Below are 144,179 nucleotides of genomic sequence, written 5' to 3' on the forward strand. Positions count from 1 at the left end.
CACCTTCCCATTTGCAGCAAAGTAATTAAAATACCCTAGCTATGGAAAGTGGTTTAAGCATTGATTCCATCTTCTACTAATGCTTTGAATTGTCCATGCACTAGTATGCTCTTTGTTCTTGCGAGTGAGACAATCAGTGTACTAGTAGGACAACGAGTATGCTCGAGTGATGTGCTTTTGAAAATGGATTTTCAATATTATATAAAATTTTTATGCGTGAGCAGAATGACGAATACACACTAGCTCAACAACTACAAAATACATATTACTAATGAGACAAAACAGTGAACGATTGAAAATTGTGACATTTCAAAATTAGCACACAGATGTGCCTCACTAGAAACAGTAGTTTATGAGTATAAACTACGGCCCTGGTCGTTTCACTCGGGTACAGAAAGGTCTTACAAACGAAAAGCAAACGAGTAAACGGACAATTCGGCATAGTGGTACGATATCTAATAAATGCTCAGACAGTTTTCATTTCAAAATTTGCAGACTAAGATAAGATAAGATGCTCACGTGGGCAATGACAGTGAGACCTGGAGGGGCGTGATTGGGAGGAACGGCCCCCCCGATCAGAACTCGAGTGGTGTTTTGTTATTGGACTTCTGTGCTCGTCACGGACTGTCCATAACGAACACCTTGTTCAAACATAAGGGTGTCCACATGTGCACTTGCCACCAGGACACCCTAGGCCGTAGTTCGATGATCGACCTTGTGGTCGTGTCATCGGATTTGCCATGATTTTTTGTCATGATTCGGTTTATGGACCAACAGGTGGCACTGTCGGGCTCCCCGGCAGCTGCACACGTGTTGGTCATAGGTAATTAGGGCCTTAAAAGGACTCTCAGCCCGAACACTCAGTGTCGGGTCATTGTTTGCTCTTGCTACTGTCATGTTTGTTTGTTTGCTGTTCCTTTGCTGTTGTCATGTTTTTTCTGGTAGTGTTTTGGTTATCAATAGTTTTTGTTTGACATTGAGTCCGAGTGGACCATGTTCCGTGCCTCTATTGTTGAGGCGGCCAATCTGAGTTGTGGCCGTAAGGTGATTGGTGCCTGTCGTGGCGGCAACCCTCGTACTCGCTGGTGGACACCAGCAGTAAGGGATGCCGTCAAGCTGAAGAAGGAGTCTTATCGAGCCTTTATGGCCTGTGGGACCCCAGAGGCAGCTGACGGGTACCGACTGGCCAAGCGGAACGCAGATTCGGTGGTCGCCGAGGCAAAAACCAGAGCATGGGAAGAGTTCGGTGAGGCCATGGAAGCCGACTTCCGGACGGCTTCGAGGAAATTCTGGTCCACCATCCGACGTCTCAGGAGGGGGAAGCAGTGCACCACTAACACTGTGTACAGTGGGGATGGGGCGCTGCTGACTTCGACTCGGGACGTTGTGAACTGGTGGGCAGAGTACTTCGAAGACCTCCTCAACTCCACCAACATGCCTTCCTTGGAGGAAGCAGAGCCTGGGGACTCTGAGGTGGGCTCTCCTATCTCTGTGGTTGAAGTCACCGATGTGGTTAAAAAGCTCCTCGGTGGCAAGGCCCCAGGGGTGGATGAGATCCGCCCAGAGTTCCTCAAGGTTCTGGATGTTGTGGGGCTGTCCTGGTTGACACGCCTCTGCAACATCGCGTGGTCAACGGGGAGAGTGCCTCTGGATTGGCAGACCGGGGTGGTAGTCCCTCTTTTTAAAAAGGGGGACCGGAGGGTGTGTTCCAACTACAGAGGGATCACACTCCTCAGCCTCCCTGGTAAGGTCTATTCAGGGGTGCTGGAGAGGAGGGTCCGTCAGGAAGTCGAGCCTCAGATTGAGGAGGAGCAGTGTGGTTTTCGTCCCGGCCGTGGAACAGTGGACCAGCTCTACACCCTTAGCAGGGTTCTCGAGGGTATGTGGGAATTCGCCCAACCAGTCTACATGTGTTTTGTGGACTTGGAGAAGGCGTTTGACCGTGTCCCTCGGGGAGTTCTGTGGGGGGTGCTTCGTGGGTATGGAGTACCGAACCCCCTGATACGGGCTGTTCGGTCACTATACCACCGATGTCAGAGTTTGGTTCGCATTGCCGGCAGTAAGTCGGAATCGTTTCCAGTGAGGGTAGGACTCCGCCAAGGCTGCCCTTTGTCACCGATTCTGTTCATAACCTTCATGGACAGAATCTCTAGGCGCAGCCGAAGCGTTGAGGGGGTCCGTTTTGGTGGCCTCAGTATTGCATCCCTGCTTTTTGCAGATGATGTGGTGCTGTTGGCTCCTTCAAACAGGGCTCTCCAACTCTCACTAGAGCGTTTCGCAGCCGAGTGTGAAGCGGTTGGGATGAAAATCAGCACCTCCAAATCTGAAACCATGGTCCTCAGTCGGAAAAGGGTGGAGTGCCCCCTCCGGGTCGGGGGGGAGATCTTGCCCCAAGTGGAGGAGTTTAAGTATCTTGGGGTCTTGTTCACGAATGAGGGCAGGAGGGAGCGAGAGATCGACAGGCGGATCGGTGCAGCGTCTGCTGAGATGCGGACGTTGTATCGGTCTGTCGTGGTGAAGAAGGAGCTGAGCCAAAGGGCGAAGCTCTCAATTTACCGGTCGATCTACGTTCCAACCCTCATCTATGGTCACGAGCTATGGGTCGTGACCGAAAGAACGAGATCCCGGATACAAGCGGCCGAAATGAGTTTTCTCCGCAGGGTGTCCGGGCTCTCCCTTAGAGATAAGGTGAGAAGCTCGGTCATCCGGGAGGGGCTCAGAGTCGAGCCGCTTCTCCTCCACATCGAGAGGAGCCAGATGAGGTGGCTTGGGCATCTGATTCGGATGCCTCCTGAGCGCCTCCCTGGTGAGGTGTTCCGGGCATGTCCCACTGGGAGGAGACCCCGAGGAAGACCCAGGACACGCTGGAGAGACTATGTCACCCAGCTGGCCTGGGAACGTCTCGGGATCCCCCGGGGAGAGCTGGAAGAAGTAGCTAGGGAGAGGGACGTCTGGGCTTCCCTGCTAAAGCTGTTGCCCCCGCGACCCGGCCCCGGATAAGCGGTAGAAGATGGATGGATGGATGGATGGATGGATGGATAAGATAAGATAAGATATCCTTTATTCGTCCCACACTGGGGAAATTACAGTGAGGAGCGTTGATCTAGTTTGTTTTTGATTGTATTCACTCCACATTTCTGACATGCAGCCATTCAGTAATGCTAATGCATGGCATTCATCTATTGGTTATCGAGACAAAGACACATGGCGACAACACCTATTTACATTAGAGAAGCAAAAGTATAGCACAGAAACTTGTAAAATCTTCACTTTGAAATTTGATTATAATTGGATTGCTAAAATGTTTACAGTACAGTTTTTTTTAATTTTTAAATGCAATTGGTGAAATATGACACAATTGGCACACGTTTCTCCACCCATGATTTGGAAGTTGGGCTGGCTGAAGTTCCATAATTGTCAAGCTGGAGCTCATGTCAAAGGCAAAAGATAAGCAAAGCTGTACTTGACATTGCTGTAGCTTTTCTGATTCTATCTTGTCTATTTGCTTTAAATAAGCATTTGGATGTGCTAAATTAAAACTGTAATGAAGTGCTTTTGTCTATGCATTGTTTCTCCTGGCTCTTTTTGACCAGCGATTTGTGTTTGTAATTTGTCGGTGCACTTTTCCTGTAAGTAATTATTTTTGTTATCACACTGTGTCCGAGCCTGCATTTCTGGAATCCAAAAACATAATTTGGTTTGGTTCAGAACCTGACAGGGACAGAATTGGCTTCCACGCACGTTGGTACAGACAAGAGATTAGACAAAAATTGACCTTTTTCTCATTCTTTGCCTTGTGTAAGTGAGTGAATGAATAAATAAATAAATAAATAAATAAATAAATAAATAAATAAATAAATAAATTCACTTACACAAGGCAAGGAATGAGAAAAAGGTCAATTTCTGTCTAACTCATAGGAAAAGAAAATCAAATGTGCGAGAATACAAACAGGAGTATAACAACAAGAACTACTTGCATGAAAAGATACTTAGAACAAATGTGGCGAGAAGTTACGAGGCAAAATGTCAAGCGCATCTATACAATTAAACACTTGGAGACAGAGTCATGAGCAAGGCTAATAATCTGACAGTTGTCTGTGAAGCAGCGCATATATAGGCAGCTGGTAATGTGGCATGGTTAGTGTCAGGTGCGGCTCATGAGGGAACACCCACTCTCCAGCTGGAAACTGAAAAAAACAAAGCTCACAGGACAGGCTCATGACAGTCATGAAAGTGCTGCTGCCACGAGTAAGAATTCAACCCTCCGATAATGCAGCAAAACGTAGCCAGATTTGTCTCTCCCACCTGTTTTAAAGTTAAGATAAAATAAGAAACGTTTTATTTTGCAAAATAGAAGTGTCAAAAAAGTCAGTAAAATGCCAACTATTAGTCAGTCCTGAGTCATCTAAAAGAATTGAAAGGAAATGTGCCGGGACAACAGCTTTCTCCATATCTTTCTCCATATCATGTAATCCTCCGTAAACAGACTCCAGGTGTTGTTTATTTCCTCACATCACATATGAGGTTAGCAATGGCGTGTCCCCATTGTAGTGTTTCATTAAAATGCAAATGGTTGGATGTCGTTTTTGTAATTGTTTTTATCACTGTGGGTTAGGAAACACAGAATGCATCAGTATTCCAGTCACCTACTCCCTGACGTGAAGCGCACAAACCAGAAAGCCTTGGACAAAGCCGTCACAAACATACAAACACAGAAACACACACTTGCTTTAGAACATACAATAGGCTACATTGAAGAAAATGGCAAGCCTTTGGAATCAGAAAGACGACGGAAGTCTGTGTAAAGGTTAGTGAGTGAGACGGCGTGCCTGCACGTCACTCAGCGGGTCACGGCGATTGCGGCATCTAGACCACATTCCAGGTAATGGAGATGATGGAGAGCAGAGGACAGGATGGAGAATGATGAGAGTGACGTTTGCACTGGGCGGTTGTCTTTCCTCACACAGAGAATGCATTTGGCTGGACAAGCCTGGTGCTTAAATCGGCTTCAAAGTGGGTTTTTAACCCTGGAGTTTCATAAAAAAAAGAAAAAGACACGAGCAATGGCAGGTGGTATTTAAGACTTCAAAGACACTCGAAATCCCTGTTTTGGTGCAAAGAACTCAACTCAACTCAAGTCAAGTTATGTACAACTTTATTGTCAAATGTGCTGTACAGCACAGATTAAATTTCCTCCCTCTTAAACAGACAGACAATAAAAGGAGCCGCTGCGGGTGCCCGCACCGCCATAAAGAAAAGCATCTACCCAGATGAAGATGATTAAAGCACCAAAAATAAAAATAATCTAGCAAATAATGCATTCTGTCCACCTTACAATGCGTTCTCAAGGCCACTGTCGCCAATCAGAAGCTTGAAGACAGTAACGTCTGGAAAAGGAATGACAGAAACTAGTGAAGCAAAACGGGAGTGCCAAAGTCAGGGAGCAACATCATGCAAGTATATGAATCATAGACAAACTTAATAGCGGTAAGCAGGTCTGCCTCACAGTCAAGACGTCCTGGGCTCAAATCTATACCAGTTGGTGACTGCCACTCAAACTCCCTTGTTGCGCCATTCCACATTCACTCGGGAGTCATTGGCCGCTGTCCTGTTGCAGTAACTGCCTTTGAAACATCACAGCCTAATTTTAGTTTTTGGTTCTGACATCTGAAACTTCACACCCCTGTCACGCCATCCCACAATTCACCATTTGTCCCTGTTTCCATCCATCCATCCATATTCTACCGCTCCAGTGAGAGTTGGAGAGCCCTGCATGAAAGAGCCAACAGTACCACATCATCTGCAAAAAGCAGAGATGCAATGCTGAGGCCACCAAAATGGACCCCCTAAATGCTTCAACTGCACCTAGAAATTCTGTCCATAAAGGTGATGAACAGAATCAGCGACAAAGGGCAGCCTTGGCAGAATCCTACCCCCACTGGAAACGATTCCGACTTACTGCGAACCAAACTCTGACATCGATGGTATAGTGACCGAACAGCACGTATCAGGGGGTTCGGGACCCCATACCCACGAAGCACTCCCACAGAACTGCCCAAGGGACACGGTCAAACGCCTTCTCCAAGTCCACAAAACACATGTAGACTGGTTGGGCGAATTCCCACATACCCTCGAGCACCCTGCTAAGGGTGTAGAGCTGGTCCACTGTTCCACGGCTGGGATGAAAACCACACTGCTCCTCCTCAATCTGAATCCCTGAATAGACCTTACCAGGGAGGCTGAGGAGTGTGATCCCTCTGTAATTGGAACACACCCTGCGGTCCCCCTTTTTAAAAAGAGGGACCACTACCTGGGTCTGCCAATCCAGAGGCACTCTCCCCGCTGATCACGCGATGTTGCAGAGGCGTGTCAACCAGGACAGCCCCACAACATCCAGAGCCTTGAGGAACTCCGGGCGGATCTCATCCACCCCTGGGGCCTTGCCACCGAGGAGCTTTTTAACTACATCGGTGACTTCAACCACAGAGATAGGAGAGCCCACCTTAGAGTCCTCAGACTCTGCTTCCTCCAAGGAAGGCGTGTTGGTGGAGTTGAGGAGGTCTTCGAAGTACTCTGCCCACCAGTTCACAACATCCCGAGTCGAAATCGGCAGCGCCCCATCCACACTGTAAACAGTGTTAGTGGTACACTGCTTCCCGCTCCTGAGATGTCGGATGGTGGACCAGAATTTCCTCAAAGCCGTCCCTGTTTGTCCCCGTTAAATGACTACCCGTGAATCTTTATACCTTTGTCCTGTGATCCCAGCATCTGCCTACACACTGGTGTTGTTCTATGTCTGTCCTGGGTTTAATTACTTTCCTCTAAAACTTCACGCAGCTGTCGCACCATCTTGGTATTCGATATTTTAAACAGGTGTCATCATAGGTCAGTCCTGGTATAGTCAGTTAACTCATTCCTGTCTCACCTCCCTGTTATTCAGCGTTTGCATTGTCATCCAAGCTCCATCGTGCTTCAGTTTCTACATCTGAAACTTCACACCAAAGTCCAGTCATTTGACTTGTAAACAGTGTCTGTCCCAGTTCATTTGCTACTCCTGAAACTTCACATCTCTGTCCTGCCATCCCAAAATCCAGCATTTACACAGGAGCCATCCACCATTCGCTCATCTGTTATCCCATCAGCTGTTAATCTAACCTGGTTCTTCCACCCTTGACTTGGCATTCCACATTTACACAGATTTCTTCCCAATTTAGTGGTTTACTCTGTCGGACCATTCTGACTTCCCCATTTACACAGGCCTCATACTGGCTCAGTCCTTGTTCACTTTCCACATTTTAAACATGACACCGCATCCCGCCTTTCAACATTTACACAGGTGTCTTTGCAGCACGTGTACATGTTCCTTTACAACCTCTCTCAGAATAGCAACTTTAAAAAAACGAAGGGTTAAATAAAAAGTGGCTTAATACTGTATTTTGCCTTGTTTGAATGAGTCCTGTTAGTTATTGTTATGTTGCTATTGTGATGCAACACTACATTTTGATGGACACTTTGCACCAGAACTATGTTTTTACAATCTCCATATTCCAATGTATTCCAACGCCACAAAGACGGGACACATTTAATATCCGAAGGCTTTGTCGATGAGGAACAAAAGCAACAAGCTCGATCTACTTAGCTGCAGCTCGGCTTTGTGCGCGTCCTTCTTGAGCCCTCCGCTGAACGAGGTACACCCCCTTAACATATTGCCCCCCACACCCTGCACACACCTCCCAGCTCACTTCCACCCCTTTGTTTGCTTTGCTGCCGTTACCATGGCGACTGAGTGCAGGGCCCCCATAACAGAGGCCCACAGAACTGACAAGAAGAGATTGTGGGGGGTTTCACGATGAGAGCGGCTACACACAAACGCACGGGCCATCAATTACCAAAAGGTAATGGCCAGGTTCCAACTCATCTGCCATAACTTGAGCATTGGTGTCAAAATGTCCTTGGACGTGGAACATCTCCCAAATTGTTCTTGGGATGTGACTGTTGTCGCACTTGTACACCCTCCACCCACTCAGGTAAAGGCATACCTCCTGTGTTTTTTCCTCTTTATTTGTTTTTTTTTAACAGTACATGTTGCAGAGGAGGGGCTGAGGGGTTTTCGTTAGTCCTGAGCTTCATTAAGCAAGGTCTTGATCTGAAGCACGCTCTCTCTCTCCCATCCAGTCCGTCTGTAGCCACAATGCTAACATCAAACAGAGCACAAAAAGGTGACAGTATGCTCAATGGCCCAAAGTTTCTCATTCATCCTCCAGGAAATCAGTCTTCACAGTAAAGCTGGGTCCTCCTTCCGCCTGCCAAGAGGCTCCAGAGGAATTTTGGGGCTGAAGAATTTCAAGTGGCCTTTGAGGAGGGCTGCAGAAGTAATAATAAAAAAGCCAGGATTACCGGTTGTGGTGTGAAAGAGACACACCTGGGTTTCCGACAATGTCCGAACCGCCCACTCCGGACGAGCTAATTCACAACAAAGCTCTTTGAAGCACATATAAATGCCTTTTTTTAAAATTTGCTTTGAAAGTAATTGTGCATTATAGATGGCATGAGGAATTATAATAATGTGCTAAATCTAATCTGCAGACTAATATTAGAACATCTTGATTGATTTTTGAAAGTTGATCAGTATGAACCATTCACAACTGAACCGACAGAACAATTTTTGTATGTCAGCATTGTTTTTAGCATTAGCATCCACTGACGGCTGACAGTTTGAAACACTCACAACTACGGACCCCCATCTGTGAGTCGCCACCTTACCGTGATGGAGGGGTTTGTGTGTCAAAATGATCCTCAGAGCTAAGTTGTCTGGGGCTTTATGCCCCTGGCAGGGTCACCCATGACTAACAGGTCCTAGGTGGGGACCAGAAAAAGCCAAAACCCCTTATTATGAATGAGAATTATGGTCCTCAATTTCCCTTGGCCGGATGTGGGTCACAGGGGACCCCCTCTGAAGCCAGGCTTGGGTTTTTTGCTCTCGTTGGCGAGCGAATGGTGGTTGGGCCTACACCCATGGGGCCCGGCTTGGCTGGCTCAGCCCAAAGAAGCAACGTGAGTCTCCCTTCTCATGGGCTCACCATCTATGGGAGTGGCCAAAGGGGTCGGTTACAGTGTGAGCTGGGCAGCAGCCAAAGGCGGGGATCTTGGCGGTCCGATCTTCAGCTACAGAAGCTAGCTCAAGGGATGTGGAATGTCATCTCTCTTGCAGGGAAGGAGCCCGAGCTGGTGTGCGAGGTTCCGATTGGATATAGTCAGACTTGCCTCCACACACAGCCTGGGCTCTGGTACCAGTTTTCTCATGAGGGGTTGGACTCTCTTCCACTCTGCAGATACCCACGGTGAGAGGCGTAGAGCAGGTGTGGGCATTCTCATTGCCCCCCGGCTCAGTGTCTGTCTTGGGGTTCACACTGGTAGACAAGAGGGTTGCCTCCCTCTACCTTCGGGTGGGGGGATGGGTCCTGACTGTTGTTTTTGCATATGCACCCAGCATTAGTGATGGGATGAGCGACACTGGTACGTTAGCACAGTGCCGCAAGAGTGAAACCCCGTATTGGTGCGTGTATTGCTTTAAGAAAGAATCACGTGACCAATCCAGGAACTGAATCGTTTGAATGTGCTGCACCAAAGTGTGTTCATAAGGACACAAACTGTATCAACATGTCGTGGGTTTGTTGGCTGGAGTTTTACGAAATTATGGATCGAAGAAGTTTTCCCCAGTGTGGAATACTTTTGATCTTGGTAAATCTTTTTCTCCTTTGAGCATTGTTTACTGTTATATGCAATTTGTTTTTACGGTGGCACATTGCACCCACTTTATCAGTTTATCAAGTGAATGACCTGTTATGCATATGATAGTCAGTTGCTTGATTCATTTTATCTTATAATTGCGAGATCCTCCATAATTGAAGTTCAACGCTGCCTGTCAGAAGCAAACACACCGAGAAACCAAGACCCTTTACAATATTGGAAATGGAACCAGAAAACATATCCACATCTGCATCAACTTTCCTTTAAAACTCTGTGCTAACTATCGTCATCTGAACCATGTGAAAGAGTATTTCCTGAGGCTGGAGAGCTGCTGTCAAAGAGGAGAAATCGCCTTGGAGCGAAAACTTGTGTTACTCAATAAAAATTCATAAACTAATCACTTCTGTCTTTTATTTCTTTTATGATTTAACCCAAATTTTCCACATAAGTTAAAAATCTGAATTGTAACTCAAATTTGCTATATTTTATATACCAACTCAGTTTACCATTTACACAAACAAGGAATTTCTTTGTCATGATTCGGTTTATGGACCAACAGGTGGCACTGTCGGGCTCCCCGGCAGCTGCACACGTGTTGGTCATAGGTAATTAGGGCCTTAAAAGGACTCTCAGCCCGAACACTCAGTGTCGGGTCATTGTTTGCTCTTGCTACTGTCATGTTTGTTTGTTTGCTGTTCCTTTGCTGTTGTCATGTTTTTTCTGGTAGTGTTTTGGTTATCGATAGTTTTTGTTTGACATTGAGTCCGAATGGACCACGTTCCGTGCCTCTATTGTTGAGGCGGCCAATCTGAGTTGTGGACGTCAGGTGGTTGGTGCCTGTCGTGGCGGCAACCCCCGTACTCGCTGGTGGACACCAGGATTCAGGGATGTCGTCAAGCTGAAGAAGGAGTTCTATCGGGACTTTATGGCCTGTGGGACCCCAAAGGCAGCTGATGGGTATCGACTGGCTAAGCAGAACGCAGCTTCAGTGGTTGCCGAGATAAAAATTCGGGCATGGGAAAAGTTTGGTGAGGCTGACTTCCGGACGACTTCGAGGAAATTCTGGTCCACCATCCGACGTCTCAGGAGGGGGAAGCAGTGCACCATTAACACTGTGTATAGTGGGGATGGGGTGCTGCTAACCTCGACTCGGGACGTTGTGAACCGGTGGTTACCTGATATCTTGATATCAGAGTTAGGTCCGCATTGCCGGCAGTAAGTCGGAATCGTTTCCAGTGAGAGTTGGACTCCGTCGAGGCTGCGCTTTGTCGTTGATTCTGTTCATAACCTTTATGGTCAGAATTTCTAGGCTCAGCCGAAGCGTTGAGTGTCTTGGGGTCTTGTTCACAAGTGAGGGCAGGAGGAAGTGAGAGACTGACAGGCGGATTGGTGTAGCGTCTGCAGTGATGCGGACTTTGTATCGGTCTGTCGTGGTGAAGGAGCTGAGCCAAAAGGCGAAGCTCTCAATTTACCAGTCAATCTACGTTCCAACCCTCATCTATGGTATGAGCTATGGGTCATGACTGAAAGAACGAGAACCCGGATACAAGCGGCCAAAATGAGTTTTCTCAGCAGGGTTTCCGGGCTCTCCCTTAGAGATAAGGTGAGAAGCTCAGTCATCCGGGAGGGTTGAATTGCTTCTCCTACACGTCAAGAGGAGCCAGATGAGGTGGCTCGGACATCTGATTAGGATGCCTCCTGAACAGTGAGATGTTCCAGGCATGTCCCACCGGCAGGAGGCCCCAGGGGCGACCCAGGACATGCTGGAGAGACTATGTCACCCAGCTGGCCTGGGAACGCCTCGGGAATCCCCGGTAAAAGCTGGAGAGAGGAAAGTCTGGGCTTCCCTGCTAAAGCTGCTTCCCCACGACTCGACTCTGGATAAGCGGTAGGAAATGGATGGATGGATGGACAACTTTGGACCATTTTGTTGTTGTTTGGATTGATATGACCATAACAGACAGCTAAAACATCAACTTCACTTTGCAACGTTTATTGACTTCTTGCGACAGCATTCTGAGTCCACAGATGTTGGTAGTATCTAATTGATTTGTTTTGACAGTGGACAAGTTTGAAACGCTCGTGAATGACACCTAGAGCAAAATTTTTAATTTTTAGCATTGTTTTTAGAATTATCATCCACGGATGGCTGAAACATCAACTTTGTTTTGATTAATTTTGAGAATCGTCTACTTCTGAAGCATTCTGAATGCATAGAAATCCGAAATGTTTTTTTGATTTGTTTCAACAAGTCATTTTTTGTAAGCATTGTTTTTAGCATTACTGTCCACAGATGTCTGAAACATCTATTTTGTCTTGATTAAATCTGACATTCATGCACAACCTCTGAAGCATTCAATCCACAAATCTCTGAAATGTGTTTTTGATGTGTTTCCACAATTGGACAAATTTGAAACACTTGTGACTGACACCTCATTTTTAGTCACATAGTCTTTATAGCATTCACATCGACAGACAGGTGAATCGTTATCTCCATCTTGATTATATTTGACATTTGTGGACTACCTCGACAGCATTCTAAGTCCACAGAGGTATGAAATGCCTTAATTTTTAATTTGTTTTGACAGTTGACCAATCAATGGAACATTAACTAGAAAAACGGAACGTACAGGGTGAACATTTCGATTGTTGAAGGTGACAAAAATCTGAAAACTGATATTTAAAACATGATTTTGTAAGCAAACAGACCCTTTTCGTGGGCTCATTCTCCTTCTCTGCAACACTTGTTTTTTTTCCCACCTTGCTTTCTTCTGTCAGCGTGTGATTGATATCTTTGCTGGCGGCAGATATGCTACTCCTAATTTTAGCATGGCCTGTTCATTCCCTCGCCAGGAGGATGGCAACAGGTAAGGTGCTCGCCCGAGCGTGAGGCCATCTGCACTGTAAGTGATGAATGTGATGAATGACTTCTCGACTGTGCAGCTCACACACTCCATCTGGTTAAGGTACATTAAGTAAGAATTTGCACTTGCCTGCAGCCTTGTGTGATTATAATATAGGCCTTGGCATTCATGAAAATATGATTACAGGAAACCTGTTGATTGATTGAAGATTTCTCCTTCTTGAGTTGTCATGAGAGTATTAGTTACGTAACAGCAATTAAGTATCACCAAGAACATATGAGTGAGCAAATAAAAAAAGCCCAATCATTAATAATAATAATAATCATCATCATCATAATCATAATAGTTTCAGACAGTAAGTATAGTGTTGAGAAGTTGAAATATGATGAGTCAAAAAATATTTGTGATATTGTTATTGTACGTAATCTAATGGAGTGTAAAAAAAAACATAAGTAAAATACCTTTCATTTATTTTTAATTTATCAGAAGAATGAGGAAAAGTACAATAATTATAAATATGTATTTTCTTATATTTATGTATTTTTTTCATAGTTTTTATTTCAGAAATATTAAAAAATGTTAAAGTGATTGTTTTTTAATTTTGCACAAATCTGTATTTCATTGAAATTTTGAAACATTTATGCATTCATTCTTTTTTTCCAATGAATAAAATCTTTTGGATGGAATACTGGTTTGGTTTGTTTATTGAACATAAAACCCATCTATATATATATATATTGCGCGTCGTCCCGCACGCGGTCTGTCCTTCCGTCTGTCCCTTTTCAAAACGTACCTACTTCACCGCGCCGCTGCGCGCCGCCACTGCGCGCCGCTCAGGCAGTGGCTCACTACGATCGCGCGGGCATCTTAGCGAAAAAATGTTGTCTACCCACAAGCATTGCAATGAAATTGTTAGTTATTTAGTAGAGCTAAACATCTCTTTATTTTCACGATAAGCAATGAAGATGAACAAAAAGTTGAACCAAGCAACAACACTTTTGTGGGCCGAAGGCCCACCTTACCAGCCTTCCGCAGGAACTAGCTGATTAGCCGCCCGGAGGGCGGCGAACCACCACCTTACCAGTCTTCCGCAGGAACTAGCTGATGAGCCGCCCGGAGGATCCTGTAATAGACAATCTGTATTTTGAAATGTTCAAATTTATTTTCAGATTTCAGATTTAATTCAGAAAACTCCTGCCTTTTTTCTGATTTTATTTTATTTTTACATGTATAATTCTTTAGAAACAGAGAATAAAAATGTTAACATTTATCTTTTCATTTTCCACTTTTTCCTGATTTAGCTGTATTTTATGTCTCATGAATAGAAAAAAATAAAACTGCTTTAAAAATAGAAAAATGATAGATGACACCTCTTATGGCTTTCCCTCATGTTCCAGCAATATTATTTTTTATCGATATATGTATCGGCTTCACACTCAGAGGAAATTGGGTCACTTTTATCTTCAAGCAAAGAACCCAACGGGGCACCTGGCCTAAGTGGGTCGGAGTTCATTTTGACTCCCGTGTGCTTTTTCTTCTTCGTCCACCGTCATTGGTGATTAATCCGCTAATGTGCACATGCAAATGATCCAAATGGGCCACCCCGGATTGTTGAGTAGACCTTGACATGCATATGTATGAGCCCCTATATTTAGTTACTTCTCATCAGGGTGCAAAGAATGAGAGTTGTTGGGGTGAATGGTGGTTCAGAGTTTGGCTTTAGCCCCATTTTCACACTGAACACAAATAACAGATGGAACGACGAACCCTCAACACTTGAACCCAAATGCAAAAGCCGTCAAATGTTTCATTATCTGAGGCTTTCAAAGCAAAAGCCCAGGGCTTCTTTTACGTTTTGGGTCAAAGGACTTCTTGGCTTACAGGGTAGACATTTTTCTGAGGATTCTCTTATTATCCAAAGGCCATTAAACATAACAACCATGGCTACCTCCACGTACCACGGGCTTTAAAATGGTATCCTATTTTCAAGAAAATAAGTCTGAATGTTGTGCTAATAATATATTTATATTTTTAGCAGAAAAAAAGTGACGAGACTAAACAATCTACATTGTCCAATAACAATGCCGGGACACATCTGGAGTATGACGTTTATTGGCTGCTATGAAGCAATTTTTTGATTAGAAGTCGGAAATTGCTTCTGTCAAGACTGTTCAAGAGTGGAGGGAAGTGATGCTAGCTAGCTCTCTGGCATGAATTGCGTCTCAGTTTGAGAAAAGAAGGTTAATCTAATGTGACGTCTTGACCATGTTGATCGTGGCCTAAGAAGGAGAGGGAGGGTTTTTTCAGAGATGATGAGCTACATTCTACAATGCACAATGGAATGCTGCTTGATGGATCCACTCATTCCGATCTCTGCTGACATGCGAATGTGCAAAACACGAACTACTTTATTTCATCATAAACAAACATCTACAATGAAAATTTGGCAGTTCTGTATTGGAAAGGGGGATTTAAGGATTGTAGTCTTTGTTTTCTCTACACAATGTTACTGTATCATACACAATGTGAGTGTAGCATCTGAGGTGTAGGTCATCGAAAGTCTGAAAAAAAACTCACAAAGTCATCTCACTGCACAGACATGTGACCAGTATATCATTAACAGTCACCTCTTGACCACGGCAACCCTGTGCCCCACTCTCAAGGTGGCCAAATAACTCACCATCATCTTCATCCACCCGAAACATTAGTGTAACAGTTGGAGTGAAAACAAATCACTTTGTATTGCTGAGGTGATGCACAAGGATGACGCAATATAAAGGCGACTGTGGTGCTACTGTCTCGGGCGATACATTAGCAGGGAAATTAAGCTAACCGAATATTGCACACCTGAAAAATAACACGATATATCACACAGCTGTAGGATGCCACATATCGCCCACCTTCCAAAGCGAGTTCATGATAACATAAAAAATACAGCCAAGTGATAAAATCTGAAATATTCATCATAAAACTTTCTTCAACTGATCAAGCCTGCTAATAATAACAATAATAATAATAATAATAATAATAATGCTCTTGCGACGCGGGGGCCCAGTCTCATTCGGCTGGGTCGTCGCAGTGCGTAGAGCCGATCAGCTTCACCAGGGTCCCCCAATGACCACGGTCATGGGCCAGGTCCGCTGCATCCTCCAGGGTAAGGCCCTGGTGTTTGAGATCCTCTCTGATGACATCAAGCCATCTGGTGTGGGGTCTGCCGCGTGGCCTTTTCCAGCCGGCTGTCGCTGGATCAAATGAGAAGATGGCACGAGTTGGGTGTTCCGGGGGTGATCGGAGGAGATGACCATATAAGCCTGCTTATATGAATGACAAAATGTCATCCAAGACAATCAGAAGAGTCCAGTTGCGATTGATTTAATGCCCTGAGAAGATTTTGGAGAAATTCAAGAACAAATAAAATTGGAAAGAACAAATAAACTTGACAGAACACTAAGAATGACTTGCACAACACTGTGGGGTGGTCACAAATTCAAATTCAATACTTTTTAATGATCTGCTGACACCCTGCCTACGGTGTTCAGGCAGGAAAATACTCCCTGCACAAACTCCAATTAGTCTCTCTGGAAGTTTAATAAGTAATGCCCAGAAGAAGGGGTTTTGCCGCATGGGGTCGAACTCTCGGTGGGTCACCTTTTACCTCAGGACAGGGAGGAGGGAAAGCCTTTTGTTGAGAACTCAGGCATTCCGTTTGTAACCGTTTTAATGGCCACCGCCTTCTAGTCGAGAGGTGCTCACTGAAGGCACTAATCTACGGGATTATTCCGCCGTGGCGACCAAACAAACCTGACCTGACTGTGAAGAATCTGTGCATGCACAAGTATACATTGACTCCATAGGAGAGCAAAGGCATAAGGGATGAGGGGAAGGGAGTATGGTGGTGCACGCGGGGGGGCGGGGGGGGGGGCGGTTGCTGTCCATCAAGAGATTAGAGGGGATCAAGCATTCAGGCGTACATTTAGACTTTGAAAGGCTCTCCAAACAAGAGTGAGCCCGCAGAAGGGGCGATTGATAGCAGCCAAGGATGAAAAGGTATGGGCAGGAAAGCTTAGCAAACGCATAATGTTGACCACGGTGTAAGGAAACTAAAATGAAGTCAAACTACGCTTGACAGATGACTGCAGAATGAACTAAAAGGTATTGGCAGATTTAATGCTGTCATTTTGTTACTCGAGCCAAATGAGGTGGCTCTGGCATCTGATTAGCATGCCTCTTCTACGCCTCCCTGGTCAAGTGTTCTGGGCACATCTCAATGGGAAGAGGGCCCGGGATTGACCCAAGGACTAGTATCGCGCCGGAAAAGTTGGATGAGGTGGCTGGGGAGAAATGAAACTTGAGAGTTACGTACGTTTCTGATGTTTCATTTGACCTTTGAGTTATTGAGGATACAATGTTTGATTGCTAACTTGTGTCGTCAGGCAAAGACAACAAACCCCAATGTATGGAATGCTTATTAACATTCGAGGCTGGTGATCCCTGGGATAATCAATTATTCACAAGAAAAGGTGGAGGTGTGTGTAGAACCATTGCAGAAAATGAAACGCCATTGATTGAGAGGTATCGTATTTTCCTTCTGGAGGATTCTCCCCCGCTGCTGTGCACGTGACTTCCCCGACTCGGATAAAGGGAGGGAGTAAATACAAACAAACCAATCAACCAATCAATAAATAATGTCAGCTCCCCAGTGGTGCTGCGTTTAAAAAACGGCGGTTGATTAAGATGGTCAGTGCTCACAATGCAATCACTCTGATTAGCAACAAGAAAGGACAACAAATACTTCTTGCAAAATGCGTGTGTTGGCAATTACAAAAGAGCAAATACACCGGAGCCTACAACATTACGGAGTGATCACGTCCATGCAAAATTCAACGATAATTGCCATTAAAGATGACTTCTTTACTGTGGAGGCATCTCATTTCAAACATACGGTTCGACTCCACATATCATTCGTCTGGATGACTGTTTCTGTGCTTCTGCGGTTGTTGCTGTTTTGGTTAGAAAAAATGTTCACCTGTGATAAACAGTTGCATGAAACTGGCTGACATCAAACAGCCATCACCCTTGAGGTCCTGAACCGCAGGGGGTGATCACATCGCCGGCTTTATGACACGACTGCTGAAGCTCAGTGGCATTCCTCTGGTTTAAACTCCTGTGTGCGTCCACTGATGCACTCACCATTTAAATGCATTTACGAATGCAATGACCAAAATGGGCTCAACATGTCTGTCATCGCTGCGCTGATGTTGTTCGCTGATCCAAAGTAAAACTTGCTGAGTGACGAAGAACAATAACAACAACAACATGGATCTTTGCATGCTGAGGAATTTTTGGGCAGGTGTAGAGGCATCAAGTTGGAGGCGTTCCTTTCTCTTCTGACCTGGAAAATGTGGCCTAACGTCAAATGTCATGTTTCAATTAGATGCCGGGTGCATTGTCCGTGTGTGACTAAAAAAAACACCTCCCCTAAGTAAAAACCTCTCTTCTCCCATCAACATAATCTGACACTGTGTTATATAAAATGGGGTAACACTATAATACAATTCATTTCATACAATTCATCAACGCTAAAATAAAATCCCACACTAACATTCAAAAATTCAATGCATTACTGTACAACATAAGAGAAAGATAGTTTCATTCAAACATTGCCCCATCCCCCAATAGGGCAAAAAACCCAGTCAATTTTTACATGGTTTTCCATCTGTTGTAAATAAATTGCTAAAGGATGTATGCCCGCAATTCATATCATAATTGTTGTAAGCGTCAAGGGACCAAAAAAGAAGTTTGAATTTTACTCTGCCAAATCTCAGAATGAGCCTAAAAACGACATAAAAATCATCAGTGGTTCTTAACCTTGCTAGAGGTACCGAACTCAACCTGTTCATATGCACATTCACCGAACCCCTCATTAGTGAAAAATAAAAATATGATTTTATTTTATTTTTTTACAAATTCAAGACATTAAAAAAACATTTATTAAAAACAGAAAAAAAGTAAACACAATTAGTGTGAGTATAAAGTATACGTTTTTTAATTGTGCACAAAATGAACCAGTCAGTGATGGCCAAGCGGGCGTGTCATAACTAATTGACATGTTGAGTCGAGTGTGTTAACCTCCATGGCAGAGGCTCCGTCGAACCCCTGAGACTGATTCACCGAACCCCTAGGGTTCGATCGAACCCAAGTTAAGAACCACTGGTTTAGAAAAACCTTTAGAAAAAGTGTGTTAGGACGGTCACAACTACTCAACTACTAAAACCTCTCCTCTCACATGAACACTTTGAGACAGTAATTCATGCCTTTGTCACATCCCGGCTGGATTACTGCAATGCCTTGTACTTTGGAGTCAGCCAGTCCTCCATTAAGCGCCTTCAGCTGGTCCAGAATGCCGCTGCTCGCCTCTTGACTGGTACTCGTAAGAGGGAGCATATAACTCCCACTCTGGCATCCCTTCACTGGCTCCCCATTCATTTTAGAGTTATTTTCAAGATCCTCCTCTTTGTTTTCAAATCTCTGAATAATCTCGCGCCACCTTACCTCTCTGAGCTCATCCGCCCCTACACACCTGCCCGACGCCTCAGGTCAGTGGACCAGTCTTTGTTAGAGGTACCAAGAGCTAAACTGAGGCTCAGAGGGGATCGAGCCTTTTCTGTTGCGGGTCCCTCTCTCTGGAATGACCTCCCAGTGAACATTCGGCAAGCCTCCTCGCTGCCCATCTGTAAAGCCCTCCTCAAAACTCACTTGTATTTTTTGGCGTTCGACTCAGCATGATTTGTCCTTGATTTTACTGCTTGGTGCTTTCCACCGCCTTTATTACCGATTCGTCTTACTGTTTATTGTGTATGTTAAATTGCTCCATGTACAGCACTTTGTATGCAGCGATGGCTGTTCGAAAGTGCTCTATAAATACTGTTGACTTGACTTGACTTGACTCAGCAAGATGCAGTAATATTGATCATTTTATGCAGAGGATAAAGAATGTATTTGAGTATTGTTATATTGTCTGGTTACATGTATTGCGGCACCATTTATGTCTTTCGTGTTTTAGCAGCAAGATAGCAAACCTTCGGAAAAAACAGTTATGCGGGTTGCTTCAATACTCAATGTATAATTCTTTGTTTTATGTTTCGTTTGACAGAAAACCTCAAACCTCTTTTTGAAAAAGTATTGACATCTGCCAAACTGCTGCTTACTGTGAATTTCAGCGCCGCCATCTTGTGCTCCTAACTCAAATTGTTGCTCCCACTTCATAGGACAATGTACCACTGTATTTTTTTTGTAATGTTTTTTTTTCGTTTGGTAATGTGAGAGGACCCCCCCCCCCCCCCCCAGTCCCCACCAAAATTATGTGCCTTGGCTCATTAAACGTTGGGAAACACTGTTATAGAATGTACTGTGCAAATGCAAGAGGATGGCTGATAAAGAGCCAGCTGCCCGACCGCTGGTGTTCCAGCTCGTTGCATGTGCGCAAGTTGAAGTCCAAGATCACTGCGGGCTACTTAGCTTCTTCAGAATCAAAGAGCGAGCAAGCAAAACACCTCTAAGAGCCCAGCTTGTGTTCAATCTGAGGATGTGATTGAAGGTCCGATATGGGGGGGAAAACGGTTTAATATATTTTTCTACTTCTACCAACCCAAACATGAAAGACTTAAGTGCCCTCGGAGCACAGACCTTAGCAATGAACCCAAACATATAGAATGTATTGAAATGAAATGTCAGCCAGGTGCATGTAAACAGTATGGCCTGCAGTTATCATGGTGATGCTAAGGCTTTAAACAACTGATGAAAACATGTTTAATTTTTGCAAATGACAACAAACTGCCATAGACCCAAAGGAAAATTTGTTTGCCCTCACATGGGTTTGGTCAAAAAAAATAAATAAATAAAGAAGCTTTCTTACCATTGCGATTGCAGGTGTTGACCAGCCTGGTTGTTAAGTTTGAATGCAATTAAGATGTAGCATACATACCAATTGGGCATGATAATCTGAGGACAGGCAGAGATACGAGGTGGATAAAGGTGGAGCAAAAATAGAGTCTGGTGATGGCAAACAGATGAGTAAAGGTTTTTCAATTTGCACCTTACTTACTCTTCATTCTTATGTCCTTGTGATCCCGTGAAATGTCACCATTTGCAACCCAAGTTTTATGTTCTCAAAGGAGTAGGAAGAAATCAGAAACGTATCTAGTTCCTACACCTTGTTATGTAGGAACATATGAATTGATCATTTTTCAATACAAAAAAATGAAAAATCAACATATCATCAAAGGCTTTTATCCTTATGTTTACTGTACTTATCTATTTATACAACTTTCGGTTTGTATATACTGTACATACTCACTCTTGCACATTTTTATATCAATTTTCTTGTATTCATAATAAATACTACATTTCATTAACACATTTAATCAGTTGATCAATATAATTCTGATGTATGACTATATTTTATGAATATAGCAAATTTATCAGCTCAACTCTGATTTGTGTAGGGGTTTTTTGTACTAAACTTTTGATTTTGAACTCGACAAGCGATTTACTCAATTTCAGGTCCGTTTCGAAATTATTCCACAGATTTGGATTTGGATTTTTTGTATTGGTTAGTACCCCTTAAATTATAACAACTTTCTCTAATTTCAAAAAGCTTCTGGATGTTTTGGCAAAGGTTATTATATACTTTGTACATTAATTGGGAGATTTTGAAGTCAACCAGGTCATAGAATTTCATTGTGTTTGATTTGATGAATAGTGGATTTGTGGGTTCTGCATATTTAGATCTACTGATTATTCTGAGTACTTTCTTTTTGTAGTTTAAAACAGGGAGTGTGCTTGTTTGGCAAGTGTTTCCCCATATTTCCACACAGTAGGTCACATATGGAAGTAATAATGAGTAGTATAATGTGTACAAAGAGTTTTGTGGAGGATCCCTATAGTTTTGGATATTTTTCTTTTAACATTGTGTGGCTTCCAGGATAGTTTAGTATCTATTACTAATCCAAGAAAGTTATTTTCATAAACCTGTTGTATTTCAATTGAGTTTACCTTTATTTTAACTTGGTGTTTGATTGGTCTCGTGCCAAAAACAACTAACTTAGACATTTTCAAATTTAGTGAAAATTTATTCCTGTCAAACCCATTTTTTAATTTGTGTAATTCATTTTCCACAGTTTTCAGGAGCTGTTTCATATTTTCTCCAGAGCAGTAGAAAGTTGTATCATCAGCAAATAGGACACATATAAATTGTTTTGAGACATTACAGATATCATTTATACATATATATATATATATATATATATATATATATATATATATATATATATATATATATATATATATATATATATATATATATATATATATATATATATATATGACAGTAGGGGCGGCCCGGTAGTCCAGTAACAAAATTTCTGTTGGGTCCAGTGGTTAGCACGTCGGCTTCACAGTGCAGAGGTACCGGGTTCGATTCCGGCTCCGGCCTCCCTGTGTGGAGTTTGCATGTTCTTCCCGGGCCTGCGTGGGTTTTCTCCGGGTACTCCCACATTCCCAGTTTCCTCCCACATTCCATATATATATATATATATATATATATATATATATATATATATATATATATATATATTTTTTTTTTTTTTTAACCAAGCTTCCTTCCTTCTTCTTTCTACCTACATTCTTGCTGCTGGAGTCTGTAAATTTCTCCAGTGTGGGACAAATAAAGGATATCTTATCTTATCTTATCTTATCTTATCTTATCTTATCTTATCTTATCTTATGAAGTGTACAGATTGTGTTCAATCTTGCTTTGCTACAAAGGACACACTTAAGTCATAATAACAGTTTTAATTACAGCGGGGGAGGAGTCCAAGAAGATTCATCCATCCATTATCTGAACCGCTTTATCCTCAGAAGGGTCGATGACAAACGTAATTTGGAGACGAGAGCCGAACTTATTTGCATAGCCGCCTTACATATCATTTACTATCCCATGGCTGATTGTGAATCAGCGATCTGATTTCCTTTCTATATCTAAATATTAATGGTCTCCATTACACAGCAGTGACTTTCATCTCCGACTGCATGTGGAAGATTAGGTTTTAATCAACGTTTTAAAAATGACTTTCTATTCCCGCTGCCTTCATATGGCAGCTGGTCAATGAATATAATGCCCTGCTTGCACCCTGACTCTGGAGCTGTGCTCGACGTCTTTGTCATCTGAGCTATGAACATTTTTTGGGGGGAGGAGTGCTTCCATTACAGTATTCCCCTATTTATTGATGAAAATACACAGCGACCACATCCATCCATCCATCCATCTTCTAGCGCTTATCCGGGGCCGAGTCGCGGGGGCAACAGCTTTAGCAGGGAAGCCCAGACTTCCCTCTCCCTAGCTACTTCTTCCAGCTCTCCCCGGGGGATCCCGAGGCGTTCCCAGGCCAGCTGGGTGACATAGTCTCTCCAGCGTGTCCTGGGTCTTCCTCTGGGTCTCCTCCCGTTGGGACATGCCCGGAACACCTCACCAGGGAGGCGTTCAGGAGGCATCCGAATCAGATGCCCAAGCCATCTCATCTGGCTCCTCTCGATGTGGAGGAGAAGCGGCTCGACTCGGAGCCCCTCCCGGATGACCGAGCTTCTCACCTTATCTCTAAGGGAGAGCCCGGACACCCTGCGGAGAAAACTCATTTCGGCCACTTGTATCCGGGATCTCGTTCTTTCGGTCACGACCCATAGCTCGTGACCATAGATGAGGGTTGCAACGTAGATCGACCGGTAAATTGAGAGCTTCGCCCTTTGGCTCAGCTCCTTCTTCACCACGACAGACCGATACAACGTCCGCATCACAGCAGACGCTGCACCGATCCGCCTGTCGATCTCTCGCTCCCTCTTGCCCTCACTCGTGAACAAGACCCCAAGATACTTAAACTCCTCCACTTGGGGCAAGATCTCCCCCCCGACCCGGAGGTGGCACTCCACCCTTTTCCGACTGAGGACCATGGTTTCAGATTTGGAGGTGCTGATTTTCATCCCAACCGCTTCACACTCGGCTCCGAAACGCTCCAGTGAGAGTTGGAGAGTCCTGTTTGAAGGAGCCAACAGCACCACATCATCTGCAAAAAGCAGGGATGTAATACTGAGGCCACCAAAACGGACCCCCTCAACGCTTCGGCTGCGCCTAGAAATTCTGTCCATAAACGTTATGAACAGAATCGGTGACAGAGGGCAGCCTTGGCGGAGTCCTACCCTCACTGGAAACGATTCCGACTTACTGCCGGCAATGCGAACCAAACTCTGACATCGGTGGTATAGTGACCGAACAGCCCGTATCAGGGGGTTCGGTACTCCATACCCACGAAGCACCCCCCACAGAACTCCCCGAGGGACACGGTCAAACGCCTTCTCCAAGTCCACAAAACACATGTAGACTGGTTGGGCGAATTCCCACATACCCTCGAGAACCATGCTAAGGGTGTAGAGCTGGTCCACTGTTCCACGGCCGGGACGAAAACCACACTGCTCCTCCTCAATCTGAGGCTCGACTTCCTGACGGACCCTCCTCTCCAGCACCCCTGAATAGACCTTATCAGGGAGGCTGAGGAGTGTGATCCCTCTGTAGTTGGAACACACCCTCCGGTCCCCCTTTTTAAAAAGAGGGACTACCACCCCAGTCTGCCAATCCAGAGGCACTCTCCCTGTTGACCACGCGATGTTGCAGAGGCGTGTCAACCAGGACAGCCCCACAACATCCAGAGCCTTGAGGAACTCCGGGCGGATGTCATCCACCCCTGGGGCCTTGCCACCGAGGAGCTTTTTAACCACATCGGTGACTTCAACCACAGAGATAGGAGAGCCCACCTCAGAGTCCCCGGGGGCTCTGCTTCCTCCAAGGAAGACGTGTTGGTAGAGTTGAGGAGGTATTCGAAGTACTCTGCCCACCGGTTCACAACGTCCCGAGTCGAAGTCAGCAGCGCCCCATCCCCACTGTACACAGTGTTCGTTGTGCACTGCTTCCCCCACCTGAGACATCGGATGGTGGACCAGAATTTCCTCGAAGCCGTCCGGAAGTCGGCTTCCATGGCCTCACCCGACTCTTCCCATGCTCTGGTTTTTGCCTCGGCGACCACCAAAGCTGCGTTCCGCTTGGCCAGTCGATACCCGTCAGCTAGCTGCCTCTGGGGTCCCACAGGCCATAAAGGCTCGATAGGACTCCTTCTTCAGCTTGATGGTATCCCTTACTGCTGGTGTCCACCAGCGAGTACGAGGGTTGCCGCCACGACAGGCACCAACCACCTTACGGCCACAACTCAGATTGGCCACAGCGACCACATATTTACCATATTTATTGATTATTCGACGAATCACATGAGAATAGATTTTACCAATACCAGTAAAAACATGCATGTGAGGACCGGGCAGGCATTATTTTTGTCCACTTGGGGTCACCATCCTTAATTGTTACATTGTGGTATCTGTGATTTTGAATGTATGTGGTTTTAAAAGGTGGGGTCTGGCCTGTTGAGTCACACGGGAATGTCAATGTAATTGACTATTGTTAGCTCTGGTTAGCCACTATGTGCATTTAGTCTAGAGGCTTCAGTTGTGGCCGTATTAGCAAAAACCATATAAAGAGAAGATGTTGCTAAATAAAAGTTAAAGTTGGTATGTATGATTTCAAACTATACAGTAAGATATGGCGGGGGAAGAATGTATGTAATTGGTTGTTGTAGTTGTTATTTGTTTTCAAGCCCTGAACAACTAGATTCTCTTTCTATTCTTTACATCTGTACAATTTTCCATCTACACCTTTCATGAGCCTAATGCCACTTAAACAGACGGCTATTCCACCTAAAGCAAATTACTGTTACCATTAATTCATTCCAGCCCCTCGCCCCCACCTCCTCAAAAAAGAACAATCAATATTGTACTGTATTATTAAAATGTTTTATTTGGGTCGGAGCACTATATTTTATTCATATAACTTATGTTAATCATCTATTTAAGAACAATGTAAAGCAGGGGTCCCCAAACCTTTTCCTGTGGGGCCAAATCATTTTTCCCTTTCTGACAGGGGCTGGGGTCAGTTTGTAACAGAAAGTGTGACGATCGCATCTAAACATAAACATTGATTAATATTCACCCTTCTTGGGATCTTGAAAAAAAATATCGGAAAATAAATATTAATGAAATACCAAATAAATAAACCTTTTTAATTTTTTTACTGAAAAAAAGACCATGAAACCATAGATATATCTTGTCGACACAACTGTTTTGCAATAGTTTCCTCAACTTCACTGTGAAAACCAGAAGGCAAGCAGCTACCAACCATCGTTGCATTGAGAAAAATATATATAATCATGTTATTATAATAATCCTTTGTCCACTGCATCTTAAATATCTTGCATCCTGAATCAATTTGTCTCTTACCTATTCTTTTCGGACTTATTCCGGCTGAATGTTACCTTCTAAGCATGTACGAGTCTCGATCATGTGACCAGACTGAAAAAGAATGATAATTCATCACTGGGAATTGTTCAGGGGGCCAGGCAAAATGTGGAGGCGGGCCGCATCCAAACCACAGGCCTTAGTTTGGGGACAACTGATGTAAGGAATTAAACAATTAAAATCAAATAATTTCACAACCACCATGAAGAGTCAAAGAAGGTTATGACTGATTGAGTGATGTCATAATATATCAACAATTTATTGTAAATTAAGTTCATAAATCCCCGGGGAGCCACTGCCTTGCTGTTCCGGTATGTAAACTGAACCATGACCTTAAAACCAATTAGGGTATGTACCAAATCATTGTTTTCTTTCTTTACCGTGCACTTCTTATGTGTATACATACAAGGCAATGTGCTCTGCGGCTTTGTTTGCGGAATTAAAACCGCATAGAGCTCCCTGGTTGACTGACACACTTAAATTGTTTCGGTGCCGTCACGCTTCTAGAATAATATTGTGTTTAATCGCCAGTTACCTGGCGTGGCACACACACAACAATAACCTCCTTGGAGTTTACGTGCAATTATGAAGAGCCTGTTTTTGTCTTGCCGGTTGGGCCGGGGAACAAAAGAAAATGCAGCAATTAAATATTTGCTGGATGGCACTGATATGGAAATAATTCCCATTAAGTACAGCTCCTTTAGGGAGACCATAGCATTATCAAAAATGCACATGCGCTGTTAATGTGAAACCTGCACACTTTTTAAGCTTTTAAAAATCCTTATAAAGGCCAAGAGGAGCCCCGATTTGGGGGCTCTCGCACCAGTGAGATCACATCCCTACGGCGGTTAATCAGATCTGATTTAATTTCCTGCACCTTTACTCATTTGCATAGTGACAAACAGAGTTCTAATGGTCGCCAGTTGAAGTACATGATAGAAGCTTGGAGACCAAAAATGGAGACAACAAAGGAAAGACTATAAGGCAGAGGTGGGCAAACTACGGCCGGCGGGCCGGATCCGGCCCGTTGGTCTTTTTAATCCGGCCAGCCGAAAGTTGGTACAGTACACAATTAAGGTTCGATGTAAATGATTGCATTCATTTCATTTGGACTTGTAATGGCAGGCATTTCAACGCCAGGTGGTGCAGTTACTTGAAGTTGCAGAGCACAGGGAAACGACGACATGCAAGTGACTGTTTATTGCAGTGAGTTTTCCTGAAATTCCGAACATTTTTACGTCCTGTTCATCATGGCATCCAAACGAAGAGGAACAGTCATGGCCCTGGAAGAGAAACTGAAGTGTATCTGATTAAATGAAGTGGGTTACAAAGTACGAAACATTCAGGAGATACATAGAGTCTGAAAGACTCAAATCTACGAGATATTGAAAAACGAGGCAGCGATTCCTGCTCAGTCTGATTCTGGCTGTTTCCATCCTCAGAGTGAATTGCTTGCGGCTCGACGGACAATCGAGTAAATAAACATTTCCTGGAATGGTTTGACTGTTATCATGCTAAAAACTTTGCGCAAACTGGACCGTTAATAAGAGAGCAATCGAGTTCCATCGCGCTATGGGACTTTGAAGCGTCCCATGGCTGGGTTCAGCTGAGCAACGCTGTCTTGTGTGGTGATCGAGGGGAGGTCAACTTCGAGACAGTGAATGAGTGGAAAGAAAGCCCTCGTGTCTTTTACTCGTCTCATTTTGGAGCAAATAGCCCTAACTTTGTTATATTTTGTCATATACCTGTACTGTAATGCACAATTTTTGGGCAATATATTGTTGCACTTTGTTGCTTGTGTTGTCACACATGCATGTTGTTAACATACATGGACGTTCACACAGGACATGTACCATAGTTGTTTCACTGTTCTCATAACACAAAAAGAATGATGATACTTTGATACTTTTGTTCTGTTGATGTTTGGTATGGACTGTCAACATATACAGTTTTTATATGTGCCGTCTCTTGTGCTGCCCCGGCCCACCTGTCAAATTTAGAAATCAATGTGGCCCCTGAGCCAAAAAGTTTGCCCACCCCTGCTGTAAGGCCTACTTTTGTTTCTGAACTGACTTTCCAGAAAAAAAGCACAACATATTCTGTGACCTCCATTCTCTGTACAGAAGTGACAAATATCGGCATTATTAATCTGATTTTCAAATAATGTATTACATACTGTCAAAACTGTGAAAAATGGTTAAAGAATGTCCTGTGTAAATCCACTTAAAGGTTATACAACTTTTAAACGTACGAGGACAGTGGAAAAGACTAAAACCTAAATCCAGACAAAGGTGTGTTAATTTTTGTTTAGTCACAAAAATATCATGTTGTTTTATAGTTGCTTTTCTTGCAATATGATGATAAATGTCATTCAACCACACAGATAGTTCATTTCTTATGTGCAACAATGACATGACATCATCTTTATCAGACGTGACGACAGCTTTATTGGACGTCTCCATGAAATAAAGACAGAAAAGGGTCGCCTCATTTCCCCATAATAACTCCACCACCTCCCGCATCGCCCCTCTGTCAATGAAAGATGACAATAAGCCCCTATGCGATGTCGTCGTCTGATGCCTGTGTCACTAGACGGTGTGCTTTGTCTGAAACGGGAATCACGCCCTGCGTTTTGGACGTAACCTGACCGACTGCAACATGTAGCTGCAGGTAGGGATGAAAACTACATCTAAATGTCATATTCGGCACCTCACCCTTATTTCCGCAGACAACTTTCAATTCCACAGAAATCTTTGAAGTCATCTACAAATTCTGTGCTGCTTCATGGAAATATCGCGCTCTAAAAACAGGTCAATGGCGCAAAGAAGGCCGGAACCCTCTTAGAGCACTGTAGGCACACTCCCTTTTTTATTGAAGGAATTTTAAACAGACATTGTGTCATAAGCGCAGTACAATGATTAATTTGGGATGGGAGCCAAAAACTACAGCTTCAGTTTTGTCAGGATATGTGAAAAGAAATAACTGGTCTTTACAGCATGTCTGAATGTTGGTGAACTGATTAGCTTCATCAGGTTTCACTAACAGAGTACAGTTATGCATAACAGTGGAATTCAACAGAATGTTTTTTTTTAAATAATACTTACACAAAATAATAATACAGTAAAAATCAAACTGTGCTGGTCCAAGACAGGACAGCATTATTATACTGTATATGCCGGAACCCTGTGGGACGCCATGACCAAGTTTTATGCTCACAGCATATTTGTTGCCCATAAACAAAATGAATAGGTTTTGTCCGGCAATGGAAATATGTGTTTGAAAACACGACACTCATACAATAAGGTTCTCGACACTTGGTGTTAAAGCAAAGTAACGACCAATGGCTGTCTGCGTTTCACCCTTGTGTCGGTCTTTGAGAATCTTTGTTCTTCTTCAAAACAAAGTGAAGTTGATTATGTCAGTCAATTGAGATACGTATTAAAACCTGACAGTCAGAATCCAAGGTTGTCCACATTTGGGTTGGTTTTCAACCTTTTACCGTTTTGAGAGACTTTACTCATTTTCAAGACAAAGTGAATGTGGTTTGTGCCAGGCCACGCATTCATTCAGTTGCTTTTGGTGTATACACACTTCAATTAGCTAAAATAGTGGTCGGAATGCCTGAAAATGTAAATCTGATTTACTCAAACAAAATGGACATTTATTTCAGAATTAATAGGAAGAAAAATGCTAGCAGGCCAATGCACAGTGGGTTCTGATTCAGCATTCATCTTCATTACAGGGGTCAATATAACCAAATAGATTTTTCAAGCAATTCTTGAAATCCCATTATGTATTCTCTGAGTGATCAATATTGCTCTCTGTAAACATGGAGTTGGAGGGAATACATGAAAAATGCATCAACATGGCTTTTTGTGAGTCTGTGTGGTGCTGAGGCTTCTATTATGATTAGCTTAAACAGAGTTCCAGGGATGTGTCAATGTCAATAAGCCACGAGAGGGAGAGGTCTTTATTTAAACAAACTGATTATTTTATAGAGTAAAAAGAGGCAGCCTGGGCGGAACAAATCAGTCTTGTAGATCCCCGAAACATAAACATGAACGCACACTAGATTGTGGAGCGACCACGTGATAGAGTAAACCTGAATGTTCATTACCTTAAAAATTGTTGGGGGAGAGCCACACACAGCGCGGGAAGTGTTTAACATTAATTTGGAAGGCTTTTGATATACTTGGTAGCTGCTGTTGATTTGATTAACGTCGATCAGCATATATGGGAGGAGGTAACATGTGCAAGTGTCAAGTCTTAAGCTTTAAGTTTCAAGCAACTACACAGTTATTGTGAGCAACTTGCAAGTTAAATCATATCTTTTGTTTTAAATGTTCAGGGACCAAAAAGAAAGGTATTTCTTCATCCATCTATCCATCCATCCATCCATCCATTTTCAACACTGCTTATCCTGAAGAGGGTCACGGGAATTGCTAGAGCCGAAGGTATTTTATTCATTGCATAAAATTCCTCGTCTCCCCCCCCCCCCTCGGGTGGTGTCCGTCCCTCATTCAGCTCGGATCCTCTATCAGAGGCCAGGAAGCTGGTTCTGCGCAGTATCCTTGCTGTTCCCAGAACTGCACATTTCTGGACTGAAATGTCCGATGTTGTTCCTGGGATCTGTTGCAACCACTCATCTATTTTGGGGTCACTGCCCCGAGTGCTCCGACTAATCACAGGCACGACTGTCACCTTTACCTTCCAGGCTCTCTCCAGCTCCTCTCTGAGCCCTTGGTATTTCTCGGGTTTCTCGTGTTCCTTCTTTCTGATGTTTCCATCACTTGGGACCGCTACATCCACAACAACGGCTTTCGTCTGCCCTTTATCTATGATCACGATATCTGGTTGGTTCACCATTACCATTTTGTCAGACTGGACCTGGAAGTCCCACAGGATCTTCGCTCTGGCATTCTCCACCACCTTCGGAGGTGTTTCCCATTTTGACCTTGGGGTTTCCAGTCCATACTCCGCACAGATGTTTCGGTAGACTATGCCAGCCATCTGGTTATGGCGTTTCATGTAGGCTTTCCCTGCCAGCATCTTACACCCTGCAGTTATGTGTTGGATCGTCTCAGGTGCCTCTTTGCACAACCTACACCTTGGGTCTTGTCTGGTGTGGTATATCTGGGCCTCAATGGCTCTGGTGCTCAGGGCCTGCTCCTGAGCAGCCAGCATGAGTGCCTCTGTGGTGTCCTTCAGACCAGCCCTCTCTAGCCACTGATAGGACTTCTTGAGGTCGGCCACTTCAGTTATGGTCCGGTGGTACATCCCGTGTAGGGGCTTGTCCTCCCATGATGGTACCTCTTCCAGTGCCTCATCTTCTGTTCCCCATTGTCTGAGGCATTCTCTGAGTACGTCATCCGTTGGAGCCTTCTCCTTTTTGTATTCATGGAGCTTGGATGTTTCATCCTGGACAGTGGCTCTCACACTCACTAGTCCCTGGCCTCCTTCCTTTTGGCTTGTGTACAGTCTCAGGGTGCTGGATTTGGGATGGAACCCTCCGTGCATGGTTAGGATCTTTCGGGTCTTAACGTCCGTGGTCTGAATCTCTTCCTTTGGCCAACTTATTATTCCTGCAGGGTATCTGATCACTGGCAGGGCATAGCTGTTTATTGCCCGGGTCTTATTCTTGACATTGAGCTGGCTTCTTAGGACTTGCCTCACTCGCTGGAGGTATTTGGCCGTAACTGCTTTCCTTGTTGCCAGTTCGAGGTTGCCATTGGCTTGTGGTATACCAATGTACTTGTAGCTGTCCTCAATGTCTGCTATTGTTCCTTCAGGGAGTGAGACCCCTTCAGTGCGGACTACCTTTCCTCTCTTAGTCACCATCCGACTACATTTCTCAAGCCCGAATGACATCCCGATGTCGCTGCTGTAGATCCTGGTTGTGTGGATCAGGGAATCTATGTCCCTTTCGCTCTTAGCATACAGCTTTATGTCATCCATGCAGAGGAGGTGACTGATTGTAGCTCCATTTCTGAGGCGGTATCCATAGCCTGTCTTGGTGATTACTTGGCTTAGGGGGTTCAGTCCTATGCAGAACAGCAGTGGGGAGAGTGCATCACCTTGGTATATGCCACATTTGATGGGCAAGTGGCTTGCTATTGGCTTCAAGTGTGGTTTTCCACATCCTCATCGAGTTCGCAACAAAGACTCTTTGGGTCCTGTTCACCTTATACAACTCCAAGCATTCAGTGATCCATGTATGTGGCATCGAATCATAGGCTTTCTTGTAATCAATCCAGGCTGTGCACAGGTTGGTATGTCGGGACCTGCAGTCTTGTGCAACTGTTCTGTCAAACAGGAGCTGATGTTTGGCTCCTCTGGTATCTCTACCAATGCCCTTCTGTGCTTCGCTCATGTATTGATCCATGTGTCCACTTATCTTAGCCGCAATTATGCCTGACATGAGCTTTCATGTTGTGGAGAGACAGGTTATTGGCCGATAGTGGATGGGAGTGCACCCTTTGAGGGATCTTTCAGGATCAGGATCGTTGGCCCTTCGGTTAGCCATTCTGGGTGAGTCTCATCCCTCAGCAGCTGGTTCATTTGTACTGCTAGGCGCTCATGGAGTGCTGTGAGTTTCTGTAGCCAGTAGGTGTGGACCATGTCTGGACCTGGTGCTGTCCAGTTCTTCATATCTGAGACTCTTTCCTGTATGTCTGCCACTGTTATGGTAACTGGGTTCTGTTCAGGGAGGTTGCTGTGCTCCTCTCTCAGGATCACCAGCCATTGTGCACTGCTGTTATGTGCAACCTCCTTCTCCCATATGCCTTCCCAGTACCTTTCAGTTTCCAGTCTTGGTGGGTCAGCTCTGTTGTTAGGACCCTGCCACTGAGTGTACACTTTTGCAGGTTGTGTTGCGAACAGCCGGTTTATTCGTCTGGCCTCATTCTCTTTCGTGTACCGCTTTAGGCGGCTGGACAAGGCTTGGAGCCTTTGTTTGGCAGTTTTGAATGCTTCAGGAATGGTCATCTGGATGTACCCGTCGGGTATCGGCCTTTTCATCACACCTCTCTGGTCCTCCGTCAATTGACTCACATCCTTTCCAAGCCGCCTTGATCTTAAATACTCTTGACTTGACTTGACTTGACTTAGCCTCCAACCGTCTCTTCCATGGTGGGTAACGTATCTCATGGCTCCCATTGCTGCTCTTATAGCCAAACATCTCTAGGATCACAGATGCTGAAGCGTATATCAGCTCATTGGTTTCCGTGATCGTTACAGTCAGGATCGCCTTCAGTGCTGCATTCACACTTTCCATGAGACTTTCAGGTGGTACTTCACATAGCTGTTGTAATCGGTTCCTAGGTTGGCCAGCTTTCATTTTCGCCATGATCTGTAACCCCTCCGACTAGGGTTGCTTGAGTAGTAGAATTCCAACAGAGCCATGTTATCACAACTCTCCCATCGCCGCTTTATTCCAGTAGCCCATTTTTCATCAAGGTGCTCTCGTTCCCCAGCAGCTGACGCAGACCTTGCCGGGCGACGTCTGAGCCGGCATTTCATTCGTTTTATTGTCTCTCATCATTGTATGAGGTAGGCATTAGCGTGAAGGATCTTGCCCAAAGACCCACAGTGGATTCGAACTACCATCTCCCGAACGCCAAACCGATGCCTTACCAACTGAGCTATCCAGCGGCTTGCTCTCTCTCTCTCTCTTGCTCTCTCTCTCTCTCTCTCTCTCTCTCTCTCTCTCTCTCTCTCTCTCTCTCTCTCTCTCTCTCTCTCTCTCTCTCTCTCTCTCTCTCTCTCTCTCTCTCTCTCTCTCTCTCTCTCTCTCTCTCTCTCTATATATATATATATATATATATATATATATATCCCTGTGTGGAGGCCGGGCCTGCGTGGGTTTTCTCCGGGTGCTCCGGTTTCCTCCCACATTCCAAAAACATGCATGGCAGGCTGATTGGACGCTCTAAATTGTCCCGAGGTGTGAGTGTGGGCGTGAATGGTTGTTCGTCTCTGTGTGCCCTGCGATTGGCTGGTAACTGATTCAGGGTGCCTACTGCCCGAAGATGGCTGGGATAGGCTCCAGCACCCTTCGCGAACCTAGTGAGGATAAAGCGGTTCGGAAAATGGATGGATATATACAATTGGATGAATCAGTTAATTACATTTTAAAAAACAACAACAACAAAAACCAAAGATCCACCTCAGTTGGGCCCATCTTGTGTCATTATAAGAGGTTCCAGAAGGCACAAAAACCTGAAATAACTGAAAACATCTCGGGACGTGTTCTTCAGAAATAAAATGCAAAAAGGTGAATTGCTGAATAGTAAACCCTGGGGCATTATTATACTGTATAGCATTCCACGATATTATGCATCATTCCACCTCAAATGCTGCGTCCCCATTCCAATATGGTCCGAGGGAATCCAGGGGACAGCCCACGGAATCATTGTACGAGTGTTATTAATCCTTCTTAGTCTGAAAAATTGCAGGAATAATACGGATCTTGAATATTTCAGCCAAAGCCAAAGCGGTAATCGACTTGCACGCTTACACACACACTCACACACACACACACACACACACACACACACCCACACACACACGCACACACACACACACGCACACACTAAAGAAAAAGCAATACATGCAATATTAATGTTTCATCATAAAATTTTGGCCCCATCTGAGAACGAGTGAGAATTCAATGAGAAGTCAATACTTCACAGGGAGAAAGTCCAATGAAGCGTGCTTGCGTGTCTTATTAGATCACTGGCAGGCACATATGAGAAGTCAGTGAGTACCTTTCTGGGAGTTTTAATTAGAACACCAGTCACTCGACTTTATCTTTGTTTTAAGGGGAAAGGGAGGGGGCGGGGGGTTTCAGCATTCCTCAGCAAGAAGAGAGCGGCCTGATTCCACCTGACATTACCACTGGATTGTTCCGCAAGATAGATCTATAGTGATGAAAAATTTATACATTTCCATCACTATATAAATGTAGTGTATATAAATATATAAATATAAATCTAGTGTATGTAAATTAAAAAAATGTATATACACTTGAAACGATAAACCTGCACACACACACACACACACACACACACGCGCCAATGATATTTTTGTGTTCAAAAACATTCCTTTGCAAAGATAATAATATTTTGCTTTCACTCTATCAGAGAGTCCAAACAACTCTGCCAAGGAAGCTCAGTTTCCTCTTTGACGGCAGTAATAAACACGTCTTGCCCTCCCTTTGTTTACATTCACTGGGGATTGCACTCTGCTGCCCCCTGTTGAAAGCTGCCCAACATGAACTAAATTGTTTACAGTATGGACGTGGAGGTCATTATTATGAAGTGTACACACGCACACACACACACACACACGCATATGGTAATCATTATCCTCATCATCGTTATTATCATCATTATAACATAGGCAGCCACTTTACGTTACAACAAACAACAAAAGATGTAGGGTCAAAGGTTTTTGGGACACATTGTCAGGTTTTCAGATAAGATATCCTTTATTTGTCCCACAATGGGGAAATTTACATGAAATACATGGGGAAATTTATTTTCGAATGAGAATGTGTGTCCAAACCTTTGACATGCGGTGCCAACTCCATTTTGACAGTGCTTTCTCACATGTGGTTACTCCACAATGTTGTGTGAATGAATGTAAGCAATCCGGGGAACACGCCTCTCCTTCCCTTTTTTTTCTCAACAAAAGTCCTTCTATTCTTGTTTTTATAAACTGAACTTTCAAAAAAGAATCAAACAAGGGATCAGGGCCACAATGTTGCGTGCCCGTGTTTGTAGCAGGGTAGTTAGCATTTTGCCGCATTCCTCCATAAATCATCTTTACATGGTACAGTATTTTAAACTCCACTCCCTCTTATAGACTCCTCCCACACTCACGGTTGGGGCAAGATAATGATATAATTATCAAAAATACAAATAATGGTTGGTGACGTAGCCAACTCTACTCGACAGTTTTGCCTTTTTGCATAATTCATTCATTCATCTTCCAAGCCGCTTGATCCTCACTAGGGTCGCGGGGGGTGCTGGAGCCTATCCCAGCCGTCTCCGGGCAGTAGGCGGGGAACACCCTGAATCGGTTGCCAGCCAATCACAGGGCACACAGAGACGAACAACCATCCACGCTCACACTCACACCTAGGGACAATTTAGAGTGTTCAATCAGCCTGCCACGCATGTTTTTGGAATGTGGGAGGAAACCGGAGCACCCGGAGAAAACCCACGCAGGCCCGGGGAGAACATGCAAACTCCACACAGGGAGGCCGGAGCTGGAATCGAACCTGGTACCTCTGCACTGTGAAGCCGACGTGCCAACCAGTCTTGTCATAGTCTGGTTTTCCTGTTATTTTTTAAAACCAACTTGGAATTCACCAGAGGCAATAAAGGCTTGCTATTGTATTCCATTGCAGACGACAATGACAATGCGTGGATACTTTTTCCCAACACGACTACTTCGCTTTCATTTAATTTCACTATTCCTCATAAAAAAAACATATATATAGCAGACGTTTGTGAGCGTGCGGAGAGGAAAAGAAGCAGTCGTGATCCACTACGTGTTCCGAGCAAGCCCCACCCACCTAACCTCCTCCGCCCCCTCCTTATAAGGCCCGGAGCGAGGGTTAGAAACTCAGATGAGACCACCAAATTGGAGATACCAACCCTTCCGGGAGGATTTTATTCTTCTCATTTCCCGGCCAGCATGGATTTTTTCAATCACAACTACTTGAGTGCCAGGGGGGCCTACGACTACACATTTAATTTCTGGAACGACTACCTGGGCCTCACCACGCTGGTCACCAAGAACCCTAAACTGAGCATGCCCCACATCAGCCCCAACTCCATCACCGAGTCCCTGAAGGCAACGCTGGGACTGGACGACGCGCCCGAGTGCGTCTGCGCTTGCGCCTGCGAGGGCGGCGCGCTGGAGAGCGGCGGCGGTAGCTGCTGCTGCTGCTTCGGCTGCCCGCCCGGCACGCCACCTCCGCCGGGATACGTCGCGGAACTCAAGGAGCGCTTTTCCATCCTCAGCCCCTTCCAGAGCCAGCTGCCGGAGCGGGAGGCGCACGGCTGCTTCCCCGGCTTCGAGCGCACGAGGACCCGCAGTAAACCGGCATCCGTGCGCGCCAAGCTGGAGCCCAAAATCTGCGTGTTCTGCCGGAACAACGGCGCCCCCGAGGAAGTGTACGGCTCGCACGTCCTCAAGACGCCCGACGGCAGGGTGGTGTGCCCCATCTTGCGGGCGTACACTTGTCCACTGTGCAGCGCCAACGGGGACAATGCACACACCATCAAGTATTGCCCGCTGTCCAAGGAGCAGCCCCCGCAGAGGCCACTCAAAGGCGGCCGTGCTGTGGGGGGTAAGCGGATGAAAATATTCTAAAGAGACAGAGAGAAATAATCGAAAAAAAATAAGACTTAAGTATGATGAAGAATTGCACTGAACAATTTGCAGATGACTGTTGCTTTTAATTAGACACGTATTCCATACACGTTGACTATTCATGCAGGGGTGTCCAACAAAATACACATTAAATATAGTATTTAGGCCGAGCCAATGTAGGTCTGAATATTTTCAGCAGTTAAACATATATTTTTAAATATACTGTATGTTTTGTGTTCCAAGCAACCAAGAAAATGGTACTTTTTTAAAAAGAACTTTTTAGTCTGGTCCTCAATCTCACTTGTCATTATCTATGCTTAGATAAAGTAATATTTGTTTTTCTTTAACTATTAGTGTGCACGCGTGTGTTTGTGTGTGTGTGTGTGTGTGTATCGAATGTTTATTTTTTACATTTTATTTTTAGGGTGGCCCCAAATCTAATTTTTGAAGTTTTAATTTGAATCGTTTAAAAATGTAATACATTTTCATTACTGTTTTTTGTTAATATATATTTTCCTTTTTCTTGTCTTTTAAAAAAAAACTTTTTGTTGTCCTAACCCTCATTTGTTATGTTAATTTTTATTATTCCACAATTTAATACTTTTCCATTTTTTTACTATTTAGGGTTGTCTTGCAAATTTGAATTCTTAGGACTTTTTTCCTCATTTTTTTATATTTGGGAATATTTGGAACTTTTTGGTGTGGCAGTAAACCTGCTAATTTTTATTATGACAGAATGTTATGTTTTTCACTTTTCTATCCTTTTGTTTTCTTGCAACGGCCCATAAATAAATATTCGGCCACACAGTAGACCCCGTGCCGCACTTTGGACACCACCGATGTATCAAGATCTATTTTTATAGTTCCTTTACACGCTTATAGACACCTTCTTCCTTGGATGCATTTTTTCTTTTTTAGTGTATAGCGATTGGCGAGCTAATATGTGTGTATATAAACACACCAATGTACAGTAATCACACAGAGATATGAACAAAAACAAGAATATTTTGGGTAGTGGGAATTTGAATGTTATGTTTCTATAATGTGTATTTTTGTACATCTGGCAGCAAAGCTGACCTTATTGTCGTCATTTAGAAAACCAAAGTTTTGTTGGCCATTAAAAACCTTACTGTTATGTTGCCGGTCATCTTGACCCATATGAAACTTGAGAATTTTTTGATTTTAAATCATTGGAATGAAATGGTTTGGGGATGAATTAATAATTACGCATATACAATGGTTACAATGGTACAATGGTTTTTGTTTTTCGGTTTTGGATACTGTTGGATTATTAAACAAGGCCTAGGTCGAATTGATCCAAACGAAACTAACTAACTTATTGGTTAGTAAGAGTTATGAATAACGTTTAAACATTGATTGTTCAGAATTTTCTTCCCATTTGGACAGTTTGAAATCATTAAACAAGCCCTGGGTCAAGCCGACCCATATGAGCATTCTTCTTGGCTGAATGAAAATGTTTAATTTCACATATGTTCAATGAAATGGTTAGTTGTAGAGTTAATAATCATATAAAAAAATGCCCCCCCCCTGACCACGCCCCTTTTCCCCTCATTTAAGACACTCGTGGATCATGGAAAACTCACCGGGGCAAATTGACACAGTCGACACCAATTTTGCTTGGTCTCAGAAATATAACATTTGAATGAAGCTATGTTTATTGGTATTGTTTTTAAATTCCGTTTAAGACACATTTGTAGTTTGAAGCATGCCCTGGGTCAAATTGACCCATATAAAGCTTATTGATAAAAATGTTCAATTTCACATATGACAATGAAATTGAGAGTCATGGGGTTAATATAACATAAAATATGTTCAATGGGATTTTCTTCCATTTCTGAACTTTTTGATCATACCATGGGTCAAAATGACCCTTATGAACCTTCTCAATTAAAAATAAGTCCCATATTTGCAATGAAATGATTAGGCACAGAATGGTACATGTTTATTGGGATTTTCATAAATACAGTTTTGCACAGGTTTGCATACTAAAACTTGCTCTGGGTCAAATTGACCCATATCAAACTTATTGGTGAAACTGGTTAATTTCATCAATATTTGCAATGAAATTGGTATTCATGGAGTTAATACAGACATATAATTGCTGTTTATTGTGATGTTTTTGTTCAGTTTCTGATACATTTGGATCATCAAATACACCACAGGTCAGAGTGACCGGATGAAACTTCTTGATGAAAGCAAAATGTTTCACATTTTTTAATTGAAATGCTTCATAATCAAGCTCATAATGACATGTAAAAAATGGATTGGTATGTTTGTGACTATTTTCTTGTCATTATTGAGACTCAGTCAAACAACGCTCTAAACACACACTAACACACACACCGGGTCAAATAGACCCACAAACATTAATGCTGCTCCTGAGCGAACAAAGTAATCAAGAGGGTTTAACATAAGAATGTGTCCAGTCAGGAGTCGTTTGATCCCACAAAAGTTGACATTGAGGCCGCAAAATATGCGGGCCCCCAGTAGGACACAATACAATGTGTCCTCTGTTTAAGTGAGCTCCTGTTCTTTTCCTTCAAGGAAAGTATTTTTCCCCCCTCATTTTTTTCCAAGCCAAACGCCTTCGTTTTTGTTTACATTGCCAAATAAGGGCATCAACACACTGGATTTTGCGCTTCTTCCCACTCGGAGACAAGCAAATGAATGTCAACCACACGCCCGTTTTACCGAGGAGTTCCCAAATAATCAACAATAATCATGCAAAACTGTTTGCGAATGTATGCAGGACTGCGCCTATCTTGACAGTTTACCAAAGGAATCAACGGTTAAGGCTGGCATGCGTGCTTGCGTGTTGATGTCAGTATTTGAACAAAGAGTGACCACAAGAGGGCGCTACCTCAACCAGATTTTTGTACTTTAAAGAAAAAAAAACAAGTCTAAGGCAGTTTATTGATAGAGTGCCATTTATAATAATGGGTTTTGATAGTATTTTGGATCTTTGTATAACAATTGTTGCATTTAACACAAGGAGAGAGAGCGTTACAGAGAGCGTTGTGTATATACCAATGAACATGCCCATACATTTTAGGCAAATATACTTTGTTGTTGTTGTTGTCATTGTTGTTATTGTTGATGTTTGGATTAAATGAAGAAGTGATGATGATGAAAACACTGTTGTTATTTATATTTGACCACATTTCTGCGCAGAATAACAAATATATGAACTCACTATAGAGAAATAATAAACTGATGAAATATTTGTCCTTTTACTTGGTCTAGACTGAATTTTTACTCAAATCGTCACTTGACGCCAATCTATGATTCGTAGGCAAGAGGCAGCACAAATATGACACTTTTACTTAATTCATGGGGTAAATAAATGGACGTTTACAGTATTTAATTGTAATTCTTCGGGGGAAGTTGAGTGACAGAACCAAAGTCCTCAATGTCATGCTTACAAATTTGTGGAAACTGTCCTTCGCTACTTTACTGTCAGACAAGCAGAATATCGCCAACTACTGGCCTGGCATGCAAATTACAATGTTTTCAGTCCTGACCTGTTGGCAGAGTTTTGAAAGTTTATTTAAAAAAATACTTTTAAAAATAAGAATAGCAATTTCTACAAATTACAGTGCATCACTTTCTGTGAAAAATCATAATCCTATTTCTTAGTTCATTTTTCCCCATTGAAAACAGCCCAAAATGCTCATTGACTCAGTTTTCAAAAATGTTTTCAATGTTATGGAAACCGTTCAAAAAAAGAGAAAAAGATCAACTTTCAAACAAGAAAAGTTATTCGTAATAATGACAATGTGTTGTTTTTAGAGTAACATTTTCATAGATCCAACTTTAATGTAATTTTTTTTGCGCAATGCTGTTCATCTGAAATGCATGCACATCTAAAAATATTTTTCATCGCAAGACAAATAATCGGCCAAGGAATTACTCATAGCTCCAAGAACTTGAAGAATCTAGGCATGCCTGTATTACGACTGCTTTTGGAATAATATGACTTTATTCTCATAATTTTAACACTTTTAATCACATCTTTGCTTTTGTGAAATGACATTTTTCTTGAAAGAACACATTATTCTTTGAAAATTGAAAGAGGATTTGCGAAAACAAACAAAACAAAAAATTAAATTGATCATGCATACTTTGGTTCGGTACCTATTTGCAAAGTTAACAAAAATGCTTCATGATGATTTATCCGTGTTTCTTTTTTCAAGATTTGGGTGAGTTCATTTTTTTGGTTCTATTTTTTAAAATACTTTTATAGCGGGTGTCAATTATACACTGATTTTTGCTGTTTACGGGCTGGCCTAGGTCTATTCCCCGCAAATCGCATATGAAGTTGTGAACATAACATTCCAACTTTTGTTGCATGCAACCAAAAGCAAGGAACATTTTCTCGAGCCTCAGCTCCGCCATTAAATATGGATGACTCCTAAGCGCGATTGGATTGGCTTTGGTGAGCCTACATTAAGGCTTGTGTGGCAGGCTCGCCGTGATATTCCCCCCAGGCCACTGCCTCCATTAGTGCAGCGCATGCTGGACTCCGTGAAATCTAGTTAGCTCAGCCACTTATGTGATGTGTATCTTACATGAACGTATAATATGCCTTACCCCGCTGACTTGAGTGCACAATATAGCCTGATGAAGATAGTAAAGGAGATATTGACATTGTTTTTCACCATTTAAAAGCATTCTGAGGGCTCCCAATTCACGTGCTTTTGTCAAATACAAAATTGCAACACTATTTACACCTAATTTCTTGTCCTACTGAAATGAGCACCTGAAAACTACAGAGGGCTAACTCCATTGTCATTTTATGGGAAAGTGGTTTCATATTTTACAACTAGAGGTGCTGTCATTGTCTTTACTTTTAAATCTCAATTAGTCTCAACTTTGTTGAATAAATGAAAAGAAATAAACTGGGACTTGAAAAAACTAATTTTGCACAGTAGTGAACACGCACTTTCTCTATTAATTTCTGTCCTTAACCTCAAATTGGCAATGTTGTTAGCCCACTTAGTTGTCAGTGGTTGAAACTAGCCTGTTGTCAGGTTCTGGATCGAACCGATTGTTTTTGGATTCCACAAATGCAGGCTCAGACAGAGTGCGTCAACAAAAATAATTATTTTCAGAAAAGCGCACTGACGAAGTACAAACACAAATCGCTGTTCACAAGGAGGCAGGAGAAACAACACAAACAAAAGCGCTTGCAGAAGGGAAGGGACTAGGGAACCCAGAGAATAAAGTTTTTTTTTAAAGCTCAACCTTAGAAATTAAAATCTATGAACAACAACAGTGACAACAAAAGGTATCAAGAGGTCAAGAAAATAACACTTGAATCACTACAGCAGACAAGTTCAATAATCCGACAAGAGAAATTTCATTTATGCTGTATGTTACACATTTGACGATAAACTTGGAATTGAATTGAAGGGATTAGCTAGTTTGGCAGTCCTTAAATACTTGGCAAGGCGAGATGGGGAAACGCGAAATAGGTGCGACTGCTGGGGGGAGCCACCCTTCACTCCAGCTGCAGCTAAAACGCAATCAAAACAGACAGAACATGACAGTTGTAAAGGACTAGCCATATCTAATCAAAGGCAGATGGACTATAGAGTGGAGCCAAATGCAGAGTGAGAAATTATCAAATGTCCATCAAGACAATGAAAGCAAATTTTCATGTTTCGGTTTGGGACCAACAGGTGGCACTGTAGGGCTCTCCCTGCAGGTGCACACCTGTTGGTCGTTCTGTAATTATTGCTTTAACCCTCATATTATGTTTAAAAAAATCACATTGATTATGTTGTGGGTCATTTTGACCCATACTGTAAAAATCCACACAAAATAGTAAAAAAACAGGTTACACCAGTAACAACTTTGTTTAAAAGGACTTCCAGCCCGACTACTCATTGTTGGGTCATTGTTTGCTTCTGTCATGTTAGTCGCTGTCGCGGTTTCTGTTGGTTTGTGTTTATCACTTTGTTTTTTGCTTATGCCATGGTTTTGTGGGCAACTTTGGATTAGTTTTGTTTTCTGACTTTGTGAATTCTGGATTTTGTTTCCGGAGTATTTTAATACAATTTGTCACGTTCAACCTGCTCCTCCCTCCTGCCTGCTTTTTGGGGTCCACCACCGCCTCGCAACGTGACACCCAGGTAGCATTTCATACATTACACCACTGTACTACACTATGTAGTGTGGCGCAAAAATGCATCACAGAGCACTAATAATCCTTCAATCATCTACAGAATAGAAACGTTACAGCAGCACATCAGAGTGATTCCATAAATAATAAGACAAATACAAATACATATTAACAATCTTAGCTTTTTTGTGAAGTGCTATGTGATTTTAAATCCATCCACCCATCCAATTTCTTATCCCCACGAGGGTCGCGGGCAGTCGTCGTTGTCTTCGGACAGTCGGCAGCGCATCTCCTGACCTGGTGCCCAGCCAGTCTCAGGGCACACAGAAGAACAACCATTTGCACTCACACTTACACCTCAGGACAATTTAGAGTCTTCCATGAACCTGTCATGCATGTTTTTGGCATGTGGGAGGAAACCAAAGTACCTGGAGAAAACCCACACAAGCACGAGGAGGACATGCAAACTCCACACAGGAAGGCCAGAAGCCTGCACCTCTGCCCTGTGAGGCCGATGTGCGAACCAATCGGCCACCTGTGATTTTCAATAAATGTTATTTTTTTAAATACCAAGCCTCCCCTACTGCCACCATGACGACACATTCACCGAGCAATCAAGTGCCACTTACCAGAAGCTAATGCTATTCTGTGCATTCAACAGAACACAACGCAGCTCTGCTTACCTTTTGGCTATCACGTGACTGCAGGGACGTGAGCAGCCATTGGTGATAGGGGTGTTTTGGTATAATAGCATGCACGGCATGATAGTGTTTCACAGTCGTCAGACTACGGATCTTACCTGACAATAGCTCAGGGCCTTTGCCCTTTCTAACTCATCATGTTGTGGACAGACAGAATGTTCCATAAGGGCTCACGGACACATTTTTAGAGATAGGCAGATAATGAAATCATCCAGTGGTGCCCCGCTTTATGAACTCTTCAAATTACTAGCTTTGCTGTGGGTTGTGAACCCAATTTAATTACCAGAAAGCTTCAGATAGGGCAATGCTTGAATCTAGTAAAAAAAAAAAAAGATCAATTGGGGTGTTGTTTTTCATGTCCGTGGGTGCAGGCAAGGATAGCCACAGTTGCTGATGCACTTTCTGTTATTTCATGAACTGGAAAAATAGTGAAATACAAAATGAGAACACTCGCATTGAGCTGGTGTTGGCCACAACTCACAGCCAGAGGCTCACATGCAAACTACCCAACCAGAAGCACATTTTGATTGTTGGACCTATTTTTTGTCTTCCTAAAGGCCTCCATTTTCCCTTTTTTCATTGTTGCTTCTGCAAAGCTTCTAAAGGGTAACCTAAAAATATCTGGCATTAAGTGCAGCCCCCCCCCCCCCTGGCCCCCCCAACGAAAAAAAATTTAGTTGTTATTGGTGAGAAATAGTGTTTTAACTCTGAAGCTAAAGTAAAAAATGGTGGTTGAGAAAATGGAGACACTGATGTTAAAATGAATAAATCACACCATGAGGCCTGTTTTTCTCTATAGGTTGACGAGTTATTGGTATTTGCAGGAAATTTTTATTGGAAAGTATATTTCCATGGAGAGGAAGAGAGGAAAAACAAGTTCCCTGCTGTCCTCGTTTATTTTTGGTGGAAAGTCTAAGAATAAACGAGTGATAATAGATAAAGCGAGAGAGCGCCTGGACCTAACAGTGCTTTCAGGCACATGGGAAAGAAGCATATAGCTCAGAGTTTTGTGAGTATGATTGACATTTTTTTAACCCCAACCCCCCCCCCCCCCCCCCCAAATGAAATGGGAAGTTTGCAGTGTTAATACTACTATCAATATTCAGAGCCTTACTGCAGATTCCCACCCCCGAGTATCTGACCCAAGCTTTGCCCCAAGTTAACATTCATTCATTCATTCATCTTCCGAGCCGCTTAACCCTCACTAGGGTCGCGGGGCGTGCTGGAGCCTATCCCAGCTGTCTTCGGGCAGTAGAATCAGAATCATCTTTATTGGCCAAGTATGTAGAACACACAAGGAATTTGTCTCCGGTATAACACGCTGCACTAGTATCATCGTAAACAACAAAATCATCATTGAACCATTTTAGAGTAACCAGTAGTTTTGTAGTACCATTTTGTGGTGCAAGAAGAGTGACTATGTCAGTGACTGTTTAAGGAGTTAATGGCTAGAGGGAAGAAGCTGTTTAAGTGTCTACTGGATTTGGTGCGCATGGATCTGTAGCGTCTGCCTGAGGGGAGTGGCTGAAAAAGGTGGTGGGCAGGGTGCGGGGGATCCAGGAGGATTTTCCGTGCCCTTGTCTTGATTCTTGCAGTGTGCAAGTCCTCAAGAGTGGGTAGGGCGGTGCCAACGATTTTTTTCTGCCATCCTAACTGTCCGTTGAAGTCGGATTTTGTCCTTTTTTGTGGCGGCCCCAAACCAAACCGTGATGGAAGAACACAGGATTGATTCGATGACTGCCGTGTAGAACTGTCGTAGCACCTCCTGTGGCAGGCCATGCTTCCTCAGCAGCCTCAGGAAGTACATCCGCTGCCGGGCCCTTTTCAGGATGGAGATGGTGTTGGCTTCCCACTTCATGTCCTGGGAGACTGTGATTCCCAGGAACTTGAAGGTCTCGACGGTTGACACAGGGCAGTTGGATAGTGTGAGGGGCAACTGAGGAGAAGAATGTTTCCTGAAGTCCACGATCATCTCTACAGTCTTGAGCGTGTTCAGCCCGAGGTTGTGTCGGCCGCACCAGAGCTCCAGCTGCTCCACTTGTTGGCGGTACGCAGACTCGTCGCCGTCTTTGATGAGACCGATGACCGTGGTGTCGTCTGCGAACTTTATGAGTTTGACAGCTGGATCTTTTGAGGTGCAATCGTTTGTGTAGAGAGAGAAGAGCAGTGGCGAGAGGACACATCCCTGTGGGGCTCCAGTGCTGGTGGTGCGTATTGATGATGTTGTTGCTCCCAGTCTCACCTGTTGTGTCCGTCCCGTCAGGAAGCTGAGGATCCACTGGCAGATCGTAGGGGACACACCGAGTTGGAGTAGTTTGGGGGTGAGGAGTTCCGGGATGATGGTGTTGAACGCAGAGCTGAAATCCACAAACAGAATCCTTGCGTAGGTCCCTGTGCTGTCGAGGTGCTTGAGGATGTAGTGCAGACCTATGTTGACTGCGTCTTCCACAGACCTGTTTGCCCGGTAGGCAAACTGGAGAGGGTCCAGCAGGGGTCCAGTGACGTTCTTTAGGTGATTCAGCACAAGGCGTTCAAAGGACTTCATGACCACAGACGTCAGGGCGACAGGCCTATAGTCGTTCAGTTCCGATGTTGCCGATTTCTTGGGAACTGGGATGATGGTAGACTGTTTGAAGCAGGATGGGACCTCACACAGCTCCAGGGATCTGTTGAAGATTTGTGTGAAGACCGGAGCCAGTTGGTCAGCGCAGACTTTCAGGCAGGAGGGGGACACTTTGTCGGGCCCCGGAGCTTTCTTGATCTTTTGCTGCTTGAAGAGCCGTCTCACGTCCTGTTCGTGGATCTGTAGTGGAGAAAAAGAGGGTGGGGGGGTAGGTAGAGTGGTTTCTGGTAGAAGTGGGTGTGAGTGGGAAATGGGGGTGTCCTTTTCAAATCGGCAGAAAAACATGTTTAGTTCATTAGCAAGACCCTTATTGTTCACTGTTTGGGGGAAGGCATTCTATTGTTAGTGATTGCTTTCAGGCCATTCCATACAGATGCAGAGTCGTTAGCAGAGAACTGGTTTTTCAGCCTCTCTGCATAGCTTCTCTTTGCGATGTTAATATCCTTTGTCAATTGGTTTCGGGCATGTTTGTACAGTGCCCGATCTCCACTTCTAAATGCGGCCTCTTTCTCTTTCCTGAGTTGCCCGAGTTTGGGAGTAAACCATGGCTTGTTATTGTTGAAGGAGCGGTAGGACTTCGTTGGTACACACATGTCCTCACAGAAACTGATGTATGATGTTACAGTGTCTGTGTATTCATCCAGTGTGCCCGTTGAAGCTTTAAAGACGCCCCAATCAGTGCAGTCTAAGCATTCTTGTAGAGCTAGCTTTGCTTCATCTGTCCATTTTTTCACAGTCTTAACAACCGGTTTAACACATTTGAGTTTCTGTCTGTATGTAAGTATTAAGTGGATTAAATTGTTGTCAGAAAGACCCAATGCTGCACGGACGACCAATCGGTATGCATTTTTGATTGTTGTATAGCAGTGGTCTAGAGTGTTGCCTTCTCTGGTGAAACAGTCGATGTGCTGCTTATATCTGGGAAGTTCACGGTTAAGATGTGCTCTATTAAAATCGCCCAAAATGATCAGGGGTGACTCTGGGTATTTTAGTTCGAGTTTGTTTACTTGTTCGGCTAGCGTTTGTATCGCCGTGTTAGCGTTAGCTTGTGGCGCAATGTAAACACCGACTAGTAAAAAGGAGGTGAACTCACGTGGCGAGTAGAATGGCTTGCAGTTTAAAGACAGCGACTCCAGGTCCGGGCTGCAGTGTGCGTCGAGCTTCGTGACATCAGTGCACCATTCTTCGTTGATATAGAAGCAAATACCACCACCTTTCGATTTCCCTGATAGCTCCGTGTTGCGGTCGGCTCGGAGAAGGCGGAAGCCGGGTAGATGTAGCGCGGGATCTGGATGGCGGTCACTGAGCCAGGTTTCAGTGAAGCAGAGCGCAGCAGAACGTGCAAATGTTTTGTTGGTCTTTGTGAGGAGAAGAAGTTCATCCATCTTGTTTGGCAGAGACCATAGATTAGCAAGATGGATCGATGGGAGCGGGGTTCGAAATCCGCGCTGCCGGAGCTTGACGAGCACGCCGGCTCGCTTCCCCCTCCTCCGGCGGCGTTTCCATGATCCGTACAGCGCAGCCGCTCCGCTCGCGATTAGCTCCGAAAAACCTTGTGGATTTTCGTGTACTGGTGAAAAAAGACCGAGCGTAGACTCCCCAATGCGCAGCAACTTTTCCCTCGTGTAAGTAAGCCGCTCAGGGTCGCCAAAAACAAACGAAAATGACAAAAACAGGGATAATACTAAGGAGCGTGTGACCGAGGCTGCCATACCTGTCGGCGCCTGATGACGTAGGCGGGGGACACCCTGAATCGGTTGCCAGCCAATCGCAGGGCACACAGAGACGAACAACCATTCGCACTCACACTCACACCTAGGGACAATTTAGAGTGTTCAATCAGCCTGCCACGCATGTTTTTTTTTTGGAATGTGGGAGGAAACCGGAGCACCCGGAGAAAACCCACAGGCCCGGGGAGAACATGCAAACTCCGCACAGGGAGGCCGGAGCTGGAATCGAACCCGGTACCTCTGCACTGTGAAGCCGACGTGCTAACCACTGGACTACCGGGCCCAAGTTAACATCCTTCTATCAATTATCTGAGCCACTTATCTTCATGAGGGTCGCTGGCATGCCGAAGCCTATCCAAGCTGACTTCGGGCAGTCGGCTGATGTCCAGCCAATCGCAGGGCACACTTCAGACAAGCAACCATTCACGCTCACAATAACACCTAAGGGACGATTGAGTGTTCAATCAACATATTGTCCATATTTTTGGAATGTGTGAGGAAACCGGATAACCCGGAAAAAAACCCACACAGGCCCGGGAAGAACATGGAAACTCCACACAGGAAGGCCAGAGGGTGGAAGCTAACCCATAACCTCTGTAGTCTGAGGTGGACATGCTAACCATTCGACGATATTGCCCCCCCCCCTCAGACAAAATTATCTTAATTGAAAATAGCAGTGACTTTCTAGGTTTCACCAAACTTTTAAAACGGTACACCTAATAAGGTGACCCCGGTGCCTAGTTAGTCCATGTCTTCATTTGTAAGGACATATTTAGCCATCTGACCCACATGACTCATCTTGACACCGCTAATGAGTAACAGTGATGGTGTATGGGGTCCCATCACACAGGCAATAAGGACGTCTCTGTCGCCTAGCAACAACTGAAATAAATTTGGACTCCAGCCAGGCATGAAAGTCATTCCAGAGTAGGCACAAGAGTAAGGTGAAAAGGGATTGCATCTTTTAGACCGGTAGGGAGGGTGAGGCAAGGGCAGACCCGAGGTTCATTTGGCACTGTTGGATGTTTTTGCAACAGGTCATTTAAGCTATTGAGAGGAATGCTTGAAATAAATGCATGGTTAATTTAGTATTTTTAATGTGTTTCATTAAATGTATACCACTGAAGCGACAGATTAGTTCCATCTGTGTATTATGAAACACCCCCAATGTAAAGATGTAGACTTACATGAGTATTCACATGAATGTACTTTTGACAAGTGATTGACTACAATATTGCACTACAGCATGGCACTGACAGAAGTATTGGGATGTACAGTAATGATTTTACTGATGTCCGAAAGCCTTTCCATTGATTTTTTTCCAAGTACTTTTCTTCATTGAATGACTTAACTGAGTGTCAACATTTTGTCCCTACGTACAATATATATTTTTTTTAATGCCTGCAGTGATAAGCTTTAGCAGCTATGACACATGACGTTTGGACAAGTAACTTATAAACAGACCATCCAAAGTGTACATATGCATATCAAGAGACGAGTCTTTTTTGTCTAGAGATTCATGGATTAAAGAGCTGTCTCAGGAATTGTGTCGCTACAATTGTTTTATTTAAAAAAAGCACATCCAATTATAAGTATACAAACCAAAAAAGAAGGTTCATCTTTAATTACTCAACATGCAGTAAAGTATTGCATGACTTCCCTCTTAAATTAATTCAATATACTTCAATTGGGTCATCTCTAGCTCAAATATTTTCACTTCTCATAGCTGTGTATTGATCGCATGTCCCAATACTTGTATACCTTTTGACAAATGACAGCAGTTTCATTTTCATTAAAGCAATTACCATGCTTTTATTCACAATTATCCATTTCATTTACTGTTTTCATTGTGAAAAGCTTACAAGCTATGTCATTTTGTTACTGCCTCTAGGATTTACTTTGGTTTATTCTCTACTGTCGCATATGAACTTCTCTTTGATCAAATTAAAGTGCATACGTACAAAAATAAAACCTTCCAAAGTGTTATGAGGTAATCTGATGATGTCATTCGAGCTCCACAATCAAACAGCGAGCTGGAGAAAACAATTGTATGTTGGAATTTTCCTCTCGTTCCAAAGCCAGAGGCTCCACATCATTGTCTGGGTACAGCAGAGATGAATCATTAGGTGGTTGTGGTGACTTGGAGCAGCTACTCATTAAAAACAATGATTTATTATCTGGATCACTAGGAAGGATCTGGCTCCAGATTGATCCATCTTCACAACCATCTCCTGACAGGACTTCTGTTTTTGCTTTGAACTGCTGAGGGGAGGATATTTCCAAAACCTGAAGATCAGGATAATTGTCAAACTGCAGCGACCCTGCATCGTCCAATCCAGTCCCCTGTAGACCTGGGCGATGTGGTTCCTCAGCATCTAGCATCACTAAAGGAAGTTCGTTCTCTCGGAATTTCCCTCTAGGCACATGTTGGGCCTTTTCTTCCCCGTCCTCAGAAATCGCATGTTTAATTTCAACCTCCACTTCTTCAATAATATGCTCCGCTTTGGACTCTTCAACACACGCTATTGTTTGACTTTGGAGAAATGCCTCAGGGACCTCCAGTGTGTACTGCAAAAGGCTGCTGAAGTTCTCAGAAGGTGGTTCCGCATCTTCAAGGAAAATCTCATCAATGCAAAGTACAACTGGATCCTCCAGTTCAGCCCCTAGTGTACATGGAGCTTGTGGTTCTTCACGAAAATCTGCCTTCATTGGAAGAAGCTGGTGTTCCCAGTGCACAGAATTTACAATAGCTGTGGGTTGACTTCGCACTTTATCGAAATAAACCCGATCCACTTTTCCATCAGATTTCTGAGCTTCCCCCTCTTCTTCAAACATCTCTTCTCTTATGTCCTCCATACACTCACGGAGGTGCTCTGCTTCAAAGTCTTGATTGTTTTCTTGGTTTTCCGCAGACTGAGATGTTGTTTCACTTTGTAGTAGTAACTCCTCTTGGGCCTCCATGAATATGTCCTTCACAAAATGTTTAATGGTTTCACCTGATGTTTGCGTATGCTCAAGAAGAATATCAGCAATGCACAGCGGCTCTGCATCCTGCCACCCCTCAGAAGATTCTATCCACACTGTACAAATATGGTTATCCTGGTGCTTCAGTTGCTCGATTTGTCTTTCTACTTCATCAGAAAGAGGATCACCCTCACTAACTAACAGCGGGACGTCTTTTTTATCTTTCACCGAAATTTCATCATCAGTCTTGGCCTCCAAACCTTCATTCAATTTTTTCTGGTTTTCATCAGATGGCTGTCTTGTTTGACTTTGAAGAAACTCCTCATGGCTATCGATGTTCTCAGAAAGGGGTTCAACATTTTCAATCTGAGGACGATCACCAATGTGCAATGAGACTGCATCCTCCACTTGGGTCCTGAGGGGGTCATCAGACGGTTTTACCTTCATGGAAGGAAACTGGTTTTCCTGATGTTCATGGTTAACAAGTGGAATAGGTTCTATTGTTGCTACATCATGAAAAACATGATTGTTCTCCCCAGCAGTCTCTCGAGCTTGTTCTTCCTGTTCCTCAGACATGAAGTCTTCAGTTCTGATCTCTAATCCTTCATCAAGCTGCTTGGACTTGGATGCAATACATTTTTTCACATTTTCAATGGATTCCTGTGTTATCTCACTTCGAAGAAGCTCATCACGAGTCTCCACTGGGTCTTGCACAAGACTTTGGATGTTTTCAGCAATTGCTTCTACATCCTCAAGGTCAGGATGATTGTCAAAGTGCAACAGCACTGTATGTGGTTGTACAGTCCCATCTTGATAGGAATGTTGTGGCCCTTCAGTTAATTCTCCCTCAAGTGAAGGAAGTGCTGTCTCCTGATGCACATTTTTTACAAATGGTGTAGGTTCTATTAATACTTTACCACCAAGGACATAATCTTTTGCTCCATCAACCTGTTGAACCTTGTCTTTCTGTGCTTCAGTCAAATCCTCTTCAGCTCTGGCCTCCAATACTTTTTCCAGCTGTTCTGATTTGGAGTCTTCGGTTCTGTCCTGATTTTCATCAGCTGGCTGTGTTCGACTTTGGAGAAATTCCTTGTGGTCCTCTATTGCGTCCTTCACAAAGTTTTGAATGTTCTCAGTAGATGGATTGACATCTTCAAGAACAGAAAGATCAATAGGCAGCAGTTCTCCATCCTGCAGTCTTTGGAAAGAATCTGCTCTCACCTCAGGATGTTGATTCTCATTGTTCTTAGGGTTTACAATCAATGTAAACAGGCCCGGGGAGAACATGCAAGAACCTTGTACAAGAACCTGAACGTCATCATCACCTTGTCGAGCTTGTTCATCTTCTTTAGATGCCTCTACTCCTTCATCAAGCTGCTCTAATTTTGAGTATTTGCATTCATTCTGGTTTTCAACAGATACCTGTGTGGTTTCACTTGGGTTAATATCCTCATTAGCCTCCAGTGTGTCCTGCAAACATCTATTGATATTCTCATCAGTTGGTTCCACACCCTCAAGGTAAAAACTGTTATCAGTGTGCAACTCTGGATACTGCAGGCCACTCCCTTTTAGGCCGAAATCTTGTGGCTCTTGAAGAGAATCTACAGTCAAAGGAAGGTGGCTCTGCTGGGGCTCAGGGCTTACAAATGTTGGAGATACTCTTCCTTTTTCATTTGCAAGAAACTGATCTTCCTCTCCACCCACCTGATGAGCTTTTTTATGTTCTTCTGACATAGCCCCTTCAATTCTGGTCCCCAATCTACAAAGTTGAAGTGATTTGAAGGCTTTTTCCTTTTCCTGGATTTCAACAGGTCTAAGTATTGTTTGAATCTGGTGAAATTCCTTCTGGGTCTCCAATGTGTTCTGCACAGGTCTATGGATGTTCTCAGTAGGTGATCTGATGTTCTCAACAAAATGATCATCACTATGTTGCAACACGTCATCTTGCAGCCCTGTGCACAGTGAACTTGAACCTTGTTCTTCAGGAGAATCTACCACCAAAGGACTCTGAAAATTCTTGGACTCATGGTTTCTAATAGTTTTAGGTCCTCTTCCTGCTTCATTGTCAAGAACCTGCTCATCATCTCTATCCACCTGCGTAGCATGTTCATCAAATTCCACTTTCTCAGACATCTCCTCTTTGGCCTCAAGTCCTACATCAAGCTGCTCCGATTTAGTTTTTTCACTTTTTTCCTGGTTTTCATCAGCTTGCACTATTGTTTGACTTTGGAGGTACTCTTCATCGGCCTCCAGAGTGTTGTGCACAAGGCTAAGAATCTTCCCAGGTTTCAAATCATCAAGAATATCATCAACATGCAGCAACATTGCATCCTTTAGAGCACTGGGGCCTTGTGGCTCTTCAGTTGAATCTAACATCCAGAAAGAAAGCTGATGCTCAGGGTTCAAACTTGTTCTAGATGCTTTTCCCTCTTCATAAACAAAAACCTGATCCTGCTCATCAGCAGATCGCGGAGTATGTTCTTTATCTGTCTCGCACATCTTGTGTTTCGTGTCAGTCTCAAACACTTCATCGAGCGGCTCGGATTTGGAGTCGTTTTCATCAGCTTGTAGGATTGTTTGACCTTGGAGGAACTCATTGGCATCCACTATGTCCTGAACAAAGCGCTGGATGGTCTTAGCAGGTGTTTGTACATCCTCAAGAACAGGAAGGTCATCAATTTGCAGTAGCTTTGCATCCACCAGTCTAGCCCCCAGCTGGTTCTCCTGGTCGACATGGTTTACAATTGTTATAGGTTCTCTTGCTGGTTTACCGCCACTAAGCAGAGCCTTGTCACCATCTAATGCTTGTTTATCATCTGTCTCAAATATCTTATCTACAGCCTTGGCCTTCAGCCCTTCATCAAGCTGCTCCAAATCTGAATCCACCTCATCTTTCTGGTTTTCATTGCACCGCATTGCTTGACTTTGAAGAAATTCATCGTGAGCATTCAGTGTTTCCTGCACAAAGCTTTGGATGTTCTCACCAGCCGATTCCTCACAAGAGGTTTCGGGAGAGATGGAAGCCTCAGTGTCACCTGGGAAAAGACAAGTAGACGGTGATCCATAGACTGGTAAGAATTTTGCATTGGACATAAAAACTGCTCACCTCTCTCCGCTTCCTCTTGAAGACGCAGTCTTCGCTGTGCTTTCTTTTTAATCAAAGCCAGAGCATCCAAGCTATCTTGGATTTTCTTCCGGTCCTGCGTGTCCCATTGTTCCCGCTCCTTGCGTTCCAATTCCAGACCACCCAAAGCCCATGCCTCTGCACAGGCCCTGTCTCTGGGAAAAACGGGCCGGTCATCCAGGAAGGTGAGATGCCTAAGACGTACGATAAGCGTCTTCCTATAGTTGGGAATGTTGGTCACCACCTTGTTGCCCAACAAATTCAGGACGCGCAGTTCCGGCATGGCCTCCAAAATGGGGAGAATCCCCGGCTCATGGAGCAGGTTGTGTGACAGGTCGAGAACTGTGAGGGCCACGCATTTGCTCAGGTGCTGGATGTCATGGACCACCTCCAGTTTGTTGTGGGCAATCTGCAGAGTACTGAGCTGAGGGAGGCAGGAAATGTTCTCGATGGTGTTGATGTAGTTGTTGGAGACATTCAGGGAACACAGTTTCTGCATGGGTGCGAGATTCTCCAGCTTGTGGATCAAGTTCTGCTGCAGGAAAAGGCACCGCAGGTTGATTTGCGCATCCAGGTTCTCAATTCGCTGCAGCCCATTGCTCTCCAGCCACAGACACTTGAGCCCGGTGTACTCCTCCAAGTTCTCGATGGTGGAGAAGCCCTTAAAGTGTAGGTAGAGCGTGTCATTTAAATGTGGCGTGGAATAGAGCCTGTTTTGTCTGCAGTGATCCTTCAGAAATTCCTTGGTCATCCGTGGTCCGGAAAATGTTCTCAATAGCCTATTTTCGTTGCTTTTTAAAGTGCCTGGCTTCATTGGAGCGGAAATTCCAGTTTCCATAGTGTCCCTGAACTCAGCACGGCTAATTTATGGTTCATATGGTCGCCATAGAACGCTTTACTCACTCCCTTGTCGGTTTAATTGTGATTTTGAGCCCGAAAAGTCGGTAATTAAAGCTCTTGGGAGCTGATATCTGTCGTGTTGCGTCACACAGAAATAACTTTGTATCAGAACGGCACAATAAGCAAGTTGGTGTGACGTCAGAAAACGTTGCCGTTTGAATAAACGTCACAAGCGTTGTGACATCCGACCCTAATAATACCTGCTCTGGTTAAAGATAATTAACATCCATTATTTCGCATCCTACTTGATTTAAGAATGGTTCGTAAGTTAGTGTAGCAGAAGCTTACCGGCCAGTGAAAGCAGGAGTCCACGTTCATCGGTAGGTTTTCGTAACGTTAACTAAGAAAAATGGCATCACTCCTGATGATTTGCTATCGATGTACACTTACCTTATGCAACAAATTTCTAGGACACAACTACTGTTCACTAGCCACTAAAAAGCATGTATCTCCAAATTTCTTCGCAAAACATGTTTGTTTTTTGTATAACAACAAAATAACCCCCAACTTTAATTTTGCTTAAGAAACAGGAATACTTTTGCTGTTTCAATTGCATGACAATAACAAACCTCGAACATTTGAATGCAAACGTAAATTATGCATTTGATTTTGCGTTAAAAAATGAAAACCAGCTTTAAGTATTTCAAGATGAAATAATACAATGTTTTGGTGATGGATGCATAAAAACAGAAAATCCAACATTTAGAGGACACAGGCCAACATCAAGCAAACTGAGCATTTTTTTGCCGGGTCAATAATGATTGATTTCATTTTTTTGGTATGTATAGACATTATAAGCATTACATGTTTTTGTAGCGTTGAAGAACAATCACGGAGATACAGAGGGTGTGGACAAACAGAACATAGATCTCCAATGAAAAGCACAAATTTAGCAAGCTTTCATTTTCTTTTTGTGTATGTATAAAACATGAACCCACCTCCAAAAGAAGTACCAATAATAGAGACAAAGGCATATTACATATGTTGTAGTTGTTTTATTTGCAACATTTGGAGATATAAGCTTTGCAATGAGCAGTGCCAAATATAGTGCAGTCCTCCGCCAAGGCAATAATGTGCAAAAATCTTTTTTTGCACATTATTGCACATTGCATAAAAACCTATTCACCTTCTCACCATTTCGTCATCAATACGGATAATGAATGGCCATATTTTTAATAATGGTCTATCATAACAATGACAGTTAAACAAAAATTAAATAAATATGAAAAAGCTTGGCGGAGCAAGTAGAATCAAAAGTGATACAATCCAAAACAGCAAATTGTTAATAGCAGAATGTATTTTTCACATGCCCTTATGATGTGATACTGTAATGAATGTGTGAATTAAATTGCAGCAAAAAAGTGGAGGTATACAGTCAGAGGACGCCAGTGAGCATGCTCCTGACAAAAAGACCTCTTTGATTGGCCTGCTCAGAAAAGGACTCAAGAGCTTCTCAACCAATTGGAATTAGCACCTAGTTTAGCTTTCAAAAAGAAAAAACAACATCTTGCTCCTTAAAGCAAGACTAAACATCTGTAACAGTTAAGACTGTCGCTGTTGCCTTTTCATTCCAACCCTCACATACTTCTGCTTCAGGAGACATGGTGAGTGTGATAAAGGCTTTTTTTTTGGGGGGGGGGGGGGGGGGTCAGCATCGACTTGATACCATGATCCAATGCTTGGGTAGGCATTTTTATTTTATTTCTCCGAACAACTTGGAATGAGTCTGACTCTAAAGCTAGGAGGTCCACTTTTTATGGGTAGGGCTGTGACAGTATGCCAAGTCATAGTTCGGTACTTAATTTGAACCCTTTCTGGAACAGTGGTTAGACAGTGGACAGATATTCAAAAGTTACTCTCCTACATGAATGCGTCACCCCTAAAAATGACAAAAAAAATCCTGCTGTAGGTGATAATACATGCACTAAAGTGTTTTCACGCTGATGGTACATGTTGGGTATCGTAAGGGCAAAAAAATGCAAATCTGAATTTGTAGAAAGAACCACATTTATTGACATTTAAAATGAAGCAGAAACTACAAACTGCTTGCAGTCACCAATAACAGGAAGACAGTCCTGTCCTCTCTCGAAGAAAAAAAAGGTACAACACAAATAGTATGTCTTTGTGAACAATAACATCAACAATTTGTTTTAGGAAAATGCAGCATCTATTGTTTGTCTCCTCTTTGATAAAATGAGTACTCTTAGAAAGTACACACTAATTGGTTGTCTTTTTAGGTTGTCTTTTACGCCATTTCGCGCAAGGGAATTTAATTATCATTTGTAGTTGTTGACGACGTCTCACGTGGATAAACCTGGTTTTGTCGAAAACATCAAAAAGGTTGTGGCCGTGTTTAAGGATGATGCAGTCGACGTTGACTAAAATTCACCCGTCCGAGCTTATTCAAAGTTGCCTTACACTTTCCGGGGCTTTTACAAATACTTGTTTTCCTTCCATAGCGCGAGTGTATCTCGATACATGTGGGCCAGGCTGGCGTCCAGATCGGCAATGCCTGCTGGGAGCTGTACTGCCTGGAGCACGGCATCCTCCCTGACGGTCAGATGCCCAGTGAAACTGCCTTCGGGGGCGAAGGTTCCTCCAACACCTTCTTCAGTGAGACCGGATCGGGAAAGCACGTCCCCAGGGCGGTCTTTGTGGACCTGGAGCCCACCGTCATCGGTAAATCCACCATTGATCCGTGTAGTGAATGTTCTAATGACTCATCAAGATCTTATGTATAGATGAAGTGCGCACCGGAACCTATCGTAAGCTCTTCCACCCGAATCAGCTGATCACAGGTAAGGAGGATGCGGCCAACAACTACGCCCGCGGACACTACACCATCGGCAGAGAGATCATCGACCATGTAGCTGACAGGATACGCAAATTGGTGAGCAGCTTTCTGGAAGGTACCAACATCGCCTACTCTGCTGCAAGGGGAAACTCACCATTTGTGTTATGTAAATCAAGCCTTGCAATGTGTTCGGGTATCTGATATACTTTGCATTTCTGAGAAGGAAAAAAAAACACGACGTTAGGAAGCAATACACAGAATAGTTGTGCCTTTCATTTGTTCCATGGCTACAGTTCTAACTCAAAACATAAAATGATGAAATATAATTGAGTTGGGCTTCAAGATTATGCAATTACTGAAAATGATGATTTTGATTGAGATTTCACTTCATAAAATTTGTACTCATTGACGTCAAATTTAGTATTTATTCAATGACTAAAACTCAGCTTCTCAAAATTATCATTGTTGACGATCTCATGCCCAGTCATCGATGCATGTTGAAAACGTTATTTTTTAACTGAATTATTTTTGTCAAGTCACAAGTCTGAAAAATAAATGAATACAAACAAATACTTTCTGTTGAATGAACTGAGGAAGCCTGCTCGGATTAGAGGTAAAACAATTTGAAACACTATCTTATGGGGTTGCACATACAGTACAGTACAGTACCTTGATGCCTTGCCACTCAAAAGGAAAGGTTACCACTTTAGAAACCTCTGCACAGTTCGACTGATGTTTGAGGTTTTTGTCATGGTCTGGTTTCAGTACCGTATCAAAGTTAGAATTTTTGCGTCATGAGAATACTCTTTTGTGCATTGCCAGGCCGACATGTGTTCCGGCCTGCAGGGTTTCCTGGTGTTCCACAGCTTTGGAGGTGGCACCGGCTCGGGGTTCACCTCCCTGCTGATGGAGCGCCTCTCTGTGGATTACGGCAAGAAATCCAAGTTGGAGTTCTCCATCTACCCGGCCCCCCGGGTTTCCACCGCTGTTGTGGAGCCCTACAACTCCATTCTGACCACACACACTACCCTGGAGCACTCTGACTGCGCCTTCATGGTGGACAATGAGGCCATCTACGACATCTGCCACCGGAACCTGGACATTGAGCGTCCCTCGTATACAAACTTGAACCGACTTATTAGCCAGATCGTGTCGTCCATCACAGCCTCCCTGCGCTTTGATGGTGCCTTGAACGTGGACCTGACGGAGTTCCAAACCAACTTGGTACCCTACCCACGCATCCATTTCCCGCTGGCCACCTATGCGCCAGTGGTCTCGGCTGAGAAGGCCTATCACGAGCAGCTGTCGGTGTCCGAGATCACCAACTCGTGTTTCGACCCCGCCAACCAGATGGTGAAGTGCGACCCCCGCCATGGTAAGTACATGGCCTGCTGCCTGCTGTACCGTGGCGATGTGGTGCCCAAGGACGTGAACGCTGCCATCAACTCCATCAAGAACAAGCGCACCGTCCATTTCGTGGACTGGTGCCCCACCGGCTTCAAGGTGGGCATCAACTATCAGCCACCTACAGCCGTGCCCGGAGGCGACCTGGCCAAGGTGCAGCGGGCCGTGTGCATGCTCAGCAATACCACCGCCATCGCCGAGGCCTGGGCCCGCCTCGACCACAAGTTTGATCTGATGTATGCCAAGCGCGCCTTTGTCCATTGGTACGTGGGGGAGGGCATGGAGGAGGGCGAGTTCAATGAGGCCCGTGAGGACATGGCCGCACTGGAGAAGGACTACGAGGAGGTCGGCGCCGACTCCGTGGACGATGCCCTCAGAGAGGCTGAATATTTTTAAATGTTCAAACCTCACAATATGTTTGGGAAACTTGTATTGGTCACTGAAATGGCAAAAGTGAATCGGGAGTAAAGATATATGTGCTCCGTCATATGCCCCTCATCGATTCATCTTGACGATTAGGGATCGCTTAATATATGAATTGATATTTTTGTATATCCTGATCCTAATAATGCAAATAATGTTTGGAAGGCTGATTAAAAATAGTGTTGTTCATGTCCTCAGAATTCATTTCACTTGGTGAATCTATTCTGAATGTAATTGGCAAAATCTAATCTTGAGAATAGAAGTTGACCTAAATAATTTTAAAATCAACTGGGTTTACATTAGCTGTAATATTTAAACAAAAACGGGACCTGTCCCGATGTCGGTGGGATAGTGCAAGTTTCATTCAATTTTGATTGATAGATAGAAATTGAAATGGTTTCTGTTTAAAAAATAATATTTACCAATCAAATATTGTCTCTTTCAAATGAAATTGTTGTAAAATGTTTTGAATATTTACCAATCAAATATTGCCTTAAATCTGGAGTTTTGACATCTAGCTCATGAGAAACCACTTTAAGATAATTTTGTTATTTTGCAAAAGTAAACTCAGTACAGTACTATGTTTTTTTTGGGGGGGGGGGGGTGCCTTTGTCATATAAATGAAATAACAAAAATGCCGTTTCCTGTTGACAATGTTGACTTTTTCTTGTCCCGCTTCCAGCTGGCAAACGGAGCAGCGAGCAGCAATTGAATTGTGGGGGAACAGCGTCACCCGGAGGACGAATCTAACATCGACTGCTTGTGAGTTACCATTCATTTCATCCCAACACTTCGAGGGAATCTTTCGAGTATTACAGCAATAGGACTTTATTTGAAAATATGCACAATGAATAACAAGCGTTATCATTTAAAGTTATAGATCGTGTATTAGTGGAATTTGATGAGATATATAGTAAATATTGCATTGAGGTTACTGCTGTTGATTAAAATGATGGTGTTTATAAATTCAATTTTATAATTTAACCCCAAGTATACTTTCTTATTTTTCAATATCCAAACACAATTTAGTTGGATCATTTTTGTTATTTGCCACTACCTTTAAAACTTAGTTGCAATTTACTAAAGATAAACAGTTTGACCTGATCGATATTTGACATTGCAAGGCTTCAAGACATTTTCATGTTTGAAAATTGAATAAGATGGAATATTTAACATTTTAAAATGCATTTTACCCCCTAATTGACAACTATTTAAAAAAACATAACGTACTGGTAATGTGAAGCAAGTTTATCATGTAATAATTGGATTTTCATTCCTGCAAAGGCAGTTTGCAGGAATATAAGAAATGATGAAAAACAATACAGTACATTTATTCATTTTCTGATCCACATTATCCTCACAAGGGTCGCAGTGGGTGCTGGAGCTTATCCCAGCCGTCTTCGGGCACACTCTGTGCCGGGGGACACTCTGAACTGGTTGCCAGCCAATCGCAGGAGTCACAGACGAACAACCATCCGCGCTCACATTCACACTGATGGACAATTTTGAGTGTTAAATCATGTGGGAGGAAACCTGAGTACCCGGAAAAAACCCACGCAGGCCCGGGGAGAACATGCGAACTCCACACAGGGAGGCCGGAGCGGGAATTGAACCGAAGACCTCTGCACTGGGAGGTTGACACGCTTAACCACTGTCCCACGGGCATGTTCTCCTCATTCCTGCATGGGTTTTCTCCCGGTACTCCGGTTTCCTCCCACATTCCAAAAAACATGCATGGCAGGTTGATTGGGCTCTCCAAATTGACCCTAGGTGTGAGTGTGAGCGCGGATGGTTTTTCGTCTGTGGGTGCCCTGCGATGGACAGGCAACCGGGTCAGGGTGTCCCCCGCCTCCTGCCCGAACACAGCTGGGATAGGCTCCAGCAACCCCTGCAACCCTTGTGAGGATAAAGCGAATCGGAAAATGTATGGATGGATGGATAATATTGATATAAACATAAAAACTTTGATTAATTGTATTCACATATTATTACTATGTGAATACAATTAAAGTTCGTTTTGTTCGAAACTCCGCTACGTAGCCTGTAGTTCCGTAAATTGCCACTTGGCGTCAGTGTTACATCACTTTACGCAGCACTGACACGCTGACAAACACCTGCGTAAACTTAAGTTTGCTCGACTTTTTTAATTGTTTAATAAAATATTGAACTCGCAACCTAGGCTCGTCAAGGCCTCTTCATTTATTAACACATCTCATACACATGGCAACTCGCTTCACACAAGCAAAGAACACCAACAAGCATTTACAGTTTATGACATTCAAAAGCAAAGCATAAGGAAAATCAGGAGCCTATAACAAACAAAAAGAATGTAGATTGACATTTAAATACACTTACAGAAAACTTAAAAACATTTATCTAAAAAATAAGGATAGGTTTTGAAAATAACTAAATGTTAAAAATGAGATAAGACTTTAATCAAAGGTATATTTGGGCATTAAGAATATAAAATGAAAATGTATTCTAGAAAATAGCTGACATAGTAAAAATACTTTTTTTCTCAATTAAGTATCCTTTTTTAAATATTTAAAATATACACATTTCAGATTGATGTAATATGAAAAGGAAAATAGCTGCCATATTTAAAAGAGGGAATACGATTTTTTTTCAACTACCTGAAATTTTAAAAAATGGTCACAAATGTTCTTTGGAAATATCTGAAATGTAACAGTTAAAGACTATCCAAGTAAAAATTGTTTGGAAAATAGTGAGTACATTGAAACATTTCCGATATTAGTTTTTATGGAGATCTTATATAATTTAATTTATTTGAAATTAATATCTGGATTATAAAAACAAGGTTCATAATGTAAATCAGAAACAATATTCTAATTCATCTGGAAATATGTTATTTGTTTAGCTCTTTAAAAATTGATGGAACAAAGCAAGTGTCAGCCAGTGTTTGAATAGAAGCATCTGGCAGGGCGTTTAATGGCTCACTTAACTTGGCCAACTTAATTCAGGACCTTCACCGAACGGGAGTGTCCGCCAAAGGAATTCACAGCCTCTTTAATAGCACTTTCTTTTTGTATCCCCCTCTACCCCCTCGGCCCCCTCCCAACTGCGATGAATGTCAACGCAATATGGCCGAGCCTGGCCTTGGGAGAGGAATTGACTAGTTCCCAAACACTTAATTCAATTTGTCATTGCTGCTGCTGAGAGGTGGGGGCTGAGGGTGTGGGAGCTCAAATGCTCTAATTTGTGTTAATGAGGGCTAATAAAGTCATAGCCCCCTGACTGCTGAGGGGGGTGGGGGCAAGGCTTGTGTCTGTCGTCTCAGTCCGCCTATCCTTTTCCCTTTTTTTAAATAAATTTGATGCTCCAAGCTAGCTAGCTGAGTAGCGAAGGCCGGTTGAGTGTTTCCATTGTCCTTTTCGTTGGGACGATGGGCTTTCATCCGTTTCATGCACAGCACTTAGTTGACCACTCACTCGACGGCCGAGGATAAAATAGCCAAAATTTAGCGTCAGGGATGGCGACGTGTGGTGCCCATATACCACACAGAAAGACAGATAGATTTTATATATATATATATATATATATATATATATATATATATGTACATATACATATACATGCACACACACACACACACACACAGATGAAAGTCCTCCGGATATTCCCGGAATTCTGGGTTTTTCACATTTTTATGAATATCTCTCACGAGAATTGAGGAAAATTTGCCTAAAATTAGTCCGGATATTAGTCGACAACATTTAACGTATACGCATTTGAGTCGTTTTGCTTTCACGGGCGTAGCCATGTTGAGACATTAACACTAGTAACAGTAAAGCGATTTTCGTCTCTTAAAAACACACTTGCTAAACCCCAGTGGAATGAAAAAAAGACACCATGGACAAGACAGTTGTCGTAAAAAATATATTTGGACAAAAAGGGAAACGCACAGATTGGCAGAAAGATGTGTCCGTCCGACTTTGAGTGTCGTCTAGGCTAGTTTAGCTTAGCTGTTGACGTGTGTGACGTCTGGTGTGTGTTGTCGTTGCGTCGGCCCTGATTGGTTGAAATCAAAAGACACGCTTGCGTACATGTTCGCGCTGAAGCACGCACAGCAGGGAGCAGCGGAGTGTCTACTGCTGAGGCTCGCTGAGCTTGAGTGGCCACAACAGTAATACCCTCGCCACGCAGGCCCTGGGAGAACATGCGAGCTCCACACAGGGAAGCCGGAGCGGGAATTGAACCGAAGACCTCTGCTCTGGGAGGTTGACACGCTAACCACTGTCCCACCGGCACGTTCTCATTCCTGCATGGGTTTTCTGCCGGTACTCCGGTTTCCTCCCACATTCCAAAAAACGTGCATGGCAGGCTGGACGCTCTAAATTGTCCCTAGGTGTGAGTGTGGGCGTGGATGGTTGTTCGTCTCTGTGTGCCCTGCGATTGGCTGGCAATTGATTCAGGGTGTCCCCCGCCTACTGCCCGAAGACGGCTGGGATAGGCTCTTGCACCCCCAGTGACCCTAGTGAGGATCAAGCCGTTCGGAAAATGGATAGATATACAATAAATATTCTCTAGTACGGTTTGCGCTGTCCAATTTGTCCTGATAACAGAAATTCCTCATTTGGGAAATGAGCATGGTACATGTCCTTTATGAACCTGCAAGTATGTTGACAAAATGCACGTGTAACAACACAATCAATAAAATACAAAAATATACTGTCCAAAAACTGTTTGTATAACAAAAACTGCAATACAGGTGTATCCCCAAAAAAATCACAACAGTAAAATACATACAGTATTTTATTGTATATTGGGAAAAAAATATGTATTTTGGATTGTTTTGTTGGATGCATTCTTTGGTTTATGACAATGTTTGCCTGCGTGTCATACAGTTTTCTTGCTAGTTGCAAGTAACTGTCCCGTTGATCACCGATGTCTGGTAATTCTTGTGCATACTGAAGGATTTTTGTTGCCATTTGCATTGCTTCCTTGCTGGATGGTGGCTTGTCATCAGAAGTTGAATCGATGCCTTGTTGTTTAAAATTTCGTAGATTTGCGTCTTTCCGACTCCAAGTGTCTGCTGGATCTTTTTAACTTTTGTGTTCAGCCTCGCTCAAACGGATGCATTTCACTCGCTCCGCTCCAGTTGTTACAGTTCTACGTTTCGATGCGATAAATCTACACGACGTAAGTGAATAAAGTTAAAATCTTTCGCAATTCGCAAGTCGCTTACACATCTTTGTTTCGAATCTCATGAATGAAAACGGCGAAGCGAACACGTTTCTTCGGTCTCATCGAGTGGGTGCTGCTTTTAAGCTAGTGCCGTGTTCTACAGGACGTAAGTGAATAAAGTTACAATCATTCACAATTACAGTAAAACGCACGGCAATAAAAACTCACTTGCACGTCGTGGTTTAGAATCTGATGATCGGAAAATCGAAGTGAAAACTTGTTTCAGCGTTGTCTTTTCCGTCGCATCGGGTGGGCGTTGCGTGTATTTAAGATCCCGCGGCATTACACCCCCATCTGGATTACGGGTAGTGGAATTTCCGCTTCCGCAACTTCCGGTAACATGTAATATCATAGTCAAAATGTTAATGCATAGGTTTTTATTCCGAGTGAAGGATATTCCTTATATATGTATATATATGTGTATATATACATATGTATATATATGTGTATATATGTGTGTATATATATATGTATATATATGTATATGTGTGTGTGTGTGTATATATATGTGTGTGTGTGTGTGTGTGTGTGTGTGTGTGTGTGTGTGTGTGTGTGTGTGTGTGTGTGTGTGTGTGTGTGTGTTTTTGGTTTGTGTTTGTTGGTACATCGTGTGGATCTGATGTGGACTTTTTTCAGCATTTTTTGGCCACGACATTCATCAAGGAGGAGACTCTGTGATTGGTGGTTGCGCCTTCTCGGCAGCATGGGTATACAAGCACTGTTTTTGCCTGGGAGGAATGTCGGCGCCATTTGACTGTCGTTGCTGGACTGTCCCGGGGCGCTTGTGTCTTGGCGGCTGTAATGAGCAGCATTTTTCACAGCCCCGCTTTGTTCAGCGGAGAGATCGGTGCTGTTGAACGGTCTGCAGCTGGATGGATGTAAGTCTTGAGGAGCCGAAGATGAGAAGAAAGGAGCGTTAGTGCGGAGCGCCGATGCGGATTTGGAACTGGGAGTCGCGGGTTGGAGCGGATTACGTGGGACAGGAGAAGTGAACTAATCACTTTTCGACAATAGATCTTCGTGTTTGCTTTCAAAACTTAGCTTGTAGCAGACGTGCACATTTTCAGCATGACGTCTGATCCACTGGTGAAAGGACACTTTGATCCTCTCCTCTTTCATCTATAACTGCTTCAGACAATAAAGTGTATGCAGAAAAGTGGTGAAGATTGCACGACTGTCTGTGTCCTGTGTGTTGTGTTATTTCTGTTATTTTTGACTTCAAAATGGTGCCCCGTAAGTGGCTGCCTTTCCAGCAGCTCCTATATGTTGTTGTTCTACTTCCTTTCATAACTTTGCTTCTGTGAATTGGGAATTTCTCCATTGCGAGACTAATAAAGGTTTTCTTATCTTATGTATATTCATCTTAATCAAAAACTCAGGTGATCTTAAAATTCTGTGTTTGTTTTCAGTCGTCTTCTTTAATCAAATTTCCAAAGTCACTTTAAATAGTGTGCTTTCATCTATTGACCAACAGAGGAATTACACCCAACATAAACAAGGAAGAACAAAGTAGAGTTAGGAACTGTACCCCCTAAAAATCTGTGAAATAGCAGGACCATGATCCCGCCACCTGCCATGGAGGGAGTTTAACTCTCAAATTTCCATCAACGATAATTCCAAAATTAGAAGTTAAAATTCATGAAAAATACAGTTTATCAAACTTAATAGGATTTTTTTCCCCTGCAATAAACTGGCTAATAAAGTCATGGCTTCCTTCTATTAGGCCTGGGCGCGGGGTGGGCGATCCCAAGTGATTGTATGTGTTCCATGCGTGTCGTCTGAGGTGGACACATTCTCAGTATTGTAGGTCTAATTAGACACCCTTTGTGGAGATAATGCCGCCGCCATCTGGCCGGGCCTTTTTGGGCGTGTCGTCCAGAGGGTCCGCTGGTCCCTACAATACTTCCTTGCCTCCCCCCTTTGCTCAATAGCACTGGCGGGAACGATCTTATCGCTTTGGTTGACACCACCAAGACCCTTTCACACTTGAAGTGAAAGATTGATATCCTCCGACACATAACATAAAATAGACGACCCCCCCCCCCCCCCCCGCCACCATATTGTCACCCGTGTTGGCAACAGAGGTCAAATGTCACTTTACGAAGCTATGGTTGCAAGGATACATGTAAAATCTTTAGATACCAAATTACAGTGGAGCTTCTGGGAAATTAAAATCCTAATTTTTAAATATCAATTTCACTAATTATAAAACAAATTTTTTTTAGTTTTCTTTTTAATGCAGATGGCATGATGGTCAAAGGGTTCGGGCGTTGGTCTCACAGTGCAGAGGAACAGGGTTCAATTCCAGCTCTGGCCTTCAGGGTGGCGTTTGCATGTTCTCCCCGTGTGTGTGTTTTTCAAAATATGACTTTTTGTTTAAAAAATATTTTTATCAATAATACACGATTTTAAGCTTGTAGCATTTTTTTCTTTTCAAACACACAAATGTCAACCATTGCGTTTATTTTGTTAATTAGGTTTGTGTGTGCGCGTGTGTCAAGTGACCCCTCCTCCGTCATCGTCGTCTTTCAAGGGGCGAGTGCAACCCTTTGCCGACCTCTGGCAGTTGGCCTCCTTCACGCTTCTTTTCATCCTGCCTGGCAACAACAACAACCTCGTCCATCTGCCCCCTCCTACCCAACACTCACATGCCGACACTGACAACCTGCACGAGAATGGCCACACACACACACACACACACACACACACACACACACACACACACACACACACACACACACACGCACACTTAGCAAACCTTTGGTGTTGCTGCTGTTAACAAGAGCTTTAACATGGCGCTGCCAGTGGTTAGCAATCTTTTTGATCATTTCATTCAAGGACACCCCCCCCCCCCCCACCAATAACCCTGACTGCAATTAAACGACTGCAGTATACACCCCTCACTTAATCAGAAATCAGACGACCCCCTAAAAATGATAACCTTTTTTTTCCCTCTCAACAATACACTTTTGGATCCCTTGAAATGGAACACCTCATTCTCAAACTTTACAGACTTTTGTCAACCTCTAAAGTATTTAAGCTTTTCTTCATTTGTTTTTTTTCCACAAAATCTAGTCGTAGTCATCTCTTTGTCTTCTTTTGAAGAGAACAAAATAGAAGCGGTTTGCACAACAAGGATTTAAAAGAGGCAAGAATACACCAAGTGTGTACCTTTGGCTACAGTGCGACATGGGATTTTGGTAAAGGTTTCAAGATTTAAGACGACGTTGAACAAAAAAATGTTAGCATTGTTATTTGCTGACGTTTTCATTGTCCTTTGTTGATGGAGGCTCCGCTCACAACATCTGAACGCAGCTGTTTACTATCAAGCCTTTGCTGCTTGCAATGAGCTCCGTCTTTTGGGGCAGCAAATAATCAAACGGCACATTCGAACAACATTCTGACTTTCCGAACGGTCAGAGTCAAACGGCGTGCTTGGAGCGTATTTCCGAATGCACCCACAGTGAAGGAACGGGGTTTTGTGAGGCGACGAGTTCGAGGGCGTGTTTGGAAATATTCTCAGAGTGTGCGCTGCTTCACTCCAGCCGTTCGAAATCTCAAAGTTGAAATACTGCATTCGATTATTCAGCGTGCACCCAAAACAGTGCCGGTGCAGCTCTCAGCACTCCAACTGCGGACACGGTGCACCAGTGCGTCAGGCAGTCCAGATGGAAACAGTTTAAGCACAAGATGCTGATTTTTTTAGAACATCGTTTACTGTTGGAAATTTATTGGAGGGCAGCGAGCTCTGTCTCTCCAAACACATGACACTCAGTGGTGCACGGCCATGTGTCCCCAACAAATTTCTGAACGCGGCCCTACTGTGAAACAAATCTACTTTAAATCAAAATTCCCTCCCCAAAAATGTCTTGACTCGCCTACCGTAGAAGAAAGAACAATAGGAAGAAAACCTGCAAAATGGCAAGCTAAAACTGCAAAAGATGAAGTTATTGTGCAAATCCAGAGTGAATCCGCAATAATCGAACCGCAAAGTAGCAATGGAATACTGGTTTCACCTTATATCATGTATGCCACAATTAGTATCCTTGATGTTAATACTTCCCTTTTGCCAACATAAAAGCACCTGTGATGTTTGACAAGATGGAAGAGTACAGTCTCAATCACCCAGCAACACGAGTCCTCTCCTCTACATGCTCCTGTATCACTTACTCCACTGGGGTTGAGGTCCAGGGACTGCGATGACCATCGGATGAGCTTGATTCAATATCTGGTGAACCATTTCTAGAATTTTCAGTCTTACAGTCTGCTTCTATAATACAAATTGAATTAATTTGAAGTCTTTTCATCAACTTTAACCGGGGGTGACGATCATTTTGGAGGGCACTTTATCATTAAGTACATCTACTCTGAACCGCCTCTCTCCACCTTATGTGTTAAAACGGAACAATAGTCAAAAGAGACAACTGTTTTGCACAAAATGGCCTCTAAAATTGGGCTGTCAACCAATTTTGTACAAAACGACCTTCAAAAATTGGATCAAATTGACCCAAGTAGCGGTTGATCCCTGTTTGACCAAAGTATTTTTAGAGTGCTTTTTTTTTTGGTTTGTTTTAAATAGTATTTTTTTTTGTTGACTTCGCTGATGATGACTTTATCCCTTGACATGAACCAGTTTGCTCAAACATGAATTTTCCTTGAAAATATTGCTTTTAGTAGTTTTTGTCAAATAAACAACTCTAATCTGCTAGTTTAACTCTACCTGTTTTTTATGTGCTCCATCTATACAGCAGTACTCCATAGAAAGAAAAGTCAAGCGATTACAAAAACTTGGAAATGAAGCTGCATCCCGGAATGGATCGTTTTTCGCCTTTACGGCCCACCAAACATAAGTAAGTCAATGTCCTTGTGTATATGAATTTAAGCGCACACTTTCACACTCTCCATCTTCATTCCTGACATTTTTTCCGCATACGTGAAAGTCTTAAATATCTCCCCCCCTTGCCTCCCCAAAAATCTCTCCGCTTTGAAAGGTGTTATTGTAGCTGTGAACGTTGTTCTTGGAATCGTCGATTGTGCATACTTCACAGCCACTTGGCCCAACATCCTCTTCGTCTTCATCTTTTAGTTTTTTCTATGATTGATGTTCCTCCCCTTACGTCTTGCTGTAACGGCCTAATTAGGAACCCAACTGGACCGCGGCTGTGATAGCGCATTGGAACCTGAATGGAATCACACACAATTAGGGAACGTATTAGTTCTTGTCATGTTCGGAGGGGTAATACAATAAACATTGCTCCGGAATAATCACAACCAGAAGGGGGGCTGCTGTAAGGGATCGGGGGGATGGGCGGGGGAGCAATCATGCTAACAATGGCGGTTGCCTGAATACGCCTGTACAGTGTTAACGTACGGCGATAACGTGCATCCTGCCAAAGGTGCTGAATCACACTTGTTTCAATCGTTCCGAGACCATGTTCGAAATTAAAAATTCCGCTGTACAGTATTGTACTTTCTTCAAACACACAGTGAGAAAATCATTTCATACATTGTAATGGATTAAACAAGTTGGGCATCTTTTCCGTAATTCAATGGAAATTGCACTGCTACACCTTCAGATGTGTTCACCTGCGCCACCGGCTGGCAGTTTACGACATACGTTATTGCGATGATGATGGTCAGAGCTAACATCAGGAAGCTAATATTTAGGGATAGACCTAAATGTAATGTATTTTTCTTTATTTTTGGGTGGAGGGGGCAATTGTTAGAAGACAAGGAGGAGACAGATACTCATTTGCAACAAAAGAGAAAATGTTGCAGTTCAAAATGTCGAATAATACAAACTCCAAAACTTTGCTTAAATTCCCTGAGGTATATTTATTCAACAGATTTGCAACATCTTAGAGCATTTTTCCGTTTGTCTTAGACAATAGACATATTTGTTATAAAAGTCTAACAAGGTCCCGCTCTCAACTGCGTGTCTTAAAAAGTTCAGTGAAAAGTTAGCAATTCAATAGCTCCCTAAATACTTTGTTTAAACTGTCACGTCCCGGGGTTGCCAGCAGGGGGCGGGCTTTCTGCCTGCCGTTTACACACCTGTCACCCATTAGGGAGTAAATGCTCAGTCTTTATTTGGACGCTCTGGCAGTCTACTCACTGCCGGAGAATTCCACGCCGTGCCAAAATTTCTCTCACCCTATTCCTACTTGCATTTGATTCATTGCCTCTTAGCCTTGTGGCTGTTGTTACGCGTCGTTGTTCCTCTTGCGAGTGAGATTTATATTTATTGTCTAATCTGACCCTCCTTGCTACCTTTTTCCGCAAGCGTATTCTGTTGTCCTTTTATTTGATCCCTGGTCCCTATTTTGACCAGCGCTTTTTGTTATTCTCCCTGTCGGGTTATTTTGTGTTCTTATGAAAGACTCCTTTTGTTCTTTGACAAACATCTTTCTGTGTCTGCTATTTTGGGGATCCTCTTCCTTATTTTGTTGTGCACGGAGTGATCATTCTATCGCTTCGGGCACAACGTGACATAAACAGAGAGAAAACGTTCAGGGAGTTCCAAGGGTCAGCATCTCTCATAAGTGAAATTTTTAAGAAATGTATCATTGCCTGAAGTTGAACAGCCCAGTTTTAACATGTTATTTTACTGGATGTCGATTAAAAAAAAAACATCAGCAAACATTGTTGTCGTTAATCACCTTGGCTGATAATCACTTCATTGCAAGCAGTAGCAGCCTTGTCTCAAACTATATACCTGTAACTATTGTAACATTAATGCTAGTTTCGTTAGCCCGTCTATGGTGTTTCCCATTATGTGTTATCATCAAGCTAGTGGACCTTTATAAGCCAAAGCGTGGTTGTCTTACATGTACAAGCATGTACTTCCAATGAAGACTGTTAATATTTAACCAAGATAGAGATGTTGCCCAAAATAATAACATAACATTCTTCATAAAAAAAATGAACTGTCAAACTACAAAATAATCTCCAGTTTTTTTAATTAAATCCTTGTCATGTGAACGTACCATCAAATTGGTGACATTTTGCCACCCCCTAAAAATAAAACCAACAAACAAAATAAAGAGCCTCCTGCTGCTTCTTATCACTTCATGGTGGCGTGAACACTCAGATAAGCATAGCTCCTTCACACTCCAACACACACACACACACACACACACACGCACACACACACACACACACACACACACACACACACACGCACACGCACACACACACAGGCGCAGGGTTAAACTAAACATCAGCGCTGAAGCATATTGCACTCCCGCCAGCTCTCTCTCTCCACATCCTTTATTCACAGGCGCGTAATTGGTAGTCAATTGGAGCTCCCCCTTGGCCCATTGTGGGCACATTTTGGTCTTGACAGAGTGCGGAAGATTAATGGCTACGAGCAGCCGAGGGAGCCTCGCCTCAGTGAGTATGGGCGCCCTAAATTCATTACGCCAATTTCCCCCTGTCTTGCGCTCCCTTATGCCCAACCCACAGGCTGAAAAAAATAAAATAAGAAATTCGTGGGGAGGGCTGTAGGGAGTCATATGGTGGAGGTGGAAGACGAGGAAAGGCACTCACAAAAGGCCTCCCTTGGTAACATCGCTTTTATCACCAAAAAAGAAACATTGTCAGAGGCTAAACGGTAGCATAGCACCATCTACAGTCATAGAATGAACCCTGCATGTTCACGGTCGGCATTCACAGTCTATCCTCGTTATTTTCTTTAAAAAAAAGAAATAAAATTGACTCATTCACAATTTCTGTGCTTGGGCCATAGCCATGTCCAATCTAACAATACAGCGTTGCCGCCATCTGGGAGCATCTTGGCGCCAGGCAACTGTGTTGAATTGAGTCAGGACATAGCCTTGTCTAATAGAAGATGCACTTTGCTATGATTTTTGCTATTCACACCAAGGCACAGTATATACCTCATTCACACTGTGTTCATAGGTTAATTCCGTACAGTCAATATATCACAAATGATGACCCAAAAACACAGAGGTATAGTACAGTGATACATCTTGACTGAGTTCAAATTTTTCTGTCATGCAGGAACTAAGTTTAGCTTCAATTGTTCACCGAATTTGCGGTCTTCACCACTTGCATGGACATGCACAGTTATGGTGCATTTGTGTTTTAAAATCAAATAATCAAACAATCTGAATACAAGAAAAAGCACATTATTACAAAGCACAATTTGTAATAATCTCATTTTTACTTTTTAATTGAAACTGTGAGTTTATTTACAACTGTCTATAAGGCCAATTCCATTAAAAAGAAATACCAATGTGGTTGCTAAAATTGGTGTTTTCTAAAATCAATAAAATATGATGTAGGCAACTATGCTATTAGACTATCGATGTTAAACATTTTAGGAGACGTAGTCCGTGTTGTATTAATGGTTGAAGTATGAATTAGGCAATCGTAAATGTTTTTCGGGGTTGCATGTCACTTACATGCGTTTTAGTTCTTTGTGGTCAAGCTTGGGCACAATCCGCTGCGAATGGCCTGGATTATTGTACACCATTTACAGCATTATTTAATTAAATTCATACAATCACCCATCTGCAGTTAAGTAAATACAGTGAAGAGACATTTTGATTTTGGGAACGGGCCACGGTCTCTAGTAGCTTGTAATTGTGGTGATTTATTCCCCCTGTCATGGGCGAAGTGCCTCCGTCGGACCCAGCCTGCATTTTGGGAAACGCTACACTGGGCATGCATGACGGCCATGGCCCCGTGCCCCAAGGACTCGTTTGGGTGGCTAGGCGGAGTCGAGGGTGAGGGGATGTTCCACTGGAGGATGTCAAGTGACAGTGAAGCTGTCCGTCATCTAGGTGACACATTGCGGCATCATGACACCTACTGTTTACACTCTACAATATTATTGCTGAGCATACACTATTGTTGGGCCTTTAGTCAGTTCTGTCATGTACTGTAAATGTCCTATTATTACACCAGGTCATGTTACATGTTGTTTTATTCTTGCGCTTTACAATGGAGTTGGTCTTTCAGTCGTTCACCACTATCTTTCACCAGCGCAACCCCTTGAAAGTGTTGAATTCTCGCATCCCATCTGCTTGTGCAAGGAAGGAAAGTCGAGTTGAAAGCGGTTCTCCCTAGAACCTTTCCCAGTCGGTGGTTGTAGGATCCTCCACAGTAATGTATGTGAGAATGTCAAAATCCAGACAGGGTTCGAGACCAGTTGAAAATTCTATGTGGTTTAGCCAAAATGTGAGTGTAGAAGTCTGAAGTTGAGAGTTAAACATATCTACAGAGGTAGCCACTGTAATTTCTGATTTTTCCAGGGGATTGGAGCCGAAACAGAGCGGGCTCTAGAACCTACTGTATTTTTCCAAAGTCAAATAATCTTTTAGCAATTTATTAAGGATAATTTAAGATGTGTTTGAAATATGACATATAACAGTGGTTTGGGATAATAGTTTGTCATATATATACAGTTTAGTTGTGGTTGAGAATCCCTCTCAGCAACATTTTAGGGGAAGTAGGGGGGAGGAGGGGGCCGGAGAGATAAGTGGCAGTAAAACAGGCTGAAACTCAAATATAATTGGGTGAGGCAAAGTGAGAGACTTTTAGCATACTCTCTGTGGGTAACTCAAATGCGAGAGTGAAGAAATAAATTGAGATTTAAACATTTCTACCAAGCTATCTGCTCTAATATCCAGAGTACTGGAGCCTGAATAGAGAATGCTGAAGACCCTGCTTTCTTAACCCTTGGCGTCAACAATAGACAAGTATATTGTTAGCATAAGGCTTGGGTTGGAAAATAAGATACCGCTACATTTACAAGATAAGATGCTGTGAAGCAATGTAGTGTTTTGTAACTAACAAAATTCCCCTGAGGGTACGAACACCACAGTTTGGGAACCTCTGTTCCAGAGCAGTCTTTCCTAAATCGTTTAAGCCACATGAGAGTTGGCGCACCCCATTGCTCCAAAGCCTTTTCATAGGCAATAAAGACATCACACACAACATTTTATATTCCAATTGATTGCCGTTATACTTTCAATGTCATGCACCCCCTGCAGAGTGCGCACCACAGTCTGGGAATCGCTGAAGTAAGGAATAGCTTAAGGATGGGGTGGGTGCAGGCACTTACAGGCCAGTTCATAAATCAGCGCAGGACCGATAGATTCATCTAGTGGTGTAATGTCGACAAGGTGTACAGGTTCAATTCCCATTTTCACAGCTCCTTTAAGGAAGACGCCGCAAATGTTTTGCATTAATGTCTCACCGTCTCCGGGTTGGTGCAGGGGTGCATTAGGTGAAGGCCAGGTTTATAGAAGTGAATAACAGCAAGCCTTCATAAAGATGTCACAAGAAGACACAAAGTCTCAATTTGGGGGCCGAAGCGCTGCCAGCCAGATGTGGATCCGCAGAGCAGCGAAGGGATCATAACGCCCCCCAACAGCCCCAAGCTAACGTGCAGAACTGCCGCGCCCCCGTTTGAAGCGGTCGCCAGGAGGTGTCCAGCTGTCCTTAACGACTAGCGATTTACGACAGGCGAGGAGCCAGAGGTCGACATTAGCGCCACTCGGACGTCTTTGTCGGAACTCGCTCTCTCGCTGCACCTCCTCCCACCGCTTGAGTTTTATTCGTCCCGCTCGTCTTTCCCCGCACCTGTTTGACACCTTGACTCTGTTTATGACCTTTGTCAAGTCGCCATTAACTATTCCTGATGACGGCCGCCGGAACATGCAGCTAGCCTCTGCTATGGGATTGACATCTGATCTCACAAAGTTTGTCCTTATGAAAACAACATTTAACCAGTCGGGATTTGAATTGGAAATTTGAATTTGTTTTAAAAGATGTGAGTGCATCAAATGAATCCAATCATTCCACTTCAAAATGTACCGTTCTACAATTGTATTGCACCACATGTACTGAATGTCTATCGAATCGCCTTTCTTCAAAAAAATGAACCTAACATGCATCCATCCATTATCCGAACTGCTTATCCTGACAGGGATTGCGGGCATGCCTATCCCAGCTGTCATCTGCCTGTAAGTGGGGTACACCCAGAACTGGTTGCCAGCCAACAACCATTCGTACTCACAATCACAGCGAGCGAAAATGTAAAGTGTACAATCAACCTACCATGCATGCTTTTGGAATGTTGGAGGAAACTGCAGTACCCGGAAAAAACCCACTCAGGCACGGGGAGAACATGCAAACTCCACACAGGAAGGCCGGAGCCGTAATTGAACCCATGACATTTGCGGACTTGCTAAACAGTTGGCTAGCATGGCAACATGCAAACTCCACAGAGGACGGCAGCGATTGGTACCATGAACCTCAGGACTGTGAGGCAGACATGTTAGTCATTAGTACATTGTGTAGCCTGTTCAAATTAATTTGAATTGAAATAAGATTAATGATAAGGTTAATGTTACGCGGTATCGCAATGTATTTATTTGTTATGAGTACAGGAAAAAATGCTCCGTAATGTGATGTTGAGTGGGAGTGTTGTTTTGACACACCGGTGACTCATTGCAGCACCAGCTGGCCTGGTGAATTCATTAATTATAAAGCAAAACAATGAAATATAACCCCAAAAAGAGCATAGGGTCTCATAAGGGGATTCTCTTGATCCCCAATTAGATGAGTGTGTATCCTCTTGTGTTTTACCGAAAATAAAATGGTAAAATACTACTTTTTGGGGGGAGGTTGGAAGTATTTATTGCAGCAAAGGAAATTGATCATTAACTGAGATTGATGTGGGCCACCCTCTCAGGCTGTGTTGGACTACAAACGTGGATTTTTTTTTTCTTTAGTGTGGTAATTTCAATATAATGGCACATTCAGACTAATACGCAAGTTCCTATTAGCACCCACACTGCTACATCTGTGTCCACTTTGTATATGGCACACAAAAAGACCGCCGTTTCTGTTTTCTTTGCTAATGAATAGTAGCGGTGGAGTGAAATTACACACAGATTGGAAATTATGAGCAATTTTTGATGCGCTGGACGTAGAAAAATGCATCTGCGGATGTTCATATTTGGTGTTTATTGCCAAGAATGTGTGCAAACAGAATTGGGGGATTTAGCTTGATATGATTAAATGCGAGCGAGACAGCGGTCGACTGGTTAGCACGCTCACTGTGCAGAGGTCCAGGGTTCGATTCCGGCTGCGGCCTTCCTGTGTGGAGTTTGCATGTTGTCCCCGTGCCTGCGTCGGTTTTCCCCGGGTACTCTAGTTTCTTCCCACATTCCAAAAACATGCATAGAGATTCCATATTGTCCCGAGGAATCTCTAGTTGTGAGCCTGTGATTGGCTCACAACTAATTCAGGGTGTTACTCCCGCCTGCTGCCCGAAGACAGCTGGGATAGGCTCCAGCATGTCCGCGATCCTCCTAGAGATAAAGCGTATTAGAAATGGACGGATGGATCGAAGATTAAATGCATGGAGATACATACACGAACAAAAATGTAATAATAAATGTAGTAATCCATTACAATTGTAGTAAAATGCATGAAAAGTACATAAATTCCTTGTAAAATATATGTAGGAATGACTATATGTTTTATACGATAATTCTTTTATATGTGGTTTTATCGTGAAAAATTTAAAGACCAAATTTGTAAAAAAACGCATAGAAGTTTTTTTTAACCTGTAAAGACATATCTGCATGACAATAATGATGCTCTTTGTATTTTTCATGCTTTAATCTTTTTCTTCTTTTGCATTTTTTTAAATATTATTATTTCTGCCAGACATTCTTATTCTGTTTACTATTATTATGAGTTGCAGTAGTAGTAGCAGTTGTAGTAGAAATGGTGTTTGTAGCAGTATTAGATTGCAAATTTTAAAATGACATGGCTCTAGTCAGTACTTAGTTTCAGTCATGTTTAGACTGCTGTTGCCCATGTTAGCACATGACCAATGGGCATAAAGTCACTGAACACGTATACATAGGGTTGTGATGCTCAACATGAGACATAGTGTTGTGATGCTCAACATGAGACAACATGACTGCTAGTCGGAGTGGGGTTGGGTTGTCATTTTGGGGGGTGACCAGCGGGGGTTCCTGGATGGCATCGTGGACCATATGGCCTGTCACTCAAATTAGAGGCGAGGTGGTGTTTTTTCCCTTCTTTTTTTTCAAGCAGCAACTTGACGCAGGGCTGTCTCCATGGGGTGTCTGCGGCTGTCTGGCGCTCCCTCCCAACCAACTCCCCCCCCCCCACTCGTGAGTCTTTCCATGTTTAGCGTAGCAGGCCTGTTAACAGGCTGAAGACCATGACCTTGAGAAACAAACGCATCGTCAAGGTGACTAATTAGCTTCTTTACACCTGTATTTATTTGGAGGAATTACATGTACTTATTAATTTCTTCTGCCAATCACAAAGAAGTATATAAATGGCAATATTCATTGTAAAAGAAAAATTTTAGCGTCGTATTTCCACAAGTAGTTACCGGATGGACATTTATTTCCGCAATTGCAGGGAGGCGTCTATTACTGATAATGTGTTGCAAATAAATGCCACCCACAAATGAATCAATATAAATAAGTGGTATCTGACTATTTACTTTAAGTGAAAGCAAAACAACAGCAAAATGTTTATGAGTGATTGATAGCTATGATAGGAAGATTAGCATACTTGACTCACAGTAGTTGTTGTTTCGATAGATCAGTAAATAAAGTTGTTGTAATTGTTTGGTCAATAGATGCTAACTGAAACAGATAAGCTTGCTTACGAGTTAAACATGCTCGTTAACCAGATGACTGTTTTGGTATCAATACATAACTAAATTTAAATGTGATGACGATGCAGATATGTGACATTTTAAACCTCCAATGGCCGAATTTGAAAGCCACATGATAAAACCTCCAGTGCGACTCGACCACACGGTGTCCGAATTCACATTCAAATCTGGCCTTTGTTTCCATGGAGACAGGAACTGAGCAAAGGCTACTTCGGAGCACACTTTTGTAGCATACATTCTACATACAGTATGTCACTGGCTATCTTTGACATATTAGTTTACTAGTTAGCTATGGTAACTAGGTAGGTTATGTATTTTTGCTCGATTTTGAGTACCTTAATATACAACAGAATGTCCTACATGGCATTGCTAGTTAGTAATGTTAAAGTAAAATAGTTAAATTTATCTCACTGATTTTGGTACATTCCTCTCATAACTAACTAAAACAGATTAATTTGGCACATAATTTTGCTCTACTATGCTACTTAGGTAATATACAGTCTTAGATCGGCTGACTAGATCACTGAGTTAAATAAATGGCAATGCATACAACTTCCTTCTTGATGTTTCTGGTACTAACCTAAAAACAACATATTGAAGATTAGTTTACGAGATAGCCACGCTAGCTAGCTGTTGAGCTAAACAACTTATTACAAATACATGCATTTGCTAACTAGATAGACAGATGCATGATGTTAACTACCCCTAGCTTGACAAGAAGACAAATGCTAAATGCGGCTGTGTGGATTTCTCAACCCATGATGTCAACATTCCTTTTCTCTCTTCTTTCAGCTGTGCTCCTTCAGTGCCGGATCATGAATCACGGAAAGTGATTGGGAATGAGACCACTTGGGTCAGCGACCACTCGAGGTATGACTGCTACAAAGGACACATTGCCCCCAACCTAGCTTGCGCCGAGATGACCGCTCAAATCACTCGGAAGGAATGAGGATGGTCCCGTTTAAGATTACAACGTCCGGTGTCAATCGCCAATCGCTCATAGTCTCGTCAGCTCATGTCATTTGTCTTTAGCACACTGTGATACTAACAAACTTCTTCCAAGACTCTGGATTCCTGGAGGAGGCAACACATCATGAGCTGACTGACGAGGTTTGGTGGCTCGGATGACGTTGCCACGTCCAGGAAAATACACATGAATGTTAATGATGCGCTATATAGATAGGTGAAAATATCCTGCTCATTTCAAATTGTTATGGATACAAGTGGCCGAAATGAGTTTTCTCTGCGGGGTGTCTGGGCTCTTCCTTAGAGACATGTACGGTGAGAAGCCCGGTCTTCCGAGAGGGGGCTCAGTATAGCTGCTCTTCAACATTGAGATGAGGCAGATGAGGGGGTTTGGGGATCTGATTTGATACCTCTTAGACGCCTCTCTGGTGAGGTATTTTGGGGCACGTTCCACGGGGAGAAGGGCCTAGGCACACTGGAGAGATTCCGGTTACCCTGGAAACACTTTGAAATCCGCTTGGAAGAGTTGGATGATGAAGTGGCTGGGGAGAGGAAGCCTGGGCTTCTCTCTCTATAGCTGCTGCCCCCGACGATCCGCTCCTCAGATAAGCAGAGGTCAATAGATGGATGGCTGGATTTGAAAATGTTATGGATATAGTAGAGTATATAATGTAATGTATTAAAATACGTGGTTGTATAATAGAACCGATAATTACTGTCTTGACTTATCGCTAGATGTGAGAAATGGACACAATAGTTTTTTTTATTTGACTTGATAAATTGTTTACATACCTCATCAACATTCAATTGCGCTGCTTCGTTCCCTCCCATCAGTCACTGTGCTTGCTGCTGTGTTGGTTCTCACTTATGCATTGCACGCTGACAGCCGAACGACCTTTAAAAGCCGTTGAAATGGTTTGGCTCGACTGTTCCTATCCAGTTCGCATATGTCCCATCAGTTCATCGTCACACGAAACTTTTTTTCTCACGAGGCGCAGCAGTGAGCCGTAGCACTAGTAATGGTCAAGTAGTGCTAATGCTGGCCGGCACAACCATGCATTCAGCTACCTATGCGGCATTTAAAACTGAAAGTCTGCAGTTGCATGTTGTATTTCAAATCTATTGTGGTGGCTTTTGGAGTCCAAAAGCTCAGAAATGTGTCATGTCCAAATTTTTATGGTCTCACTGCAGTTAGCTCCCATAAAAACATTACCTATGATTGCGTTCTAAATAACAAATGTAGATTGTGGCTAAATATAGGTACGGATTTCTTAGTCATTGACTGAGATCAATTTTATTCAAGAAGAGAAACAGGGCAACAAAAAAAAAACAACAACAAAAAAAGTCAACACCAGTACATCATCAAGTCTCACATGATCTGTTTTTCGTGCTTTCTTCTGCGTTTGTTTTTGTGACACTTATTCCAAGAAGGCTTTAGCCTAAGTTTGTTGTCATGTTTCTGTGGTGCACCTTTTGCACCCCCACGTCAACAACCCTGAATGATTCCTCCAGATTGTCTGTCTCTTCTTTTATTGTGACAATAAATCTGATGTAACAAGCTGAAAACAGCCATAAATCTGGACTGGGGCTCAGATTGCAACGCACCAAGCCTCCCGGGGGGAGCGCCGTAAAAGCACCGAGTGTGTATGACAGTATTAGTATTGTTATTGTGGCCTGGCAACTTTTTTTTATTTTTAAACCAACACTTAACGTCAAGCAGATGATTGCCGTGTTGTCAGTGGCTGAGAGGCAGACTCACAAACAAAAGTAAAGAATGAGTGTTAAAATTGGTATTTACATATCAGAGAGATGTGTCATCTGAGAGGAGACCAAGGGCAGCAAAAAAATGAAGCGGTTTACTGCATGTTAGGAAAAAAAATTAAAATAAAGGCTGAGCAGACAAATATTATCCAAGAGGAGACTTCAGCCAGCAAGAAAATGAACCGCTTTACTTGAGTTTGCCCAAAAATGAGAATGGGCGTGTGAATAATATGTATTAACTCTCTAATAAGGAAAATACTCTTCTCCAAGAAGAGACTAAGGGAAGCAAGAAAATGGATATTACAAGACTTGCAAACAAGCAACAAAATCAGACAACAAATGCATTTGCCAGTGTTACTATTGTCATTGTAATAAATATATTTACTCCTCACGGATCAATCTTTATCTGAGAGGGACAAAGTGCACAAGAAAGTGGAGTACTGACAGATGTATAGAATGAGTGGAAATACAGGTACCGGTATTTAAATTCTCTCTAGGTAAGGAGAATAATTCAACAAGGCCTGCAAGAATTGAAACAACAAAAAATAGAACGAGGGTACTGGTGTTTAATTTTCTGGTGGAACTGTGAGAGGAGACTAATGGCATCAGAAAAATGAACTGCTGCAATACATGCAGAGCAAGAAAATTAAAACCAAAAGGAAATAAACGAGTATTAATACAGGTATTTAAGGGGGAGACAACTCTTATCTGAGACGAGACTATGGGAGGCAAGAAAAGCTGTTTCTAACAAATAAATGAGGAGAAAGGTAAATACTTTTTTGTAAGGAGATGATTATTATTTACATAAGATCCTGCTTTTCTATTTACCTTAGTCTCCCTTTGGATAAAATATGTCTTACTGAAGTGTCAAGTCAGCTTTATAGTCAAAGATGTTCTATGTTCAAGCACAAATGAATATGTTTATGGGTATGTTTATCCTCTTTATTTGTTGTATTTCAGCCTTCTGTTTTCTTGTTGCCCTCTTGGGTAAATTGTCTCTCTTTTCCGGAAAGAAAATGTATTTGTCTTTTTTTTTTAGCAGTAATGTTTCATACTGCCCTTAGTCTCCTCTTAGAGAGAAGTCATATCCTTTCCTAGAAGTAAATACCTACAGTATATAATTACCCTTTGTTTTCTACCTCATTGTCCTCTTGAATAAAATGTGTCTTACAGAGAATGACAGTTTTATCTTGTTTGTCCTCCCCTTTTGACAGTGTATTTTGCAACACTACATTTTCTAGCTGCCCTTAGTCTTCTCTTGGGATCAAATTTGTCATCACAAGCTGATATCTCACTAAGCGAGGAATGCTTGCAACGTAGCAAATTTGGGGTTTTCGTCAGGGTTCATAAAAGGTTCCAATGATGTTTGCAGACAGTTTTTACCTGACGCAAATAGTTTGTCTTTTGCGAATAAATTTGAACATGTTCAAAATTTCTATGAAAATGTTGAAATTTGAAGTTTATGTTTACAAGCGTCCGCAAACAATTGCCGCTCAGCGAGATACCAGGTTTACTGACTAAGCATACTGATATGTTACTATATTACTATTAAAGTATGATTTATGACATGAATCTGTTTTCATATGAGTTCTCCCAAAGAACTTGAGGGATTGAGGCCAACGAGTCTGTCGGAAATAAGAGTATAATTGTGCTGGCGGTAAAAAATGTAAAATAATAAATGGCTGAAGCATGAGCAAAGAATAATATTCAATCACAGTGGGCCTGATAGAGACTCCTGCATATTTGGACTTGATTAGCGGTTCGGTGTGCCAAAGGTTTTTTTGGAAGCCGCAGATGTCTTTTTGGAGTGGCTTTCAATGAGATGAATTAGAGACAAAAGACCGAGTGGACATGGCGTCTGCACATCAAACACACTCGGCCATCGTGGTCGTCATCCTCCTCCTCTGCGGGGCGATCAACAACAAGGTGTCCCAGCAAAGAACCAGAACGAGTGCTGATAGACGCACCTCACGCTCCCCCCTTGCCCTCTTCGCTAATTCATCTTCTCCGGAGCGTCCTAATGAGCTCCAGTTGCTCCAGAGCAGCCCCGTCAGGAAGTGGATGTTTTGGCCCAGGATCAGTGCTTCTTCATGGGGGCCACTTAGGGGCTGCTAAACTCTCCTCCCTCCTCCCTTGCAATCCCCCTCCAGTTGTCATTGTGATATTAATGTTTTTTTAAATGAAATCCTTAGGAATAATTATGTGCTTTTTGCATTTCTCCACTACAACATTTAGCGTTGTTTGTCTGCCTCTTTTCTGTACATTGGAGAGAAAAAGGTCTACCAAATTTGAGTGGGAGGTAATCGGCCCTTAAAAGTTGGCTTCCGAAGGAAAACAAATCTTTCATGTATATACTACAGTGAGATGTAAAAATATAAAATCAAATGTATTACTGGCAAAAATGGAAAAAAAAATAATTAGGGGAAAAAAAACTTCCAACTATTGTATATACAAAAATAGCATACAAAGTTATATTGAAAAATGTATCCATTCATAATTATGACTATATAAAATGTGTATGTCAAAGTCAAATAAAAAATAAAACAAATACAATTTCCACGACAAAATGAAACTCATAAACAACAAAATCTAGATGAAAAAATGCCCCATGGAAAAAATGGAGGTAAATAAATGACCTGAGGAAAACAAAATGATAAATGATGATAACGTGAACAAAACTAAAGAATAAAAATATAACTTTAAATCAAACAATGAGGTGAAAGTTTGAAATATCAAAAATATTAATTCTAAAAATAATAAAAGTAAAATGTGGCAAAAAATGTGATTTGAATTAACCCCATCCCCCCAAAAAATAAAGGAATAACATTGAATCATTTACTCGAAAGCAAAATAAAAAAATTACATTTGATCGATTCGCACATTTGACATTGTAGTGTTTGCAATATTTTGTGGGGCTCATGTCACAAGGCAAATATTGGAAACAGTTGTCCTCCCCACTTGAAACTGACGTGAACGCCGTATCAAGCATCCACTCACTAAATCTTTCTTCACTGCTGAGGTCATGAGAGGAAACCGCCGCCAAAGGTGCTTATCTCTCCAATCAAGTTCTCATCAATTACCGCCATCAAACGACACCGCTCTGACCGGGGTAAATGACCACATTTTTGAATGGTAATCATAAGCATATAGACGTCATCACAATTCAGAATAAATGGCGAGTATACGGTAGACTGCACTTATTGATTTATATGCCGATAGTTTTGTCAAACACGTTGGATCTTTCGGTTGGAGAGTGAAATAATATCCCGTCGTTCGTGCAATCCATCCAGTGATTTTTGCGTGATTGCCAGGAAGACGACGAGCGCCTTCAGCCAACCTGTCGTTTTGATGAGCTGTCTGACGATGATCCTTTCCCTTCATAAAGTCCTCATTAAAGCATCATTAGAAGGTATTCTGTCAAGCTTTGCTTGCCGCTACGATTTGCTTTTCTCACTGTGACCTGGTGACTTTGCCTTTGCAAATTTTTCTCTGCTCTGTCACCGCCCTCACAAACCAAATTGTTTCAGTAGCGATTGTCTTTTGCTTTTGGTGTTTCTTCTCTATTCTCTCCATGTTGCCACACAGAACAAGGAGCTGGGTTGCCATCTTTGTATTTTGCTGTTTGTTCTCTCTCCTGCCATACCAAGTCAGTTTTTTTTAGCATTTCTTTTTTACCTTTTGCGATTGGTTTTTGTCCTCTCTCAAACCAAATAGCTTCAGGAGCTAATGGATTTTTCTTTTCTTCTGTTTGTATTTGCTTCAATAATTAAAAAAGTTGCAATGGTGGAAAAAAGCGTCTTGCTGTTGTTGTTGGCCTTTTTACAACTGATTTACACTCTGTCTTCTCTCTCAACTCAACTGTGTTTATAGAGCACTTTAAAACAACCAGCATGGTACACAAAGTGCTGTACATTAAGCAAAAATAATTCATACAACAACAAACAATAAAATGATAAATTAAGAACAGTAAAAAGCACAAAACCAGTAAAAGTAAAAATCAAGTCCCATGCTGAGTCAAAAGCCAAAGAATAAAAAAAAGAGTTTTAAGACAAGTTTTAAAGATGGACAGTGAGGAGGCTTGCTGAATGTTCAGTGGGAGGTCATTCTAAAAAGAGGGACCAGCAACGGAAAAGACTCCATCCCTCTGAGCCTTAGTTCTTGGTTCCTCTAAAATTGTCTGGTTCACGGACTTTAGGCACTGGGCAGGTGTGTAGGGGCTTAGGAGCTCATAGAGGCAAGATGGGATGAGGCCCTTTAAAGATTTGACAACAAATAAGATCTTAAAAAGAACTCTAAAATGTATAGGAAGCCAGTGAAGGGATGCCAGAGTCGGAGGTATGTGCTCCCTCTTATGAGTATCAGTCAAGGTGTGAGCAGCAGAATTTTGGACCAACTGGAAACACTTAATGGAGGATTGGCTGACTTCAAAGTAAAGCGCATTACAGTAATCCAGCTGAGATGTGACAAAGGCCTGAATGACTACTTCAAAGTGCTCTAGAGAAAGGAGAGGCTTTATACTCCAGCCAGCTGCCTAAAATGGAGGAAGCTGGATTTAACAATGGCACAAATTTGCCGGGCCAGTCAATGTTCAGTTTGAGACCCAATTTCGAGACTCTTGGCTTACAATAAGGAGCAGGGGGGCCAGGTCCGTAGGATGGGATGTACAGGGGCCACTGGGAACAAACCATCACATATGTCTTCATTGAAAATCAAGAAATGTAGTGCCATCCAAATCTTGATTTCCTCCAGACAGGATAAAAGCAATGCGAAAGTGTCTTTCTACAGTGTGACTGTGTGTGTTTGTGTGTGTGTGTTTGTGTGTGTTTGTGTGTGTTTGTGTGTGTGTGTGTGTGGGGGGGGGGGGGGGTTGCAGTGATTTCCTGTCATGACCGATTCCGATTATTTTTGCTTTCTGCTATTTCTCTTTTTCCCTCTTGAAGAAAGAACTGCTTTACTGTCATTAGCGCTTGTAATTTAATACCAATCATCACGTCTGTCTTCAGTCAGTTTTGTTATTTCTGAGCGGGCGTTAGAAAGTGTCCTCACATTGAACTGTTTGTACTGTTTACTGTAACTAATGTCAGTTATTGGCAGAGCTGAGAAGTGCTTTTTTATTCTCTCTGAAAACCGCAGTTGATGAGGGCGACCATGTTGGATTTTGGGTTTTTTTCATGAATGCATACCCTTCTGTAAGGCCGCCGATGATATGCTCCAGGAGCCATGTCGGAATGCCGTATCTCCCTGCGGCCGATGACAAATACATGACATCATTAAAGATTATCCCAGGATGTGGAGAGGACATTGCTCTGACAATGAATAGACCGTTGTCATAAAGATGTATGCATCCGTGTGTGCAGAGAAACAAATAACTATTCAGCAGGCAGTACAAATATTTTTACATTGCTTTCTGGTACGTACAAACACATAAGGCATCACTCCACATTTTCTTTTATTGACCATTAAAAGAAAAAAAAAACATTTCCAGCCATTTGAATGTGATCCTGCACACTGACCTAATTGCGATGGATTACTGGTCACATTCCAAGTCATTCACTAAGCCAGGCGTTCTCTCTGCAGAGCAGTGTACTCTTCCCAATGAAATTGTTCCTGTTTTTTGGCATTAGAATGCACAAATAGCTGATCCATCGCAAAGCGCCTTTAGGTAGAGGGCATCGCGTTATCGCCACTAATTATAGAAGACAAGATTGGTTTTGGTCAATCGATTGGTTGGTTTGTCGGTAATTGCTTCAGTTGCCTCATTTGGTAATTGGCTGGTTAATTCATTGGAGTGTTGGTTGGTTGGCTAGCTGGTGTACTGGTTTGTGATCAGTTGGCAAGTTAGGTATTTGTCTGGTTGACAAGCATGCTGCTGAGGTAGGTGTTGGGTTTGTTGGTTGCTTTATTGGCTGCATGACTAGTTGGGTTGTTGGTTGGTTGGCTGGTTTCCAGAGGTTAGCATTCCATCAATCATGACGGAAGGTCCATTTGTCCATCACTAGTGAACGCCTGATTTGGTTAACCAATGACAGGAAACAAAAAAAAAAAACAAGACGAACTAAGCACTTACGGCAGTGGGTTTCCGTGCATCAGTGTAATCCTCACTAACCGAGTTAAGTGCAGAAGGACTTCGCATTGACGGATGCCCAATTTGCTGACAACTGACAGAACCACACCGCACCTTGAAAAAATTACCCAGGCCACTGATGAACGACGGACTGGCAAAATGTTGTTTGTATGCTGATTGGTGGTTATTTGGCAGGATTTTTTGACTAGCTGGCTGCTGAGGTAGGTGGTTGGGTGATTGGTTTATTCACTAGTTTGTTGGTTGGGTGGTTCGGGGCCTGAATAATTATTTGTACGCTTGGCTTGGTGGTTGGTTGTTTGGCTGGTTGCTTGGTTTGTTGACTAAATGGTTAGATCATTAGTTGGAAGGTTTAATAGTTGGATATTTCGCTTGTTGGTTTTTAGCTGAATGGTCAACTAGGTGGCTGGTTTGTTTGTGGATTGGATGGTTTTGTGATTTGTTCGTTCGTTAGTTGGTCCGATGGTCGATTGATTAGTGGGATACTTTTCGAGGTAGTTAGAAATTCAATTCCTCGATGAGTTAAGAAGTTAACATCGCATGTTTAGGCTACAAAAGTCAAAGAAGACGCATAGGTGGTGCAAGACTGCTTGATATGTATATATTTTTTATAGTTTTATGCCTCATCTTGCTTTCAAGGCATACTCATGAAAACAGTGTTCCCATCGTTGCATTTGACTTGAATGTATGCAGTATGACCAAAGGGCTTCTTTCCCCCCATTATTGGTATTTGTCAATTTAGGTCACCTTTGCAGTGAGATGAGAACCAGAGCGATAAAATTTGAATTTTCAGCATATACCTATCTCTGAGACACTTGCAAGCATGAAATTCCTCGGCAGCCCGGTTTCAAAGGGTCGTGCATCAGGACACGAGAGCCATGTGAAGTCAGCAAACATGAAGGCTGACTTTGGCTTCACAGAGGCTCCACTAAGCAGAGCGCGGGCAGGATGGATTACATCCATCAGCGCGTATACGTGCTCACATCCAAAAAGGCCCCAGTGTGTGACCAGAAGGGGTCCAGACGGGCCACGAGGGGGCTTAAGGCCGGCCTCGTAAACACAGCTTGATGTTAAGTATCAGATAGTTACGGCTTCGTGACGAAGATCTGAGCAGGACGAACAGGGCCAATGGCGGGAGAAAAGTAAACACGGTGGCGGTGATAATGGCAGCTGCCCGGTGGGATGCTGCGGATAAAAAGCCAATAATCTGTGACGCTCGTAAAAGCGCGAGATGAAAACAGCCGCCATGTTGGACGCTGTTTGGGAATGCCATAAAATCAACAACAATCACAGTGGAAATATCTGGACCGGCATTCATAAAGTGATGAGGTGAAAATTGAACTTGGAGGTGCAACATATTCTATGAACGTAAGACTACATTGTGTGCATAATGGGCATAATCGGTTTCCTGAATAATATAATAATGTTTTTGTTTTGAAAATGACTAATATTGTGTGTAGAGAATTAAAAAAATGAGACGAAAGCTAGAATTTTTGTCCAGAAGAAAAGGACACTGGGAACCTAAATAATCTTTTCTTTTATTTGAATGATATTCTGAGATTAAAATGTGTGTTTTATATATATATATATATATATATATATATATATATAAATAAAGATAGCGGCCCGGTAGTCCAGTGGTTGGCATGTCGGCTTCACAGTGCAGAGGTACCGGGTTCGATTCCAGCTCCGGCCTCCCTGTGTGGAGTTTGCATGTTCTCCCCGGGCCTGTGTGGGTTTTCTCCGGTTTCCTCCCACATTCCAAAAACATGCATGGCAGGCTGATTGGACGCTCTAAATTGTCCCTAGGTGTGGATGTGAGCGTGGATGGTTGTTCGTCTCTGTGTGCCCTGCAATTGGCTGGCAACTGATTCAGGGTGTCCCCCGCCTAGTGCCCGAATACGCCTGGGATAGGCTCCAGCACCCCCTGCGACCCTAGTGAGGATTAAGCGGTTTGGAAAATGTGTATATATATATATATATATATATATATATATATATATATATATATATATATATATATATATATATATATATATATATATATATATATATATATATATATATATATATATGTGTGTGTGTGTACGTGTATATATATATAAAAGCATAATGTAATACAGTGCACTCCGCTTAATAGAACACTGGTTAATAGAGTAATCCGCTTAATAGAGCAAAAGGCTCTGGAACGGATTTGCCTAATGCAATTTCCTATAAAGATACTCCGCTTAGTAGAACAGATCTCCGCTTAATAGAACAGGCCGTAAGCAATGAACATTGTAAACTAGTGGTTTTCGAAGTGTAGCTATCGCGATACTGTACCACTATCGCGAGAAAACGCGGTAGTTCTAGCCGTATACAGTAACAGGTAGCACGCGTCACTCCACACATAGACACACGCACGTCACAATGGCTTCAACTTCATTCAAGAGACGAGGGCTATAAGAAGGACATACTCAGACGATACGATGCATTGCCGGATTCTCAGAAGGTGCGCCCGCGGTTTCCAGGACTTCCCTCTTATCCAGCGCATTGAGAGGGAAGTCAACCGCAAAATTACGGACTCCTGTTTCCAGACAAAAGTAACGAAATTTTTCTCGTGATTTGAGATGTTTGACTGAAGTTGATTAAAGTTGTTGTTTTGTTGTTTGATTAAAGATATGGACGTCCACAGTCGAAATATCTCTTCTAACTCGTCAGCAGGGGTTTTTCTGCGTGCATAACTTGGTCGTCGACGTGTCTGAAGGTGTACCTAATAAAGTGTCTCCGGTTAATAGAAACCCCGCTTAGTAGAACAGAAGCGCTTCGGCCCAATGGTGTTCTATTAAGCGGAGTGCACTGTAGTACTAAAGCTAAGTTGTAATTAGGTTGTATTTCCTTTTTTTCCAATAAAAGGTTTGCAGTATTATAATCATATTGGTACATTTAAAAAAATAAAATGATAAAAAATGTGTAATAATATTGGTAATTTTTCCAAGGAAAAAAGCCTGAATATTTTTTTGAGACAGAAAAGCCAAATACGACAAGATTATGATTGTGTTTTCTTTCCTTTCGAAAAATGTAATACTACTCAATGTAGTCATTTTCCCATTTTACAACTCTTCAAAATATTAGCAACCTATTTATTTCATTTTTAAAAGACAATATCAAAACCTTAAAAAAATATTTTTTTAGGAACGAAAACAGTGATGATATTAAAGTTGTATTTTTTTCATGTTTTGTTTTCATTTTCTCTCCTGATGTTTCCCAATATGTCTTTGAGCTTCGTACTAATGGCAAGAGTGACTCAGTGACTGAGCAAATCTTCAGCAGACTTATTTTGCTGAATGTTTATTCACACACAAAAAAAAAAAAAAAACACAGATTTCTCTGATGAAATATGTTGTACATTCATGACGGGAAATTAGTAATCCACATTTCCAAGTAAACCTTCCCAGGTCAACTTCTTATCAACTTGCGTGAAACCCAGAATCTTGCCTATTGTTTCTCATGGTGATACATACAGGTTTTGGAAAAACATAGGCTGCTATCCAAGCAACATCTTCTTCATAGACGGCACCGTTTATTTCAGTAGTCACATTCTGCAACGTGTTACAACATCGTGGCTTCGAAGGAACAGCGTTTGAGTGCTGGACTGGCATGACAGCAGTCCAGACCGGTCTCCCATTGAAAACATGTTGCAAATCATAAAGCGTAAAATATGACAATGGAGACCCCTGGGTTGAAGTTGCACATCAGGCAAGAATGGGAAGAATTCCCCCTACAAAGCTTCATCAATTATTGTCTTCAGATCACCGGTAAACACACCTGGCCCACGTTTGAGTTTTTTGGTCACATACAGGGTCAGGCAAAATGATCAGACACATTTGTAGGTTACATAAAAGACAAATAAAGTAAAGAAACAAAAATGTGTTTTTATTTTCGAAAAGTACATATAATGCTATCGTGTTTCATTATGTTTTAAAAACCTCTGGCGGTGTAAGGTCGGCCGGTTGATTTTCTTACCAATGCAAATCCAGTAGCTCTAAAGTTGGTAACCCATAGCAAGATCGTGTTTCGAGCTGGTACGGGATCATGTCTACCAAGATTGAAGTGCAAATGGAAAACTCATTGTGTTGCAGTTACGGATTCGTTTGTTTTGACAAACGTTTCCGCAATGAAAGCGTGATGCTCACCAGTCCAATTCATGGCAGCAACTGAAAAAGAAATGAAAAACAATGGCATAATAAAGAAACCAAGCAAAATGGCATGATATTAAAAAAAAAGTATTATATGTATTTTTCAAAAATACAAGCACTTTTTTGTTTCTTTACTTTATTTGCCTTTTATTTAACCTACAAATGTGTCAGATCATTTTGCCTGGCCTGGTATTTAGGCATCAAATTCACAACTTGGGAACATTTGGGTTCATCAGTTTTACCATAACATATCTTGTCTTTGTGGTATTTTTGATTGAATATTGGTTGAAAAAAATGTGCAAATCATTGTAGTTTTGGCCCTGGACGGTGATGGTAAAGGTGCAAGGCATGCGTGCATGTGAGCGTGTGCTCAAGTTAAAACTTTTTTTTTCATGAAATTTTGATGAATTGACTGATTTACTTGAACATTCATCATGCAGAGTTGAGTCGTGCTATTTTCCTTCTCAGTGGACACACATGTTAATAATCCACTAATGTTTCCACAATTGTTGAAAAGGAAATCAGAGGGATTTCAAAACCGACATCGATTGGAATGCTATTGCTTCACAACCCCCCCTTCCCCCACCGCTTTCATTATAACTGACGTCCTTGGCGAGGAGGTGGATGTGAATCTAAGTATGTGATGTCCGCCAGTTGTTGGCACGCATTTCGGGAATGTCGTACACACCCGCCTAGAATGTAAAACACGCCAAACTGACAATTCAATGGAAGACAATCAATCTGGTTTCTGTGGCTTTCCTGAATACCGCATGAGGAAATTTCCCAAATCTCAAAATTATCATTATTATTATTGTTATGATGACTCCAACTGCCAGCAATTAATATTGACCAATTGAATTTAATTCATCCATCTGATGGAATCTTGGAATATTTCATTAGACTTTTGTCATGAATCAAGAAACTCTGTCATGATATACAGTACCTTTACTGTATATGCTATACAATAAACATATGTACACACATTTGTACATAAAAACGATGAAAACCACTTCATCCAATCTTTTGTTGTTTCATTGCTCTTTAGGTGCGAGCAACTGTGAGCCTTTCAAAATGCATTAAAAAAAACATTTGTAAAATTGTTCTGATGTGACAAAGGAAAGTTTATCACAGTGCTGTTGTAAAAAGACACATAACAAATGGACTCATGGTGTGGCTTGCATGCATGTCTGCGCGCTAAAAGACAACAACAACTGCATGAGAAAAAATGCGGACCGCCATCATCGCTGGGGCATCGGAAGCGGGCATGTATGTATGTGTCAGAGTACACACAACTGGGAAATACATGTTAAGTAACCCCCCCAAACCCCCCGCCCCCTCTGACGTGACGCAATTTTCTGAGATGCCTCATGTGACATTACTGGACGTCTCCATGAAACAAAGAGGGGAAAAAAGCGTCACCTTATATCCCCATAATAATTCCACTCCTCTGTCGATATAAGATGAATATGCGACCCGACATGTTAGCTCAGGGGTGGGCAAACTTTTTGGCTCGGAGGCCGCATTGACTTTTAAAATTTGACAGAAGGGCCAGGTCAGTACGAGCTATAGTACATAAATAAAAACTGCATTTGTTGACAGTCCATATCAAACATCAACAGAAGAAAAGCATGAAAGTACGGTATAATGTTTGTTTGTTTTTTCTTCTTTCTACCCACATTCTTGCTGCTGGAGGCTGTAAATTTCCCCAGTGTGGGACAAATAAAGGATATCTTATCTTAATATACTTTTTTTTAAATGACAAAAGTGTTGTTGATTTTAGCCTGTGCATCGCCGCAGATGGGTTGTGATCAGACCAGTAGAAGTAGAGCGATACAGAGGTACTAGGTGGTTGAAAAGATTGCCCCCCCCATGTTCTGCAACTTCAAGTCAATGCGCCACATGCCGGTGAAATGCCTGTTAATACAAGTCCAATTGAAATGAATGCAATCATTCACATCGAACCTTAATTGTGGACCAACCTTCGGCGGGCCGGATTCAAAAGACCAACGGGCCGGATTCGGCCCGCGGGCCGTAGTTTGCCCACACCCGTGTTAGCTCATACTTACTTCCGTAAACACTGCCGCGTGTCGTTGCATGCGTCACGTGACGTCGTCTTTGTGTGCATGCGTTCACGTCATGGGCTCATTGAACTATTTTTTTTTGTCATGTGAACGAGAACACAAAACCAAAAAAACATTTGGGAATCACTCCCTGCGGTGTCAACGCAGCCCATTGGACCGTGATGCTAGCTGCCGCGATGAAAACTACATTTAAATATAATATTCTGCATCTCGCCCTTATTTACGTCGACTTGCATTCAATTCTGCTAACAGCTGTGATATCCACAGTAAAATCCACGATCGTGGAATCGCGGGTTGCTGCGGGGTGAGAGAAATAATTGTCAGGTTGGTCCAATTTGACACTCAGGAATAAAACACAAGGAGGAGACAGGAGACTCAATTCTGGTACCAGGAGGGAACGAGGAGAAGTGTTCGTTTTCAGTTCTCGGCACTTCACCCCTAACGATCTCCCCCTTCCCTCCTCATTTATTGGGAAATCTACGACATAGGTGTGTCCAACCTAAAGGGTGGGGGCTGTTGAGCACACACTGAACTTGTATTACTCTGTGAGTGTATATTACGTACATGTGTGCAATTGTTACAAAAACATCATGTTGCAGCGGGTGTTGATGGCTCCATTCACTGTCCAACCTTGCTCACTGTTTAGTCTTAACACTTATCTCTTCCCAACCACATCCTCGGAAAGGTGGTTGCGTCCTTAAACTTCCACACAGTGCACCAAGCATTCTTAATTATAAATGTGGGGACATAATGAAGAATATATGATGATTATAGTTGTGAGTACATAATAAGAATATATAATGATTATATTTGTGAGTACATAATAAAGAATATGTCTTTATTAAAAGCAGAAGCGTTCTTCATTGCAGGCATAGTCAACTCATGATTGCAAGCATAAGCGTTCTTCTTTGCAAGCATAATGAATCAATCAATCAATCTATTAATAAGCGAATGTATGATGACTAAAAATAATCAATCCATCAGTAATGAATGAATTTCTGGAACAACTAACGCTTTTTTCCCCACTGATTGCGGATCAGCCCTTGTTTTTTTCAGGTTTTCGTAATTATTCTATTAAGATATCCTTTATTGCACTGCTGGAGTGGCAACCACTGAGGGGGCGCCATCTTAAAAATAAATAAATAATAGTAATAACAATAATAATAATAATAAATATCAAAAATACAATAATCATGAGATAATAGGAAATATAGTCATATAGTTAACATTTATGAATTAAGGGTTAGGGTCATCAACAGGTGCATTTTTTCCTGAAACCTTCATCCATCCATTTTCTGAACCGCTTAATCCTCACTAGGGTCGCGGGGGGTGCTGGAGCCTATCCCAGCCGTCTTCGGGCAGTAGGCGGGGGACACCCTGGATCAGTTGCCAGCCAATTGCAGGGCACACAGAGACGAACAACCATCCACGCTCACATTCACACCTAGGGACAATTTAGAGCCTCCAATCAGCCTACCATGCATGTTTTTGGAATGTGGGAGGAAACCGGAGCACCCGGAGAAAACCCACGCAGGCCCGGGGAGAACATGCAAACTCCACACAGGGAGGCCGGAGCTGGAATCGAACCCGGTACCTCTGCACTGTGAAGCCGGCGTGCTAACCACTGGACTACCGGGCCGCCCTTCCTGAAACCTATTAACTATAATTTACAACATATGGTCAAATCTGTATTGCGCAAGCTTTTGTAGGTCACATTTAAAGACAAAAAAAAAAACTTCATGGGCCAGACAAAAGTAAAGGCATTTTTTAAATCTGCATCAAAAATATGTTAAGAGCCACACATCTAATTCAAATTTGCTATTGACCCCTGTAAGGTGGTGTAGCGCCTCAGAATAGAAACAAAGGAGGCACACAATATTGTGGAGCAACCATATGTTGCAATCTACGAAAGTGGTGTTTGAAGTGCTCAAAGAAAGGACTATTAAAATGGACACATAACATTGTGTCCGAATTTCCTGAATTGCAACACGTAGCTTAATATTTGTCACAACACAGTACTGTAAGACTGAACATTTGAATTCATATGAGAATGTGTTTACATGCTTCCACAGGTGCTTCTGTTTTGGTTTGCAACAGAGTCATGCAACGGGCCCTCCCTTGTTTATCGCTTTTTTACAAGGTGTCAAAATGTCATGGAGACCCCCCCCCTCCCCTCCCCACAGCCCGTGCAGACTTTTCATTATCCATGACAGGCCCAGGAAACAAATGAAAAACACCAAAATGCAAAGTAGCCTCACTGACAGAAGTGGCGCATTGTTGTACAGGCTTGTATTTTCTGACACGTCCCAGTGTAAAACAAATGCACCCTCGCTCACTTCCAGCTGTCTCTTCTTCAACCAGCGCAGCACGACAGAAAGAGCTACATCATGGGGATTGTGTAAAATGATGCATTCCAACATGTCAGATGAGGATGTGGGGGGGATTCATTGGTCAACATTACCTTCACGTAAGACCTCGAAGAACCTCCATGCTGGGCCAGACCCCCGCTGACTTTCCCACAGTCACTCCAACTTGCCTGTGAACAAAGCATTGTCTTTTAGGTATGTGCTCCTTACGGTTGGTTGTGCATGCAAAAATATAACAGCTGTAGATACGATTAGATGGATGAATTGCTTGACGTGATCATGATAGAAATGGAGATAGATCTTTGAATCGATCGGTAGATATTCATTCATTCATTCATCCTCCCGAGCCGCTTGATCCTCACTAGAGCCTATCCCAGCTGTCTTCGGTCAGTAGGCGGGGGACACCCTGAATCGGTTGCCAGCCAATCGCAGGGCACACAGAAACGAACAACCATTCACACTCACACTCACACCTAGGGACAATTTAGAGTGTTCAATCAGCCTGCCACGCATGTTTTTGGAATGTGGGAGGATACCGGAGCACCCGGAGAAAACCCAGAACATGCAAACTCCACACAGGGAGGCCGGAGCTGGAATCGAACGTGCTAACGACTGGACTACCGGGCCGCCCTCGATCGGTAGATAGATCGATATAAATTCCACTCAATGCATTTCATTCTGTGTCAATTATACGGGGATTTTCGCTATTGCCTAATGGACCCACTGCTCAAGTGGTTAGGAAGTACGTGGTCCTATGTGCAGCGATGCAGCCTCCCCACATCCATCATTTAACTTTCAGGCCTTGTTGAATGTTGGAAGAGCTTTTTTTTTCTAAAGTGTGTATTAGGGGTACCACTACCAAACAAAATGTTCTTTAGTCTCTATAGTATTGCAAATTTGTGAGTGGTTATGGAGCCTATCACTCGTGATTAACGGGTTAACGGTATTACTCGTTGTAAAAATACTATTTTGTGCGTGATTCCCACACGGGTTAGGTTCCTGTTCTGGAACAATCAGTGTGTCCTGCCAATGGAAGCCATCCAACAATCCGCTTTGCCTCAGCCTTCCAGTCATCACTATGTTAAAACAGACTTTGGAATTGTTGAGTTTGGGAAGCTCACAGTTCAGCTGTCAGGTGTCCTTACCCTGGCTTTCTAACAAGCACAGGTTACAAGACTCGCTTCCCAGAAGTCAGCGATACCAGCTCATACAATAGTCTCCATTTCAGACTCCAGGACAGGTGGGGGTTGATGACTATTTTTGTCGAGCAAAGAACCCTGGACACTTTCCAGGCCTGAGGAAAAAATAATATATACTCGCTTGAATCGGAGAGCAAGCGAGCGGCCTCAGCACAGCACACAAACGTATCCGGTCTTATGGGATACTTATGGGAATCATAGCCCCTGTCTTCTCCTGATAACAGAGTACAATGTATCGATAGCTAGCTAGCTAGCTAGTGGGCTAGCTACATAGATAGATGGATGGATGGATGGATGTGTGGTTCAGCTGCTGAATAAAGTCATCACCACCGCATTGCCGTGTGTCAACAGAGATGTTTCCCAAAGCAGGAATGAGGAGCATTTGGAGGTCACAAGGCCTTCGGGGGCCTTGTAAATGTTAGTGTCTGCCTTTCAAGAGCACTTGTGTCACCTACAAAACGTCTCAGAGCTCAACAGACGAGAGCCTGTAGCTTTTTGCGGGCAAAGGACGGAGTTTTAGATCATTGTGACCAGTGACCTATTGGCTGCTATGTTAGCACATCATGCTCGTCAAGAGCCTAGATTAAAAAAAAAAAAAAAGAAGAAAATTACCTTTTGTGATTTGAATCCAAACATTTGTTTTTCTGCTTAAACAGAACAATCCATGAATGAAGATGTAGACTGCTGCATTGGCTTCCGTTCTTACCCACATATGTAAATGATTTTTATTTATTTATTTTTTTACAAATACAAAGTACAAATATCTTTGAATTCATTCTTCTGTGACAAGTGTCGTACAAGTTCGCCTACCTGTTTGTACTGTTTGACAAAAAAGAGCACTGATTGAGGATGTTGAATGATATGTTAGCTTCTTGTGCTTACCGCTAGCACAGGTGAAATATAGTTATTTCCCTTTTGCAGATCTCATTTTGATTTATTTCGATCTTTTTTGCGTTTGAGCCCATTCACTGTCTGACAAAGAGAATAGAAGATTTCAACTGCTATACAATTGTTTTTGTGTCATCGCCCATAGTGTTGCTGAGAATGTTCTTCTTTTGCTTTTTGTGAGTTTGATATGGAGCTTTTTTGTCTGGTGTTGTATTTATTGTCCTATCCATCTGAGTCCATCCATTTTACTCGTTCCTCAGAAAGCTCACCTCGACTACTATGTTAGCTTCACATTCTCACGCCAGCCATAGCAGTTTGGTGCTCCCCCTTTTGGCTTTTTTTTAATTTTTAATTTTTATTTTTTTATTTTTTTAAGGGGAGCTCTACACACAACTGACGAGAGAGATCAGATCATGTTCAAAAGGAAGACTCGTGTCTACAGTCTACTGTCTTTGGCATCCAAATTTAGACCACGGTGCCGGTTTTCACACTAAAGTTTCAGGACTTGTCCAAAGGCCTTTGCGCTTGGCGGGGAAGCAAATCTTCAACAAAGCAGGAAAAATCTTTTAAATCTTGTTTGTATAGCTGCGAAAGAAGTAGATCCTCCTTGCTGTGTCTGTTTGCTTTATTTCTGAGGAGGCTCAAGCAACCAAGCCTTCTTTAAGCCACGTCACAGCAGGGTGCTGCGTTTACTCTTGTAGTGTAATTCCCCCAAAAGTGGCCCCCTACTTTCATAGTGACTCGGGTATGTCATCCATTTGAAACAAAGAACACCTCACTCAAATGGACGATTCCCATTTTTTGTCACCAGAAAAAAAAAAAAAAATAGTCCTCATCATGACTGCTAAGCGCATTGGAATTTGGTTCGTAAAAAACTAAACTTAAAGTAGAAGCCTCCTTTGTCTGATTTGTTGTAGCTATTTCTCCTTAATAGTCCTTTTCAATTATTTATAAAATACTTTTTTTTTTTACATAGAAGTAGATGGGCATAGCTTGTAAAATGCTCATATTGTCCATTCGTCCTAAACTGCATATGCGAATGATAAACACCTCCCTCAAATAGATGCCTCCCAAAGCAAAGAAATGCGAGTGCAAAATGAGGAATTTACATCAGTGGTGGGCAAACTACGACCCGCGGGCCGAATCCGTCCCGTTGGTCTTTTTATTCCTTCCCGCCGAAGGTTGGTCCACAATTAAGGTTCGATGTGAATGATTGCATTCATTTCAATTGGACTTGTAATGACAGACATTTCACCGCCAGGTGGCGCATTGAGTTGAAGTTCCAGAACAGGGGGGGGGCAATCTTTTCGAACACCTAGGACCTCTGTATCGCTCGACTTCTACTGGTCTGATCACAACCCATCTGCAGCAATGCACAGGCTAAATAGGTAATCAACAACACTGTTGTCATTAAAAAAGTATATTAATACAGTACGTTCATGCTTTTGTTCTGTTGATGTTTGATATGGACTGTCAACAAATGCAGTTTTTTTTTGTTTTGTTTTTTAATGTACCATAGCTCGTGCTGACCTGGCCCTTCAGTCAAATTTAAAAAGTCAATGTGGCCCCCGAGACAAAAAGTTTGCCCACCCCTGGTTTACGTGTTACGGTGTTTTCAGTATTCGGTTGCCGGGTGTCACGTGGCATCAGCAGGGCACCAGAGGTTAAGATGCAAGTGATGGTCCACGTTCTTCCGGGTGCAGGCTGCTGGCGCCAGGCGAGAGAAAATAACCTGGCTGCAGTTGTCAGGGGGCAGGGGAGAGTGACAAGGAGAGACTGTCACACTACCGCTTGGGTTTCAGGGGCTGTCATCAAACAGAGGTCGTTATTGGGACACTAATTATGTCAGCACGCTGCAATGTGTAATCGTGTGGATACAGCCTTTCTCCTTTGGACTGGGCGCAGTAGCATGTGGCTCGTTAGCCGAGGTTATTGTCTTGCGCCCCGTTCCAATTGTGCGTACATAATATTTATGATACCAATTGTATGTTTGCGATTCAGATTTCATTTTTGTGATCACAGTTATGAGTGTATGTTTGTCATCACAATTCTGTGGTGAGATCAAATCGCACTTGAAGCTTTGTGATCACAACAGTATGTTTGTCATTCAAATAAATAATGTGCGTGGTCACACATGTAACGTTAGGTTACAAGAATCATAATTGCACATTTGTGATCAGGTTCAAATTTTGACATTTACCCTCCGGATCACATTTTTATTTGCCATGGAGTTTGCCATGGAGATCGCAACTGGATGTTTATCTGGGTTAGAATGCTTCGTTTGAGGTTAGGATCGCAGTTGTATATTTATCATCAAGAGCACAGGTGTATTTATGCATTTATTTATTTTTGGTCTTATAATTGTATGTTTGTGATTATAATCACAATTGTTTGTTTGTGATCACGAGATGCTTGAGAGTGTTTTTCAGAAGACATGGCAGACCGTCGTCCGGTTTCTGCTATCTTGGAAGACTTGGAAAACAAAAAGCCCAAGTGTTAGTGCCCCTCCAGAGTTTATTACAGAAATATAGCGACTATAAGGACCGGTCTTTATTGTGCCTCCTGGGATCTGTGGGACCGAAACCTCCATCTGAGCTGAGCTCCCTTCATGCTGCATTTTATGTCCTGGCTCAGGTTTCCGTCACGGGCTTGGGTTGTCTGGGCAGCAGTTGCCCGTGACCTGTACTCAGGCTTGAGTTGTGCCTCAAAAAGCGACCGTAGCGTGATAATGATTTTTATTATGGCCGTGCTGAGCGCCGGATTAGCTTTGAACCCAAGCTCATATTGACAGCGTGGAAATCTCGATGGAATTTGGATTATGTAGAGCGGGGTTCCACAACTTTTTCTTATGAACCAGAATGATCCGGATCAGGATGGATCCCACAAATTAGAAAATTATAAAAGTCTTCCAAAAAAAGTTTTTTTTACAAAAAGAATGAGACCGAGTACAAACTAAGTCGCTGGTACTCAGAGTCAGGATAAAACGTAGTGAACAAACAGCGCAAGGAGAAATAAATAAGGCAAATCGATTGTTATCAAAAGACAAGGGAATCCAGTTCAGAGAAACACAAATGAGCACTATGAATAAGGTAACTTACACAATGAACAAGATGTGGCATGAATAAGAGCGCAAAGAACAAAATCGTGAGCATCGAGAGCACGGGTGTCAAACTGAAGGCCCGGGAGCCAACTCAAAAGCCTTTTAAAGCTCCCCCCCACCCCATTTCATTGTTTAAGTTCTCACAAAAGCAACAAAATAAGTCACTTATCTGTTTGACGTGTTATTTACTGTGTGATGAGTAGCTTATTTTCTCAGCTGTTTGGTCTGAAACCGGCATTTTGGGCGAAAACAGCCCATGTTCTACTAATTATTACTCTAGACTTGACAAAAGGTTGAAAAAAGCTAGTTTTTATCGGGTGAAAGAAGAGTGTCTGCTCTTTCACTTGGTAGGTTTGATGGTTATACAACAAAGAACACCGTTTTGCACACACGAAATGCACCAAAATAGCTGGCAAAAAAAATAGCTAATTCCAAACTTTCATTTTTGTTATAACACTAACAATAGGTTCACTTGTTTTTTCCATTTTAAATGCACAGCAATCATCTTTTTCCACTTGAAATGCAAACTAGGTTTTTTATTGCTGAATTTTCTTTGAAGATATCAACTTATTTTTACACTTGTATACCTTGTCAAAAGGCTTCTTTTGAAGAAATACTTTCTCTGTTCAAAAATTGTATAAAACATGCGACAAAATAGCAGAACATTCCCTCCTGGTACGTCCTTTTCCCTGTCTTGTCACATCAAAGTGGCCTTCATTAATCATCCTCTTTATTCCATCTTTATAAGTGATCACAAGTTTGCGCTGTAATATTTATAAATATGCATCCGAAACCCAATTACTTTATCCCAGAGACGCTGCTAAAGATCTCATTTGCATACCGCCCATCTTTGTGAAGGTTAAACGACGACAGCAGAGCTCGGATACGCATCGATTTCTTTCTTCGGATGTGCTCTGATGGTCAGCAGAAATGCGATCGGGTCAATTAATTGATGAGGACTGGGCAGGATCAAACAGCACCCCCAATAAGCCCCCCAGTGAAGAGTGCCCATTGGCTAATTGAGTTAGACGGATTTGAACCGGAGACGTCCAGTATATTGTGCGCTTTACGTCCGAGTGAGAGGATTAGTTGGAGGACATAATTATACCGTGAGACACTGACACTATGTCAACATCGTTACCTCCACCAAGGAGGTTAGCGCTATTTGGTTATGTTTACAGTCTCCGTTTCAGTTTTTCATAGAGCAACTGGGATCTTTTTCTTTTTTTTTTTTTTTTTACTCGATGAGACACTGCTGTCATTCAAGACCTCTTGTAGTGTTCGTCAACATCAAGTGTTCATTAAAACATACATTTACTATAAATGAACAAGTTACATTTATTTTTTTTAAATGACTCATTTTGTTCATATTGATGGTGATTTTCTTTTTTTGATTCCCAGAAGTCTTTTATACTTTTAGTGTGCTAGATTAAAAGAAAGATATGTTTTGCTTTTATTTATTTGCTTTCATTTATGTTCTCTTTTTTTTTCTAAACCCAACAATAAAATCGAATAAAAAATATATATTTTTAATTTATTCATCCATTTTTATTCATTCATTTAAAAAAAAAATGCAAACTTCAGGTATAAAATCGATCTGTATAACAAAACATGTTATACTTATGTCAAAGAAAAAATACATGGAGTTTTCATGTTCTCCCATGTCTGCGTGGGTTTTCTCCGGGTACTCCGGTTTCCTCCCACTTTCCAAAAACATGCATGACAGGCTGATTGGGCTCTCCAAATTATCCCTAGGTGTGATTGTGAGTGCAAATGGTTGTTTGTCTATGTGTTCCCTGCGATTGGCTGGCAACCGGTTCAGGCTATCCCCCGCCTACTGCCTGAAGACTGCCGGGATAGGCTCCAGCACGCCCGGGACCCTCTTTTATAAAACATTTTTACTCACAGTATATGAAATAAAATAACATACTGTACTTTTTATTATGACAAACATTTATTCTCCACACTATCCATCGATTTATTTTCCGATCCGCTTTTCCTCACGAGGGTCACGGAGGGTGCTGGACCCTATCCCATTTGTCTTCAGACAGTAGGTGGGGGACAGCCTGAACTGGTATCCAACCAATTGCAGACATATAATTATGCTAGCCATTCACAGGGCACACACAGACAAACAACCATCCGCGCTCGCACTCACACCTCGGGACAATTTAGACTCAAGAGTTCCCATTAACCTGCCATGCATGTTCCTGGAATGTGGGAGGAAACTGAAGTACCCGGAGAAAAACCATGCAGCCCTGGGGAGAACATTCATAATTTCTGTTCAGTGTGTGTGATTCTGTATACTCGGGAAAGACTTCCAGAGGTGCAAGAGACCCCAATTTGAGAACCAGTGCCCTCCCAGCCCTCAAAAAAAAGAGTAAAACTAATATCATTGCAAATGTGTCCGATTGACAGCGACCACTCGCAGAACCCGCCTTTCCCTTTGCGACCGGTGTCAAGACCCAATAAATCATCCGGTATCAAAGCGGCCATGTATCGCTTCTTACATTTCAACATGTGTGGAATAAGAGCGCGTCTGTCATCGACGGGTGAGCGGTGAGGAAAGTCATTCCCGGCATAATGTGCAACATATGTGCCATTGATTGGCCCTAAGTTTACCTGAAACCATATAGACCTGTAGACCGCAATCAACAAGTGGATAAGTAGCTGAGAACGGCAGAAGTACTCACACTTGGTACTTTGGTAGAAGAAGACATACTTGTTTAGAAGAGAAAATAAAGAAATCCCTTGAGCCAGACAACTTTGCTAATCAAGCTGCGGACTCAAAATGGCCCTGCTTCAAGTAGTTAAATATAAGTCTTGTGATCATTTAGTTTTGTTTTTGTATTTTTTTGTGCAGACTGCTTTTGTATTTTGGAAGATAACAGAAAGGAAACAAGAGCGAGAAAATAAGAGAAGAATGGAGGACAAACAATGAGAATAGGGATGAATCGAAGTGTATAGCACAGTCTCACAGTTCTCGGTTCCGGGTTTGAACAGCGGCTCGGCAGACAAGGAAGAAGGTAGAGGGGAAGAAAGGAATTAAAACTATGGACAAGTAGGAAGGCCAGAAGTTATAAGCCAACAAAGAGGAAGGTAAGAAAGAACGACCGAAGATGGTATAATAAATTCCGTTTGTAGGTTACGTTATGGTTTATGTAAATATTTGACTGCTTTTGATTGAGATCAATCAAGTTTCAAGATTTGAGCTAAAATCAAGAATCTAATCCGAGACATTATTAAACTCGACTGCAACAACTTTGTCAATATTATAAATTGGATGAACAAGTTAGTCGATTGGTCCACACGTTGACTTACGCAGAGCTTGAAGACGGTTCTTCGCTAATCATGTGTTTCAGCATTAAAAAGGCGCACACCTCGCTAGTGTTGGAGTCATCTTGCTTCAGACTGTCTCGGGGGCACAGTCCAAATGCCATTGGATGAGCAAGAGTCTGAATGGGAGTGGGAATGCAAGACGATAAATGACGTTGACGATCATCAACGACAAAAGACAAAAAAAAAAAAAAAATCTATAATCAACCCCTTGTCCAAAGTATAATTTTTTAAATGTCTACCTGAGTACAAATCTGAAAGATACGAATGAATGTTTATTCTCCATTATACATTGCACACAAAATAGTTGCCCTCTTTTAATAAATTCTCAAATCCGGAGAAAACCTTTACTATCATTTACCTTTTTCTATTTGTGCATTTTTTACGTCAAGTCGCTTGACAGCTTAAGTGATGGGTAGTACTGTTTTCGGTTTTCAAATGTAGGGAATAAAAGTAAAAAGTGGTGAGAAAAATCTCCATTTAAGTACAGACATGTGAAAAATCTGCTCAAGTATCGAAGCAAAGTACTTGTACTTTGCTACTTACCTCGGCTGCCATGAACCACGGGAAAGTGGACTCCGAACGTACTAGAAATGGCCTCCGATTCATCTTCATGATATTAATGGGCCGCACTGTCATGTCAGGTTTTAAGTTTCCAGCAAGCGTTTTCGTGCGAGTGCGTATTAGTGTGTGTGTTTGTGTTATTGTGTGTGTGTGTGTGTTTGTGTGTGTGTGTGTGTGTGCGTGTGTGTGTGTGTGTGCGTGTGTGTGTGTGTGCGTGTGTGTGTGTGTGAGTGGTGGCCCTCGATCCGTCATTTCAAGCCGACTCTGCAATCTCCCGCAGCTTTGTTCTCAAGCATGACCCTCCATCTTGCCTTCGAAAAGCCACCATTAGGAGCCTGGGAAGGCGTCATTTAGGGCGCGGCTTTAGTTAATGCTGATGTTTAAAAGGGGGGCAATACATAAGTAATGTGGTTGTAGTTACACTGGCCAGCTGCAAAAAGCAGACAAAGGACGATGTACTGTCAAATTACCTTTTTTTGTACAAACGTAAGTTTGGAAACCCTCCCAGGCAACTTATCTCAAATGCTTGCTGGCTTCTTGAGTTACCCTGAACCGGTTGCCAGACAATCCCAGGGCACACAGAGACGAATAACCATCCGCGCTCACACTTACAGCCAGGGACAATTTAGAGTGTTCAAGACTGCCATGCATGCCGGAGTACCCGGAGAAAACCCACTCAGCCCCGGGGAGAACATGCAAACACCACACAGGGAGGCCGGAGACCTCTGCACTGTGAGGTCGACACACTGGCCCGCCGGGACACCCCTTATTTTCATGCCTCTCAAATAGAGACCGTGCCCAAATTCGGCACTGCATGCATTATCCACTTAAGAGAAATAAAAGCCACCCTTGAATAAATGACATTGCCCAGTTTGTCACCCGCTGTGTCATCCATCGAAAAGACATGAACACGTCCTTTGAATAGTTGCCTGGCAATGAAGTGCCTCAAATTTGCCACTGGCGCATCATCAACTTAAAATGAATAATTGTCCTCTCTCCAAAAGACGCTCGACCCAGATTAGTCACTTCTGCATCTGTTACTTAAGAAGTAAACACCTCCCTCAAACAGACACCTTGCCCCCATTGGTTACTGGCTGTGAAGAGAAATCACTTGAAGAGAAATAAAGGGCTCCTTCAAAGAGGCCACACCCTAATCAGTCAATGCCTATGTTGCCCGTTGAAGAGAAATAAATGGTTCGTTCTCTCAGGTAGACGCCGGTTCTGTATTAGTAGCACTTTGATTACCGCAACCAGAGCTAGGGTGTTCCGCTAAGGCAAAGCAACATTACTTGGAGAAGCAGAGCCCATGTGTAAAGAAATAGCATTCAAAACAACCATGTTGCATTCCGGTAAAGAGTGTAGCATTGTATTAAGTACAGCGGCATGGAAAAAGTCGGATGCTTGTCCGGCGCGTACAGCTGCCGCGCTGTCTTGAATTTCCTCAATGTTGCACTTTCAGAAAGAGCAGATTGGATTTCCTCGCGTGCTTTTGTATTTATTTTTTTTTTTTTTCGCATCAAAGATTTATTTGCTCGTTGTCCTGGCTTATACCGAAGAAGGCAGCCCCGTAAGAGGCGCTACGTTTTGGAAAAGCGCTGCTGGTTTCACATATGGCCACTTGGCGAGACTTTTACGCAGCTCTAGTTTTTCCACTTCAAAGGTGTTGGCTGTAGGCGAGGTCAATTTTCCAGCTGAAGGTGAGAAAGGCAGCTCTTTACTGCCCCGATACCGCCGTAAAAACAGCCAGCTTCGCTTATAAATCTCATGCCAGCAACAGTGAGCCCTTCAATTTAAGTCATGTCATTGTGTCAATGTTGAATAGCAGCAACATTCTTGGCAAACGTTATCCCGACAATCTTTTGGAGACATTTCTCAACCGATTCAAGACATTTGTTGTCGAAATAATCGGTGCTAGGGTTTCTCTGCAAAGTCACAGTATTCAACTTTTTTTCACCAGACACAAAAAAAAAATTAAAACATGAAAATAATTGAGAAATTTAGCACCATGCTGTTAGATTTTACATTCCTAGAATTCCCACTTTCCCCAGAAGTTCACACACAAAATAAACCATTAAAGAGAAAAAATATTAATAAGGAGGTATTGTATTGTGTATATTCACTGATTATCAATCACCAAAATCATCTAACGTCAAAATGTTCTCTGTCATGATTCGGTTTGGGACCAACAGGTGGCACTGTAAGGCTCCCCCTGCAGCTGCACACCTGTTGGTCATTAAGTAATTAGGGCTTTAAAAGGACTCCCAGCCCGACCACTCTTGGTCGAGTCATTGTTGCTCTTGCTACTGTCATGTTTGTTTGCTGCAATCAGGTTTGTTTCAGTCATGTTTTGGTTGCTTTTATGTTTTATCTTCAGTCATGATTTTTCTTTGCTACTTTGGACTTTGTTTGTTTAGGATTTAGTTTTCTGTGTTTTATCAATACACTTGTTCAAATACACCCTGCTCCTCCCTCCTGCCTGCTTTTTGGGGTCCACCACCACCTTGCTACGTGACAGTTCTCCATTACAAAAATTTGTATTTCTTATTTATTTAATTTTTGGTTATTTATTCTTTTTGAAGAAGTCCACAACTTGAGAAAATTCCCAAATTAATGGAGAAATATAATAAATCCCCTTGAAATGCACAATTTCTCAACCAATTTCAAATCATCGCACCTTCAAAATTCCCACATTCATTCGTGGCCAAATTGAACAAATTATTTTTCGACTAAAATAAAATAGTCAACACATTTAAAAAGCTTTGGGACAAATTTTGACATATTCCCATAATTAAAATTCAAGGAGCTCAAAACAAAACCATTCACATGAAGTTGTCCAAATTTTACATTCGACGTCACAACTTCAACATGTTCAACGTGCTGAAAATACTTTTTTTTCACAAACACAAAAAATATACTGTATATAATTTTCAATGAGGAAAAATTCACCTCAAACTGAACCATTCTCAAGCAATTCAAACCATTGCATCGTGACAATGAAATGTCAAATGAATTTTATTCAAGTTTAATTTAAACCAATCTAAATTCAAAACAAACTACTTTCAACGCTGACGTTGTTGGCGGTTTGCAAACCATTGCTGAAGCGCATCTCTGCGGCACGGTGCAAATTCACGGGATTAGAATAAATGACGAGTAATCCGAGGCTCCCTGGATTGGTCAAATCCTCGGGATTAAGGGTTCAAGTTGCAGTTGATGTCCCGGAACTTCCTGACTGAAGCGGCGAAGCGGAATGCATGGAGAGGTGCGCTGTGGGAAAGCTTGCCCGCTGAGGATAAAATAAGATAAGAAGTCGGGAAAGTGACTTGTCATTTCCCCTCCCACCCCACCTCCCCGGGCCTGAGTGGGTTTTCTCCGGGTGCTCCGGTTTCCTCCCACATTCCAAAAAATATGCATTGCGGGCTGATTGAACACTGAATTGTCCCTAGGTGTGAGTGTGAGCGTGGATGGTTGTTTGTCTATGTATGCCCTGCGATTGGCTGGCAACTGATTCAGGGTGTCCCCTGCCTACTGCCCGGAGACAGCTGGGATAGGCTCCAGCACCCCCCGCGACCCTAGTGAGGATCAAGCGGTACGGAAGATGAATTTACAAACAGGCAACCATTTCAACATTTTGTGAGATTATTTTGGCCTTATAATTAATATAAGGAGGAAAATAGGAACTCTTGTGTTTTTTATGTTCAAGTGTCAAATCAAAAAAGAAAGTAAATCTTATTTGCTGGCAATGACAGAAACGAAATATGTACAATGATATAAAAAATATTTCATTAAATGGCTTGATTTTTTTTTTCTTTTTAAGAAAGTTAAACAGATAGTTTGTCATTTTTTGGGGAACTGACGGACGGCAAGTGCAAAAATCATAGTTTGCCCGTTAACCCCAGGATGAGCTGCACTGTTTTTGTTTACAGAGGAAATGTTTCGCTACAACATGAGGTAATATTGTCAAATGCAAGAATTATTTTCAAATTATTTTCAAAAATGAATATTTAATCATATTCGGTAGAACATTTAAAATTGTTTCTTCTTTGGAGAGTGCAACATCAAATAGTTTGTCTTCATTTGAGGAAACGAATGGTGCGACAGTTTAACGCGTTTCATTTATGATATAAAATCAACCAAATTCCGTTTACGTACGCAGTAAAATAAGAAGAGTGCATTTAATCACACATACCATGAAGTGCAATGCCAATAGTCTTTTCTTAGCGAACAAACAATGCAGACAAGTGGAAAAGGAACACCTGCCTTTTCATGTCGCTAGCTATGATATCGACTGGCTGGAAGTGATGTTTTTTTTTTTTTTATGAGTTCATACTATATGCCCTGACATGTGAGAAAGGAAAAGCTACAAACAGCTATTTGTTAAACGCCGGGAAAAAAAAAACAGTAAAACATAAACACAATGAGTGCAGTTTTGCAGGAGCTGTTGTCGGCCTCAGGTCACGCCGGGACACTCACGCAGACTCACCAACATCACACGCCAACCCTGCAAAGTCCCGCCTCTTAAAGGCGCATATCTAAAACATGCATACGACAATAATACCGTATTTTCATACGTTTGCCTGTTTAATTAAAATGTTAACAATGTAACAGTCTTCTGGCATGGGGGGTGGGGGGGAGGGCTTCGGGGGCAGTTACCCACCAGGTGCGGCAGTCTGACCTTAAACGTCACAGTTGTGATGTTTTTAAACAACTCAGCCTCAAGGTTGCTGTCCGGTTCGTTGAAACATTCCGCCATTGATCGTCCCGCCCTTGAGCCTGGCGCTGCCCGACCGCCCCGAGCGTCCGTTAACCATGTTAAACTCTCCCACGTAGCGCGGCGTCTTGACCCCGACCCGGCAGATAGACAGCCGTGCGTACGCTTAGCTCGGCATAAAAGCATTGGGTCATCGTTCTCAAATGAATCAAGGGTGTCACCGTGCACTCGCTTAGATCATGGAACACTCCAACGTGCCTGAAAGCACACACAATGAGAACCAGACAGGGCCTCCTCATTCCTAATTTGGAAGGTTATTAAAGGCTTGATTCGGGCCTTAACAGGCGAATGATTAATTAGTACATGTGCTGTAATTTAATGCCAGTATTAAAATGCCACTTTGGGTTTATTTTAACGGAGACTGAAACTTGAGAGGTTTTTAGACTTAAAACCAGCATTCAAAGCAGTATGTTTAACAGTCGCAGCCCGTGATCAGTTACGTTATTTTATTGACAAATATTTTGACTTTCATCCAGGAAAAAGAATGAAAATGAAAGAAAATGATGATAAAGATTCAATCCATTCTTCTGTGTTCTATATTGCTCATCCTTCGTGAAATTAAACTTTTATAGCTGATATTATTTTCATTTAAAATCACCAAAAATAGCAAATCACTAGTATTAATATATATATATATATATATATATATATATATATATATATATATATATATATATATATATATATATATATATATATATATACAGTATATATGAAAATCCACGTTTTAACATATCTATTTCTTTTTCCGTTCAATTTACTTACAAAGAGACATTTCGCCATGCTATTTTACCTCCACTATTCATTTACTGTACTTTCAAACATTTGTGTTTATTATTAGAATTAATTTTGAAAATAACGTGATGAATGTCAGTATAACAAATAAAATGAGAAATGATCGCCAGCATATTTGTACCCATTTGCCTCAGGGACATAAAAGGGCAATTATAAAAAAACAATAAATATCTAAATAATAAATAAATAAACGTAATGACACAGTATTATTTAAATACTTGAATACATTTATCATATTTATATCAATATTTGATACATATTATGTATTTATTTTGTTTTCCAAATTTCCGACACGTTAGCTCACCTGATGTTGAATAAAAGTGGCTACATTATTTCTGTGTGTGTGTGTGTAGGGGGCGGGGGGGGGGGTGTCCGTTTGTGCGAGGGCGACGGAGGAGATCCAACAAGGGAGACATGATTGTCACATTGATTAACTCTTCCCTGTGACAATAAACTCTGTACCACTGGGAGCCTGACACGTCTGAAACACACACACAAACGCACGCGCACACACGTTGCACTTATTCCCCGGGGTCCTGGTGGATACCACTTTCCCAATTGTGCTCCATTTCATAAATGCGTTCTCTTCATAATTGAAAAGGAAACTCGGGGGCGTATTTGGGCACTTAATCCATTCAAAGTGTGTGTGTGTGTGTGTGTGTGTGTGTGTGTGCGCACTCAGTGGACATGACCCAACACTCACTCTGAAGGGCTCTATCTCTACCACCCCCTCACACACCCCTCCGCTGTGGGGTCACGGCAGGTTAATGAATGATTATTTCTCACTTTGTAACACAATGGGATACCATTTTAAAGGGCAGACCCCCACCCCTCACCCCCCTCGAGCATCCTCAGTGCTATGGCGCTGTGTGAGAGGTGCGCGTGCCATATGCAAGTCCATGAGTAAGGCAATTTGTACATGTAAAGCAGTCCTTGCAAGGCCAATTGTTTAGCCTGCCCCAAAGTGAAACGTTACATAGCTCAGTTTTCACAGATTTAGTTATCTATTTTTATGTGGGGAGGGGTCTTGCATTGAAACCTCAATTCTGCAAGTGGAATTTTTTTGGTTAACAGTATTGAATGACAACAAATTCTGTTTTGTTTGTTTATGTAAATCAGTTAGTTGGATCCGCCAAGACAAATACTGTACTACAGTAAGCAAAGACTTTAGCCACATAATTAGCCGTGAGCGCAGCATGCTGACTAGCCAAAGAGTAGTCAGCGACGATATTGATTTTTTAAAAAACAAATGAGGCCTGTTCGACTTCTTTCACAGAAAGAGTCAAGGCATTTCACGCTGTTATGTCATTTACTGGGTGCTTCATGATGACAATTGCTGACTACGCACTTTTGAGCCACATTAGCATGTTGGCTGAGTATCCGCTCCTGTTTGTACACATATTGTGTCTTTGATGTGTCAATTCGTCACATGAGCACCCCAAGGGGTTTGTGGTGACATCTCCAGGCTTCTCTCCTAACCTTCATCCGTATCCGATAACCATTCAAATTTCTGTCAATATGCCCATTTTTGCGATGCTAAACTTAACAACCCACAGTGATAGAAGATAATCACAAACCGGTGTTGTCGGCTAAATCAACAGCTTAGATCAGTGGTCCTCAACTAGAAATGCTGTCGGTCCACTTTTTTTTTTTTTTAATAAGACCAAGGTCCGGTCCCATGCACAGCGGTCATGGGGAGCAGGGCAATATGCCCATTTAGTATGGGCAAGCTAAGCTTATACAAATCAACACTCCTCACAACCAACCAATAATGGGGTGCATGAAAATAACAATTATTCACTTTGCCAGTACACAGCAAATAGTGAGAGGTATTGTGTTGAGGCAGAGGAACTCTTTTATTTTGTTAAGTTGTGCCTGCTTAATAATAGAAATAGCCCTTTTAGGGAAATAAGACATTTTTATTTTAACTTTGTTAAACAGTAGTTGTAATTTTCCCATTAATTTAACAAAAACAAAACAAAATACTAATTTTACCAAAATAAATACTAACCATAAAAACAAAAATATCCTTTTCATTTGTACAATTCCCCTTTTCACATCCCTTCTGAAATCACTTAAAAAATATATCAGAAGAGGAGTTAAGAACCATTTTAAATACTGACACAAGGGAGCACAGGTATGTGCAGTGCTGTTCTTCCACTGGTTAATGCAATGTCTGAGGCATGCAAATATTATTTGAGGACGCCATTGGGATGTTCATTTACCATGTCGCGGTGTTCTGCTATTAAACAGCTGCAAAGTAGACGGCAGCAGAACTGCACACAATCGAAACCTCCCGCGATTCGTTTTGTCTAATTGTCTGTGTGCGGCTCTCCTTGGCTGAAGCTGTGATCACACTGTGGCGTCGCGCATGCGTCTGTTTCCTGACACAATCATCCATTTTGAATGCGTGCTGACGCTTATGTATGGACACACCTTAAGTTCAGAGGAGCCAATCAGCGCATCGTTATCCCCGACATGCCCTGCTCAGGGAAGGTCTCGAGTGAGTCAAATATTATACACACAAAGTCACGCTGCCGCGGTCCTCTGCATTACATCTGTTCGTGCACGCAAAGACTACAACCGTTAATTTTAACAAGCGATCGCGGTAATGCGCAGATTATAGTCCACAAATATAAAATGTATAACGTAAAATCAATTTATAAATTATTTTATACAATTTGCCGAGGGTCCGGACAGAGGAGGTCCGGACAGAGGAGGTCGGCGGTCCGGACAGAGGAGGTCGGCGGTCCGGTCGTGGATCGCGGTCCGCCAGTTGAGGAAGAGGGGCTTAGATCAACCGTGAAGAGGAAACATTCAAGTTCCAGTGCTGTTGTACGGCATACCATTGTCATGGTAACATTTGTCCAATCAAATTGCTGGATCGGAAGTAACTGTTGGAAATGAAAAATACAGAAATAAGCACGTGAGGTTTATTTGTACCCCTTTCAAAATCCGACATGTCGCCTGTACACGACCTCAAAGACATAAAACAAATATACGAGCTAGATGCATTGAAAAAAATGTTCTGTTGAATTTACTCAATTTGGTTGCACCGAATATAAAAACACATTTTAAAGTAGCGATATAGTCTATGAAAAGTTTACTTTTAAAAATTGTCTGTTCGAGATGTATTTTTTTGCAAACACTTAACAAAATAAAGTTGAAAAAAAATCATCTGGATTCAGATACATTTTTGAAAGTAGATATACTGTATAGCACAAGTGTCAAAGTCGAGGCCCAGGGTCCAGATGTGGCCCGCCACATCATTTTAAGTGGATGGCAAAAGCAAATCAAAGATGACAAAGATTCCATGATAGTGGCTAAAATGTGAACCAAAATCTCACATTTTCATATGTAATAAATCGGTGATATATAGTACGCATGTTCTTGTTACTAATGCCCTCATTATAGTTACTTAAACAATAGATGAATAAAACGTTATTCTTGACTTCTTTATGTAGTTTTAGTCATCACGGCCCTCCAAGGGAAACAGTAACAAAAATGTGGCCCACGCGAAAAATGAGTTTGACACCCTTGCTGTAGAGTCTACTTGAAAAATGTGTCTGTTTCCACATGATTTATTTTTTTTAGTGGCCAACTCCTTGACGAAATAAAATGGAATCATTGAACAAAGACTTTGTTCAGTTAAATCTGCCTTTAATTCGTAACCATCTTTCAGGTTGTGTATTGTTTGAGCAACAGTGCAGTTAACAGCAACACAGTATTCCAATTCATCAGTGTTCATGTACTCTCCAAAGTTTTGCTGTTGAATTTATCCCATTTTATTTCTTTAAGTGGTTGCACAAAATAAAAAGATTTGAATCTCGATAATTTTTTAAGTAATAAAAAAGTAATGAGTCTGGATCCAAATGTTTTTTTTTTGTGCCACCACTTAATACAATAAAATGGAGCTAATTAAACACTGTACTGTGTACACTCGAGTATTTGAAATGATTTTCCTGCTTCTTAGCAGGAAGATGGGCCTGTAACATGTGTTATTAGCAGTAAGCCTGTCCAAAGTTCTCAGATGAGTGAAACCATCCTTGAAATGGTGACAAGCCCCTCATAGAAAATGAATGATGTTAGCCGAAAGAAAAACAATCAGCGGCGCGTCACCGCAAAGCAGCTACTACTGCGATGAGAGATAAATCAGCCCCGAGCTATTGTTTTTTCGAGCTCCTATTTGGAGTCGGAGGCCACTTTCCTGTGCACGGCACTCTGTAAATCACTTCGCGCATCAAAGAGCTCCAGTGTGCCGGCCCTCCCCAACACCCCCGTTCAACAATAGGCGGGTTGTGCCTACATGCGAACATGACAAGGATGCAGACCCGCATAAGGTCTTCCTCTCCTGAAGTGAGGAAAGGTGTAGCAAAAGATTTATGACGAGACCCGGAATAGCGACAGGAAAGAAAGAAAAAAATAATTTCGGTGGCAAATGCAAAGAGATTAATGGGCCAGTTGTTTTGAATTGTACCTGGTCATGTGGAACTCCTTTGTTTACCCTATGCCAAAACAGAATTTTGATTAGTGTCCAAAAAAGGTCTTAAAACACCTTAAATCCGCCCATGTTTGTTGGCATGGGCAATTAAAGTACTTCTGATTGATTCATTTGGTCTAATTCCCCATACAAGGCCTGGAATTAACCAAAAATGGCGACTTTAAAAGAAAATGGCCAACTTCCTGTGCAAATTTGGGCATGGATGTTTCGTGCACCCTGTTATCAATTTTGTGCTGACTGATGAAACTGGTGCCAGCGGCTAATTTCTCTGAACTTTTAGAAGAACCTCCAAAATAATCATGAAATGTTGACGCTAGTCACTATAGGCAGTGCATGTCTCCATAAAGAATGTGTTCCCTGCTGCTGATTGAGGCTAATTTGGCAAATTCCCTCGTAAAAGTTTGTCAAAGTTTAAACCCTGGGATCTGCCCTCAGTGGCGGCTTACTTCATGTTCTCTTTCAGTAATAGGTCCTTGTAGCTTTTTCATGTCGCGTGATGATTGACATTTCCACCCACTTTTGCGACAATATGGGAAAGGGGCACCAGGGACTAATTGTTCTTAATTTCAGAAATCTTTCTTCCTTAACTCGGAGAATCCTTGAAATATTCATCAAACATCGAAGCCATGCGATGCTGGCGTGGCAATTTTTTTTTCTTCTGACAATTCAGCATCATTCAGCTGTGTCAAACTTATAGCCCGCGGGCCGGAAACGGCCCCCAAGGAGGTTCAATCAGGCCCGCGGGAACATTTAAAAGTGAAAATATGTATAAAAAACACAGGATGAATAATTTTTAATAAGATGCAATTCATTGAGTATCCGCTCGGGGACACGCTGCTTTGATCAGAGTAGAAGACAACAGCAATCTCAGTCTGTCACTGAGAGAGACCAACACAGCAGATGCTATCAAGGACATGTGAATACTTTATTCTTTTCACATTTAATAGCACTCTCCTTAGTATGTAAAATGTAGGCATGGATTAAATTGAGATTTTATATGTGTATGTTTAAATGTTTGAAAAATTCCTTTCTTTATAAATCTTGTTTTATCTTCAAGTGCATTACTATATTTTTTAATACCAAATACTTAAGGTTTTGTGCCTTGTTACAATCAACGGGATCAGTTGCAAGGCATATAGCTGGATGTGAATGATAAAAGTAAATTGCACATTTGTCTAAGGAAATCGAAGGTGCATCATGAAAGGTTTTGTAAAAGATATGTTCATTCAATTTCAAAATCTTCCTCATGTTCTTGTGCTTCTTTAGACCAAAACAAAGGAAAGACGTTTTGGTTACTTACAGCAGAGTGGTATAATGTTAATGGTCCGGCCCACTTGACATCTACCTGTTTCCAACTGACCCGTTTGGGCGAATTCCCTCATAGTTTGTCACCGTAAAAGCCCTGGAGTTCACCCAAAAAGGGTGCTTTAAACCAAAATAAGTGATTTTCTGTTTGTTTTCAGGCATGGGTTCTTGACACTTTTTTTGTGCATACTGCTGTGATTAACTCCTTTAACCACACGTACCTACTTCGTCCCCCACCTCAGGAATTTGTATGCTTCAAACCAAAATGGCAGACTTCCTGTACAATTTCTAACATGAGTCTTTGAGACTTGTTCGTATGGACCGTTTTAAAATCCATCCATTTTCTGTTCCGCTTTCTCCTCACAAGTGCCGCGGGGGGTGCTGGAGCCTATCCCAGCCGTCTTCGGGCAGTAGGCGGGGGACACTCTGAACCGGTTGCGAGCCAATCGCAGGGCACACACAGACGAAAAACCATCCGCGCTCACACTCACACCTAGGGTCAATTTGGAGAGCCCAATCAACCTGCCATGCATGTTTCTGGAAATAGGGAGGAAACCGGAGGACCCAGAAAAAAAACGCATGGCAGGTGAGATTTTGGAAAGTTATCCCCGGACCTGCGTATGTTTTTGGAATGTGGGAGGAAATCAGAGTCCCCAGAGAAAATCCACACAGGCATGGGGAGAAATGCAAACTCCACACGGGGAGGTCAGAACCATAATTGAACTTTGCACCTCTGCACCGGGCGGCCCGGTAGTCCAGTGGTTAGCACGGCGGCTTCACAGTGCAGAGGTACCGGGTTCGATTCCAGCTCCGGCCTCCCTGTGTGGAGTTTGCATGTTCTCCCCGGGCCTGCGTGGGTTTTCTCCGGGTGCTCCGGTTTCCTCCCACATCCCAAAAATATGCATGGCAGGCTGATTGAACACTCTAAAATTGTCCCTAGGTGTGAGTGTGAGCGTGGATGGTTGTTCGTCTATGTGTGCCCTGCGATTGGCTGGCAACCGATTCAGGGTGTCCCCCGCCTACTGCCCGGAGACGGCTGGGATGGGCTCCATCACCCCCCGCGACCCTAGTGAGGATCAAGCGGTACGGAAGATGAATGAATGAATGAATGAATGAATGAATGAATGAATGAATGAATGAATGGATGACCTCTGCACCGTAAGGCGCTAACCACTGGCCCACCGGGCTACTGTTTGCAATTTCTTAAATTATATATACTGTATATTCCCAGGCTATGCAAGCTGACCAAACCTGGTAAATTGCGGGAATAATAACAAACACTCTGTGATTCATCCTATTTTTTGCCACTGCTGTTATGTGATTGGGTGGAGCATATTGTCACACCTATTATTTTTTCATCCTTGGAGACTCTGTAAAGGAAACGCGCGGTCGTCCCCCCACAAACACACGGCGCTGAGTCACTTTGTCAGCCGTTAAAAGCTGCCAATTTGTCTTCACCTATTTGTCGTGCTGACGTCAAACCAGGATTTACGTGCCTCCGTCGGGCTGGCCCCGTGTGTCTTGCGGGCTCCAAAAAACCATGCGAACAGGAAGGCGCGAGGCCAGACAACCGAGTGCCACCTACCTTCTGCACGAGAGCGTGCGGCGCTGAGATTCAAGGCCAATAACGTGCCCATGGCTCACATCCTCTGTGGAAGCAAGGGCTTGATATGTCCGAGCGGAAACAGGCCGCGGCTCTATGAGGGCGGCACCGACACCATTGTGTGCTCGATGAATACCAAAGGCCCTTTTACACCAACACAGTCGCATTTTTACTCTTTTGGTGACAAAAATAGCGAGCATCTATTGCCACATGTCGACATACATTTTTTTGTGAGGCCGTATCCATCTGGAGTTCTTGAGGAAGGGTTGAATATCTTGTCGTGTAGTGGTCTCAACCTGGGGTCAGACAATTTTGGATCAGGATAAGTGCTTACAAATATGGATGAATGGAAAGTACAGGCCAAAGATGTAACAATGATAAATACAATAAAATATGCTAAATACTTCATTAGTGGGGCCAAAGCAGCAAGCGCAATAAAGGGAGGGAGGGTGAAAGGAGCCTTGTCGCCCTGGGCGACCAGCGAAGCAATGCTGCAACAAAGATCCGCCTGGGGGGTGTTGGGGGAGCAGGATCTTCATCGCTCAGGAAGCAGCCACCCCTGACGCATCAAAACCTGTCAGATGGAGAAGAGGGAGACTGCAAGATCACGGCAAATGTTGCGGGCAAACTTCTCGTCGCCTGCTGATGTCTTTTTCATTATCCCGCGAGGGGGGAAGTAGAATGAGGGTCCGATCCAGTTGACTGCCCTCCAACCCCCCCCCCCCCCCCCCCCCCAGGCCCCCTCAAATCGGCCTGAAATGTGTTGCGGCAATGGAGGATAATGTCATAATCCACTGAAATGTATTTTAATATGGAGGAGTTCTACAACATTGGTGTCAAAGTCAAGGCCCGGGGGCCAGATTTGGCCCGTCACATCATTTTATGTGGCCCGCGAAAGCAAATCAAACATGGCAACTTCCATAGCGCTTGCTAAAATATGTACCAAAAATTCTCATATGTAATAAATAAGAACGATATGGTAAGTGTTTTCTTGTTGCCGAAATCCTCATTAGTGTAACTTAATCGTTATTCTTAACTACTTTATATGATGTCAGTCATAATGGGCCTCCAAGGGAAACGGTAAATAAAATTTGGCCCGCGACAAAAATGGGTTTGACACCGCTGTTCTCCAAGGCCTTACTATCTACATCCACATGAATCTGCAAAAACAACAGACACCGCTGTGTTATGCTTGCTAGGCCATTAGTTGGCAATGTCACTTACAGAATCATAATTTAATTGCCCCACGGGGATAAAGAACGTTTTTTGAATCAGAATATGAATAATAACATTTGGAATGCCCTTGGTTGACCTATTTAAACGTTTAAATTTTCTTGTCATATAAGTTTGCATTGACAAGGAAAAAAAAAGTTTTGTTTTTTTTTTTTTACAAAATATACATTCAAATACATAAACATTTAAATTGTTGACGCAAGCTTTTTTGCCCAAATTAACCCTTTTAGGGACAGCGGTTACGACAGTGGTCCGCTTATTATGTTATTGGGTTACAGCAGGGGTCACCAAACTACGGCCCGCGGGCCGAATCCGGCCCGCATCCACATTTGGTCCGGCCCCTCTGAACAATACCAGAGAGTCTTTTGATTTATTTTTCATCTATGTATATTTGTATTTTATCATAACATTTGGCTTTTGCAATAGAATATTCCTGAGTTATGAACTATTTTCATGATTGACTATTAGTTAGTAACAATTTCATAAACACATACAACGTGACATTTGTTCCATCCTTCTGCAGTCTGTGCCGTTATCTGGCAACCCCAGAAAAAAAATCCTAAACCCGTCCCTCTCAACGAGAACGTAATCATGGCGAAAAGGTGAGGTAAGAGAAAAAAAAAATATTCAGAATACAGGGAATTTAACACAAAATGGAGAAACATTTTTTTTTCACTTCAAAGAAAAGATTGTCTGTCTCATGTGTCGGTGGCGGTATTCAAAGAATACAATCTGCGGAGACACTATGAATCCTGTCACAACAACAAGTACGATTTTTTGCATGGGAAAATGAGAGCAGACAAACTGTCAATGCTAAAAAGAGGAACGTTAGCTCAGCAAAATACATTTGTACGCCAAGCTCAGCTGAACCAGCCATCTGTTCGGGCTAGCTTTCGGTTTGCTCAACTGATAGCAAGCAGCGGTAAGGAGAGTTTGTCAAGAAATGCATGAATGCTGTCGCGGAGGTGGTATGTCCCGAGAAGAAAGACATCTTTAATACCGCGAGTGTAACAAAAAAAGTTATTTGACTTTGTGTGGGTTTCTGGGAAAAAATAAATTTTTACGTCTAGGTACTCTTGCAGTCACACTTTTGCTGTTACAAACTGACCCCAGGCCCCCCATCAGAGAAGCGAAAAGTTATGTGGCCCTCACAAGAAAAAGTTTGGGGACCACTGGGTTACAGGGTGCATGAAAGGGTTAAACATTGCCTGTGGAAACGAGTCATGGAAAACAAAAAGCTAGTGCTGTAACGACAATTAAAAAATATCACTTGAAGAAGCGGAAGTTATTACACTACTCTGTGTGTGTATATGGCACATGGACCACCGCCATTGTGTCAACAACTTCTAAGAGCAATCAAACAGTTGTGAATGCTGAAAGCTAACACTAAACTGCGCATCGAACAAAATTCAACGCAGGTCTGTTCAGCTTTTAACTTTGACTTGCTACCATGGTGGCAGATGTGTTACATTGCAAAGGAAAATTTAGTATTTATGTGTTGGATGATTGGCTTTAAGAGGCGTGGCCTCGTGAATTACATCAGGGCCTGGACTCGAATGTGTGCATTGTGCCCTCACTGTGTATTTTATTGTTTGTCACGTCCAATAAACAGCTGAAAGTGCATCGGAGGCTGTGGCTCTCCTTGCCCGCATTCAAGGGCATCACAGTCCCCTGATTGTTCCATTTGCTTTAAACTACACGCAGGCGGGAGTATATCTAATACTGTCATGGTGTCTATCAAAAGTGAGCATGATTATTTTTCTTGAGGCACACTTTTGAATGCAAAGAGCTTATGCGAGGATGAAGAGAAGGGAGGAGAAGAGAATGCTCATCCCCGACTGTGAGTTCATCCATCATTGGAATCAGCATGTGCTGTAATTACTGTGTCAAATAGATGAGACGATATGTTTGGTGTGCCTACCCTGCTATGTCTTTAAGCCGTTGGTGCAAGCTGATATTTTGTGTGTGTGTGTGTGTGTGTGTGTGTGTGTGTGTGTGTGTGTGTGTGTGTGGCTGCTCTCCCGTGAATCTTCATAATCATGCCCCCACACACACAGCACATGCACTCTCATCTGTCATCCATAGGCGCAGCCCTGTCAAGTGGTGCTGTCATGCATCGCCACCATCGGGCCATCATGAGAGGACATCTTCCGGGCTCACGTGATTTAGTGGTAACCCTCAGTAAGGATATATTTTATTTTATTTTTTTAAAGGAAACATGTCTTTTTATTGCTTAATCTGGAGGGAGGAAACAGCTATCCATACTTGAATTGAGTATTCAAACTCCCAATTTAAAAGCTGTGATGCAAATATGCTAACCAGTCCACCCAAGGCCCAAGATTTTCATTCATCAATCCGTTTTTGAAAAGTATGAAAAACTAATTACGCACTATTGATATCAAAACAATCAAACAATTATGTGTACTTGTCAAATATGTAATGTATTTCGTGTAATTTTTTTCAATTTGACATTTGTGAAAAGTGCCCCAAAAAGTGAACCACTTTAAAAAAATTTAATTAACAGGTAAAAACTAATGCTCAATCTTAATTTTAATAAGCACTTGCTACTGTTACCATCATTAAGCAACTTAGTTACTTTACTGATGACTTTAACTTAAGTTACTGATTACTCGATTTTAAAAGACATGACTTTCTTAGTTATATTCAACGAATGCCGACAACCCGCTTAACATGGGATTGACAACCAGTTTCGCCAATGCTAAATTGAAATTACATCTAAAGCAGTGATGTTTTCTTTTCAAGTGTTGTCAGAAGTAGCCGTTTACGCCACTGCCACTTGATATTGAATGCTAAGTACCTGTTAGTGTAGCTTTATTTGACCTTATTGTGATCGTTATTGATAACAATACAGGAATAAATTGTGACTTTGCAAAGTAACTGTTGTCAGATTACTTCATTGAGATAAGTAATTTGTTAAAATGAGTAGTTTCGGTAAAAACAAAAAAGCATAACCCAAACACTTCATCACCCAAAAAACATGAGTGTAAAGCAATACTTTCAAACACATTACCGACATCACTTTTAAGAACCTATTTGTTGTGAATCACAGACGCACTAAAACTTTTAACAACTTTTAACCACGCACGTGTACAACGATGATAGTTAAAGAGTCAAACGTCAAACTTATAAAATACTTGACTGTAATCTAGTTATCCAGTGGCAACTCGCCACTGGCCTTTTACATCGGAGCTTTGAGATTTCGTGTAAATTTATGATCCCAGATAAATCTATTGTCACACTTCGAATTCTATGACATCTCAACGCCACTCGACTTTTGTGGTTCCCCCTGTGGACTTTACTTTCAAACAATCAGTTAGTACGTCTGCACATTCTTGAATGCGCAACAGTAATTGGAGGCCAGGATCGGTTATTCCCGCACGTTTGTGTCCTCCCGCTCGAGAAGTTATCTGAAAAATGGGGATAACTCCCTGGGGTCACCGTATGGCTATGGGAGAATCGCCAATGTGCGAGCGGCGGAGCACAAAAAGAGGAGGTGAAAATAGCGTTAGCTTCCCTACTGCTCCGTGCGGCAATCGGTGAACCAGTGCGAGGTGGAAGGAAGTGAGAGGATGTTGGTGGTTTCTCTTCACATGGACGCCCGCTTTGATCTGCAGAGGAAATTGCTCATTTCATTGGCCTAGTTTGAAGTACAATTTGCCAAGAACATCCTGAATAGCCCCTCCGTGAGTCGTCACCTTACCGTGGTGGAGGGGTTTGTGTGTCCCAATGATCCTAGAAGCTAAGTTGTCTGGGGCTTTATGCCCCTGGCAGGGTCACCCATGGCAAACAGGTTCTAGGTGAGGGGCCAGACAAAGCACGGCTCAAAGACCCCTTATGATGAGCAAAATATATGGACCAAGGTTTCCCTTGCCCGGACGCGGGTCACCGGGGCCCCCCTCTGGAGCCAGGCCTGGAGGTGGGGCTCGTTGGCAAGCGCCTGGTGGCCGGGCCTACACCCATGGGGCCCGGCCGGGCACAGCCCGAAGAGGCAACGTGGGTCCCCCTTCCCATGGGCTCACCACCCATGAGAGGGGCCAAAGGGGTCGGGTGCAATGTGAGCTGGGCGGCAGCCAAAGGCGGGGACCCTGGCGGTCCGATCCCCGGCTGCAGAAGCTAGCTCTTGGGACATGGAATGTCACCTCTCTGGCAGGGAAGGAGCCCGAGCTGGTGTGTGAGGCAGAGAATTTCCGACTGGATATAGTCGGACTTGCCTCCACACACAGCCTGGGTTCTGGTACCAGTTCTCTCGAGAGGGGTTGGACTCTCTTCCACTCTGGAGTTGCTCACGGTGAGAGGCGCAGAGCAGGTGTGGGCATACTCATTGCCCCCCGGCTCAGTGCCTGTACATTGGGGTTCACACCGGTAGACGAGAGGGTTGCCTGCCTCCGCGTGCGGTTGGGGGTACGGGTCCTGACTGTTGTTTGTGCATATGCACCAAACAGCAGCTCAGCATACCCACCCTTTTTGGAGTCCTTGGAGGGTGTGCTGGAGAGTACTCCTGCTGGGGGCTCCCTTGTTCTGCTGGGGGACTTCAATGCTCACGTGGGCAATGACGGTGAGACCTGGAGGGGCGTGATTGGGAGGAACGGCCCCCCCGATCTGAACCCGAGTGGTGTTTTGTTATTGGACTTCTGTGCTCGTCACGGCTTGTCCATAACGAACACCTTGTTCAAACATAAGGGTGTCCATATGTGCACTTGGCACCAGGACACCCTAGGTCGCAGTTCGATGATCGACTATGTTGTTGTATCATCGGATTTGCGGCCGCATGTTCTGGACACTCAGGTGAAGAGAGGGTCGGAGCTGTCAACTGATCACCACCTGGTGGTGAGTAGGCTCCGATGGTTGGGGAAGATGCCGGTCCGTCCTGGCAGACCCAAACGTATAGTGAGGGTTTGTTGGGAGCGTCTGGCGGAATCCCCTGTCAGAAGGAGTTTCAACTCCCACCTCCGACAGAGCTTTTCCCATGTTCCGGGGGAGGCGGGGGACATTGAGCCCGAGTGGACCGTGTTCCGTGCCTCTATTGTTGAGGCGGCCAATCTGAGTTGTGGCCGTAAGGTGGTTGGTGCCTGTCGTGGCGGCAACCCCCGTACTCGCTGGTGGACACCAGCAGTAAGGGATGCCGTCAAGCTGAAGAAGGAGTCCTATCAAGCCTTTATGGCCTGTGGGACCCCAGAGGCAGCTGACGGGTATCGATTGGCCAAGCGGGCCGCGGCTTCGGTGGTCGCCGAGGCAAAAACCCGAGCGTGGGAAAAGTTCGGTGAGGCCATGGAAGCCGACTTCCGGACGGCTTCGAGGAAATTCTGGTCCACCATCCGACGTCTCAGGAGGGGGAAGCAGTGCACCACTAACACTGTGTACAGTGGGGATGGGGCGCTGCTGACTTCGACTCGGGACGTTGTGAACCGGTGGGCAGAGTACTTCGAAGACCTCCTCAACTCCACCAACACGTCTTCCTTGGAGGAAGCAGAGCCCGGGGACTCTGAGGTGGGCTCTCCTATCTCTGTGGTTGAAGTCACCGATGTGGTTAAAAAGCTCCTCGGTGGCAAGGCCCCAGGGGTGGATGAGATCCGCCCGGAGTTCCTCAAGGCTCTGGATGTTGTGGGGCTGTCCTGGTTGACACGCCTCTGCAACATCGCGTGGACAACAGGGAGAGTGCCTCTGGATTGGCAGACCGGGGTGGTAGTCCCTCTTTTTAAAAAGGGGGACCGGAGGGTGTGTTCCAACTACAGAGGGATCACACTCCTCAGCCTCCCTGGTAAGGTCTATTCAGGGGTGCTGGAGAGGAGGGTCCGTCAGGAAGTCGAGCCTCAGATTGAGGAGGAGCAGTGTGGTTTTCGTCCCGGCCGTGGAACAGTGGACCAGCTCTACACCCTTAGCAGGGTCCTTGAGGGTATGTGGGAATTCGCCCAACCAGTCTACATGTGTTTTGTGGACTTGGAGAAGGCGTTTGACCGTGTCCCTCGGGGAGTTCTGTGGGGGGTGCTTCGTGGTTATGGGGTACCGAACCCCCTGATACGGGCTGTTCGGTCACTATACCACCGATGTCAGAGTTTGGTTTGCATTGCCGGCAGTAAGTCGGAATCGTTTCCAGTGGAGGTAGGACTCCGCCAAGGCAGCCCTTTGTCGCCGATTCTGTTCATAACCTTTATGGACAGAATTTCTAGGCGCAGCCGAAGCGTTGAGGGGGTCCGTTTTGGGGGCCTCAGCATTTCATCCCTGCTTTTTGCAGATGATGTGGTGCTGTTGGCTCCTTCAAACGGGGCTCTCCAACTCTCACTGGAGCGTTTCGCAGCCGAGTGTGAAGCGGTTGCGATGAAAATCAGCACCTCCAAATCTGAAACCATGGTCCTCAGTCGGAAAAGGGTGGAGTGCCCCCTCCGGGTCGGGGAGGAGATCTTACCCCAAGTGGAGGAGTTCAAGTATCTTGGGGTCTTGTTCACGAGTGGGGGTAGGAGGGAGCGGGAGATCGACAGGCGGATCGGTGCAGCGTCTGCTGTGATGCGGACGTTGTATCGGTCTGTCGTGGTGAAGAAGGAGCTGAGCCAAAAGGCGAAGCTCTCAATTTACCGGTCGATCTACGTCCCAACCCTCACCTATGGTCACGAGCTATGGGTCGTGACCGAAAGAACGAGATCCCGGATACAAGCGGCTGAAATGAGTTTTCTCCGCAGGGTGTCCGGGCTCTCCCTTAGAGATAAGGTGAGAAGCTCAGTCATCCGGGAGGGGCTCAGAGTCGAGCCGCTTCTCCTCCACATCGAGAGGAGCCAGATGAGGTGGCTTGGGCATCTGATTCGGATGCCTCCTGAGCGCCTCCCCGGTGAGGTGTTCCGGTCATGTCCCACCGGGAGGAGACCCAGTGGAAGACCCAGGACACGCTGGAGAGACTATGTCACCCAGCTGGCCTGGGAACGACTCGGGATCCCCCGGGGAGAGCTGGAAGAAGTAGCTAGGGAGAGGGAAGTCTGGGCTTCCCTGCTAAAGCTGTTGCCCCCGCGACCCGGCCCCGGATAAGCGGTAGATGATGGATAGATGGATGGATGGCATCCTGAATAGGCTACAGAAACACCTAAAAATATATTTTAAAATGTGTGCCTTTCAGAGTTATTGAGTTAATTCTAAACTAAAATGTTACCTTATGCATCCACTTCACAGTTAAAAAAGCAACGTAAATTAAAAACACAGATCTTGTCAGACTTGAGATGCTTTGGGATAAATACATCATCATGAACCTTGTGTGAGGTACCATTTGAAATCAGAGAACACTCTACTTGGGCTACGCGTGTTCAGAAATGCCTGGAATACTGTTAAACATTAAGTTAAACAAAGAAGTACCAAGAACTAAACTGAGGCTCAAAGGGGATAGAGCCTTTTCTGTTGCTGGTCCCTCTCACTGGAATGAACAATGAACATTCGACAAGCCTCCTCGCTGCCCATCTTCAAAACCCTCCTCAAAACTCACTTGTATTATTTGGCATTCGACTGAGCATGACTTTGATTTGTTCTTGGTTTTCTACCGCCTTTATTACCGATTTGTCTTACTGTTTATTGTGCATGTTAAATTGCTCCATGTACAGCACTTTGTATGCAGCGATGGCTGTTTGAAAGTGCTCTATAAATATTGTTGACTTGACTTGACTTGAAACATGAAAGTGTGTGATTGATTTCTATTCTTGCAAATGGCAACTCAACAATTAAAAAGGAAAGACAAGCGATGACACAATACTGTACATTCAAAACTGTCTGTATAGTCTATTTAAGTGTGAATTTATCAGCCAATTGGGTTTCAGCTCCTTCGTGTTGCCAGGTAAGAAGAACTCTGCCTGGACAATGTTCAGCAGCACAGGCTGAGCCTATTTTAAAATAAATGGCAATTTAACGCGCCAACTTTTTGACAAATAAAATGTAGTCATTCCAGGGCTGCGCCACAAAATCAACATGGTCAAGGCTGCGCCACAAAATCAACATGGTCACATTCTTCTGCCGAATCCTGAGAGTAGGTACTAGTAGTCAAACCTAACTAGCAACATCTGTAGCTAGCAGAGCAAGCTAACCTTTGTTGATCCAAAATCAATCAATCAATTAAACTTTATTTATTTGGCACTTTTCAGACATAAAAATGCAACTCAAAATGAAGTACAATGCTTTAAAACATACTGTAGGTGTAAAACTCAGGTCCTGGAAGGCCGCTGTCCTGCATGTTTTCCAAGTCTCCCTGTTACAACACACCTGATTCAAATGAACAGGTTCAATGTCAGGCTTCCGCAGAGCTTGCTGATGAGCTGATCATTTGAATCCGGTGTGTTCCAACAGGGAGTCCTGATTTTGACACCACTGCTTTAAAACATTTAAAACGTGCAACATTCCAAAAAAACAAACAAACATATACTATATATGGGTAGAGTGACATAGTGCATTGTATACACTTCATCATCAAATCAGTCTGTTCAGTCTGTCAAGTGGGTTGGCTGCAGGTATTGTGCTGATACTGTGTCGCTGACCACTGCCACCTGCTGGACCTTCAAAATCCCTACAGCCAACACAGTGTGTCATTGTGTCGACACGCCTCATGGGGCGTGTGTCATTGTGTCGACACACCTCGTGACACACTGTGCTGAAAAACTGTGTAGGGGGCAGCACGCTTTATGAGGCCTCATGAGGCGTGTCGACACAATGACACAATGAAAGACAAGCGATGACACAATACTGTACATTCAACACTCTCTGTAGAGTCTATTTAAGTGTGAATTTATCAGCCAATTGGGTTTCAGCTCCTTCGTGTTGCCAGGTAAGAAGAACTCTACCTGGACAATGTTCAGCAGCACAGGCCCTCTCAATCAACTGGAGTATGACGTACTGTACAAACGTTCATCAATCACTTCTCATATAATAATAACCTATTATATGACAGCCGACACGACGCTCGAAGGCAGACGGACACATTCTTATCCTTATAATCAGTCTGTTTTCCGTATTGCCCAAACATATATTTTTATTCAAGCGAGGGTGAGGTCTGGCTTCTTTCAGCAGTCGTCATCATGTCGCCAGACGCACTTCCTTATAAACACTGTGCGGGCTTTCGCTGCGTCAACGCCCCCTGCACTGAGTGGCGCAGCCTGGACTGTGTCGACGCAGCCGATGCAGTCTAGACTGCGCCGGTGCAGTTCACGTGTCAATCACATGATGTAATGAAGCAGCACATGCACCGACACGTGGATTGCTCTGTGAGCCCGACGCATTGGTCAACGCATCGGTGTCGCTGGACCCATCACTAACATATAGCTGTTGTTTTATTTTTTAACCCACAATGACTGTAAAAAAGAAAAAGTTGTTGTTCTTAACAAGAAAACAGAATTACATCAAGACCAAGTGGATTGTCTACGATAGTGTCCATGGCATCAGAAATGTATTCTTGTTGGAACTAACGCTTAGAAAAATGACTACTTGTCACTTTGAATAGTCCGAGAGAAGAACCTCAAGGATGGATATTAACTCCCAGTAATGTACATATTTGGTAAGTTGAATGTGTTTTTATAAAGTGCTCTATCGTAGCTTTGCGTTTTGTGTCGGGGTACTTCTCTAAGATGATATTGTGTGCCTATATGTTAAGTATTTGAACCCATTATAATGGCACCATATTTAAATGTTGAATATTGTCAATAATTACATGAAAAATTGTCTATGATGCTTGAAACATACTGATTTCATGTTTTTTACCTACTCTTAGTTTCTTTAAAGTTGGTTGTTTTGTGACTACATAACAAAGCCCATTGATTTTAAGTGACTGACACAAGATGACTGACAGGCCTCATAAAGACATAAATAATGGGGCTGAGCAAATTGACTGATTTTTGGAAAATAATTTAATGGAATAGTAGTACTGGTAGCGTGGTAATACATATGATAATTTTGTTGTTGGGTGAGTTTGTAGCTACAATTTCCTTAATATCAACAGCCAAATCAACAAATCTTCTGTTTAACATTTAACTGGGAAAAGGAGAACAATGATACAGGATGACACAGGAGCATCACTGCTGCTTGCAGTCAATTTGTTCTCTAATGCAGCTAATTAGCAATCAGTTCCACGCTATCAACCAAATTTATCGATTAGTATGTTTGTCCATACTGCTCTTGTAATCTTCCAACTTGAGGGTGCAAATGATATTGACTCGCTTTCAATGAGCGCATAGCAGCCAGCTGCTGCCTGACGCCACTGACATGTCCTTGAGCAAATGACAAAAAGGGGCATGATTAAGATTCTACTCTTGTCCTCATTTGTGAGCAGCTGAGAGCACCACAGACCCTGATAACGCACAATGTTGGCAGAATCAATTGACGGCGAGCATGAGATGCAGCAGTAAACCGTCGTCAGGCAACCCGAACCCTGTTTTCCGGCCTCCTTCTTTTCCTCTCAGGGGCGATTGGGGAAATGTAACATTCAGTGCCATATGTTGGCAGGTTGTTTGGGAATAGCGAGGCGGCCATATCGTGACATGCTGTAGTGTTCATTTGCCAGTTAATTAACATGGCGACATCAGGTTGAGGAGCCAAGCGCAGACGCCGTGTTGGTGAAATGCTCTTGTGGAAGTAACGTGGAAGATTGATCCAATTAATTCGAACTGTCCTTAAGAGTAGCTAAAGCCTTGCATTTTTGACATCAATAAGAATATTCTGCTTCTTTCCAATCATTAAAAACCATTCAAACATTCATATGGATTTGAATGATGTCATTTTGTATTGATAAGATATCCTTTATTTGTACCACACTGGGGAAATTGTACTTTCATGAAAAGAACAAGAAAAGATAAATATTTTTTTTTAATTTTCAGAGTTGCGAGGTCAACTTCTAGCAGGAGCCAAATTGTCGCCACAGACGCTGAGCACGGTGTGTATAAGTGTGTATATATATATTTGTATAGAACCTGCGTGTGTATGTGCGTGTGTGTGTGTGTATATGTGTGCGTGTGTGTGTGTGTGTGTGAATGTGTGTGTGCATGGTCCAAAAAGCCCCAGGGACGTTTATAGAGGGCAGTTTTCTGACTGACTGGCACACTTCTCTTAATCAGCATAAGACTAGCAAAGGTAATTTAGAGACACCTTTGCCGTTGACAAGAATTTAATTGTGTTTTGATTCTCTCATTAGCCTAATCTCAAGCGGGCCTCGTTATTGTGTAATTTTCCCGCTTTGACACGAGATCTTGTTCAGGGCGATGACAGCGGTTGTGGGGATACAGTGAAAAGGGGCGGAGGCAAAGGGGCAGCATTTTGGTGAGGGGGGTGTTTTACTGTGACAGCTTTTGAAGTGAAGTGATTTGGTTGGCGAGTCACACACCCCAACACACACGCTTCCAGCTACCTCTGATGGGAGGATTGCCACCCCTTGCAGCCCCCTCACGTCAGCTAAGTGTGTGTGTGTGTGTGTGTGTGTGTGTGTGTGTGTGTGTGTGTGTGCGTTTGTGTTCATGACATATCGGGACAATTTTATGATAACACACCTTCACAATGAGGACCTGTGGAAAAATGAGGACATTTTTCGCGTCCTCATATTTCCACGCAGTCTACACTGCTCTAGAGCTCACGAGGATACTCCCACACCAAAAATAAGTGATGTCCTGAAAGAGGACAATTTTCAGAAATTGTGTGTTTAAGTGTGTTTAAATTTCGACTCACTTTTCATTTGGAAAACTAGTGGCCAACTTCGGTACTTAACACACTTTTAACACACTTTCAGTGACGTCATTGTGCAGGACCTCAAATGTCATCTTTTTCGGACTGACTCACACATTTTCCCCGCCCTCGTCCTGATAAGTCACATCAATTAGCAGTCATACAAAATCCAACATGTGAAGCAGCCAGACAATCCTACTCTCAAACACGACCACGCGTGGATGACCATCGGGTAAGCAATTCCTTTTCGTTTATCTTACCGTAACATAGAAGTTGTTCAATATAACCGTGTTTAATAGTGCCCACCAAAGGTAATATCATTCAATACGACAGCTAGCTAGCTAGCTCGATCGTTAGCATGCTAATAAGCTTCCAGTAAAAGTAATGTGGACATGTCCTGCAGGCAAGGTTCTGGAAAACTTTTCTAAATCTTTAACAGCACAGTCTGTGGAACTTGGTTTTGGTGCCATATGTTTATTTCAGTGCAGTATTTGTTTTATTCGATTGCAGTTAATTTAAATTAGTTAGTACAGGTAGCCTAATGAAAGTGGGCCAGGCACTTCCAGCATTTACGCTAAGCCCGGTGTATTTACACTGTTTATTCTTGTGCTGATTCAATTGTACACCGTTTCAATGAAAAAACAAACAAACGTTTGCAATGAAATTATAGCAGAATTCAGCTTTGTTGGAACATTTGGTCAAGACAATATTGTGTTACTCTATTTTAATTTTACATTGTTATCTGCCTGACAAATGGTTTGCCCGAATCTATTAGTCTGACCAGCAAATGTTTGATGAAATGAATTTTTGTATTTTTGAGGAAGAAAATAATATTCCTTTGGCTCAGTACTTTTTGAGCCAAAATAAGTGCTGCCATAATATTGTGCTTACTTGTCTGGCTGACTTCTTCTCACTTTCCATTGTAGATGTTTACTGGTGGTGATAATGTCACAAAGAAGAACCAGACTGAGCCCTGAATCTGAGGCTGCTCCTTTTATCTGGAGTCAACAAGCCTTGTTTGAAAGCCCAGTGGATCAATGATTATAAAGGTATGCTATCAATCTACCTGCTATCTAATTCTTATGGATACCGCAAGCACATGACAAGAGCTGCAACCAAAGCCTGTCACAGTGACAGATTTTATTCGTACATTGTATTTACCCCAAAAATGTCACAATAAACAACAGCATGTTTTTTTATGCCATTGATCATATTGGAGCAAAAATAATTATTGAGAATATTGTATTGCCATGTAGAACTAGGAATATCTTGGAATGAAAAAATAGAAATAGAAATTATTCGGCTTCTGTTAAAATATTGTGCTTCACCAAATATCACAATTCATAAAAACGCATACTATCCGTAATAGTCGAGGAAAATTAGATGCCTTTAAACTTCCTTCATAATGCTTATTTCACCTGATTGAAGAAGGCTGTGGTAGCTGTTTGACAAATCCACATTTTTATCAGCAATTTGTACTGCCCATCAAAAGTCTCTACTTAGTTGAAAACAACGAATGGTCACCGGAATTATTTTTCAGTCATTACATTGTTTTAGTCTGAAAGAGTATGTTTCGGGTGTTGTCTTTATTATTTGAACTCAGTCATGTCTGTTGTCCTGAAATTGTTAGCTATAAGAGCTGTACAGTGGTAACTACCATAAAGAGCCGGCTTGTGCTGTGTATGAAGTTTAATTTATTCAAAAGTCATGTAACTACGGCATATTTCTGACACTCTATGGTTGCTATAATGTTGATTTTCATGATTTCAGTCATGCCCTCATACTTCTTCAGTTACTGTAGAATACTTTTTAGAATATTTCTGATACTGTAATGTTGCTGAAAAACCAGAGTGTGATCAGGTGAAATGACTTTTGTCTGGACCTAACACTGGAGAGCCTGTGTTCGAATGTCCCCATATTGATGTTCCACAGAGCCGAACAGTGTTAACTTTCTATAGTGTGGTATATTAATCCCAAAGCCTCCTGTGAGAGATGTTCAATGAGAAATAATGTTTATTGATTTCTTAACTGGTCAGAATGAAGAACGCTGAATATTTTGACACCATAATGGTGTTATGTTGCAGACACCAAGTGACGGGATCTTGACTGAACCTTCTGGAGACCAAGAAGGGAGTGAGAGAGCCACTTCATCCTTACAACAGGTTACTACTTCTTATCATGATATACTAGGTTTGAGTTTTCAGCTTTCTTTGACAAACACAGGAGAAGTTATAAATCAGAAACATGGACTCTCCATGATTTCAGTCGTCATGTCCTCATATTTCTTTAGACCTGAAAAACCGGAGTGTGTTTCAGGTGACATGATTTTTGTCTGGACCTAATTCTGGAGAGCCTGTTTTCGAATGTCCCCATATTGCTTTTACACAGAGCTGAACAGTGTTAACTTTCTATAGTGTCTTATATTAATCCCAAACCCTCCTGTGAGCGATGTTCAATGAAAAACAATGTTTATTCATTTATTAACTAATCAGGATGAATAAATTTGAATATTTCTGACACTGCACTGTTGCTATGTTGCAGACATTAAGTGTTCCGATCCTGATGAAACCTTCTGAAGATCAAGAAAGGAGTGGAAGATCCACTTCTTCCTTAAACAGGTTACTACGTCTTATCATTATGTATTAGGTTTCAGTTTTCAGCTTTCTTTGACAAACACAGGAGAAGTTATAAATCAGAAACATAGACTCTCCATGATTTCAGTCGTCATGTCCTCATATTTCTTTAGACCTGAAAAACCTGAGTGTGTTTCAGGTGTCATGACTTTTGTCTTAACCTAACTCTGGAGATGCTGTGGCTGAATGTCCCCATATTGCTCTTCCACAGAGCTGAACAGTGTTAACTTTCTATAGTGTGGTACATTATTCCCAAACTCTCCTGTGAGCAATGTTCAATGAGAAATAATGTTTATTCATTTCTTAACTGGTTAGAATGAAGAATGCTGAATATGTTGACACCGTAATGTTGTTATGTTGCAGACACCAAATGACAGGTACCTGACTGAACCCTCTGGAGACCAAGAATGGAGTGAGAGATCCACTACATCCTTACAACAGGTTATTACTTCTTATCATGATATACTAGGTTTGAGTATTCAGCTTTCTTTGACAAACACAGGAGAAGTTATAAATCACAAACATAGACTCTCCATGATTTCAGTCGTCATGTCCTCATATTTCTTCAGACCTGAAAAAACCTGAGTGCGTTTCAGGTGACATGACTTTTGTCTTAACCTAACTCTGGAGAGCCTGTGTTCGAATGTCCCCATATTGCTGTTCCACAGAACTGAACAGTGTTAACTTTCTATCGTGTGGTATATTCATCCCAAACCCTCCCGTGAGCAATGTTCAATGATAATTAATATTTATTCCTTTCTTAACTGGTCAGAATGAAGAATGCTGAAACTTTTGACACCGTAATGTTGTTATGTTGCAGACATCAAGTGACAGGTACCTGACTGAACCCTCTGGAAACCAAGAATGGAGTGAGAGATCCACTTCATCCTTACAACAGGTTACTACTTCTTATCATGATAGACTAGGTTTGAATTTTCAATGTTCTTTGACAAACACAGGACGAGTTATAAATCAGAAACATGGACTCTCCATGATTTCAGTCGTCATGTCCTCATATTTCTTTAGACCTGAAAAACCCGAGTGTGTTTCAGGTGACATGACTTTTGCCTTAACCTAACTCTGCAGAGCCTGTGTTCGAATGTCCCCATATTGCTGTTCCACAGAACTGAACAGTGTTAACTTTCTATAGTGTGGTATATTCATCCCAAACTCTCCCGTGAGCAATGTTCAATGATAATTAATGTTTATTCATTTCTTAACTGGTCAGAATGAAGAATGCTGAATATGTTGACACCGTAATGTTATGTTGCAGACACCAACTGACCTGACTGAACCCTCTGGAGACCATGAATGGAGTGAGAGATCCACTTCATTCTTACAACAGGTTACTACTTCTTATCATGATAGACTAGGTTTGAGTTTTCAGCTTTCTTTGACAAACACAGGAGAAGTTATAAGTCAGAAACATGGACTCTCCATGATTTCAGTCGTCATGTCCTCATATTTCTTTAGACCTGAAAAACCCGAGTGTGTTTCAGGTGACATGACTTTTGCCTTAACCTAACTCTGGAGAGCCTGTGTTCGAATGTCCCCATATTGCTGTTACTCAGAGCTGAACAGTGTTAACTTACTATAGTGTGGTACATTATTCCCGAACTCTCCTGTGAGCAATGTTCAATGAGAAATAATGTTTATTCATTTCTTAACTGGTCAGAATGAAGAATGCTGAATATGTTGACACCGTAATGTTATGTTGCAGACACCAACTGACCTGACTGAACCCTCTGGAGACCATGAATGGAGTGAGAGATCCACTTCATTCTTACAACAGGTTATTACTTCTTATCATGATATACTAGGTTTGAATTTTCATTGTTCTTTGACAAACACAGGAGAAGTTATAAATCAGAAACATGGACTCTCCATGATTTCAGTCGTCATGTCCTCATATTTCTTTAGACCTGAAAAACCCGAGTGTGTTTCAGGTGACATGACTTTTGCCTTAACCTAACTCTGGAGAGCCTGTGTTCGAATGTCCCCATATTGCTGTTCCACAGAACTGAACAGTGTTAACTTTCTATCGTGTGGTATATTCATCCCAAACTCTCCCGTGAGCAATGTTCAATGATAATTAATATTTATTCATTTCTTAACTGGTCAAAATGAAGAATGCTGAAACTTTTGACACCGTAATGTTGTTATGTTGCAGACATCAAGTGACAGGTACCTGACTGAACCCTCTGGAAACCAAGAATGGAGTGAGAGATCCACTTCATCCTTACAACAGGTTACTATTTCTTATCATGATATACTAGGTTTGAATTTTCAATGTTCTTTGACAAACACAGGAGAAGTTATAAATCAGAAACATGGACTCTCCATGATTTCAGTCGTCATGTCCTCATATTTCTTTAGACCTGAAAAACCTGAGTGTGTTTCAGGTGTCATGACTTTTGTCTTAACCTAACTCTGGAGAGCCTGTGTTCGAATGTCCCCATATTGCTGTTACTCAGAGCTGAACAGTGTTAACTTACTATAGTGTGGTACATTATTCCCGAACTCTCCTGTGAGCAATGTTCAATGAGAAATAATGTTTATTCATTTCTTAACTGGTCAGAATGAAGAATGCTGAAACTTTTGACACCGTAATGGTGTTATGTTGCAGACATCAAGTGACAGGTACCTGACTGAACCCTCTGGAAACCAAGAATGGAGTGAGAGATCCACTTCATCCTTACAACAGGTTACTACTTCTTATCATGATATACTAGGTTTGAATTTTCAATGTTCTTTGACAAACACAGGAGAAGTTATAAATCAGAAACATGGACTCTCCATGATTTCAGTCGTCATGTCCTCATATTTCTTTAGACCTGAAAAACGCGAGTGTGTTTCAGGTGACATGACTTTTGCCTTAACCTAACTCTGGAGAGCCTGTGTTCGAATGTCCCCATATTGCTGTTCCACAGAACTGAACAGTGTTAACTTTCTATAGTGTGGTACATTATTCCCGAACTCTCCTGTGAGCAATGTTCAATGAGAAATAATGTTTATTCATTTCTTAACTGGTCAGAATTAAGAATGCTGAAACCTTTGACACCGTAATGTTGTTATGTTGCAGACATCAAGTGACAGGTACCTGACTGAACCTTCTGGAAACCAAGAATGGAGTGAGAGATCCACTTCATCCTTACAACAGGTTACTACTTCTTATCATGATATACTAGGTTTGAATTTTCAATGTTCTTTGACAAACACAGGAGAAGTTATAAATCAGAAACATGGACTCTCCATGATTTCAGTCGTCATGTCCTCATATTTCTTTAGACCTGAAAAACCCGAGTGTGTTTCAGGTGACATGACTTTTGCCTTAACCTAACTCTGGAGAGCCTGTGTTCGAATGTCCCCATATTGCTGTTCCACAGAACTGAACAGTGTTAACTTTCTATAGTGTGGTGTATTCATCCCAAACTCTCCCGTGAGCAATGTTCAATGATAATTAATGTTTATTCATTTCTTAACTGGTCAGAATGAAGAATGCTGAATATGTTGACACCGTAATGTTATGTTGCAGACACCAACTGACCTGACTGAACCCTCTGGAGACCATGAATGGAGTGAGAGATCCACTTCATTCTTACAACAGGTTATTACTTCTTATCATGATATACTAGGTTTGAATTTTCAATGTTCTTTGACAAACACAGGAGAAGTTATAAATCAGAAACATGGACTCTCCATGATTTCAGTCGTCATGTCCTCATATTTCTTTAGACCTGAAAAACCCGAGTGTGTTTCAGGTGACATGACTTTTGCCTTAACCTAACTCTGGAGAGCCTGTGTTCGAATGTCCCCATATTGCTGTTCCACAGAACTGAACAGTGTTAACTTTCTATCGTGTGGTATATTCATCCCAAACTCTCCCGTGAGCAATGTTCAATGATAATTAATATTTATTCATTTCTTAACTGGTCAAAATGAAGAATGCTGAAACTTTTGACACCGTAATGTTGTTATGTTGCAGACATCAAGTGACAGGTACCTGACTGAACCCTCTGGAAACCAAGAATGGAGTGAGAGATCCACTTCATCCTTACAACAGGTTACTATTTCTTATCATGATATACTAGGTTTGAATTTTCAATGTTCTTTGACAAACACAGGAGAAGTTATAAATCAGAAACATGGACTCTCCATGATTTCAGTCGTCATGTCCTCATATTTCTTTAGACCTGAAAAACCTGAGTGTGTTTCAGGTGTCATGACTTTTGTCTTAACCTAACTCTGGAGAGCCTGTGTTCGAATGTCCCCATATTGCTGTTACTCAGAGCTGAACAGTGTTAACTTACTATAGTGTGGTACATTATTCCCAAACTCTCCTGTGAGCAATGTTCAATGAGAAATAATGTTTATTCATTTCTTAACTGGTCAGAATGAAGAATGCTGAAACTTTTGACACCGTAATGTTGTTATGTTGCAGACATCAAGTGACAGGTACCTGACTGAACCCTCTGGAAACCAAGAATGGAGTGAGAGATCCACTTCATCTTTACAACAGGTTACTACTTCTTATCATGATATACTAGGTTTGAGTTTTCAGCTTTCTTTGACAAACACAGGAGAAGTTATAAATCAGAAACATGGACTCTCCATGATTTCAGTCGTCATGTCCTCATATTTCTTCAGACCTGAAAAACCTGAGTGTGTTTCAGGTGACATGACTTTTGTCTTAACCTAACTCTGGAGAGCCTGTGTTCGAATGTCCCCATATTGCTGTTCCACAAAACTGAACAGTGTTAACTTTCTATAGTGTGGTATATTCATCCCAAACTCTCCCGTGAGCAATGTTCAATGATAATTAATGTTTATTAATTTCTTAACTGGTCAGAATGAAGAATGCTGAATATTTTGACACCGTAATGTTATGTTCCAGACACCAAGTGACCTGACTGAACCCTCTGGAGACCATGAATGGAATGAGAGATAAATTCTCAAAATTCTCAAATTTTCAGAATTCTCATTATTTCCTGGAATATCTTGATTATTTTATTTTTCCATTTTTAATAAATAATGCCTTCTTTTACAGGTGGGAATAAGAGACACACGTGGACAGATGATGAAGTGAAGGCTGTTGAGCGACATATGTTTGATTTCATAACAAGCCATAAAGTTTCAGGTAAAACGAGCTGTGAGTCCTGTCTCCACGCAGAGCCAGCAGCTCTGAAAGACAGAGGCTGGGTGTCCATCAAAAACTACATCCACAACAGGATATAACTGCATTAAAAAGGGAAATGAATGGCTAGTCCATTGAAATGCGAGCACGTCTGGGTACATTTCAGTTCAAGTTAACTAAAGCAATAGCAATGGTGCATTTAGGGTGGGATGGTCAATTATGGATTTCATATTTGTTGTTTAATACTGTGTTTCACGTTTGTTGTTTCATGATCTTCAAGAGCAATTTGGAAAATCCTTGAAGATGTATGAACATGTAAATTATACTGTATATCAGGCATGTCCCGATCTGGGCCTGGAGGGCCACTGTCGTGCCTGTTTTCCAGCTCTCCCGGCTGCATCACACCTGTTTCAGATGATCAGTTCATCAGTCAGCTCTGATGCAGCATTAGAACATCCTGGGAGAGCTGGAAAACAAAAAGACAGCGGCCCTTGAGGACCGACCTTGGACACCCCTGCTGTATATAAACGTACGTACGATATACAAACTTCTCACAAAAGATAGGCTTATTAGGTTTGAGGTGATATTTCGGAAAAACCCTGAAACATTTGAATTCATCCTATTTCAAGAATTTCAATACTTTTATAAAAGTTGCTTTTGTCTAACGGTAGCTAAAGAAGTTGCTACACACATGGCACAATATATGGCCAGATTCATTAAAAATTCTTCATCGCAGTATTCACATTTTGACATAATCTTCTTCAGTTCAAACAACCCTCATCTATTGCAGTGCTTTGTGTCATGGAGATGAGGTGGCATGTTTTCTGTGTTCATAATTTCATATTTGTCAGCAATTAAAAAATAAGAAAGTGGACTGACCGCATATTTAACCGTCTCTTCTTCTTCACAGCTTATTTTACTATCTTGTATTGTTAATGTGAATATTTGAGGGATGACGGGTGTAACGACTGTTTGGCACATTCGCCTCACAGTTCAGCAATTGATATTTGAATGTTTGAATCTGGGCTTCCTTCCTTTGTAGAGTTCTCCCCATGCCCGAGCATGACAATTGGACACATGTGCCTAACATATACTGTTGGTATGTAACATGAGTCAATTTAAAAATACACACTTTACTCTGAGCTGGTCTTCATAAGTCATATATACTTGAAAATGATGTGTATCTAGGGGGCTCAAAATTCACAAAAACATGAAATGGTAGTTTGTTTGAGGTGACTGTCTCCATAATACACAAAAACCTGTCAATGTCCTCATATGTAGTAGTTTTGTCATAAATCAAAAAAAAATTACGTCCTAGCCAAAATCTGAGTAGATGGCTGTCTTCCTGATTTTTTTTCATGGTTACCATATTTTTTTGGAGCCTGTAGGACCACGGGAAAGGCATGTACCCATATGTCGGGTGAACAAACGGACGTCCTGAAAATGCACCAAAACACGTATGTGTGTGTGTGTGTGTGTGTGTGCATGCGTTTTTTTTCTCGACTTATGTATCGAACCTTATCTTTTATTTTGATAAGATGATTTCAACCATAGAGTAGTTTTGTATTTGTTTTTGGGCAATAACAACTAGACAATCACAATTCTCCCATTAGTACTGTTCTTCCTCATTGTCACGGCATTGCTAATTTTGTGGTGAAGTTGTCATATAAACAAAATGTACAGTTCTGGCTAACACTTCTTGGTTTGACTGCAATAAAGTCTTAAGACAGGCAATTGCACAGTGTTACTTTGTGGACACACTCGGTGGATTTATAATCAACGTTCTAACCCTGGCGGACTGCTCTCCACGCAGCCGCGGCCGAGCCCTGGCAGAAGCGATAAATCACAGCCTTTTAGTATCCCGGGTCGTAGGGCTCGTCACGGGTCTCGTGTTGCCCGGTCTTTAGCTAGCCAAATGCGGAAGACCTGTGACCAGGTTACGACGCCATGCACCTGTTGTTGTGAATCTTGCCGCTCGTCAAGGTGGTACGAGGAGACGGGGCATAAAGAGGACCATCCAGGGGCATCCACTGGATGGTCCTCTTTATGCCCCGTCCAGTGGATGCCCCGCCTTGTAGACAGTGTGCCCTCATTAGTGGCCACTGCATGTGTCATCCACAAAAACAAATAAACGCTCCCCGCGCCCCCCTCAAATAGACAGGCTCCCTTTCTGCATCAGGAAAAGAAACTCCAGTCAAGTAAGGTTTATTTATGTAGCCCTTAATCACAAAAGAGTCTCAAGGGATTCTTAATTCACGAAATCAATTACATCCCCCAGTCGAGAAGTTAAAGAGGAGAAGCGGCAGTAAAAAAGACCAAAAATCCAGATGTGAGGCAGCGAGAAGGACTCGTTGAATCATACAGTTAACCAAATGTGAGAGTATAGAAATAATTCTTCAGTTGGGATTTAAACATATTTCAAGTTAGAGAATTTTAGAGTACAGGACCCTGAACAGAGACTGCTCCAGAAACTGCGGACTTCTTTTTAGCTCTCATAGGACTGGGGTTAGCAACCTTTTTGAAACAGAGACCTAATTCTTAGGTAGTGATTCCTGCAAAAAGCTAGGATACACTTCCGAAATAACAGATTTGCCCAAATTACCTTAACAGTATATAGTATAGTATGAGAAGACAGTCTTCGTCTTGAGTATGTCTCACAATGGTATTTCTCACAATCATTAAGATACAGATAAAGATCCATAGGCCGCACTTAATTTTGGTAAATATCCTCCGATGTGGGCGGCCCGGTAGTCCAGTGGTTAGCACGTCGGCTTCACAGTGCAGAGGTACCGGGTTCGATTCCAGCTCCGGCCTCCCTGTGTGGAGTTTGCATGTTCTCCCCGGGCCTGCGTGGGTTTTCTCCGGGTGCTCCGGTTTCCTCCCACATTCCAAAAATATGCATGGCAGGCTGATTGAACACTCTAAATTGTCCCTAGGTGTGAGTGTGAGCGTGGATGGTTGTTCGTCTATGTGTGCCCTGCGATTGGCTGGCAACCGATTCAGGGTGTCCCCCGCCTACTGCCCGATGACTGCTGGGATAGGCTCCAGCACCCCCCGCGACCCTAGTGAGGATCAAGCGGTTCGGGAGATGGATGGATGGATCCTCCGATGTTCCCATTTCCATGTCATCACTTCTTCAACATTCCTAGAACATCACAATGTGACATCACTGGAGAACTAACGTATTTTTAAAATAGGCCCACCGGCGACTCATGTAGTCCCAAGGGCTATGCCTGTGACCCTTGTCACTGAGTATAGACAAACTAAAGACACGATTGTTCACACACGGGCATTACACAGTTTACCACTGAGCCCTCTTTAACTTTTGCTTACCAAAAGAACAGCATCTGAATGTCGACCAAATGTGGAGTCCTGCTGTTCTTAAGTCCCCCCTATATTATTAAAATTTATGTAAAAAAGATTAAGGCACACGTTATTCAAAGACGAGTTGTCACTCCACAATGTTGTGGGCATTCAAACAAAACATATTTGTTCCGCCCAGTCTCCCTTCCTTTGTTTGTTTTTTGTAATTTACCGACGTGGCCTAATACTGCAATACAGCGTCACTTACTGCCAACGAGGGCTTAGTTTTTTATGGCTGGTTTTGGCAGACTCCACAACTACCCGATACCTTAAATTAAGGCAAGTATCAGCCTGATATTTGTACCTGCCCGTTGCTAATCAATTCTTATATTCCAAAGAGCGACGAGACTCGTTTGTTTCACCCAGTCTGCATTTTTCTACATAACAGTTTTTATTTGGGTTTTATATCGTACTTTCACTTGAGGCACTTCTTACCCCGCCACCTCCAGCTGCTGGGCCAGTGCTTTCGCTACCATGATGATGAGGGCTTCAGTCTGAATAGGTGAAGGCCATCTATACTCTGCTACAAACTGCAAGTGCATGGATTGTATTTTCACTTTTGGAGAGAGCCCTTCATCGGGCAGATTAGTGTATGTGTTGCATGCAGTGGCCACATCGTCAAAGACAAATACCCAGTTGGTAGGAATGTTATACCGAATCCTGCCAACTACCAAATTGGCGGCTGTCTCATTAAAGCCAATCTGCAGATGCTGCTTTTTTTTTTCCTCCTCGTATCCGACAAGGAAGCTGTTTGTTCTTCACACTTTCATGCATCAAAGACATCGAAGGAAGCTCATCCCTACGGGGTTGCCACCGTTAATGCCATGACGCGAACAATGGTGTGACTTCATCGCGGCGCCCATCGCCACGTTAGCTGTCATCGCGGCAGCCTTGGTTCCCACACATCCACGGAGAATACAACCTCACAAAGAAAAAGGAGTCCTTTGACATGTTCTGCGTGCGTTTACAGAAGTCTTCATCTTTTTTGAAGCACATCCTGTTTGGACGTGGCTTGGATGTGACCCTGATCGCACGACAGCAGAAAGGAACGGTGTTCGTCATAACTTGGCGTTGTTTATTGCAGCCTTTGGAAAGCCAACTCAGGAAAAACTCCAAACTGTCCAACTTATCTCAGCCCAAACGAGTTGATGAAACTACAGGTGGGTAATTAGCGGGCGAGCCTCAGGTGTGAGGTGCAGGTGCATCCTGGCTGAGGAGGCTGCCTGGCTGGCCCCTCGCTAACAATTCTGAGATATTCAATGTACAGAATTCCTGATTCATTCTGATATGAGGAAATAGAAGTCATGGCTTCTCAAGCTATCTCTTTACGTTACCATGATGCAAATCACAGCCGTTCACTTGAGAACTAAAGGGAAAAAAAATGTTTATGGTATCACTTTTTTCATGTCGCGTTAATCAAGCTAATTGTCTTGGCTCCGGAAGCTCCTATTTACGTCAGCATGTCTCTTTTAGTT

General features: G+C 42.7%; 4 protein-coding genes and 1 long non-coding RNA gene across 8 annotated transcripts; 4 read left to right on the top strand and 1 right to left on the bottom strand.

The window, feature by feature from the left end:
• The first annotated feature begins 36,682 nt into the window (after nt 1-36,682).
• Nucleotides 36,683-40,699, top strand: nanos1 (nanos homolog 1). Its single transcript, XM_052060695.1, has one exon. It carries the CDS (start codon nt 36,765-36,767, stop codon nt 37,443-37,445), a length of 681 nt encoding a protein of 226 aa, XP_051916655.1. The 5' UTR covers nt 36,683-36,764; the 3' UTR covers nt 37,446-40,699.
• An 11,756-nt stretch (nt 40,700-52,455) lies between these two features.
• On the bottom strand, nt 52,456-55,705 carry LOC127599347 (dynein axonemal assembly factor 1 homolog). Its single transcript, XM_052063295.1, has 3 exons — nt 54,715-55,705; nt 52,526-54,643; nt 52,456-52,478 (listed from the first exon to the last, which is right to left on the bottom strand). The coding sequence occupies exons 1-3, from the start codon at nt 55,568-55,570 to the stop codon at nt 52,456-52,458; spliced, it is 2,997 nt and encodes a 998-aa protein (XP_051919255.1). The 5' UTR covers nt 55,571-55,705.
• Nucleotides 55,706-55,737: 32 nt separating this feature from the next.
• LOC127597006 (tubulin alpha-1 chain-like) lies at nt 55,738-60,460 on the top strand. Of its 2 annotated transcripts, none has more exons than XM_052059880.1 (4): nt 55,738-55,952; nt 58,092-58,311; nt 58,374-58,522; nt 59,249-60,460. In XM_052059880.1, the coding sequence occupies exons 2-4, from the start codon at nt 58,194-58,196 to the stop codon at nt 60,224-60,226; spliced, it is 1,245 nt and encodes a 414-aa protein (XP_051915840.1). In that variant the 5' UTR covers nt 55,738-55,952; nt 58,092-58,193; the 3' UTR covers nt 60,227-60,460. The 2 variants fall into 2 exon arrangements, with proteins under 2 accessions (XP_051915840.1, XP_051915838.1); XM_052059878.1 differs by having other exon boundaries at nt 58,421-58,522.
• Nucleotides 60,461-60,881: 421 nt separating this feature from the next.
• LOC127597873 (uncharacterized) lies at nt 60,882-83,566 on the top strand. 3 transcript variants are annotated; one of them, XR_007961789.1, is made up of 3 exons: nt 60,882-61,015; nt 70,207-70,308; nt 79,953-83,566. It is a non-coding gene; the product is annotated as an uncharacterized LOC127597873 (long non-coding RNA). The 3 variants fall into 3 exon arrangements; XR_007961791.1 differs by lacking the exons at nt 70,207-70,308; nt 79,953-83,566 and adding exons at nt 67,701-67,780; nt 67,936-68,134; XR_007961790.1 differs by lacking the exon at nt 60,882-61,015 and adding an exon at nt 68,139-69,689.
• Nucleotides 83,567-132,260: 48,694 nt separating this feature from the next.
• On the top strand, nt 132,261-139,252 carry LOC127597448 (polysialoglycoprotein-like). Its single transcript, XM_052060470.1, has 12 exons — nt 132,261-132,623; nt 133,659-133,736; nt 134,571-134,648; nt 135,028-135,105; nt 135,481-135,552; nt 136,378-136,455; nt 136,834-136,911; nt 137,290-137,367; nt 137,743-137,814; nt 138,193-138,270; nt 138,649-138,726; nt 139,102-139,252. The coding sequence occupies exons 1-12, from the start codon at nt 132,612-132,614 to the stop codon at nt 139,153-139,155; spliced, it is 834 nt and encodes a 277-aa protein (XP_051916430.1). The 5' UTR covers nt 132,261-132,611; the 3' UTR covers nt 139,156-139,252.
• The last annotated feature ends 4,927 nt before the right edge of the window (nt 139,253-144,179 follow it).

Source organism: Hippocampus zosterae, chromosome 1, assembly GCF_025434085.1.
Source record: "Hippocampus zosterae strain Florida chromosome 1, ASM2543408v3, whole genome shotgun sequence".
Lineage (NCBI taxonomy): Eukaryota > Metazoa > Chordata > Actinopteri > Syngnathiformes > Syngnathidae > Hippocampus > Hippocampus zosterae.

Bases quoted from the DNA above. Each gene is read 5' to 3' on its own strand.
- nanos1 (XM_052060695.1), top strand. From the start codon at position 36,765: ATGGATTTTTTCAATCACAACTACTTGAGTGCCAGGGGGGCCTACGAC.
- LOC127599347 (XM_052063295.1), bottom strand. From the start codon at position 55,570: ATGGAAACTGGAATTTCCGCTCCAATGAAGCCAGGCACTTTAAAAAGC. The intron at 54,644-54,714 runs GTGAGCAGTTTT...GTCTTTTCCCAG, and splicing joins TCAAGAGGAAGCGGAGAGAG to GTGACACTGAGGCTTCCATC. The intron at 52,479-52,525 runs GTAAAGTATTAA...AATGTGCATCAG, and splicing joins AAAAGATTATGTCCTTGGTG to GAGACAGCACTTCCTTCACT.
- LOC127597006 (XM_052059878.1), top strand. From the start codon at position 58,111: ATGTGGGCCAGGCTGGCGTCCAGATCGGCAATGCCTGCTGGGAGCTGT. The intron at 58,312-58,420 runs GTAAATCCACCA...CACCCGAATCAG, and splicing joins CCTGGAGCCCACCGTCATCG to CTGATCACAGGTAAGGAGGA. The intron at 58,523-59,248 runs GTGAGCAGCTTT...GTGCATTGCCAG, and splicing joins CTGACAGGATACGCAAATTG to GCCGACATGTGTTCCGGCCT.
- LOC127597448 (XM_052060470.1), top strand. The intron at 135,106-135,480 runs GTTACTACTTCT...GTTATGTTGCAG, and splicing joins CCACTTCATCCTTACAACAG to ACACCAACTGACCTGACTGA. The intron at 136,912-137,289 runs GTTACTACTTCT...GTTATGTTGCAG, and splicing joins CCACTTCATCCTTACAACAG to ACATCAAGTGACAGGTACCT.